This window comes from Vipera berus, assembly GCF_964194415.1.
Source record: "Vipera berus genome assembly, chromosome: 3".
Lineage (NCBI taxonomy): Eukaryota > Metazoa > Chordata > Lepidosauria > Squamata > Viperidae > Vipera > Vipera berus.
Window position 1 is genome coordinate 85,291,414 of NC_138204.1, and position 144,179 is coordinate 85,435,592.

At 40.9% G+C, this 144,179-nt stretch overlaps 2 protein-coding genes across 2 annotated transcripts; one reads left to right on the top strand and one right to left on the bottom strand.

Annotated features, from left to right (window-relative positions):
• Window positions 1-6,021: 6,021 nt before the first annotated feature.
• Window positions 6,022-89,585, top strand: PLPPR5 (phospholipid phosphatase related 5; the record flags this gene model as incomplete). The annotated part of the gene is made up of 6 exons (XM_081325324.1): window positions 6,022-6,258; window positions 49,243-49,375; window positions 51,855-52,105; window positions 77,786-77,962; window positions 78,688-78,807; window positions 89,553-89,585. The coding sequence occupies 6 exons, from the start codon at window positions 6,022-6,024 to the stop codon at window positions 89,583-89,585; spliced, it is 951 nt and encodes a 316-aa protein (XP_081181450.1).
• A 22,980-nt stretch (window positions 89,586-112,565) lies between these two features.
• On the bottom strand, window positions 112,566-131,772 carry LOC308666619 (uncharacterized protein; the record flags this gene model as incomplete). Its single annotated transcript, XM_081325513.1, has 4 exons — window positions 112,566-113,004; window positions 120,352-120,474; window positions 126,885-126,968; window positions 131,682-131,772. 4 exons carry the CDS (start codon window positions 131,770-131,772, stop codon window positions 112,733-112,735), a joined length of 570 nt encoding a protein of 189 aa, XP_081181639.1. The 3' UTR covers window positions 112,566-112,732.
• Between the last annotated feature and the right edge of the window lie 12,407 nt (window positions 131,773-144,179).

The following is a 144,179-nucleotide window of genomic DNA, read 5'->3' on the forward strand; positions in this document are numbered from 1 at the left end:
AGCTTTTCTTTTAATAATGAATTTAAACCCACAACGTAAGATGCTGTGGACTCCAAAACAATAAACCTCACTTTTTAAAATAATTGTATGGATGAATGAAAAAAGCACACATATTACTCATTATCTATTAGTTATTTTTAATATTTTGATAACTGCATATCAGAATAATTGATCTTCTTTTAATACAGCTCATAATTTAGGTAATTTTATGCAATTACATACATTTTTTTTCTCAGCAGGCTTCCATAGATTTCACCAGACTTTCAAGGACTCAAAAATATCACAAATTCCTGGCCTAGAAAGATGAGTGGCATAATCCAGAACACTGTTTAAGCAAATCAGAATTTGTGACCAAAGTTTAATTCTTCCAAGCTTTCCAGTGCTCGTTCTTGAGCCCATCCTCATGAGTTGGAAGCTTAGAAGAATAAATCTTTGGTTCCAGTGACCGACTCAGATTGGATCCTTCAGCTTCTTTTATATTCTTCAGGCATGACTTACCCTAGGTAATAAATTAATTAAGAACAATTTTTTTTAGAAATATTAGAATTAGAAATATTTTAAAAATATCTGCTGCACCAGCCTCAGTGCGTATTTTTTTCTGCAATAAAAATTTCTTTGCTTTTTCAACACACATAAACAAAGAACCCAGCATCTGTACGTCAGCATCCAGTTCCTCTTGTGATTGCTAAGCACTGTGGAAGTTGACTTAAATAGCTTGAATATTTTCAGGTTTGCCCTTTCTGTTTTGAAGTACAGATGTGCTGCATAGTAAAATGTGAGAATCTAACAAAACCAGCTGAGATGCTGTTTCTTCGGCAGCAGCTGTCTGTGTGCTGCTTCAGAATGCCAGATCCATTTCAAGGAAGAATAACAAGCCACCAAGTTTATTCAAGGCAATCCCCTCTCCCCCTTACCTGAAATAGCCTAGGGGAAATATAACCTCTCTTTATTTAATACATAAACAGGAACTTGTTATTTGGGGTATGTTTTCACATTGGATTAATGTCTTGCAAGATTAGATAAGGTTATAGTGCAGCCTCCCTCAATTTGTAGTCCTGCAGAACCTAATTTCCAGCTGAAGGTGTGCCCATCCAAAGGGTAGTCTATGTAGCATTTGTATTGAAATTCCACAACTTCCACACATTACCTTTCAGTGCCAATTAAGCAATTGTTTAATAAATCTTCCACTGATTCTACTAGGCAGTATTTGGCTTTTTATTTGTTATTGTTCTATTAAGCTTGCTAGACTGTGTTATTACTCTTTATCATGTGTGTGTGTGTGTCTCTGTGTGTGGGTATATGCATAATCTTTTGTCATGTTTATGTAGTGTATATTGGAGGTGGTTACTCTTTGAGAGCTGAATGCAACAAAGTTTCATTTTAATGTATGCTGATTAGTGTACATTTAAAGTGACAATAAAATTCTATTCTATTCTATTCTATTCTATTCTATTCTATTCTATTCTATTCTATTCTATTCTATTCTATTCTATTCTATTCTATTCTATTCTATTCTATTCCATTCCATTCCATTCCATTCCATTCCATTCCATTCCATGTTGTCTAGGTAACTGCATTTGAACAAAATATTTTCCATTAATCTTCCATAATAATCTTTAGTTGATGCCCTCCCATCTAAATAGCTCACGGATTGAAAACAATATAAGACTGAGTCAGGTTCTACTTGTGGAGAATACATGCTCAGAGTAGATTTTGATCACCATAAAGTTTTACTTACTACTCCTCACCTTCATTGAGGATGTCTTTTAAACTCCTGAATCTAATCCACAGCACTGGAATTTTCAGATAGTGATCTAAATTATCCAAATAGTCACCGGACCTGGTTCCAATTAATTTTTATGAGATCAGCCAAATTTGACTCAGTGTTGCCAGTTGTTGAAGACACTATAAAACCAATTCCTTTTCTTATATAAAATGGACTTGAGAAATCTGATGGGGGGGCGGGGGTTGTAAGAGAGTAACAAAATGAATGGGAAAATTCCTGAGTTAGAATCTGACTTTAATAGCAAATTTGATAGATGGGTTTAGCTAAACCAGTCTCATGGTATTCAGTCTTATTTGCAATCAACAGAGAAATGTGTATAGTGGTTTTGAATACTCCACATCAGCAGTGCCTGGGGAGAAGGCCAAACTAGTCAAGATGGCAGCCAGAGCAGTGTGATTGAACACCTGCCTCTTTGCACATGCATCCATTGAGCTGTGATGGCGCAGTGGTAAGAATGCAGTATTGCAGGCTGATTCTGCTGACTGTCAGCAGTTCAATTCTCACTGGCTGAAGAAACTGCTTAGAGAGGGCTGTAAAAGCACTGTGAAGTGGTATATAAGTCTAAGTGATATTGCTATTGCTTTGATCACACAGCTGTGACTGTCAACATGCCTTGTTTGATTTCCCACTGCACATAGGCCTCTCCACTACAGGTGATCCTCAACTAACAACTACAATTGGGACAAAAATTTTAGTTGCTAAGGAAGGTGATTGTTAAGTGAGTTACCCTGAACTTTGTGACTTTTGCCACTGTTGTTAAGTGAATCATTACACTTGTTCAGTGAATCATGTGGTCATTAAGCAAAGTGGCTTCCCCCATTGACTTTGCTCGTCAGAACTTGGCTTTGAAGGTTGCAAATGACCATCACGTGACCCCGGGACATGCCAACTGTCATAAATACATGTTGGTTGCCAGCCATCTGAATTTTGATCACACTGGGATGCTGTAATCGTTGTGAGTGTGCAGACTGGTTGTTAGTCACTTCTTATAGTGCCAATGTAACTGAATGGTTGCTAAATGAATGGTTGTAAGTCAAGGACTATCTGTATATCAAACCAGTTTAGTGACTATAATTGAGAGGAGGTAGTCCTTCCGAAAGGCATTACTTAACAAGTGCGAAGGTAAGCCTATGTAGTTCAAGGTTTATGTAAATAGAACTACAGGTAATCCTCGACTTACAACAGTTTGTTTAGTGACCGACCGTTCAAAGTTACAACGGCACTGAAAAATGTGACTGATGACCATTTTTCACAGTTACGACCACTGCAGCATCCCCATGATCATGTGATCAAAATTCAGATGCTTGGCAACTGGTTCCTATTTATGACCGTTGCTGTGTCCCAAGGTCACGCGATCCCTTTTTGTGGCCTTCTGACAAGCAAAGTCAATGGGGAAGCCGGATTCACTTAGCAATCTGGTTAGTAACTTATCAACTGCAGCAATTCACTTAACAACTGTGGCAAGAAGGAGTCATAACATGGGGTAAAACCCACTTAGCAAATGTCTCATTTAACAACAGAAATTTTGGGGTCCACTGTGGTCATAAACCGAGGACTACCTCTAGTCAATCTGCCTTCCTCAGGTTTAGAAGCGGCAGAGAAATCCCTTCTAAATAATACGGTTAAAGCAGAAGTATGAAAACCTTTCCTTCTTGCCCAGTGGAAAGACTAGACTACAGGTTCTGTTCCTTACAGGCAAACTAGGAAAGAAGGTGACATCCCGCATCAGTGGGAGCAGGAGAGACGATCCATGTGAAATAAGCTTAGTAAACAAATTGCTAATGGAGAAAGAGAGCAAAGGCCGGGAGAAGAAAAACTGCAGAGGTGGCTATTAACAGTGGCTATAATAAGGGCTATTTGATATCTAATAATAATGACAACAACAACAATAATAATAATAGAGTTGGAAGGGACCTTGGAGGTCTTCTAGTCCAACCCCCTGCTCAGGCAGGAAACCCTAGACCATTTCAGACAAATAATTGTCCAGTCTCTTCTTAAAAAAAATGTCTCAGCATTCCAAACCTGATTGGCACTTCGCCACTTACAGATCAGTCAATCACCCACTGCAATGAGTGGGAAAATTTTGCACACTTTAAAGCTAATATTTATCTTAGAATAAGAGAGATGTTACTTTTATATAGGCATAGCTAATGACAGCTTTGGGTTACCGTATATCATGGCCTAGAGCAGGGGTAGGCAACCTTGGCTCTTTTATGACTTGTGGACTTCAACTCCCAGAATTCCTGAGCCAGCTGGCTCAGGAATTCTGGGAGTTGAAGTCCACGATCTCATAAAAGAACCAAGGTTGCCTACCCCTGGGCTAGAGATAAAGGCACTGCCATGGGAAAAAACTGAATAGAGGTCATCCTTTCAGTTACGGACGGTTCAAAGTCACAATGGCACCAAAAAAAGTGGCTTACACCTGGTCCTCGCACTTACAACTGTTGTAGTGTTCCCATAGTCAAGTGATCAAAATTTGGGTGCTTGGTAGCTAGCAGGCATTTAACAATCGTTTCAGTGTCCTGGGGTCATATGATTGCCATTTCTGACCTTCCCGGCGGTTTCTAACAAAGCTAGGTCAATGGGGAAGCTGGATTTGCTTAACAACTGCATGCTTCGCTTAACAACCATGGCAAAAGGTTGTAAATTTGGGAATGATTCACTTAACAACCACCTCGTTTACAACAGAAATTCTGGTCCCAATTGTGGGCTGTAAGTTGAGGACTATCTGTATGGACAGGGAACCACAATGCTGTAGCTAAGTGTAAATTATATACAGATTGTACATAAACATGTTTCTGTTCAACTGATGCACTAGTTGTCCCACTTTGATTGCTCTGTGGCAGTTTTAATTTTGCATATTGCAAAAAAAAAACCCAGTTTTCCGTGGATCATCTTGAAAGCAGATCTAAGGAGTTGAAGCAGTGGCTTTTGGGGGCTGGGCTGGGGGTGGGTGAATAGCCATTTCTTCCTCAAGAAACCACTTTGCTTATGCCCAGGTCTGGGTTCAAGCAGAAAAGCATGCTTCTCCAAGGGTAGCAGCAAGACCAGTGTTTGCAATCGTGTAGTTGTTGCAGGAGGAGGAGAGATCGCGCTCATTCCAACTAACGCACGGGGGAGTTACCGCTTCCGCTGTGTATGTGTGTGTGTGTGTTTGTGTGTTTTAAAGACTGAAAGCAAAATCCCTTACTGCGGAGGGGTGGGGAGGGGAGAGAGAGAGAAAGAGACAGAGAGAGGGAGAAATTTCAAGCACCCACCCACCTCTCTCCCCATCCCTTCAGCTCCCACGCAGCTTCAGAAACGGCATCGGCGCTGCCCCCGCAGCCGCGTTTCAAACCAAGGGATCGAGCGCGGAATTGCGGATCGCGGCCGAGGAGAGCCGATAGGCGACGAGGTTTTGGCTGCAAGGTGGGAAGGGCTGAATCCGCCCAGGGACGAGGAACTTTGCAAGAAGCCGACGGCGAAGCCTCGCCACCCCCGGGAGGGAAAAACCGGCCGGATTGCCCTTGGAAGAGTTGCTGGGTTCCCCAATCTCAGGAACGGTCGGGATTTTTTTTTAAAAAAAATATTATTATTATTAGTAGTAGTATTCATATATATATATATATATTTGGCCTTCTTTCACGATTTCTTGAGAGGGTCCGACTGCCCCCTCCCAGGGAGGCGATTTCGCAGCATGGAGCCCGAGACACCCGCTCCGTCCTCGGCGGCGCCGCGCTAAGACGGCGGCGGCGGCGGCGGCATTCAAGCCAGCCCCCGCTTTCCCCGCAAAGTGCCACTGACGAGGATCGCGCGGGAAATCGCTGAGTCTGGCCTTCCCTTCCCCGCCTTCTTCTCACGCTCCCTGCGCCGGGATCGCGGCGTCTAAAACCCGGCGGAGTTTCGGAGCGCGAGTCCCTCCTTCCTTCCAGCGGCTCGGGGGGGGGGGGGCTGCCAGCGCCGGGCACGTGCTCGCTGTCATTCCGAAGGCAGCTCTCCGGGGCCGCGTCTGCCCGCCGCCTGCCCGCTCCACGTGCTGCCGGTCCCAGCGAGCGGGCGGCCCTCTCCCTTTCCCGGGGACTTGGTTGCACGCCCGCTGCTCCTCGTTCTCCTCCTGCTTTTCCTCGAGCTGCCGTCGCCTCTACCGTCGCCGCCGCCGCCTGGGACTAGCCGCCGCCCCCTTCCCCGGTGGATGCCGCCGGGAAGCGGGCGGAGCGCGCAGCCGGGGAGGGGGGCTGCCGCGGACGCCGGAGTACATGCCAGTGCCCTCTCCTCCTCTTCCTACCAGAATGCTCTACTTCCAGATGGTGATCATGGCAGGGACTGTGATGCTGGCTTATTACTTCGAGTACACCGACACCTTCACGGTCAACCTGCAGGGCTTCTTCTGCTACGAGAGCGCCTACCGCAAGCCTTACCCGGGGCCGGAGGAGAGCAGCGCGCTGCCCCCCGTGCTCCTCTACTCGCTGGCGGCCGGGGTGCCAGCCTTGGTGGTAAGCATCTTTTGCGAGCGAGCTCGGACGGCCTCCTTCCTCTTCCCTCCGCTCTCCCCTTTCTCACGACCGCTCCGAAAGTCCTACTTTCCAAGCCTTTCAAGTTGCTCCAACTTGTTGCTGAAGTCTGCCCCCCAGGCGCCCTGGGCATCCCGAACCCGGGTTGGGCAAGATAGAAAAAACAAAGAGAGGCCTCCGTATATATCTATATGTCTTTGTGGGTGTAATCTGTCCTGGCCCGATTTTAAACCAGCCGGGTTCATCCATATACGCCTGGGCTGATTCCCCCCCCCCACACACACACACCTTGGTTTGATGGTGTATTATCTCCCATGTGCATGACTTTCTTCCCAGCTGAGATCAGCCTCGTTGCCTTTTCCTTATCTCGGGATTGTCCATCTCATTTTACTTTGGAGTTCCCCGGCTCAATTGCCAGAGGTGGTGGTGGTAGTGGTGGTTGGGATCCCTTCCTGGGTTTGCCTCAAGCTGGAAGAGCCATTTTCTAAAGATCCGCTAGTATCCTCAGCCTCCTCCCCCTTTTCCTGAAGCTGGCAGCATTGGTTTTGGAAAGAAGATAACAGCACTGGATTATTATTATTATTATTATTATTATTATTATTTTAAAAAATGCTATTATTTCATTGCATCTTTATTTTGTTCAGTGCATAGGTTAGTCACAGATGAGCAGGCGGTTTCTGGTGGTGTGTAATCTTGCCACATGAAAATATTTCTGCTAGCCAAAATGACAGGCTTGTCTGTTTCTGATGGTCAAACAGGAGACAGGAATAGGCATTTTTCTTACTTCTGCTTCAGCCTTTCCTGCATGGTAAGGGGATGGCCAGAAGGTGAGGTATAGGCAAAATTTTGATGTGGGGTTTTGCGGCATCTTTTAAAAGAAGATACACGAATTGGCTGTTGAATGGCAGCCAGCTGGCTTCCCAGGGGGAAAAAAATTATCAAGGAGCGTCTGTCTTGAAAAAGCTCAGGATACAAGTTGTAATGTCATTAGACAAAAGCATTTAATAGTCCCTCAGCATATTGAAGCCATGAACAAAAAGGGGAGGGTGTGACCATTCAAAGTGGGATATATTTAGACACAAATGCGCGCACACGCTTAGATGTGCAAGACACTGATAAAATGATGCTACTGGGATTCTCCCTCCCAGCAATAAATTTAAGGCAAGAAAAATGGAAAGGGATAATTTGGAATGTGCAGTTTTATAAACACACTGTCCTATAAATTTCTGTCAGACAAATAATGCCACCAGGGTTATGCTGGAAATCTCATTGGTTATCACATCCTGGAGCCTTTCACATTACTTTAAAGCCATAAAGCCACTTATGCCCTAAGGATAAAGTATTTGAAGCTGAGCTGGTAGTTTTTCTTCCCATTGTATGTTATGATTTCTCCAGTTGAACACAATGTTTTAGCCTGTTCTGGGATAAAAATCAGTTCACACTACAATATTTTTGTTATAATATACATCTATGTCTGGAAAACCAGGAAACCAACGCCTCCATCCCATTGCTTTAAATTATCACATCCATATTGGCACATAGGCACGTAATTTTACCAATTACAGTTTGGTCTTATGATGTCTTAAGGATGGATACATACAATTTCTATGCTCATGCTTGGGGAAAAAACAACAACCCACTGAATTCCCAGGCCTGAATTTGCATAAACAAGCTTAAAATTGTGTTGTAACTTAGTCCTTTGAGTTTATGATGTTGGACAGTGTCAGGAAAAGAAAGCGTTTTTATTTAAAGATGTCTTGTTTCTGACACATGTAGGCCTTTAAAGAAACAAATAAAATCTTACAAATGTGCTTTGCCTTTGCAAAATATGTATCAAATTAATCTTGCTTTCTCTAGACAAGGCCATTGTTGATGAACACGGCTGGAAAATTGACTGAATTGTATAGAGGGTGATGAGTCTTCTTTATGTTATTTTGTTAGCTTGGCATTATTTTCCCTATGAAATATATATATACTGCTCAAAAAAATAAAGGAAACAGAAAATAAGACATCCTACTATTAAATACAGTACATTGTGTTGTTTAAGTGTTCCCTTTATTTTTTTTTGAGCAGTATATTTTTAAGAAATCCTTTATTTTTTTTGGGGGGGAGTCATAATTATTTAAACATGTGCATTTCAGGAAAAATAGAATCCAGAGAATGTTTACAGTGGTCATTTTTTACTTCCCCAGTCCAGACTTTAATACATAATCTCCTCCAATCCCAACTCTGCGTGCTCACTAATTCACACTAGATTTGTGGGTGTGGTTGCATCACCTCAGTGTCAACTGGAAGGAAGGAGATGTCAAAAAAAATGTGATTTCTCTAGGCATGGCTTTAAGAGAAGATTAAAGATATCTGTTTTGTGTCTCTAGATTACTATCCCCAACACAGATTTTCTGAGCAACATTAAGTTCATCTGATCTAGTCATTGTGGCTATAGAATACCTCTGGTATGTCTGTAAGTACTAGTTGCTAGGGAACATGGATGGAAGAGTATTCTTGTATTCTTGTCCTAGTTGTGGGTTTCTTGTAGGATTTGCTTGGCCGCTGTGGGAACAGAATGCTGAATAGGTCTTATAGTTTTAATCTGTGTACCCATGATTATTTGCACCAATCTCTTTGTGTTTACTCTGATTCAAAATGGCTGACAAACATTGCCTTAGCTACAGCTAAATGCCTCCCATATAGCTGAACATTCTTCATTATTTCATAGCTGAGTCTGTTCCCCCCCTGCTTTTTATATGGATTGTTCTTTTTGACCATAGAGATGTTCCTCCTGGAACTGGCATCTCAGGCCCAGGGAGTGTTTGCAACAGAAGAGAAGAAAGAAGCACAGAGAAGAGTTTCTCATTAATCAGTTCTTTTCACAAAGTTAAACCATTACATCCCAAACACTGTTGCTGGCAGGCTGTTTTCAAAGATACAAGATATTAATTTTTATCAAGATTTGTGGCCAAGTGAAATATTAATAACCTACTGCTCTGGCAATATTATTTTAAAATGGCCATTAAAATCCTTTTTTATTTATCCCTTGAAATGTTTCATTGCAAATAGGTAGCTACATTATTTATGGCTATTATATATTAAACACTTTGTTCAATGTGAAGAGGATTATGAATACAATGAAATTGCTTTGGAAGAGCTTCCATAATTAATATAATCAGCAGTCCAGAGGAGCTTGAAATGCAATAGATTATCTAATTGGAGGTATGCTCTCACAAAGTATTTCTTTCGGTGCCAACTGACTTGTTTATATTTGCAAGATAGAGGTCAGCTACAAATTCTGAGGGAGGGAGCGAGGGAGGGAGGAAGCAGACAGGGAGTTATCCAGTTTTGTTCTTTTCGGAGCCAGCCGTTGTATATACAGAATCTTTCATTCTCATTCCTTGAGAAGACACAGTGGCTAAACTTCTTTCTCTCAGGGAGTTATGAACTGTGAGTAGATATCTATAATTTTGCTGGCAGCAAGTGAGTTTGCTTGGATGTTCCCACTGGAAGGGTAACTCACTTTCAGAGACCAGAAGCAGACCTTAAAAGTGTTATTTTCATGGGATTTGTATCTCCGCAGGAATCTGGATAAAGACTTTGACACTTTAATCTATAGAAGTAAAATTCCCTTGGAAGGAGAAAAATAAAATCAGAGGCACCCACTGATGTCATTGTCTTGTCGCCTAGTCTTTTGGAAAAGATAAAGACACTATCCTCCGCCCTTCCACCTCCCAAGGTTATCTGCCTTGCTCTGCACTGCGATTTTTTTTCAGGTTCTACTGAAACTGTCCATTGCAGAGATGATTGAAATTTAGCTCCAACAAAATACAGGTCTAAAGTTTAGGTTCCCCCCCCCCAAGTTTACTATTTCCCACCAAGAAAATAAATGATAGAAATGGTTAAAGGATTGCATTAAGAACGCTGTGAGGATTAAGAGTAAGTCTCTTCCTGGTGTTTCTCTGCCCAAAGTACCAAGCTCCCTCCACTCTTCCTAACAGAGTTCCATCTTATATTTTGTTTGTTGGCCATCAAGCCTGCATGAAGCACCACCATTAGGTAGCAGGTGCTAGCAGTGGCAGTCCTTTGGCTTTAACTTCTAGCTATTCTCCTAATTGGTTTATTTTTTTCATGGGGAAAGACTGACAATTACATGACATCCTTGCCTGTCTCGACCCTTTAGTTTCCATAAGTAGAACGAGGGGAGGGAATGTCAATTTGTCTTTGCCTTAGGCTGAAAGTTTGGTGCAAGCCCAGATGATCACAGCAGAAAGCGATTAAATGTTGTGAATGTTCCTTATTTATACTAGTTAAAGCAGCACAGGTAGAATGCCTGTTTGATCCGAAGGCGGAATTCTGTCTGTGCAGTTTTTACATGCAATTCAGATGACAGAGTTGGAAGGAGTTCAATCTCCTGCTCAGCCTGGGAATCCAAATTAAACTATCGTTGACAGATAGGTGTCTAGCCTCTGCCCACCACTTCCCTGAGTAATTGTTTCCACTGTCAAACTCGTCTGAGACTTAGAAGCTGTTTCCAAGATGGAACCAGAATCTGCCTGCCTTAACTTAAATCTATTGTCTCCTGTCCAGTACTCTGTCCAGCTCATCTTGACTAGTTATCAGATATATTTCAGGTATTTGGAGAGAGGTATTATGTCAGTCTTCTTAACATTCCAGTTTCTTTAGTCTCTCTTTGTAGAACCTACTTTAGATACTTCTTGTTGCACTTCTCTGAAGCTCTCTCCGTTTGTCTGAACCCTTCATACAGTATGGTGCCTGGAACTGGACACAATACTTGAATGATGAATGCTCTGACCAATTCAGAATGAAATAGAACTGAGTGTTCCTTTGTTGCATCAAATCTCTTTCTGTGCTTGAGAAAGCATAATTCTGTTAATGTTGCCTGTTCAGTTTTATACGGTTACAATTCCAGGTCTTTTACACAAGTGCTATTCCCAAGCTGGACATCCTTTATACCTATGCCTTTGAGCTATGTTTCCCAAGTGAAGAATCTTTCATTTGTCTTTATTAAACTTCACTCTGTTACTGTATATTCAATCAATAATCTATAATCTTATGACAAAGTGTTTTGAATTCTATTTTCGTCTTCCAGGTTATTTGCTAGTCAGTCCAATCTTGTGTCACTTGCAAATTTGCTAAAGGTTTCCTCCTTTTCTTCATCCATATAATAAATAATAATCCATATAATAAATAAAAATGTTAAACAGTAAAAGCCAGACATGTCAAACACAAGGCCCGGGGGCCGGATCCGTCCTGCGAAATGGTTTCATGTGGCCCGCGAAGTCTTCCTGGAAACAGTGAGGGAACGGCCCCCACTGCCTTGGCCCTGGCTCAGAGACCCTCCTTCTGCCAGAGACCCTCAGATCTGTCCCACTCCTGCCCAGGCCCCCATAGGCACCCTTGATGCCAACGATGTAGAGCTGGCCACGCCCACCCAGTAGGCCATATGCACTCTAGCCACGCCCACCCAGTAGGCCACGCCCACCCTGGCCATACCCACCCAGCCCCCTGAGGGCAACCGCAATGCTGATGCGGCCCTCAATGAAATTGAGTTTGACACCCCTGGTATAAGCCGTAAGATTGGCACTAGTCAGTACCTCATTCCAGTTTGAGTTTGATAAATGACCATTGTTTTTAATGTCAGCCATTTATCTACTTCATTGTTATGTTAACTAGTCACCAATCGCCACTTGCCGATATGTAACTGCATGTTAATACAGAATATTATCTGCTCTGCATATAATGCAGTCATATAGTATACACTAATTGACTAATGGTGCAATTGAAGAAGTAGGAGTTTGAAATATGCTTTCTCATTAGGGTTTGTAGCAGAAACACATATATCATAAATATAATAAAATGAGATAAATACATGTGCAGCTGAAGAACATATAAGAGCACAGATCTAAAAATAAAAATATTGTGTAGTTATTAAAAATCTGAATGAAAATCCATTTGGAGCTCAGAATGAAATAGTTCCACTAAGAATATCCCTTTGGAGTTGGTTGTATTCCAGCAGAACAAAATTCAAAGTACCTCTAAGATTCCACCAGAAGAATATCTGGACAGAGAGGAAGAAAATGAATGCCAGTCCATTTATACAAATAAATTTACATTTAATTTAAAATAGATCTACACCCTTTGTCTTGAACTGAAGAACAGTAGAGCGTGTGCATGCACATGATTTACCAAAATTCTATTTTCAGCTACTGTATCTGCACTTTGTTACTTAAATGGCCCACTGCCACACTACAAGGTGCTAAAACGGCCACCGCTGTGCCACGCAAGAATGGGTCAGGGCTAATGAATATCACGTGGGCACTAGCTCCACTCCATTTGCGTGTGCACGCAGGCATGTAGAATGCTTCCCCCTTTCTTTTCCTCCAGTCTGCCAACCTACAAAGGTTGGCGACCTCTGGTCTAACTGAACCAAAGCCCCCACACCCACAGTTAGCCTAGTCTTGCTTTCCTACTTCCTTGATTGTATTCTTCCTCTTTCTTTAGAACTCTAGAGTCCAATCCTATCTCTGTCATAATCTGTACAGCAGGGGTGTCAACCTGCCGGCCCATGGGCTGGATGCGTCATGCTGAAACTCTGCCCACCCTATTGTCAGCAATAGGAAAAAAGTCATGATACATCGTGACATATCACGTGACGTTGCAAGTTTGACACCCCTGAAGGGTAAAGAATACGACTGACAGAGATAGGCAGGAACTGGTATCTAGGCAAAAGAGGTGGAAGCATTTTTGTTTTTTAAAAATATCTGAAATGTGATAACATTTGGAAAATGCTCAGACAGACACCTTCCAGATTCATTGGAGTATAAGGGGAGGAGGTATGGCACAATCAGACTTGCAAAATTCTACTATTGCAGCCAATCTCAATAAAACTAATTTTAGCCTTCTGGTGGAGTTGATTTCCTGGTCTGTTCTACCAGAACGGACTGATGTCATGTTAGACATCTGAAACAGTGTATTTGCTTGGATTTTGCTCCATTCCTTAATTAATACATACGATCCTTTTATCTCTTCTAGTATATATTGACTTCAAACATATTGGGATAGTGTACTGCCTCTAAGTCCTAATGTGAATGTCTCAGAGGCAGCTGAATGGACACAACATAGATGAATGTGATAGATTATCTTTCACTTTGATCTGGCAAGATATTTATATTTGTATGGTCATTAGATTTCAAAACCGAACCAATGTAATGGGCGATTATTTTATTTTAATTACTGTAAAAGGCAAATTTATTTAGTTAATTTGTATTTCACTGAATTTATATTCCACTAAACTCAAGGCAGCTATGGTAATAGCAGCCAAAATCTAAGAAATAATTATTAGGCCCTCTGATGCCACAAAGGCATTAAATGGGGTCTTGGTAAAATATTGCAATTTTTTAAAGAGTGTGATTTGTTACTTTGCAGGAATTAGTATATCTATTGGCATGTACAAGGTTAGTAGCACTTGATGACAACACCTAAATTTAAAACAAGAGTGCAGAGCTTTTTTTCCTTGAGATCTCCCTTAGATAAAATCATCAGGGTTTCTATTCCAGTCAAGGGCATAGACCAATTCTAAAGCAGAGTTATTCACTATCGTGCTTTTGTTCAGTATGTGCAGGAGGGAAAAAAAAAGCACTTTCATTAAAATCTTCTCCATGCCAAACTTCTGCAAATATTGTATTTTCCAAACAACATTGTTGCTGCGAAATACAACAAGTGAGGGTAGCTTATATAGTTTAGTGGAGTAGGACCTGTTAGAGAATATTGATTGGAGACGGTTTAGAGATTTTGATTGAGAGACCTAGATATCTGCATTTGAAGAAACCACACTTAGAATACTCCAAACAGTTTTGGTTACCATAGATGTAGAGACTCTGGAAAAAGTGCAGAAAAGAGCAACAAAGATGATTAGGGGGCTGGAGGATAAAACATGAAGAACGGTTGGAGGAATTGGGTATGGCTAGTCTAGCAAAAGAAGGACTAGGGGGTGACAGGATAGCAGGGTTCCAATGTTTGGGGGGCTGCCACAAAAAGGGGGGTCAACCTATTTTTCAGTGCGTCAGAAGGCAAAACAAGAAGCAATGGGTGGAAAGTAATCAAGGAGAGAAGCAACCTAGAACTAAGGAGAAATTTCCTTAGAACAGTGGAACCAATGGAATGGCTTGTGGATGCTCCATCACTGGAGGCTTTTAAGAAGAGACTGGACAGTCACTTGTCTGGAATGGTGTAGGGTCTCCTGCTTGAGCAGTGGGTTGGACTAGAAGACCTCCAAGTCCCCTTCCATCTCTATTATTCTGCAAAGAAATAACTCCCTGAGATAGCTTGCTGCCAATTAACCTGGAATGGTTTTCTCTGTTTTTATTTCTCTCCATGCTGTGCTGTTGGCCTCAACATAAAACACACATATGCTGGTAGTTCTTTTTGGTGGAATAAACTGCAATTTGGAAGCCGCATCCATCAATTATGGATGAAAAATTAACCTTCTCTCTCCTCTGCGGCAATCTCTCTCTTACGTGCAGCTGTTTTGAAAAGAAATTAAACTAAGTGAAAGAGATGGAAAGTTTTGATCACAGATGTCCCCTCGTTCTCTTTAAGTTGAGGGGCGAGTGCTGTTACAAGAACGCCTGCAGGTACATCGGGGAGATGTTGAGAAGCTGGAGGAAATCACAAGGTTTATAGGAGCATGAGAATTGCAAGCACAAAATTTGGGTGAGATGGGAGTAGGTTGAAGGAAAGAGAAGCTGAGAAATACAACGATCGTTGGAATAACCAGGGACATGTGGGTATTGATGACCTATTAAGTGCCCACGTAGGGATGTGGTGGAGATGAGTGGAAAATAGAAAGGTATACATTGAAAGATTGCATAACTGGCTGGTTGGCCCGAATCCTGAACTCTAGAGCACTCTATATGGATAGTCCTCAACTTACAACCATTCCTTTAGCAATTGTTTTGAAGTTACAACAGCACTGAAAAAGGTGACTTACAAGTGGTTCTTGTATTTAATGACCGTTGCGGCACCCACATGGTCATGTGATCAAAATTTGTATGCTTGGTAATCAGCATGAATTTACAATGGTTGCAGAGTCACAGGATCCTGTGATCGCCATTTGCAACCTTGCCAGCTGGCTTCCGACATGCCGAGTCAATAGGGCAGGGGTAGGCAACCTCGACTCTTTTATGACTCAGGGACTTCAACTCCCAGAATTCCTGAGTCAGCTATGCTGATTCAGGAATTCTGGGAGTTGAAGTCCATGAGTCATAAAAGAGCCGAGGTTGCCTACCCCTGTAATAAGGGAAGCCAGATTTGCTTCATGACTACGATTTGCTTAACAACCATGGCAAAAAAAAAGGTTGTAAAAATGTAACCGTCTTCCTTAGCGACAGAAGTTCTGGTTCTAATTTTGGGGTCATACGTCAAAGGCTACTTGTACTCACAACATTGACTACATTTTAAATCTTAGCTTGTTTATGAAATCCTAGATGGAGCTGCCTAGCATTTGCAGGTAAAATAGCAGCAACTGAACCTGAACACCAGAAGAGGAAATAAATGATTTGTTATATTTGTATTTTATAGATACTTTGGCTTTCCCTAGCGAATTATTCCCCCAAGCTGATATCATCTTCCAGTTGTTTCCATATTTCCTAAGCAACATCTTTCCGTTTGGCTCTGGCAGGCTGGAAATTATGGGCAGTGTTGTCTAGCACAGAGTTCCCCAACCTCTCTGGCTTTGCAGGGGAGAGGGAATGGCTCCGCACGAGTGGTAGGCAAGTACATGTGCCGCACACGCAACTCCTATTTGCACACGTGGCAGGCACTTGCACCTGCCGCTGTAGCAAAGGGAGCGTGCGTGAGTACGCCCCTGCTTGCGCAAGCACTCACTTACACTTCTGCGGCCCGGTTCCAAAAGGTTCAAGGCCCGGTAGTGGGCCGTGGGCCGTGGGTTGGGGACCTCTGGTCTAGCATACTCAGAAGTTACCTTTTTAAGGAAGGTTGATAGAGTGGAACCTGGGTGACACATTTGATGCTCAGGGAAGGTTTTTTCTTTTAGACAGCAGACAATACCAGAACTGCTTGGGTTAAGTTGTATTTCTGTATTATTTAGCTGCCAAAATCTACACCCTCGTACTGTATTTCACATTCCATCAACACTCCTTAACGCAGTTGTGATTATGTTTTATTTGAAGCAATCATTGTTTTCTGTTGAGATAATGAACAGTTGATTACAAGCTGCATTAACTGAGTATATACAGGGGTGTTGTTTTTTTTGGCCTGGACAGATTCTTGTAAAACTGAGATTTTATAGATCAGCGTTTCAGCTCTGTGATGTTTTCAGGTTGTTTAGGACTTCTAGACCTGTGTTGTAGCCTTCAGGGTTTCGATAATTATTTGACTAATATGAACTGTGTGGCTTTCAAAGATATGTCGATAACATAAAGATCATAAAGTGAGATTTTATTTCTCATAAATATCAGTGCTGTTGTCTTGGCTTTATTATATTAGCATTATCTATGTGGTCCTTCAGATGCCTTATTGACTTATTGGAATCATTTTAAAAATACGGCTTGGAAATAAAAATAAAGTTTTTATAAGCATTACCATCCCTCTTGAGTGGTGCTTTTCCTTAATATAGAAATTGTAGAAGGGAGTGGAATATATTTGCTTCGGTTTCAGAATTTATACTAATGAATTCTTTCATTATGTTATGAATTTTTCTCCTGTGTTTCTGGTCCTCTAGACCAGTATTATATAACTTACTATATTTTCAGAAACATCAACAAAGAGAGATTATATTCTGCTGTTTCCGGGTACTGCCATACCCACTATCCAAACTTTTTTGTCTTTCTTATTGGCAATTATTAAATCTGGTGTGTTGTGTAGCAGGTGCATGTCCCAGAGCAGTTTAACCTTGTCGTTGTCCATTGCTTTGTCTATTTTGTGGTCCCATCAGTTCTTGCCTGCAGACAAATGGTATTTCTTGTATCTATTCCAATGTACCATTGTTGCAACTTGGTCATGCTGTTGTTCCTAGTCAGTCTATGGGATATTCTTGCAGCAGCTATCTAGGTTTCATCAGCTTATTTGCAGAGGCAGCATTTGCTGTCTTCTCCATTGTGTCTTTGTGTGCCTTTTTTCTTAAGGCTTGGTCTTATGTAGCCAGAATTAGCCCCTCTGTCTCTTTCTTCAATTTTCCATGCTATTAGCCATTGCCAGGTCTTATTATCTGCTTTGCCTGCATTTTCCCGGTGGTTTGGCCATTCCACATTTCAATTCCATTACTGTTTGTGATTTTATTGCTACTGTAGCACATTTCCCTAAGCCAAAATCTAGGCTAGAAAAAACACACACACACACCATTATTAGACAAATAGAGCATTGTGGTTCTTACAACTGGGAAATCCATCATAGAAGTTTTTGTTCTCCCAGCCAAGACAGTAAAATTTAACTTTCTCGCTTCTCCCACCCTGCTACTGCATGTACTTCTTCATGACTAGCCCTGATTATGTTATCTAGTTGGCTAATGAAATGTCTGCAAGAAAACAACCAAACTCAGAGAGCGCCACTCACTTCTTCATTCTTTACCTGGAAAGAAAGAAAAGACACAGAAATAATAACAATAATCTGTGTCAGGATGGTTAGGGAATAATAATTTTCTTGTTACAGGATATGCTTAGAGTATCTAAGATGATACTGGAAAATGTAAATTCATATTCTGAAGCTTAAGGTTAGATGTAGCCAGTTAATGCCTCTTGGAGTAGAGTTTATTAAGTAGATAGTGTGTTGCTTGATAATCTGTTGGAACCAGTAGAAATATGGTTTTGGAAATCACAATCTAGTTTCCCGGTTGTGAATCCCCCCCCTTCCCTTTTCTTTTTCAGTTATTTTTCCCCTCCATTCTCTTTGCAGTGTTAAACACAATAAGTATACTTACACCATCACAATTATAAATGATATTTCTTGGACCCACAGACTGCAAATCCTTTTCAAGCCGCATTCTGAAATTGATGCTTGAGTTCACATATAGCTCTGAGCCATGTTTTATTTTAATCATGATTTGCTGAGCAAGAACCTGATTCATACTTACTAGTGAACTGTAAACCATAGTTAATAAATTGTAGAAGCCTGGTTTACCCATCATATTGTGCTAAAAGCAAGCCAATGCCATGCTATATTATGTGTAATGAAGGAATTATAGTTAAAACTTTCACTGTAATTAGTGCTGGAGTACATAAGGGTTGGCTTGTATTTACAAGGGAAAAGGGGAAGAATCTGCTTGCTTGGCATCTGAGGAATATGAAGAAATTACTTTCCCGGGCTGGTTCCATCTTGTGCAAATTGCAATTCTAAAGGTTAACTGTTTTCACAAAAGGGCAGAAGCAATACATTCTCATGTGGTTCTCATGCAAGTTTCATACTTTGTTTACACTGTAAAAACTCTGGGTATTTGCTTTTTCTTGTACAGCTGATATAAAAATCAGCTAAATAGGAAGGAATAAGTCTAATAAGGCTACCGAACAAACAAGTGGGCCTTATGTTACATGTTAGAAAAGCTGTAAATGCAGTGACAGTTACATTGCAATCTTTATGTAGCTTGTAATTGACCCCAGAAGTCCCATCGATGTACATAATATAATATTAAAAATAAATGTTTTCTGTTTCATGAAATAAAAAATGATCTTAGGATTACTTTTATGCTTCTCATCTGTTCTACTACCTTCTCTATTGATATGGTAGAGCAGACATGTCAAACTCGTGACGTCATGTGACATTGCGCAACATATCAGGACGATTTTGCCATTGCCGGCAGTGGGGTGGGCATGGCTTCCGGATGATGTGTCTGGCCCATGGGCCGGCAGTTTGACACCTCTGTGGTAGAGGGTCTCCTGCTTGAGTATTGGGTTGGACTAGAAGACCTCCAAGGTCCCTTCCAGCCTATGACTCTGGGAAGGTGGAAGGTTTGAGGTGAAGGTTGGACAACCATTTGTCTGAAATGGTATAGGGTTTCCTGCTTGAGAAGGGGGTTGGACTAGAAGACCTCCAAGGTCCCTTCCAACTCTGTCATTCTGTTCTTCTCTTAAGGTATCGTTATTATCCTTTGTTATTATGTTTATTATTACTCTGTTGCTTTGCGTATACACTGAGAGCTTATGCACCAGAGACAAATTGCCTGTGTGTCTATCCCATTTGGATAATAAAGTACAGTATTCTATTTTGTTAGGATGATTTTCTTGTGTGAAACAATGATCCAAAGACACTAGGCATAGGGGTCTGTGAGAGCAGGCAAAGGGAACAAATGACAAAATGTCCATTACACCTTGTGATACCAGTTCCACCTCTTACATGCATGTGTACAATATTATTGTGATGCAAGTATGAGGGATAGAGTTTGCAATATAATGTCATGGTGAACTCTCATCATTTTGGCATCATTGTAGTTAGGAATGGATGCCTGTGATCAGGCAGAATCTTTGATAGTTGTTCAAGTTCACACAATATCTCAGTGGAGGTGTTCACACACTTTCAGATGAATGTATTATGGAAGATACAAATTTCTGCCAGCAAGCCATTATTTTTATGCAATGTAATGTGCTGTTTTCAAGCCATGTCAATTTTCATTTGGACAGTATTTTCAGGAATGTATTTTTAAAATGTCAACCATTAAGCAGGCCAAATGGGCACCATAATTTATACAGACAGCTGTTTTGTTGCTTTTTATATCCCATTTTTCATGCCTTCCTTGTCTGGTATATATATATATAAGATGTAATTTTCCAACAGAAACATTATATTCTTTTGGGTTAGAAGTACAAGGATGAGTTGTATGAGCCAGTCTTTCCCAACCTTGTGTATTCCTACAACTTCCATAATTCTTATCATAATACATAGTAACATTTCTCTCTGAAAATTATGATAATCGTAATTCTAAATTTCTGGGAGAAGGGTGTCCCATACTAGGGATTTTCAAAGGTTTTCAACCAGTAGAATTTATTAGAAATTTTTTCCAAGAACCCGAAGATCTGCAAAATGGCAGATCTAGCATTACTTCATGGAACAAGAGGCCATGTTTTTTTCCATTGCATCTTGGAAAAATTGCCATGAATAGCTCTCCTCGAGTGAATTCGCTCTTTCCGCCGTGATCTGAAGGTTGTTTGAACAGGCCGGCCTGGACTAAGGGTTTGAGTTTATTTTAACTATTTATTGTTAGGGCCAATTAATTTAATTTTCTTTTAAACTTTTGTATGTTGCATTTTATTGCCCTGTACACCGCCCTGTGTCCTTTGGGAGAAGGGCGGTATAAAAATTTAATAAAATAAATAAATAAATAAATAAATTTTCTTTTCTTTATTTTTTTGCCCTTAGTCTCTTATAAAACTTCCATCAAATTCTTGTGGATCCAGAAAAGCCATGTTCTAGCTACTCTGGAAGTACATAGTCAGGGTCCATACTATGAGAAGATTTCATATCATATATCATTATTGTATCCATAATGCAACACAATTTTTAGTTGATCAATCTACATCCCTGTAAAGAAGATGGGAAGTTAGCCATATATTAGTAATTGTACTGAGATTCAGTGTGGTCCTCCAAATACATAAATCAGAGAGGTCTTCTGTGAAGATTTAGTTCAATTCAGCTTTATTCTACTGAAGTGAATGAATTTGCTATAAATGATTATTATAACTAAATCCTTTTTACATCAAAGAAAGAAGTGTTTTGAAAGCTAGAATTTAATTATCAACCAGTGTTAGTTAGCATCCAACTCGCAATGGACAACTCGCCAGAGGACAACTCGCTGTGGGACAATTTAACAATTCAATTTAATTATTTAAAATAAATAAAAAATATTTCAATTTTTGTCGTTCACATTTCATTCTGTTCCTCCTTTTTCATACTTTCTTGAAAGATTCTATTCCACTGTTTCTTTGATATTGGTGTAACTTTTGTCCCACGGCAAATTGGCTGTGACAAGTTGACCGTGTTGTGTTGGCTGTGGCCAATTGTCATAGACCCCTCTTTTGGTTTCAGTTGCTTCAGGCACCTTTGAAAGAAAAATTACTTTTGTCCCCTAATGAATTTAATAAGAGATTTGTTTATGTAAGCAACACAAGGGAAGAGGAGAAGGAGCGAGATTGTCTGCCAAAGAAATTTGTATTTCTAAAAGGAGACAGTAGGTAACTTCTGCAGATTCAACTAAACACAACAATATAATTTTATTCCTAATCTACCATAATGGAGAAAACATATTGATTGCCAGATACCACCAGGCTGAAATCCTGAGACATAACTACTGTCTGTTAAACAGGTATACTTTAGGAGGCAGATAATTTCTTACCCCAAAAATAATAATAATAATAATCAAAAATCAGCATGTCTAGGTGCCAGTAATATGAGCAATTTGGATTTGCAAACTGGATGCATTTGTCTCTTTACCTCGCAGATTTTACTTATGAATCAGTGCATCTGCTCAATATTTCTTATTTTTTCTCTATTCTTTCTCCCATTGTAAAAGTGTCCCCTGAGAAATCCTGGCCTTCCCAGATGGTTTTAAATGGACAAATAAGAAACAGGGAACTTCTCTAAAGAACCAAATTTCTCCTGCCATCTGTGAACATAAAATAATAGAAGCTGTAGATGCTTTTGATTATAACTGGGAATGTCTAGTATAGGGGTAGGGAACCTTGGCTCTTTTATGATTTGTGGACTTCAACTCCCAGAATTCCTGAGTCAGTATGTCTGGTTCAGGAATTCTGGGTACTGAAGTCCACAAGTCATAAAAGAGCCAAGGTTCCCTGCCCCTGGTCTAGTATATATACAGCAGGGGTCTTCAAACGTGGCCCTTTTATGACTTGTGGACTTCAACTCCCAGAATTCCTCAGCCAGTGTGCCTGGCTGAGGAATACTGAGAGTTGAAGTCCACAAGTCATAAAAGGGCCACGTTTGAAGACCCCTGATAAACAGTCTACAGAAAATAAAAATGAATTCCTTGGTAGATTTATTGGCCTGCAAAAGTTCCATCAAGTATCCCACACAAAATGCCTGGTTCACAGATCTCATCCTGTGACACCAAATTGGTCTTTGCATACACATGTTACTGGGAATCCCAGTCTCCCCTAAATATTCCTGCAGCATTATCCCAAATTCAGAGTTTGAATCGCCAAAGAATCAGGATTAAAAAAAAACATTTTTTTTTGGAACAACTGAATGCTATTCTAACACTTTTAACGATGAAGCATTTCTGCTGAAGAAAAATATATACATTCCACATTGCCTTGGAAATATTAGATCAAGTAAAAATATTCTAACAACGGAAAGTGTTTTTCTTTATAACTGCCACATATAAGTGACGTTAAAAGTCTCAGTGTAAACAATTGAGTGAAACATGTATTTTTGCTGTGGGATGTTTAAATGTATAGATGTGTGTGAGCTGATGAGTTATTATGCTTTCATTTATGTACCAATTGCTGAATGATTGTATTGATTAACACATTTTAGAGACTATGTTCTCCTTTATACTATCCAGAAAAGAGAAATGAATTATGAGTTAGGTATACTTTCTGTGCCATCATTTCTGGTGGAATGATGTGCATGTCCCTATGGGAAAAACAGATTTTCTACCCTCATAGCATGCCGGTATCCTTATCTTAAATGAAATGAGAAGAGAGAAAGCACAGATCCCTAAATCTTGTCTCATTATTTTGTTGGAGCCTGCAACTCCATTCTCCCGTCGAAGGAACCGCTTCTGCATGCCATCAGGTTTCTGCATAAACGGCCATCTGGTTTTCTTAAATTGGCAAACCAGTGTGAAGAGAATTGAGTTGTGTGTAAAGAATTTCCTTCTCATGCAGACATACCTCATGCACATAAGTAAACTGGCTGCATGACTGCATATAGGGGAGTGAAACTGTGAATGAGATATTTTCCTGATTTTAGCTGAAATCATTTGTTGTAACCTAATTTCTTCCAAGTAACAACTTATGAGAGTTTAAGCCACAGTAAGCCAGCCTCTCTGCAAGTAAAAGTTTATTAAAAAGTACAAACAGTGCCAGATTCTAACATTTTTTAGAGACTCTTTTGGATGTCTTCTGTTGATCAACATTGTCATTTTTCTTGTTGGTTTCCTGTAAAATGGTCTTGAATACTCAGCTGTTTAAGAATTGATTCAGTAGACTGAATCTGCATGGACAAAATTGCAATGCTAGTAGTACCATTTTGCTCATCATCTTATTTGAGTTGTGTTCAGGCTTAATTGATGCAAAGCATTTGATATTGCAGACACTTTTATTAACGTGATGGGCAGAGAGGGGAATGTTAGCAAATGCTACCAAAGGTTAGTTCTGACTTTCATATTGGGACTGTTTTTGTAAAGAAGATGTTTAGAATAGAATAGAGCTGGAAGGGACCTTGGAGGTCTTCTAGTCCAGCCCCCTGCTCAAGCAGGAAAACCTATACCATTTCAGATAAGTGACTGTCTAGTTGTTATGGTTCCAACAGATGAAAGTCTTCAAAGAACTTTGAGGCATTGTTTACCTTAAAGAATCTTTATTCGAGTAGCATAGCATCGGCACATACATAGGCAAAGCCAAAATCTGAATTCCCCTCCTCTGAGCACATAGTATCAAGCACAATTCCTTCCTCTAATAAACAGTCATAAATCACAGTCTCCAATTAGTTTGAAATGCAGACTTTCCCTCCAGTTCTCCAACCCGCCATTTCTTATCATCTCTTAGTCCAAAAAAACTTGTTTCTCACAGTTACAATATTGTTATGTCTAACTAAATCCCATGCACATTCCTCGCCCCCCCCCAGTATCATCTAATTCTAACTCTTACTTCTAAGAGTAAAACATAAGAAGGAAAATGGCTGCATCTCCATATGTTGTCAAAGCAAGAACATCTGATGTTAGTAGCATTGACACTAGTCTCTACTTAAAAACCTCCAGTGATGGAGCACCCACGATTTCTGGAGACAAGCTGTTCCACTGGTTAACTGTCCTCACTGTTAGGATGTTTCTGCTTAATTCCAGGTTGCTTCTCTCTTTGATCATTGTTTCCTGTCCTGCCCTCTGGTGCTTTGGAGAATCGTTTGATGCCCTCTTTTTTGTGGCAGCCCCTCAAATACTGGAATACTGCTATCATGTCGCTCTTTATCTTCTTTTCTTTAGACTAGCCAAACCCAAGTCCTGCAGCTGTTCTTCATGTGTTTTAGCCTCCAGGCCTTTGATCATTTTAGTTGCTCTTCTCTGAACTTTTTCCAAAGTCTCAACATCTTTTTGTAGTATGGTGACCAAAATTGGTTGCAGTATTCCAGGTGTGGTCTTGCAGAGGGAAGTGTTATAACTCACCGCTGAACCTCATCATGATTCTTTAAACATGTGGAATTTGTTTTATTGCTTCATTTGTTTTGAACCCTACTGAATCTTCTGGGTTCTCTGCATATTACGGTAACAAAAATGACCATAAATGTTGCACAGTAACATCAAAAGTAAAATGTACTACTCAAGAAAAACAAGACAATAATCCTAATGCCTAATGATAGTTGAAGACTCATGGAAGCAGATGCAGCAGATAGTCAGATCCCTCCTTTTGATTTTTAAAAGCTATCACAGGCTGTCACAGAGGAGATCAGCCTAATGTCAGGCATTTCTCGACTTACAACAGTTCATTTAGTGACATTTCAAAGTTATAGTGGCACTGAAAAAAGTGACTTAGATCGTTTTTCACACATAACATTCAGCATCTCCCATGGCCACATGATCAAAATCCATACATTTGGCAACTGACTCATATTTATGACAGTTGCGGTGTCCTGGGGTCATGCAATCCCCTTTTGCTAACTTCTGACAAGCAAAGTCAAAGGGGAAGGCAGATTCGCTTAGCAACCATGTTACCGACTTAACAGCTGCAGTGATTCACTCAAGAACTGGGGCAAGAAAAGTGGTAAAATGGGGCAAAATTCACTTAACAAATGTCTCGCTCAGCCACAGAAACTTTGGGCTCAATCGTGGTCGTAAGTTGAGGACTACCTGTATCTAGATCAGGGGTGACCCACCTGTAGTCTTCAATTCTAGGAGTTGAAGCCCAAAAGTCTTAAAATTGCCAAGGTTGGACACCCCTGATCTAGAGGGAGGCTATTCTGTAATGTAATCGCCATGATACAAAACAAAATTTATGATCTTAGTTCTCTTCACAGATGTTATGTATGGGTTTAAATAACAATATCAAGCGGCAGCTCCCCCGATACCACCAGGTGGCGCTGTACCTACTGCTGTGGTATGGGTCAGTTTTCGGCGGGAAAACCAGGTTTAAATTGATTGGCTGGGAACACACCTGGCCAGGTATAAAAGGGGACAGGTAACCCCTATTCCCCAGGACTGTTCGACCACCAATAAAGAGCTGCATGCTGTACTCCTCTGCCGGGCGTCTTTCCTGCGTTCCAGAATCCACTACTCAATAACGGAAGTAGGGTACCACAAGCAGTTTTTCTACGGAGAACCCGCTTAGATAGATCAAGATGTAAGTGGTTTGGCAAGTATCCAGGAACCAGGCCACATAATGCTTTATCAGTCCAAACTAGCTCTTTGAATTGAAATTGATTTCTTCCTGCATTGCCTACCGTAGCACGATTCAAAATAGCAGCTGTGTTAATTGAATAGGCATAAGATGAACTCCACCCCCCCAAAAAAGAGAGAATGGATTGATAAAGTTAATAACGGTAGCCCAGTCTAATTACTGAAATAATTAACTAATAAATCCAGCTCATACTTAGGATGGGAAATGATTGATCTTTTGCAGAAAACTAAACATTCATTCTCTGTTTTGAAATCTGGGAAATGAATTCCAACTGCTCATGTTTCTGAATCCACTTACCTTTTAAGAAGATTGGACAGAATTTCTCATGTAATCCATGTAAACGATTTCGCTTTGTTATGGGAACCGTCTGCTTCCTCTCCACACCTTCTGCAGTGTCCTTGGAAAGTTCCAGGCTCTCACGGTCTTCAGTGGAATCGTAGAGATTTTGTTTCTCCATCTAACCCATTCTAAAGCAACACCTGCCCCCCCTTACTTTAATGGCAAGTTTAAACGAAGAGGCACGTACCTGCCAAAGTTTCATTCTTGACAAAGTGATTCAAGTTGATGTTTTGCCCCCTCCCTTTTCAAGCTGTGTATCGTTGTGATATTGTTGTCTGTTATTATTTGTTCTTGTTCTGTTGGTTTTTAATCTTTCCTTGGCCACTCTTGAGGTGGTAATTGCAAGATGAGTGGCTATATAAATTGAATGTCAATCAATAAATCTTACCAAGATGTGCATATAGAAAATTGTGTTTAGCAGATTTACTGTTATAGTCTCTACTAATTGTCTTTACATGACATACTGAACAACAAATGAACAAAGTATATTTTATCTTAACATGTCTCAAGATCCCAACCTGTATCCTTAGTTTATACTTCAGGAACAGCAGTAGCTGTCTTGGATTCTACAATTAGAAATCTGGAAATCTTTTGTATGCAGCACATGATTATATATTATCCCTGAGTTACAGTATAGTGTTTTAACCTGCTTTCATGGCAGGTAATACAATGCATTCTTTGCAGAATTCAAAACTTGTAAGGCATAGGTAACTGAAGAAAATTCATCATTCAGTTGCACACAATATATGTTTCAGAATTCATTTTATTGTAAATTTATTACCATCAGGAATTCTGTTTATAATCTGAAGTAACAATAAAACCTGCTCATTTCTGGATGCATGGCCACATGTGATAAAGCTTGCATCATGAATTTGCTAGTCATTCCTTTCTGGGGGGGTTTTCTCCATTACGAGCAATTTTGAGAGCTTGCTGGACAGCTTGTCATTTAATATGACACGACTCACCCAATTTTATTGTCTTTTGGTAGTTTAGAATGAAATTTTGTGCTTGTTGCTCCATAAATCAATAGTTAATATTTTCTAAAACAAACATTTAATTCTGAAATCTAGCAGTATCACTCAATTCCTACATGTGTCAAGACCATATTGTCCATGATCAATGTTTGCTCCAAACAGGGCAATTTCTACAGTTTATCAAGATAAGACAACATCCAGTTGGAATGCTTATCTATGTACAATTTAATTTACCCCTTTAGGGCAGCGGTCCTCAACCTTTCCGGCTCCGTGGACTGGCAGTGGAAGCGGGTGGTAACGGCAGGGGAGGAGGGGATGGTTTTGCACGCGCAACCTAATCCTGCACATGCATAAATGGAGCTTTGCACACGTACCCGCTGCTTCCACAGCCTGGTTTCCAGTGGGCCACGGACTAGTAGCAGTCTGTAGACTGGGGGTTAGGGACCCCTGCTTTAGGGAAGGGAAGGGAATAAGCTGATGGGGAAAGTGAATTGGTAGCAGTTGTTTTTAATTCAGATTTCACTGCAATTCTGCATTCACTTTGTCTTGATCAACTGGATATGACGGAATGAAATTAGAAGTTAAGCTGGTGTTGTCTTGGCTTCTGCATCTGCTTTGGATTAATTGCAAATTACTGGTTATCATAGTTTTGTTTTGTTTGCTGGTAAACTGCTTGGACAACCTTTTTAATAAACTAAAAAGTGAAGATTTTTTTTTTCTGGTTACAGAAATAAATAAGATGTCTGCCACCAAATATTCTTAAATCTGTCAGTCTCACCAGTGTTTTATTTTTAATTTTTAGTGTCTATTTGAAATTCATTCTTAAATTTAGTTATTTTTAATAATAGCAAAGTATAACCCATAAGCCTTGTGATCTCCTTTCTTCCTAGCAAAATTAATATTTTTTTATTGATAAAATAATACACAGAATCAACATGGTGAAAGTTCTATACAGTTATTTTCTCTGCTCTAATGATCAATTTCTGACTTATCTATGAAAGGAGAGTGAAATTGTGTCCATTGGTTTGGCTTGGTTCTGCCCTGCGTATGTAGTCAAGTGTTGGCAGAGCTTAATCTGTATAAACTACAGTTGTTCTTGGTTAATGATTTCCTTGTTTAGCAACTGTCTGAAGTTAAGATGGCGTTGAAAAAGCAACTTTACAACCAGCCCTTGAATTTCTCACTGTTGCAGTGATCCGCAGACATGTGATTGCCATTTGGGAGCTTCCAAATCAGCTTTCAACAAGCAAGATCAATGGATTGTATTTTTCATTATTTTAATATTGAGTTGTTCATGGAGTCTGTGATGATATTTGGGAATGACCATATATTCTCCACTCTCCTGGAAGAACATAGTCTCTTGCTGAACATTTTATTTTTGTGGCCCAACTGCTGAATATCTTTGTCACACTTGTATTTTCCAGTTTTGGAATTTTGGGTTCCTAAAAAAACAAATTAAGAGAAATGTTGATACTTTAAGATCTTATACAGATGTTATATAATCTAGTATTGCAAGTTAGTCTTAACCATTTCAACCTACAAGAAGATACATACATACACACACACACACACACACACACACACACGCATCATTGGATGTTTTTCACACAACAAAAAGAACAAAAAAGTGGCATATGGAATTACATCAGTTGGATTCAAATCTATTCTCTTATACAAAGAGAATATTTTTGTTTGCATTTTTTAAAATTTAACTATTGAGTCACACTATATCGAATGGTACAGCTGATAGCCACAGCAAAGTCTCTATTTATTTATTTAAAAGATAAATAAATAAATCTTATACCAAACTCTGGGCAGCTCCCATTCAAACTAACTCACAGATTGGCAGAGAAATAAAATTAATAAGATGTATAGTCCATATCAGATCTACAACGTACTCTGAGCACATAGTCTTATAAATATCTAGAGAAGCTCTGAATATCCCTTAAATGTCATTGATGTCAGCAGATTATTTTCTCCATTATATTAGCAATATATTGACCTTTAGATTAGCTAGTGAAATGCTTCCCAATGACCAGATCTGTGAAATGTATGTTTCTCACAACACCATTCTCTGTGGTGCCATATTTATATTAGGAATTCACTAATTCAAAAATATTTTTCATTCAAATTCATATTATAAATTGCTCCAGTAGACAAAGAAACAGAATTCTATAGAATGCTGCAACAGAACCCATGAATTGCTGTGAAGAAAGATGCATGACTGGAATTACAAATTTAACACAAACCCTTTGGGACCTCAATCAACCAGAATTAGCTAGGCATATTTAAAACATATTTTATCAATGTACTCAACAATGGAAAAGTCAGAAGAAAGGATTGTAGTTCACATAAGCTAGAACATAAAGTAGACATTAAACCGAAAAGCTTTAGAGAGAAGTCTGGAAACAATCGGTTACTATCACCCAAAGACCATTGCTTTCATTGTTTGGATTCTAATAGGTATGAAATTGAGGCTCAGCAATAATCTGAAGTTTGACCCTCCTCCTTTAACTGGCCTAATAAAGACTTGAAGACTGAGCAATAAAGCCAGTTAGTGATCCTTGTGCTTCGGAAATTCTTATTCATAAATAATATGAATGAGGGTCTCCATAGAAGTGACAATCTATACACATAATGAAACAGTGAAGAGTCTCCTGGGAATCTTTTGGGAGATTGGTGATAATAAAAACCATGGAAATGTATATGTGGTCTTCATAAAAACATAGTTACGAATATCAGGGTTTCACACTATTTTCAGAGGAAAACAAGACCAGCTCTAATAAAACCTAAGGCAAAACCTTTCACAGGGAACTGAAAGTTTGTGGATTCTAGCTGCTCTTGTGCTGGAATGAGACAACACACAACAGCCAATTCATCACAGCCAACTCGCTGTGGGACAACTTGCCATGGTCAACTCAACGCAGGACAGGTCGCTGCATGATAATTTAACAATTCAGTTTAATTATTTTTTTTTGTTAGCTGTGAAGTCGTGTCCGACCCATTGCAACCCCATGGAAAACGTTCCTCCAGGCCTTCCTGTCTTCTAACATCTTCTGGAGTCATTAATTATTTAAAATAAATTTAAAAAATGTTTTAATTTTTGACATTCACATTTCCTTCTGTCACCCCTTTTGCATCCTTTCTTTAATGATTCTATTCTACCATTTCTTTGATACTAGTGTAACTTTTGTCCCGCAGCGAGTTGTCCCATGGTGAGTTGGCCATGGAGAGTGGCCCCATGGCAAGTTGGCCATGGCAAGTCGGCAGTGTTGAGTTGGCCGCAGTGAGTTGGCTGTGGCGAGTTGTCATACACCTGCTCTGTGCAGTAGCTATGGTGTTCCATGGTTACGTTTCTGAATGGGCCACATGATGTAACCAAGGAAATGTCTTTTTATAGATGAAATACAAAGGACTCTGTTCCTTGAAAACAGAGAACCACATGTGCATTATTTTTATGCAGTGAAATGATGGGTAAGCATATGTCAAGGGAAAAAAGTAATGAGTTTCCATCTGTTTGTCTTGGCATTCAGCTTAGCAGGATGTAATGATAGTTTAGCCTGTTTAAGGAGAGCTGATGGATGTTCCAGGCTGTTCACAGTGAAACATGGTTGATGGGCATTTTTTGTTTCTAATCATAGACTATGCTTGTGCAATGAAAGAAGTATAAAAATGTCCAGCAATTCCTTCTGGGCATACTGAGTTGATTCCACTGTTTGGTGTCATCCCCATAACTAAATAAGTCAATAACAACTCTTAAAATGCAATATTCAAGATGTCCTATTCTGAACAGAACCATATGTTTACACATCATAATGCTGTGGGCAATAAACTGGGACTTCCATTCTTATTAATAACAATGCAGTTGAATCACTCCGCAATACAACATGAAGTCTAAAGAAAAGATGGAATCAGTATGTAGGCATCTTGTTGGACTGGAACTACGGCTGAACAGCTACTAGGAGCTCATGTTTGTGGTCACCAAATACTTATTTTATTATTTATAAACAAAAAGACATTGTACACCTGCTAAGAAGAGTAAGATTTATATAATGCCAATAAGATAAGAATTATTAGGGCTGACTAAATTATCCTAGTGGGGAATAACAACTTTTAACTTGGACATGTTTAAAAAAAATGATGACTGCAAACATAGTATTGTGTGATGTTTACTCCTTATTTGAATTTGAAGGCATGGTTGTAGGAGTGCTCTAGATTAGACTGCCTGATGCGATAGACCAGGGGTATTCAAACTTGGCCCTTTTATGACTTGTGGATTTCAACTCCCAAAATTCCTCAATCAGTGTGCCTGGGTGAGGAATTCTGGGAGTTAAAGTCGACAAGTCATAAAAGGGCCAAGTTTGAAGACCCCTGTGATAGACTGAAGCTCCAGAGCACGGGTGTCAAACTGCCGGCCCGCAGGCTGGATGCGTCACCAGGAAACCACGCCCACCCCATTGCCGGCAATGGTGAAAAAGCTTCGATACGTTGCGCAATGTCACATGACGTTGCGAGTTTGACATGTGCTCTAGAGGAGGTACTCTGAATCTCTTGAGTTGGAGAAGCCATACTCTGCAACATTTTCTACTCACTGTTCAGCTCTGTTTTATTGCTAAATATAATTTACGCTGTGGATTAGATGTAAATGGAAGTTTGAAAGAAGGATGAGAAAAATTGAGAAGGGAATTCCTGAATTCAGGAATCTTTTCTTTCTGAAATAACCAGTTTTTCAAATGGAAAATTAAAATTTGGAGGATTCTTTTTTAAATGTTATCAACTATTTTCTCTTTTCCTATAAGGCTTAGAAGTATTGAAGTAGCATTAATCATGAAATAACTTATACAAGACAATATAGCATACTATATTAAGCCATTAGGACTGTTTGCATTAACAGGAAAGCCTCTCTTTAACCAATGAATCATTAAATAGGGCGTTGCAGAGATTTACTTAATTGGCATGTTTAGATTATCAGGCAGGCTATGCAAATCACACCATCTGCATTATTTTATATCATTTGAGTTATGTATGGCTTTCTACAATGGTTATATATCACAGTGGAATTTGGTCTACTATGCACAATGTAATCCAAGTCTGATATAATTGGGCTGCACTGAATCAGTTATTGTTTATATAAAATGAGGGCCGTTGTGTATGAGTTTTAAATCAATAAATACAGCAAATGATGTATTTTTATGTAATCACAAAGGTAAACTTTGTGATTCTCAGCCCTTAAAAAGAACTTGCATTAAAAGTAGTAATTGTATTTTCACAAAATCTATTTGATTAATTTGCTAGAAATCTTATCTGACAAATGAAACAGTAATAAATCTATGATATTATTTGTCAGAGTCATTCCTAGAAGTAGATCAAGGAGGTAACAGAATGACTAGTGTGCTTCATATTAATTTTAATAGAGCAGCTGTAAACTTGGTTTTACAATTATGCTAACTTATTACAACTTGTTTTAATGTCACAAAAATAAGCATCAAAGCATTGTTAAGTAGCACTTATATTTTTTCCATCATCACTAAACCTTAAAAATTTCATTTTCCTTTTTTAAAAAAATTGATTGCTGTTGAGAAATTACTGATGAAACGAGTGGGGATTTTGTTAGAAATATGAAATGCAGTTACAATGTGATTTGTGGTGCTATGCAATTAGCAGACTCTTTGTTCTGTATTAATTCATTTATTTTTGACTACAACAAACAGTACAAGAGCTTTCTATAAGAAGGAGATTAATTAAATTGAGACAACCTTGAAGGAAATTTTTGTGCAATTTTATGCCATCCATCCAATACATTATGCATCATCTTCTACATATGAATGTTAGATAATGGCAGGCATCATATAATACAGTAGCCGTATTTTAATAATGCAGTGGAAATGTGCAGTTTTATGAGTATGATGATATCTAACTGATGCCAGTTACATTTGTGCTACCAGATACTTTGTGAATTGTTGTAATAGATTTATTTGGCTTTACATTCTGTAAGTTTTTATGCTCACTGTTGCAACACATCAAGTTCTAGAGTCTAGAAATAAATTTATAGGACTAAGTAATGAGGGGAATATGAAATGATCCAATACATTATGCATCATCTTCTACATATGAATGTTAGATAATGGCAGGCATCATATAATACAGTAGCTGTATTTTAATAATGCAGTGGAAATGTGCAGTTTTATGAGTATGATGATATCTAACTGATGCCAGTTACATTTGTGCTACCAGATACTTTGTGAATTGTTGTAATAGATTTATTTGGCTTTACATTCTGTAAGTTTTTATGCTCACTGTTGCAACACATCAAGTTCTAGAGTCTAGAAATAAATTTATAGGACTAAGTAATGAAGGGAATATGAAATGATCGGCTTTCTCCAGTACCAAAGAAGATTTTAAATAGCAAGAGCATACTAGATTTGCACAGAGACAGAAACTAGTTATTGGCCCAAAATGATATAGTACCTGTGAGGTGGCATCTTTTTAAAATAAATAGTTTTTACTCTCTGCATATTAGCTGCCTGTGAATTGCATAATATTTATATTTTGACCTTGTGAAATATATCTGTGTCATTTCTTTTTGTTAAAGATTCTTTGCTTCACCCCCCCCCCCCAGGCCCAAATGATCTTAATATCCAAATATTTCAATAAAAAGTTGAAAATCTTGTTCATATTGTATATAAGCAAAAATAAATCACAAAATTATTATTATTTTTTTCCTTGGAGAAACATTCAGTGATGCACAAGTAGGCTTCTCACCTTGCTTTCCCTCTATCCAATAATGTTCTGTGTCCCAAAATGTATTTAGATTTTGATGGGATGTGGAGATTTCAGGATAAAAGCAGGAATTGGTTGATGGAGAAATATGATCAGCATAATCATATTTCTGGTGTCGTCTGGTGGCCCCCAGGGGGAGGTCCTTCTCTGTGGGCGCCCCGGATTTATGGAATCATTTGCCGGTTGAGCTCCGGATGGCGCCCGACTTTCGCTCCTTCCGACGCGATCTGAAGACTTATTTGTTCGAACAAGCCGGCCTGGCCTGATGGGGGATGGGTTTAGGTTTTATTGCTATTTTAAATGTATTTTAATCTACTGTTGTAACTTGGGCATCTTGTTTAATTCTTTTTTAGTTTTTGTATTTCTGTACTTTTATATGTTTGCCCTGTTCACCGCCCTGAGTCCTTCGGGAGAAGGGCAGTATACAAATAAAATAATAATAATAATAATAATAATAATAATAATAATAATAATAATAATAATAATAATAATAATAATAATAATAATAATAATAAATTATTATTATTATTATTATTATTATTATTATTATTATTATTATTATTATTATTATTATTATTATTATTATTATTATTATTATTATTATTCAAGCCATGAAAAATCTAATGCTCATGTTATTTCCAACTAAGGAGCAATTCAGTTTAGCCCAACCGTCTGAATGTGAGAAAATTCATTGTGTGCTTGATTTATAGAAGGCATATGACTAAATGAACAGACTCGAATTATGGAAGTTTGTGCAGAAATACAGAGCTGAAGGTTGTTTACTGGTTATAATAAGAATGGAATATCATGGCAATAAAGTGTGCGTGAAACTCTGAGGAAAGCAAAATGTTGAAAATGGATCAACCACAAGCAGGAAGCTAGATAGAGATGGATAATAATACCCTTCTGGTTGACTGCCAAGTTGTTGGCTGGGAATCTGAATGATTTTCAGCAAATGCTAGTTTGGTGAGGAAAATGGGTCTGAAAATTAAGGTGTCAAACTGCAAGCAGGAGAAGCAAGAACTAACACAAGTAGGTGGATTAGTGTGCAGTGTTTTTCTAAATGTGGAGAAATGAACAAATCTTAGTGTTCAAATGCTGATAGAAGCATAGAAGATTATGCGTTTTCTGCCCTTAGTCTAATGTGCTTTACCCCAAAATTTTGAAGACCATATAGGAGCTGTGACCAGGGGGGCTTTTGCCCAGCTTTGCCTGGTGCGCCAGTTGCGGCCCTATCTGGACCGAGATGCCCTATGCACAGTCACCCATGCGCTCGTGACCTCCCGGCTAGACTACTGCAACGCTCTCTACATGGGGCTGCCCTTGAGGACCACTCGGAGGCTTCAACTGGTGCAGAATGCAGCCACGCGAGTTGTTATGGGAGTTTCCCGATACTCCCGTGTAACACCTCTTCTCCTTGAGCTACATTGGCTTCCGGTTGCCCTCCGGGTGAGATTCAAGGTGCTGGTAATGACCTATAAAGCCCTAAATGGCTTGGGTCCGGATTATCTAAGGGAACACCTGCTGCCGGCATCAACTTCCCATCGTCCTGTGCACTCCCACAGGGAGGGCCTTCTCAGGGTACCGCCGCTTAAGGAATGCCGGCGGGTTATTCCCAGGGGAAGGGCATTCTCTGTGGGCGCACCGGCCCTGTAGAACCAACTTCCCACGGAACTTAGGACTGCCCCCGACCTTCGCTCATTTCGCCGGGACTTGAAAACCTGTTTCTTCGAGCTGTTTGGCCCAGACTGAGGGGTTTTAATTAATTTAATTTAATTGGGTTTTAGTTTAACTTCAGGGACTGTAATTTAATCATAGTTTTAACTGATTTTAATTTTGTATGCTATGTATTTTAATTTTCCCTGTAAACCGCCCTGAGTCCTACGGGAATAGGGCGGTATATAAATTTAAATAATAAATAAATAAAATGGAACAGTTCCCAGTTTCAGTCTGGCTGAAACAAATTCTACTTTCAGTCTTGTTATGTATTCTAATCTGTAATATAAATAGTTAAACTGCTTACAAGGAAATTAAGCAAGGTTTTCTGTATTTGTTGAAAGCAGCAAGGAAGGATGAACAAGGAAGTGCCACAGAAATGGCCTCAAGGGAACATTCAGCATAATGCAGTTGGAATGGCCATGGATAGTTGCTTTGTTACTTTGCTAACTTCCTAGTGTTCTCAACTCACAAATCAGTTCCATTGTTTTACAGAAAAGCTAATTCTCATTTGCAAGAATGTAAGCAGCCATGGTATATATGCTATGATGGGTTTTTCTTCCAATCAACACCTGTCGACATTTAAAGTGGATTTCTTTGAGGTGGCAGGAGTAACCAGAAGGGACAATTTTTTCTTTATTCCTCTTGGTTTATCCAGAGATCAAGTCTTCAGGATGTTCCTATAAGGCATTCCTTCTGCTCTTAGCCGCTCATGCTCTAATCACCTCAGATGTCCTATTGTAACACACTATACATGAAGCTGTCCTTGAAGAGTGTCCAGAAACTTCAGCTGGTGCAAAATGCAGCAGTGCAGGCAATCACATATGCCTGTCGTTCAGTACACGTGACACTTTTGCTCCACTAACTGCATTGGTTGCCAGTATGCTTGTAGATTCAGTTCAAGATGTTATGATCTGTACAGTCCTACATGCCATGGGACCAGGTTACACTTACTTGTCCTATCGCAGACCTGGACATTTCATGCCCCCTGGACCTTATCTGGCCTTTTGGTTGTTCCTGTCTGACCCATGTGAAGTCAGTCAAAATTAGAAATCAAATGTAAATGAGTGCACTGCAGGGGACAGGAGAAGAAGCCAAGGTGGATCTTGTGCTGCACAGTTGGTCTTCCAGACAGCCCCAAAAGGATTTCCTTGAGTACGCACTCATCCAGCACAAGGATGGCGTTACTTGCCCAATGGGTCTGTGCTCTCATTAGCAATGTATGGATTGCTGATAGACTTGCTATAGAGAAAACTTCATTTTTTAATATTTTACGTAGTCATTGGATGCCTAATATTCTGTGAAGACAAGTCATGACTTGTGTCTTGCCTCCTTTGATACACAGACCATATTTCACAGGTATACAGAAGGGTAGTGAGTATCACAGCTCCACATCCTTTGATTTTGCTGCTGCAGTAATCCTTGATGTTCCACACAATTGAGTCTACCAAAAGTAGAACTTGTCTTTGCTATTCTGCAGTGGACTTCTGTATCTGTGGTCAATAGTCAAGAGAGGGTGCTGCCAAAATAATTGAACTGGTCCGCTGCCTGTAGTTTCTGTTCTTTAATCATGATTTGAGGTTCTGTGTATGGTGCATGAGGACTAGGATGGTGCATGACCTCAGTCTTTTGATACCGATGCCAAGTCCAAAATTGTCACAAACTGTAGAGAATTTGTCTACACTGGTTTACTTCTCTGGCTGGGAGCCAGCATTCAGGACACGGTCACCGGCAAAGAGGAAATCTCTCAGTTTCTTTCACTTTGGTAATAGCATTAGGTCTCTTCAGGTTGAATAACTTCCCATCCACTCTGTACTTGAGGCTTATTCCAACATCACTGTCATGAAAGGCATCATTCAACATGGCAATAAACCATGTTCAATATGGTGGGTACAAGCACACAACCCTGTTTAACTCTGTGGGTGGCTGAGAATGTCTTAGAGCAGGAATGTCCAACCTTTTGGCTTGCCTGGGCCACACTGAGTGAAGAGTATTTGTCTTTGGTCACATATAAAGTTTATAATATAGTTAATACGTATGTACACACACAGAGACACACTCAGTCTATATGTATAAATAGTGTTAACAGTTTACGACTTATCTTGTGGGGTTGAACTGCTAGATGTCCAGGGTGTTCTGTACCAGCCTGCTACCGGCCTTGCAGAAAAGGCAACCCCTTTACAGACGGCAAGAGGCTGGAATACGTCTGCCAAATTTATTACAAAAACAAACAAAACACGAACCAAGATACCGGAGCTTTGAAACACTATCTGAGCGGTTGCTTTCAGCAAACCAGCCCTCCCCACACAAGTCCTTTATAAAGAGTTCAGGGCATGGCTTCTCTCTCCCTCCTTCCGAGAAGCCCCATTGCCTTCCTCTGTTTACTCCTACTTGACTGCCTCCTGCGTCGGGCGTCCTTGAACAGGGCCAGCTGTGGGTCATCTTCATCCACGCTGTCAGGCTCACACAGCTGGGTCTCCACCAGGTGAGAGGGGCCTGGCTGGGGGCTCTGCGGAGCCTCAAAGCCATCATCAGCAAGTTCTTCAACACCCCCCTCCTCCCCCTCATCTGAGTCATCCGACCCAACTGCCGAACCCACAGGCTGACCCTGAATCACAACACAGGGCTGCATGTGGTCTGCAGGCCACGAGTTGGGTATAACTGCCTTAAAGGATTTTTCCACCATCCAGCACTGTGTCCAGTATGGCAGGGGTCCTCAACCTGCGCAACTTTAAGACTTGTGGACTTCAACTCCCAGAACTGCTCTGCCAGCAAAGCTGGCTGGCATACCATCTGAATTAATTGGGTAGGGCAACCGAACATTGACATGATGCTCCATAGGCTTTGTCGGCTGACAGTAACAAAGGCTTTTGTGAGATCAACAAAGGTTGCATAGCATTCAGGGTTCTGCTCCTGACCCTTCTCCTGAAGTTGGTGCGCAGCAAAAATAATGTCAGTAGTACCACAATCTCTGCAGAAGCCCCATTGTGACTTTGCAGTAAGCGCAGCAAGAAATGAGTGACCAGACATTTCAGTGGCAGTGATGGATTGAAGTTGTTTCTGAGAAGAAGGAAGTAAAAATGATGCTACTGTGGAAAGGATCTAAATGTATGCAGTGTCAAACACTAGTGTTGAGTTGATGTTCAGCCTATGTCAAGATACTTCAAAAGCTCAGCTATTAATAGTGAAGGAGGGACTATTGTGTAGAGCTAGATAATAATAATTTAGTGAAGTTTCTACATTTTTGGTAACATTGGAACCATTCCCAGAACCACTGAATTCACTTCTTCTGCCTTTTAAAAATATCTTTTTTCTGTCTTCATCAAAGGTAGGATGTTTCTTCTTGATCCTGAATTTTCCCATATTTTGAACAATCGGAACTAAAAGTCCATTTTTGATGTTTTTCGTAAAACATCAATAATTCTGCTAGGCAGAAAAACAGCTTTTAAATAGCCCTATAATTGCAGATGCTCACCCAAACCAAATAAAATTATCAAGATGCATTCCAGAACAATTCAAAAGCAAGGGGATGTTGCAGCCTTTTGTGTAGAAAGAATAATAAAATGAGTGGTTGCAGAATAGGTAGAGGGGAGGGGGAAAAGAGAAAGAAAGATAGAATGTTTGATTTCTGCAGATGGAACACTAACAAGATGGACGTGAGCATCATCTGGCAAATTGGGTAATTTCATTTCTGTGTGAATTCTGTTACATTGTTTGAAATCAGAGTGAGGCAAATGTAAGATTTATAATTTAAATGTGTTAATATGAACCAGAAATACTTTTTTTATTTGCCTCTTTTTGATTCTTGAAAATTAGTGCTGATGCATAACTCTGCTTTGACCTGTTTAATGACAGCGATGCTGTTTACATAAATACTCAGTTTAGGTCTTCAATTTATTTGTAAAGGTTCCATGTCTGAACAAAGGATGATAGGGACAAGTAAGGTAGATCTGGTCCTCCTTTCTCATTATCTAGTTATAGAAAAAACATGTACAGAAAAAGGAACTTTTATGTTACAGTTAATCATCCACATTACCTAGACCAGGGGTCAGCAACCCGAAACAGCAAAAGAGCCACTCGGAACCGGTTCCGTCATATAGACAAAAAAGTGGGAGCCTCAAAATGTGCGCGCGCCTGTGGGCACGCACACGCCTGTGCATAACAAGCAACAACATACACCACCCCTACGCCCGCACCGCATCCTGAGCCGCACGCCCCTGTCGCCGCCCAGTGCCGCCAGCTTAGGGACGGGGAGGATGGACTCGCAGGTCAAGGAAGGAAACGGCCTTTCAGAGGATCCCGCCTGGCCCCCCTCGGAGGCAACGGACCCTTCCCTGGCCGAAGGAAGCCTTGAACACGGCAGGTCTCCAAACGGGCGGCAGCGGTTTGGAGAGGTGCGCGCGCACTCTCCAAACCACCGCTGTCCCGTTTGCACAGCTGCCGTGTTCATCCATGTTTGACGAGCGCGGCAGGTCTCCAAACGGGCGGCGGCGGTTTGGAGAGGCGCGCACGCACTCTCCAAACTACCACCGCCCCGTTTGCAGAGCTGCTGCATTCCTCCGCATTTGAAAGAAACACAGACAAATGCAGCAGCTGTGCAAAGAGGATGGTGGCAGTTTGGAGAGTGCGCGCGCACCTCTCCAAACATCCACCGTCCCATTTGGAGATCTGCCGCGTTCGTCAAACATGGACGAACGCAGCAGCTGTGCAAATGGGGCGGTGGTAGTTTGGAGAGTGCGTGCGTGCCTCTCCAAACCGCTGCCGCCCGTTTGGAGACCTGCCGCGCTCGTCAAACATGGACGAACGCGGCAGCTGTGCAAACGGGATGGCGGTGGTTTGGAGAGTGCGCGCGCACCTCTCCAAACCTCCGCCGCAGGCAGCAGTTCTGCAAACTGTTTGGAGAGCTGCTGCCTTCGTCAAACATGGACGAAGGCAGCATCTCTGCAAACGGGGCAGTGGAGGTTTGGAGAGCTGCGTGCGCAGCTCCCCAAACCTCCGCCGGCGGAGGAGGACTGGGAGCCGCGGGTTGCCGACCCGTGACCTAGACCACACGTCGGCAACCCATAGTTCTGGAGCCGCATGCGGCTCTCAGCCTTCTCCTACAGCTCCCAGTTGTCCTCTGCCATTTGCAGAGAGAGAGACAGACACAGAGAGACGCACTTGCGCTTCCTGTCTCTGTCTCTGTCTCTCTCTCTCCCCCTTTCTCTCTCTCTCTCTCTCTCTCTCTCTCTGTGTGTAACTCACACTGTTCTCCGAGAAGCTGACAAGCTTATTGAGCGGGGCTTCTGCCTTTGCTGCGTCTCCACAGGAAGCAGGAAGCAGCAGAAAGCAGGGCAGGAGAGCCAGCCCAATAAGAATGTGTGCCAGTTTGTCTGAGAACAGCATGAAGCCAGCTTGCCAGGTGAGCAGAAGATCGGAGAGAGGGAGAGAAGAGAGAGGGAGAGAGGGAGAGAGAGAGAGAGAGAGAGAGAGAGAGAGAGAACTCACGCACAGCAGCCTCTATTGCTCTTTAATTAAACTCTTCAATCAAGTTCCCCCCCTCACGTGTGTGCGCACGAGAGAGTTTTGCGGCTCCCAGTGTTTTCCCCCCCTCTGGGAAACGGGTCCAAGTGGCTCTTTGAGTGTTTAAGGTTGCCAACCCTTGAGCTAGATACTTTTCTGTCAGGATGCCCAGCTAAAGTTCTAAAAGGGCATTGATTGCACTTGTGGACGATCTCTGATGGGATCAGGGTGGTGGTCCAACCATCTGACCCTCCTTCATCTCTCAACAAATTTCAATTCTTTCATCATAGTATCCTTTTTGATCAACTTATGGATATGCAGGAAGATACAGTATTGCAGTTCTTCTTCTTGCAAGATTGGTTCCAGCTGATGTTGTTGAGGGAGAATGCTTGAGAATCAAGTCTCTTCTCTGAGATTCTACTCTATCCCCACTCTATCCCCACTCTTCTTTAACATCTGCATGGAACTACTGGTGAGATTGTCTGCTGCCACAGGATGAGGTATCATCAATATACTTCTCTGCCCCTGACTGATCAAGTAGTGCCATTTGTGCTTTCTCAGTGTCTGGAGGCTGTGGGAATTTGGATGGTGGGCTTGTTGTTTACCAGTCGGTATTGAAGGTGTTGTTTACCAGAGTGGTATTGATGGAGGACACGTTTACCTCTAAACTATATAGTAATGTGAAAGGTTCAGTCAAAATTTCACTTAAATAACACTTCAGTTGTTCTTGATGAAAACCCAGGACTTGCAAACAACTTGTTACTGTCAAATCATTCTGTTTATTTTTCCTTCTAGGTCAAGTTCCACTTATGTACTTTGTTTGAATCCTATTGTCATAAAAGAGTTTCAGATGTACTTCTTTCAAATTATTGTGTGGAAACGATGGGTTTGGCCGATAATATCTGGGAGGAGTTTGATCCTGTGACTCCGGATGAAGTGGACAGGATCATGGGGAAATTAAGTGCTGCCACGTGTTTGTTGGACCCATGTCCCTCCTGGCTGGTTTATGCGGCCCGGGAGGTTACACGAGGCTGGCTCCTGGCAGTTATAAATGCTTCCTTGAGTGAGGGGTGCTTCCCTGCCGCCTTGAAGGAGGCGGTGGTAAGGCCCCTCCTCAAGAAACCTGCCTTGGATCCAGCTATTTTAAACAACTTTCGTCCTGTCTCCAACCTTCGTTTTCTTGCGAAGGTTGTTGAGAGTGTGGTGGCACGGCAGCTCCCTTTGGTCCTGGAGGAAACTGAGTATCTAGATCCATACCAATCGGGTTTCAGGCCCGGGTACAGCATGGAGATGGCATTGGTCGCACTGGTGGATGATCTCTGGCGGGCCCGAGACGGGTTATTCCTCTGTCCTGGTCCTTTTAGATCTCTCAGCGGCTTTTGATACCATCGACCATGGTATCTTGCTGCGACGTCTTGCGGGGTTGGGAGTGGGAGGCACCGTTTTACAGTGGTTCTCCTCCTACCTCTCGGGCCGCTCGCAGACAGTGTTGACAGGAGGGCAGAGGTCAACCCCTAGGCCCCTTAATTGTGGGGTGCCTCAGGGGTCGGTGCTCTTGCCCCTCCTGTTCAACATCTATATGAAGCCGCTGGGTGAGATCATCCGTGGGTTTGGGGTGAGGTATCATCAATATGCCGATGATACCCAGCTCTTTATCTCCACCCCGAAACAAGCCAGTGATGCCCTCGACGTGATGTCCCGTTGCCTGGAAGCGGTACGGATTTGGATGGGGAAGAACAGGCTCCAGCTCAACCCGGCCAAGACTGAGTGGCTTTACGTACCGGCATCTCGACTTGTCCAAGAGGTTCCATCTTTGGTTATGGGAGGAGAGGTGTTGCCTCCCGTTGATAGGGCGCGCAATTTAGGCGTCCTCCTGGACTCACGACTCAGTTTTGAAGATCATATTGGAGTCGTGGCCAGGGGGGCATTTGCCCAGGTTCACCTGGTGCGCCAGTTGCGCCCCTACCTGGACCGAGATGCCCTACGTACGGTCACTCATGCACTCGTTACCTCTCGGATAGATTACTGCAATGCTCTCTACATGGGGCTGCCCTTGAAGACCACCCGGAGGCTTCAGCTGGTGCAGAATGCAGCCGCGCGGGTAGTGATGGGAGCATCCCGATACTCCCATATTACACCCCTCCTGCGTGAGCTGCATTGGCTACCAGTTGTCTTCCGGGCGAGATTTAAGGTGCTGGTACTTACCTTTAAAGCCATACATGGCTTAGGCCAGGGATACTTGCAGGACCGTCTGCTAACGGGGACGACTTCCCATCGTCCAGTGCGCTCACCCAGAGAGGGCCTCCTCAGGGTGCCGTTGGCCAGACAATGTCGGCTGGCGACCCCCAGGGGGAGGGCCTTCTCTGTGGGAGCACCAGCCCTTTGGAACCAGCTTCCCCTTGAGCTTCAGATGGCCCCGGACCTCCGGTCCTTTCGCCGCGACCTCAAAACTTTTCTCTTCCATCAGGCTGACCTGGATTGATGATGGGTTTTTAAATATGTTTTAATTTTTAACTGTAGTTAATTTATTTTGGGGCTGTTATTTAATTCTTTTTTAATTTTTGTATTGTTGTTTTTATTGTTGTAAGCCGCCCTGAGTCCTTTGGGAGATAGGGCGGCATATAAGTCCCAAAAATAAATAAATAAATAAATATTGGGGTTAGACAGTCTGTACTAGTCAGGAATTCAGAGGATTTATTGCTATATATTTTTCCTGGCAATAACTGGGATTCTGAATTAGAATATTTTTTTTAAAAAACTGCTGTCAATGAAACATGTATCACCCCATTTCTTTATTTTTATTTGTGTGTGTATATATACGTGTACTTGTTTTAAATAGCTTGGCTTCTTTAGAAGTATATAATTGCCTCAAGGTTCAAAGTCCTTTCTGGGCAGTTTATTGTACCGTGCAATAAATGTAAAGATGTTTTACATATGTGATGATCTATTAGTCTTTTTCAAAGCATGCAGGCTTGAATAAATGGCTTTTCCTCTGAATGCCAAGGCAGCTGAGCTTGGCACAGCTGCCTCAAAAGTTTTCTCCGGTTCTCTGCACATCATGTGTAAACACAGGGAGGGCTTCTGTTGGAACAGCTGGCGAAGCAAAGGAGTCATGCATGCATGCATGCATGCATGCACAGGCAGAAGTGACCTGAATCTAATTCAGAAATTTTTAAAAACAAATCAACCAATTTTTTCAAACCTGAAAAGTGAAGGAAAAATACAGATCTCGTTTGTTCTTTCATTTAAAAAGAACTGTTTAGATTTTTGAGAACCCCGTGTTGTATGCGTGCTTTGAATATAAAAGCAATATAAAGGCCTCTATAAATATGCAGTCCTCTAGACCAGGGGTGTCAAACTCAATTTCATTGAGGGCCGCATCAGCATTGCGGTTGCCCTCAGGGGGGCAGGTGGGTATGGCCAGGGTGGGCGTGGCCTACTGGGTGGGCGTGGCTAGAGTGCGTATGGCCTACTGGGTGGGCGTGGCCAACTCTACATCGTTCGCATCAAGGGTGCCTATGGGGGCCTGGGCAGGAGTGGGACAGATCTGAGGGTCTCTGGCAGAAGGAGGGTCTCTGGGCCAGGGCCAAGGCAGTGGGGGCCATTCCCTCACTGTTTCCAGGATGGCTTCGCGGGCCGCATGAAACCACTTTGCGGGCCGGATCCGGCCCCCGGGCCTTGTGTTTGACATGTCTGCTCTAGACTAAGCCTGCACAGAGGCAAAGGGGTCATATTGATAAATTAAAAATCGTCACAGGCTGAAAAAACAATATGGTGATCAGCTGTTCTTTGACTAGTGGAGAAAAGGCAGCACTGGAGCCTGGTGATAGTTACGAAGCTTGGGAGCATCAGGTAGCATGTCTTTTGGAGTGGTGGTGAATTTATTACTTTAAAAAAAAATAATCAGCGGGCCACATAAAACTGCTCAGTGGGCTACATGCAACCCAGAAACCCAACATTCCTGAAACAGATTCCTTCTGAATCTGTTGGATTATGACTTGTATATTTCCATCACTGCTGCCAATCTATCCAGAGGGCATCTGGTTGAAAAATACTTTTACCACCACTGTCTGTATCTTTAGAATAATTTCCTTTATAAATCTCTTTAAGCTGCTAGTTTTTTTTAAAAAAAAAACACCTTTCGCTTTTAAATACAGTACAGTGTGGTGCATATTTTATTGCTTTTATTCATTTGCCTGCATTACTCTATTAAGTTTTATTGCCACATTCTTCTATTTTCATCCTGCTCAATGTTGCATTATTCCCATTATGCTAACATGCTATAAAAAATCTTAAACTACATCTAACTGCAGTTCTCAAATTTCTCTACAAATGTCTGGTGGTCTAAAACATAATTACATTGGCATGTGATGAATAAAGTTCTGTGAAACAGATTAGTTATTATGGTTTCAAAAATAGGGGAACGTTATTCTTTTCTTCTTTTATTCCAGTAGTTTTCTAGCACTAGTTACAATACCAGCTACAATTACTTCTCTCAGTGATAATGGTGCAGTGGATATGGTGGGCCCCGATATAGGGTTTTGCCAATGATAGCAATAGCAGTAAGACTTATATACCGCTTCACAGTGCTTCACAGCCCTCTCTAAGCGGTTTACAGAGTCAGCCTGTTGCCCCCACCAATCTAGGTCCTCATTTTACCGACCTTGGAAGGATGGAAGGCTGAGTCAACCTTGATATCATCTTCTGTAACAGATCCGTGGTGAATGATGCTCTCATTAATTGTACTCTGTGCCGACATCTCCAGTTTGCCGTGACATTTGTGAAGTGCCATTAGCCAAGACAGTTCAACCCACATTCTTTTCTCTATTCCCATGTAGTTCTTTTCTCATCCTCCTCACTTTAAAACAGGGATAGATGCTGGGTGACATTCAAAAACGATCTCACCAAGTGGAACCTAACGATATTTTTCCACATTAATTTTTAAGAGCATAATTAAATGAAGACTTGATGGTTTCGGTGGTGGTTGCTTTTTTCCCTCTCTCTGCCCATGTATTTACTATTTTGTTTTACTAGCTTTGTTTACCATCTTCCCTCCTGAAGAACTTTGGAGTTCTTGGAGAACTCGAAGCTTATATGTAATAATGGTATTGCCTTCATATAAAATTCTTGATTTTCCCCCCCTATAGCTTATGTAGGATACCTTTGTTTTCTTTATATGCCCTTATATAAAATTTTAAGGGACGCGGTGGCTCAGTGGGTTAGGACGCTGAGCTTGTCGATCAGAAGGTCGGCAGTTTGGCGGGTCGAATCCTGAGTGCCGCGTAACAGAGTGAGCGCCTGTTACTCATCCCAGCTTCTGCCAACCTGGCAGTTCGAAAGCACGTAAAAATGCAAGTAGAAAAATAGGGACCACTACGGTGGGAAGGTAACAGCGTTCCGTGCGCCTTTGGCATCTAGTCACATGACCACGGAGACGTCCTCGGACAAGCGCTGGCTCTTCGGCTTTGAAACGGAGATGAGTACCAGCCCCTAGAGTTGGAAACGACTAGCACGCATGTGCGGGGGAACCTTTACCTTTACCTTTTTATATAAAATGTTTGATTTCCCCTCCCCCTAGAACAGGGGTAGGCAACCTCGGCTCTTTTATGACTCGTGGACTTCAACTCCCAGAATTCCTGAGTCAGCTGACTCAGGAATTCTGGGAGTTGAAGTCCACGAGTCATAAAAGAGCCGAGGTTGCCTACCCCTGCCCTAGAACTTATGTAGGCTATATTTGCTTTCCTGGTGTTGCTTCTCCTTACTGAAAACAAGAAATATCAGCAGTATTTAGTGAACCTTCTCCCCCATGCCAGCTGGAGTTGGTCATTTAACAGTTTGAGACTCCTAAACCCAGCAGGCATGGGCATAAGTGTAAATATAGTGTGAGTTCAAGGGGAAGTTCATGGGACAAGGCAGGGGCAAGGATTCAAGGATGGTTCACAGCAAGACTAGATAATCAAGAGCCGGCTACTAAAGAGTTCAAAGAAAAGTTCAAGGTAGGTTGTTTCATAAGGAAAGTGCAAGGTGGGTTGTTGTCCAAGGTGGACTGGACAATGAGACTGTGGCTTTAGCCACAATGCTTAAAGTTGTGGGTGGTGGGGTCTGATCCCTTCTCTGCACTCTAGATAGACCCATTGGGTCGTTGCAGTGCTTCGCATTTGACTCAAAAGATGCTCCAGAACAGGGGTGTCAAACTTGCAACGTCACGTGACTTGTCACGATGTATTGCGACTTTTTTTTCCATTGCCGGCAATGGGGTGGGTGTGGTTTCGGCATGACGCATCTGGCCCGCGGGCTGGCAGTTTGACACCCCTGCTCCAGAATATACACAAGCATGAAAACAGATCCGGCAGTGACTTACTGAAGCAGCTGCATCTTTTTCTACAATCAGTTAGCTGCAGCAGAAGCCTTGCTGCAACAGCTGAGTGATCCAAGGGAAAGGTGCAACTGCTAATCTGCACCACCATGTTCTAAAACACCTCAGTGGAATTGAACCATTGCATATTTTTACTCCCAATTTTCTTGTTTTGGTCCTCTTCATCTTCTGAGGATCACTGATGAACTGGAGTCCTCATTTAGCAGTCATAACTAAGATCAACTCTGTCACTAATTGAAACCATTGCTAAGTGGGGAATCACATGACTGTGACTGTGCTTTCCTTTTTCCCACTCTTCTGCCCTTTGGAATGACTATACCTGTGCTGAGATAATTAGCAAGAAGGGAATTAATCTTTGTGTTTACATTAATTGGAGAGGATAGGATTACATGACAGTAAACAAGCACACAATGGGGAATACATCAGGCTGTTTGCATAGTGCATTTGGCTCTTATCAACATGGGGGGGGGCTGCTGATGTCACCGTATTCCTTCCAATGTGTATTCCCCATTGCGCACCTGCTTACTTTCTTATAATCCCTTTCTCTCCAATTTCTCCACTCTGCAAGAGGGCACAGAAAAAGAAAAATGATAAGTCAGGCATAGGGGAACCCATATTGACCATAAAGGCAATTGTGTGAGTGAGGGATGCAGCAAAGGTTGTAAATGTAGCCATTGGTTGTAAAGTTACTTTTTTTAAAGCACAGTCATAATTTTAAATGCTCATTGAACCTTGCAGTCACTAAGTAAGGATTATCTATACATTTCATTTCTAACCTACAAAACCCTTGTTACAGTTTTTACAACAGCAAAGCAGTAAGCCAGCAGGCGAGTGATGGTACATAAAAATTTCCATCGCTCCCAGTACTGGCATTATGCAATGTGCAAAGTTCAAACTTTTTTTTCCAGTCAGAATCTATCATGAAATACTAGGATTCCATAAAACTCCATTTGAGAAAGAAGGCCCAGGAAGTAATTTATAAACCAGTATCTCATTATTTTCCTGGGCTCCAAGATCACTGCAGATGGGGACTGTAGCCAAGAAATTAAAAGACGCTTGCTCCTCAGGAGGAAAGCCATGGCAAATCTAGACAGCACACTAAAAAGCAGAGACATCACCCTGTCAACAAAGGTGCGTATAGTCAAGGCTATGGTCTTCCCAGTTGCAATGTATGGCAGTGAAAGCTGGACCATAAAAAAGGCTGAGCGCCAAAGAATTGAGGCCTTTGAACTCTGGTGCTGGAGAAGACTCCTGCGTGTCCCTTGGACTGCAAGGTGATCAAACCGGTCAGTCCTAGAGGAGATCAACCCTGACTGCTCTTTAGAAGGCCAGATCCTGAAGTTGAAACTCAAATACTTTGGCCACCTAATGAGAAGGAAGGACTCACTGGAGAAGAGCCTAATGCTGGGAAAGATTGAGGGCAAGAGAAGAAGGGGATGACAGAGAATGAGGTAGCTGGATGGAGTCACTGCAGCAGTAGGCGTGAGCTTAAATGGACTCCAGAAGATGGTAGAGGACAGGAAGGCCTGGAGGAACGTTGTCCATAGGGTCGCGATGGGTCGGACACGACTTCGCAGCTAACAACAACAACATCTCATTACTAGAGTTTGTCTGAATGGATTTAAATGTATCTTTAGTGTAGTGTTGTTTTGTATTTATGGAATCTAATGCTTCCTCTTCTTATTGTTTCCAGATTATTGTTGGGGAAACTGCAGTGTTTTGCTTACAGATGGCCACACAGGATTTTGAAAACCAAGAAAAAACAATATTAACTGGAGACTGTTGCTATATAAACCCACTGGTGCGCAGGACTGTCAGGTTCCTTGGTAAGAATATTGGGTGTTATTTTCTAATCTTCACGCACTAGGATATGTAATCCAGTTATGTAAACCTCCTGATCAGTTGAGTTGTCTGTGGGTTCTTGAGGTTCCCATATAAAACTATAATCTTAACTCTCATCACTCCTTTAATAATGAACTCTGCTCTTGAGTGTTTATAAGGTTGTAGCCCCAAATGATGCCATTGAAAAACCAACATTCTCAGTTTGTATCAGTTCATTGCATCTACTATACTTCTGTATTGCTGAGATGCAAGCAACAACGTGTGGATTAGCAAGGTGGTCTGTAGAGTAGGGATCCCAGCTTGCATAGAATGGCATGATCACTGTTGAAGTAAAAGAGGGTTTGGATTGCATTTGTGGCATACTGGCTGGCTATGTCAGAAATGACTGATATTTTGTTTACTGTTGCCAGGTTACATGCAGGTAAGGGAACAGATAAGGTTCACAATTAGCAATAGATTCTCTACCTTATTAAAATTAGAGACTGTTAGATTTGACAGGCCTGGCCATTTTCATTCAGTCTCCAACCGTTCCCTTTTGGGGGGAACATTGTTGAGAAGGTGGCCAGGCTGCAGCAACAGAGGGCTCTAGAGATGACAGAGCATCTGTAGCAGGGGTGTCAAACTGGCGGCCCATGGGCCTGATACGTCATGTGCAGGCCACGCCCATCCCGGCTCCGCAAAAGCAAAAAACATTGAGATACGTCATGATACATCGCGTGACATGATCGAGTATGACACCCGTGATCTAGACTCTTTCCAGTCAGATTTCAAATCAGGACATAGAATTGAGAAGGCTTTGGCTATATTTGCTACTGACCCCTGGTGGAAACCGGGATGGTATAGTGCAGGGGTAGGCAACCTTGGCTCTTTTATGAGTCGTGGACTTCAACTCCAAGAATTCCTGAGCCAGCACTGGCTCACGAATTCTGGCAATTGAAGTCCACGAGTCATAAAAGAGCCAAGGTTGCCTACCCCTGGTATAGTGCAATCATCCTGGTTCATCTTAATCTCTAAGTGGTTTCTAAATATTATCCTTCTGGACCATTTGGGGGCATTATGAGTGGGAGTCACAGTACTACTGTTCTCCTTCTTTCTTTGTAGTTGGATCCAGACAATGTTGACAGGGAAAAAGAATCAGGCGAGAGACCTCTCATATCATCCTGTGCGCTCCCACAGAGAGGGCCTCCTCAGGGTGCCATCGGTCAAGGAATGTCGACTGGTGGCCCCCAGGGGGAGAGCATTCTCTGTGGGTGCGCCTGCCCTCTGGAATCAGCTTCCGGTTGAGCTCCAGATGGCTCCCGACCTTCGCTCGTTTCGCCGCGACCTGAAGACTTGGTTGTTTGAACAGGCCGGCCTGGACTGAGGGATTGGATTTTAGAGTTTAAATTTTAAAAATTTTAAATTTTAGAATGTATTTATTACTTAGGGCTATTGATTTAATCTTATTTTAATTTTTATACCTTGTGTGTTGTTAGCATTTTAATTGCCCTGTACACCGCCCTGAGTCCTTGGAGAGGGGCGGTATATAAATCTAATAAAATAAATAAATAAAATATGTGCTTTCACCTCCACCCCATTTGACATTTGCATAAGGCTGCTAGGTGAGGTAATTAAGCAGTTTGGCGTCAGCTCTCACCAATACATCGATGACATCTCGATCTCAGTCCAACCAGATCTTCTGTCAAGGACTTGCCCCAGTACTTAGAAGCTGTGCAGGAGTGGATAAGGAAGTACAGGTGCAAGTTTGAGTAGTTACGGGAACTTGGATCATACGAATCTGGGAAGAGGAATAAAGAGCTCCATGGGTTGAGATTACGCTTCCCCCTTTAGAACTGGTGCACAATTTGTGGACCTCTTTGAACTCACAGCTCCTGCTTAGAAGATATGTAGCAATAAAAGTTACAAATTCATCCAGCACACCAGTTGCACCCATATCTGGACCAGGACACATAGAAGCAGCAATTGACCCAGAATGTAGCTGCTAAGGGAATTAATTATGAGTATGCATACCACAGCATGCCAACAGAACATTTCATTATCATGAGTTGAATTTACTACCAGTAGGGTTCTAGATGTAGTTCAGAGAACTAGTTACCATCTATAAAGTCCTTTGTGACCCAGGAGGAGTAGGGTACAGACATTTCATAGGATCAAAAATTTAGCAGTAAAGAAACACATACACACACCCAATATTCATTGGCACACCAAGAGAGAGGAGCAATGATTCTATCTGTTACAAACATAACACACCTAAAGATAAATCAAGACTATAAATTAGCATGTCTACACTGATATGTTCAAAGACAGGACAAAGTTCTATGCTGTTTTCATTTTCTCTTAGCAGTGGCCCTTTCACCAAGCTTATATGCAAAACATTTTTATTAATATTATTAATCAGATTATTCATTTTCTTGCACCATTGTAATAACAAATCAATTATTTCTTTTCCTTCCCTTTCTTTAGGCATTTATGCATTTGGACTTTTTGCAACAGACATATTTGTAAATGCTGGACAAGTAGTAACTGGGAATCTAGCACCTCATTTCCTTGCACTTTGCAACCCCAATTACACAGCTCTGGGATGTCAGCAGTTTACAGAATTTATCAGTGCTGCAGAGGCTTGCTCTGGAAATCCTGATCTTATCATGAAAGCCCGAAAAACTTTTCCTTCCAAAGAAGCAGCTCTGAGTATATATGCAGCAACATACATCACTGTAAGTAAATCAGGCAATTGTGTTCATGTTGTTGGCCTTCTCCTCAGATGACTCCAACTTGTAGATGTCCCCACACCCTTTGCCCAGTCACCACTGCAGCAGTGTAAAACCTGCTTTCATTCTTGCTTGACAGCTGCAGTAATAATCAGATAATAATATTTATTTATTTAATTTTATTTATTTAATTAAATTTTTATAAGTTAATATAAGTCGCTTATGAAGGAATGGCCATATCAGGGGTTCCCAGCCCCTGGTCCGTGGACCGGTACCGGGCCGCGGCATGCCAGCAACCAGTCCGCACAAACAAGCAAAGCCCCATCTGCAGGATGCAGGCAGCACACAAAACCACGACCCCTCCAGTGCACAGTAAAACATCTCCACGGAACCAGTCCCTGGTGCCCAAAAGGTTGGGGACCTCTGGCCTATATCATTACAGGGATATCAGGCATGTTGACTTTTGGTTTACGCCTACAGATGTTCCAGATGGTGATGTGATGTGATTGACATTGTGGCCATTTCTCTCCTCCAGGATTTGCACCTTGGCTTCTTTATGCCATCCACAGAATCTTTGACCTTACTTTTGAGTTCGTGCATGGCTCTTTCAGGATTAACGTTCAGTAGATTCTTAGGTTAGGTAACGTCATATATCTAAGAGCCAAATGATCATTTTAAAAATTTTTCTATTTTAAAATCTTAAATTTCCAATGTGTGCTCTTTGGAAGAAAGAATGAGGGCAATACCGTTCCACTTCTCAAATGTATCAAAGGGCTAAACGCTGCTTTTTGATTGCACTGCCTGCTGTTTCAGCTTCAAATGATATGGCCTTTGTTGGTCTCAGTGGGGCACTTCACATTGGGGAGGCGATGTTGGGCTCAGCAAGGCACAGAAGCTATGCTGTTGCTTGAGGCCGGATTGAGGCAGTGGCACTCACCCTGCTGGGACCCCAAGGTGATGTTCTTCTTACCCAGGATGCTTTGTTTCTCCCTGACCGTTTCCTCTGTCCCATACGTTAGGCAGATAAAAGGGGTGCCTTCAGAAGCAATGCAACAGTTTCTTTTTGCTCTGGGAAGGAGCTTCCAGAGGTGGCTTCAAAGCTTTGCATAACTGTTCTTATGTTATCCTTCCAGAGGGTTGCACAGCGTTGCTACAGAAATAACATCAATGTTATCAAGATAAGAAGCATAGCTAGAGGGCATTTTGATATCCAGCCCTCTGCTTGATATTTAGAGAAGGGAGAATCCCCTGTGAATATTTCTCCATTCTTAAAATAAATCTTGGTATCTTGTGTGCTGGGAAATGGCCAGCCGGGCAAGAAGGATGACTCAAGCAGGGAATTAGCCTGGAATTGTTGCACAGCCACAAGAGATCCAGGGCTGCTAAACTCTGTAGAACCTTATCTGTCTGTTTCTAAGAGAAGGCAAATAGTTAGGGGGAGATTCCTGTATTATAAGCAGAATACAATAAAATGGTTAGCTCGTACTCTGCACGTCTGGATTTGGTTGCTTGCCCGTGACACTGAGTCTTTCTAATATCTGGTGGATGGCTTATGTGTGGCCCTTTATGGTTAGCCCTGTGTCCTGTTGCAGATAGCAGTGCAATCATCACAGCTTCATGGTAAGCTGCCTGACTGCATATTGTTGTGTTGGGGAGGGAAGCTCCTCCACTGAAATAGAAGGCAGCCTGTCCATCAGCTGAACACTGAGCTGACAAAGTGAGTGTGATGAACGGCTATGTGTATAATGTGTGTCTATACAAAATGCTGAAAGTTCAGTTGAATGTGTTAACGTATCTCCTTACGGTTTTAAACTGCCATTGTTCTTCCTTTTGTTCTTAACATTTCTACAAAAAGGTAGATTACCCCTCTTTAATTAAGCCACTTGTTTACTTATTACTTTTAACAGTTGCGGTTTATGACTTTAGCTGGCACTGGTATCTAAGCAAATTATTGTCAATGGCGGGACTTGGTGGTTTGGCAAATCAGGCCGTTCAGTTGATTAAACAAGATAGAAAACGTTTTCTTTTGACTTTATCCTTGCAGTTGCATTGTGGGTAAGGATACCTTTTAATTCCCCCCCCTCTTCTAAAGGAGTAAAGAACTGTTGTTGTTTTACCACTGTGCTGGCTAAATTGGCAATGTAGTATGAGTTCAGGAAGATTTCTTTGCAATCTTGGAAATAGGAGAAGATGCCTCCTTCTGGGCATTCTCAAGGTTGAAAGGAAGGCTGCAGTTCTATAAGGCTTTTCAACCGGTGGTACGGGTAACACCTGTGGTACATTGGCACCTGGCAGGTGGTATGCGACCATCCTAGAAAAGTGGTAGCGGGGGAGGGGAATGGCAGCACTGTACAAGCCTGAGCGAGAGACGGCTGGAGCTGCAGGGCTGTCAGGGCTCAGCGGAAGCGCCAGGCTCCAGCTGCAGCTGGGCGCTGATCCCGGCGCTTCTGCTGAGCCCAGAAGAAGCGCCCATCAGCTGGAATGTTGCAGCATCTTCAGGGTCTTGTGATTTACATTCAGATGCTTGGCAACTCATTCATTTTTTTAAATCCCATTTATATCCCGCCCTTCTCCGAAGACTCAGGGCGGCTTACAATTTAAAGCACAAATCAATGTGCTTAGCAATATGACGGTCACAGTGTCCCAGGGTTATGTGAAGTGACCAAAACCTGCTGCAACCACCCAGCAGACAGGGGGAATAAAAACCAAACACCCCCCCACCCCACCCTCACTGCCAATCCTCAACAGAAAGGCTCACAACAATGAAAACCTCAGACAGGAGGAAGAGCGCCGCAGGGCAGGCAGGCAGGTGTCTTGCTTGGCTGTGGCTTGAGGGGCACTTTTTTTCAGTGCCATTGTAACTTCGAACAGTCACTAAGCGAGCTGTTGTAAGTTGAGGACTAACTACCTGTACTTCATAACTTTTTTCTTTTTTTTTTTTTTTTGGTCATCAAGTTTTTGACACCTTGCTAGGCGACTGGTGGTACTCGGATGTTGCCATATCCTAAAAGTGGTACAATGGATGAAAAGGTTGAAAAGCCCTGTTCTATATAGTTTTGCCTTTTGGTACTGTCCAATGGCAGAAAGTGAAGAGGAACTAAAGAGCCTCTTGTTGCGAGTGAAGAAGGAGAGTGCAAAACTTGGGTTGAAACTAAACATTAAGAAAACCAAGATCATGGTATCTGGCTCTCTCAATTCCTGGCAAATAGATGGGGAAGAAATGGAGGTAGTGACAGATTTTATTTTCCTGGGCTACAAGATCACCGCAGATGGGGACTGTAGCCAAGAAATTAAAAGACACTTGCTCCTGGGGAGGAAAGCCATGGCAAATCTAGACAGCACACTAAAAAGCAGAGACATCACCCTGTCAACAAAAGTGCATATAGTCAAGGCTATGGTCTTCCCAGTTGCAATGTAATGCAGAGAAAGTTGGACCATAAGAAAGGCTGAGTGCCAAAGAATTGAGGCCTTTGAACTATGGTGCTGGAGAAGACTCCTGCGAGTCCCTTGGACTGCAAGGTGATCAAACCAGTCAGTCCTAGAGGAGATCAACCCTGACTGCTCTTTAGAAGGCCAGATCCTGAAGCTAAAACTCAAATACTTTGGCCACCTAATGAGAAGGAAGGACTCACTAGAGAAGAACCTAATGCTGGGAAAGAAAGATCGAGGGCAATAGAAGAAGGGGACGACAGAGAATGAGGTGGCTGGATGGAGTCACTGAAGCAGTAGGCGTGAGCTTAAATGGACTCTAGAAGATGGTAGAGGACAGGAAGGCCTGGAGGAACGTTGTCCATAGGGTCGCGATGGGTCGGACACGACTTCGCAGCTAACAACAACAACATATAGTTTTGACATATGCAGCTGTTCCTGTTCTAGAGCATAAGTTGCCTATAGCAGGTATCTGTTATTTTAAGTCTGTGGTTTGTGTACCAGAGGCAGGCAGAAAATGCTCATATATTTATAGAGTGGGATTTGGTATAGTATGCTGGATCACACGTAATTAAATCTATTATAACAACATGCAAAAAGCTTGCTTAAATTACTTACCATTGCACCAGGCTTCATTTTTTTTAATTACCTTTTCATACGAATTTAAATAATTGACCAAAATACATAAAGAGAGATAAGAATATGTATTTGTTGCAAAATAAGCAGGGAAATGTTTTATTCTGTCAGAGAGCATTTTCTTCCATTAATACTCACGCTTGGCTAGCAGAAAAAAAGAGGCAACATCTTTTCCTCTTTTTTTTTTTTGCTGATGTGGTTTTATGTGGAGTCCCAGTTATCATCTAATTCTTCTGCATGAGTGAAAAACAGCCTTGGCAGGCTGACTTGACCACATTGATGTTGACATCAGGGGGGTGTTTTAGATATCCAGAGCAACATGATTACATGTCATTAGTTTAACGCATGCTTCATTTAGGTTTGTAAGTTGAAAAATCATACATCTGACTTAATTAACATAACAATTCCACAGAGAGAGAGAGAAAGAGATCTTTATGTTAAATTAGATGCATATAACAATATCTAAACAGAGAGAGAGAGAGAGAGAGAGAGAGAGAGAGAGAGAGAGAGAGAGAGAAAGAGAATATAAAAGCAATGGCAACTTTGGGATTTACATGGTATAAGCAATCAAAACATGATTGAAAAGCAATAAAGAGCATGTGCTAGTTTTTATGGCTCTCTGTTCAAAGATTCATATAAACACCATATATTAAAAGATACATTAAAACACATTTATTAGAGAAAGTTATACAGGGAAATGAAACTTATACATGACAACAGATGTGGATTTTGTAGAGTTAAAACACATTTATTAGAAAAAGTTATATAGGGAAATGAAAATTACACATGACAACACATGTAGATTTTGTAGAGTTTTGAATTCCTTTTAAAGAAATAATATGCAGAACATGTAATGAAAAGAATACCATAGTAACTGTGACGTTAACATGAAATACATTTAGAATGATCCGTATGCTTTTTTAAAAAAAACACAAGTTTTATTGGTTTTTCAGTTAAAATCTACGTATTTAGAAAGCATCATGATGACTGGGTAATCAGAGATTCAGTAACAGAGTTTTCAGTACATAATTCAGGTTACATTATCAAAACATCCTTCTCAATTTCCCTGAACATTTCATACAACCAGTTTAAACTAATAAATTTCTAGAAATAGCATGGTCAGTTGAAAAATTTGTCAATTCAATTTCATTGAGATATATCTATGGCCTGTTATTAAAGTTTACCTAATTTTAATTTATATTATATTATTCAAATTTAGCCTTTAACATCCCAAATAATATTCACAACCCAAATTTCCCTTATTTCATTACAGCAAAAACTATAGCATCTAACATGTACACAGTGGCTGAGTAGCTATGTTCTACCTAATAAACATTGTCTGTTTCACATCCTAATACATCACACGTGAATGACAGGACCACAGCCTATGTTTATCTACAACTATTTATACACAACCAGATTCTGTTTTAAATTTTAGCTAATTCTTAATTCTTAAATAGAATAATCAAACATCTTTTAACATCAAACGTGGGATCTATAAACCAAATTTCCATTATGTCAGTGCACAAATTATAATGTCTAAAATAAGCCTAATAGATACAGAAACACATTCTAGTTCTATCTCAGGGGTAGGCAACCTCGGCTCTTTTATGACTCATGGACTCCAACTCCCAGAATTCCTGAGTCAGCTACGCTGCCTCAGGAATTCTGGGAGTTGAAGTCCATGAGTCATAAAAGAGCCGAGGTTGCCTACCCCTGTTCTATCTCATAAACATTTTCTATTTTAGGTCCTGATAGTTCACTGATTGCTAAAAGGATAACCTTTAATGGTTCTCTAAGAACTCACTTTTTAAAATCTAACTCTGGCTTTTTTTTTTTTTGCCAGTCAGGTTTCCAGACCAAGTCCTTTGAATTGCCAGATAGGTCTCCCTTCGCTCCAATACATATTATTTGAATCGAAGGAGGCCATCTAGCCATCAGTGGGCCACAAAAACCAAACCATTTGTAATCATTATGTTGTTGCCCTGTTAGTTCTAGTCTCTGTATTTGCTCTAAAAACTTTTATCTTCAGTTCGGTCTGGATTCCTCTTCTGTCTGGGTTCATCTGCTTTAAATAGAGAGTCTTATCCAATTTTGTAATTAATGCTTGGCTATCCAGGATTTCAGGAAACTGTCTTTGTTGATCTTCCACGTCCTCTATGTTAACATCACTATCTTGCACATTACGTTTTCCCATAGTATGTTGTTGGTCCTTAAGGTTATTTGCCATAGTGATAGTTCCTTGTACTTTTAAAGTTGTCAGTTCTTTGGACAGTTGGTGCTTATATTCCTCTGTCTCAATAGTAATATCTTCCAATTTTATTATATTCTGAAGTGTAAATTCTTTAGTTGCAGTCTGGGTTTCAATTTGTGACAAGGTTGGCATGTAAATTATTAAATCTGGAGATATACAACTCAGTGACTCTGTAGATCAGGGGTGTCAAACTGCCGGCCCGCGGGCCGGAGCATCATGGAGAAACCGCGCCCATCCCATTTTCGGCAGTGGGAAAAAGTTCCGATACGTCGGGCAACGTCACGTGACGTCGTGAGTTTGACATGCCTGCTGTAGATTGTTTCAAGTATAAGGTTATAGTCAAGCGAGGTTTGTGGCTGATCCTTCTCCATTTTGTAATAATGATAAATAGTCCTTGGTGGAGGCTATTTTTCAAACAAAGTCTAAGCCAAATTCAACTCCAGCTGTTCCAGGTTTTTATCCTAATGCCAAGGTCAGTCCAAAATATAAGCAAGCTTGTTTGCCAATAGTATTCACTAGATATCCCCAGAGTACTTCAAAACCTTTTCAGACATAGTCCATTTCTGTAAATATAGGAACTTTGGGCCAAAAGTAGAAAGGCAGTAAGTCCAATAAATCAGTATAATTTAATACAAGGCGTTTTCTTTTCTCTCCCAATGTAGACAAAGGCCGCTCTTAAGGAGGGTGGGAAAAAGAAATCCCTTCCCACTCTCCTCTCAGGGGGAAGCAAATTTGAGACGCTTTTGGCAGGGAAAGTAGACAATTAGGAAAACAAGAAGGCAATTCTCACCCAGTTTTCAAGTGCTTTCAAGTCCTTTGTTGTGCTTTTCGCTTCGGCAGGAAACGGCTAAATGATGGGCCATGGGACTGGCCAATCCTTTCTTCTTTGGTTCAGAGAGTAGCTCCAAGCTGACGGGAGGGCCGCCGCCCTTCTACCGCTGACTGGAGAGACCTCTCCCCCGCTCATCGCCCCTCTAGGGTAACTTTTGACCCCTTGACAGGGGCCCCCCGATAAAGAAATCCAGGCAACACGAGGAGTGATTCCCTCGCGTGTCTGGGAGCACCGAAAATCCGGAACCGGAAGCCTCATATGCTTTTTCATATCTAGATATAAAACGTTTTTTCCCCTTTGAGAGGGAGAATAAAAACAAAACTATTTTGACTTTATAATTCAAGACAAGAAATAAAATAAAATCAACAGCTAATGCCCCATTAAAATTAAAGATAATTTCTAATATTTTAACAAAGAAAGAATAGTTGGGTCTTAGAATTCTTTTTATACTTATCAATAGTGCAACCAGAATTATTTGGGATCTCTGATACAGAGATATTTATAATATGAAAAAAATAACTATCCTATATCCATAAACAATGGATAATATTCATCCCTACTTGCATCACAAAACCATCTTAATTTGCAACACATTGTGAAGTTGGAAGTCCATTTATTGTACATTGTGATATAGCCATGTCATGATTTACCACTTCACTTAGTTCATCATGATCCAAGGCTTTGTGCCTAAGGCAGGACTAGAATTCAACAGTCTCCCATTTTTTAGCCTGATGCCTTAATTACTACACCAAACATAGCATCCTTAGTAGATGGTTAAAAATGTGTGTAATTATACCTCTCATGCCAGTTAGTGTTGCAACTCAACCCCAAACTATAGATACATGACTAACAAATTGTCTTTTAAGAGGTACTTTCAGAAGTGTATTGCTTCCTTAGCCCAAATAAATTGAAATCTCTATAGTAGATTATTACAATTCTATTTTTGTTTTACACAACTAGATTCTTCCTGCTCAGTTGTTCTTAATCTAGAGAAGAGAGCTGTACTGAAAGCTATGTAAATGTATGTGTATATATATATATATATATATATATATATATATATATATATATATATATATATATATATATATATATATATATATATATTCAATGTATTGCTTAGCTATTTTTTGATATCTCAAGGTAGCTTACAAAATAAAACATACAGCCGCCCTGAGTCTTCGGAGAAGGGCGGGATATAAATGGAATTAAAATAAAATAAAAATAAAAATAAATTCCATATCAATCACAATATAAATAATATTTACATTTGTTTAAAGAAGTAGTGAAAATAAGCCACATTATTTTAACTGAAATATTCAATAATAACAGTGTGAATAAAATAAATGTATGGCAGGTTAGTAAGGGGATGGTATTATAGGCTCTTGACTAAAGATTATTCCAGAATTTTGAGGTGAGTTTGAAAACACACCAATAGTCTGTGCAGCTGGCACAAAATTGGTGAACCTTACTATGTATCCTCAAATGAATATCAACCAATGTTTCCAATTATTGATAGAAGAGACTATTTGTACCTCAGGGTTGAACTGTGGGGTTCTTGGTGTTCTCTGAGTTTGGTTGTTTTCTTGGGGATGCTTATTTACCAAACTTGGTAACAACAATGCTATCTTGTAAGGCAGGGGTGTCAAACTCAATTTCATTGAGGGCCGCATCAGCATTGTGGTTGCCCTCAGGGGGCCGGGTGGGTGTGGCCAGGGTGGGCATGGCCTACTGGGTGGGCATGGCTGGAGTGTGTGTGGCCTACTGGGTGGGCGTGGCCAGCTCTACATCATTCGCGTCAAGGGTACCTATGGGGGCCTGGGCAGGAGTGGGACAGATCTGAGGGTCTCTGGTAGAAGGAGATGGGACCAGGGCAAGTGCCAAGGCATGGTCCACTGGAGGAGCCTCACTGTTCCTTTCATGTAGGGGAGGGGGGCTGGACAGTGGCACGGGGGTCAAATGCGCAGCCCAGACCTCAAGCACCCAAGGCACTAAGCCCAGCCCCACTTCCCCAAGGCTGCTGCTGCTGTGCTTGCTCTCCTTAGCCAGGTTGCTCATGATGGGTATGAAGGCAAAGTCAAGAGGGAGGCCCACTCCCTCTCCATGTGAGGAGACCTGGCTTTGTATCCAAAGCTTCCTTAGCAATAGGATGGGAGGCCCCCCAGGATAGGCCAGGAGGAGGGGATGGTGAAAGGGCAGCAGGGAAGGACTAAGGCAGGACTTCCCTCAGACCCTCCCTCTCCTTCCTTCCTTCCTTCCTTCCTAAGAGTGGTGGGAGGGAGAAAAACAGGCAAGAAACGCAGCTGGGGAAGTGTCATCCTTTGTGAGGAATGAAGAAATGCACCATCACCTGGAAGTGGCCAGCACATGGTCCTCGCCTACTTCACATATCTGGCTTGGTGGGCTCTGGGGGAGGGGATGCCATGAGCAGCATGAGAGTCGATGTTACCTGCGCAATGCTGCCTAGCCCCCAGCCTGCCCGGTTTTGGCAGGCAGTGGGGTGCTCTCCTCACAGTGCTAAGAAGGCTGAGTTGGGTGGCATGAATCTGAAGAGAAGCGCAATGCTGCCCGGCCCCTAGCCTGCCCAAAGTAGGCAGGGCCATGTGCTGGCCACTTCCAGGTAATGGTGCATTTCTTCATTCCTCACAGAAGGTGATACCTCCCCAGCACGCGCCCAGGGGGCAGGGCCGACGCGGCAGGGGCTGGTCCCTTGCTGTTTCCAGACAACCTTGTGGAGCTAAGACTGAATGTGTTTCAGCATAGATGGCTTCCACGAAATTGTACATTGGCTCCCGGCCGGCCTGGGCCAGGGCCAAGGCAGCGGGGGCTGTTCCCTCACTGTTTCCAGGATGGCTTCGTGGGCCACATGAAACCACTTCGCGGGCCGCATCTGGCCCCCAGGCCTTGTGTTTGACATGTCTGTTGTAAGGAAACCTCTGCAAGAAAACAACCAAGCTCAGAGAGTACCAAGGAATCCACAGTTTCCAACTGTGGAAACTGTCTGATGCTATTAGCATGCAAATAATGCATATATAATTGGGAATAGATTTGTTTCTTGATTATGAATTTCAACATGATGTGTTATCGAAAATGGATGGAACAAAGTTTTGCTTCCACACCGTAGTTTTGAATCCAGAAAGATTTCTAAGTTCCTTTATTTTATACCTATATAGCTCTTTACTCAGATCAGCAAATATCTACCTTTAAGTGTTTCCACCTTATCCGAATTAAACTGTCATCTTGATATAAATCAGGGCTGGGTGAAATACACTCCTATCAGCCCTTGCAGTGACAGTGGTGAGAGGTAGTAAGAGTTATAGTCCAATAAAATCTATCTGCTCCTGATGTAGATAAGGTTACTGGTATGTCAAGTCTGCCTGACTATTAGTGACTCTGGGCAGCTTACAGTTGAAAAGGGAAAGGAAAGAAAAGTACAAAAAAACAGAGAAGAAACCTTGAGCAACCCAAATGTATAAAGAAAGAAAAATGCATCACCCTGTCACAAAGTCTTGGGAGAATAGCCATGTCTTTAATAGCTTCCTGAACATCAAATGCTCCTGTCCCCCCAAGTGTTTTTACTTCATTGAAGAGAATATCGAACAGTGCAGTCATTAAATAAACAGCATTAATTTCTGTACAGTGCTGCCCATAGAACTAAAGTCTTACTATGCTACAAAGGCTTTTATCCTGTCAACTCATTTTCCTTACCCTTGGCAGTTCTTTACTACTGATTACTTAAGGAAGAATGTTATAGTGAAAATATTTCCCCTTTTCTGACATCAGGTAAACATAAAAATGGAAGATGAGTCAGATCTAATAAAGCAACTTGGTCATACGTTCTTTCGTAATATTAGCCCCTCTTATAAATTAATTATTCCAAATTTTACAAAGGTGGAGACAGGATAAAGTGGCAGGCATTTTTTTTACATTATTTTTGTGGTCATATATTTTCTAATGTTTAGGAAGACTGGAATGATGAAATAGTTATTTAATTCATGTGATTTTTTTTAAAAAATGTGTATTTGGCTTTGTGGGACTACTAGAAAGCTAGATAAAGATACATATTTATTTTATTAAAACTATTTACATGGCTGATCATCTCTCATAGTAAGAATAGGTAGCATACAAAATTAAACATTGGTTAAAACAATTGCCCAAGATCAACAAACAAAATCGTACTAGCTATCAGAGTTGGTTAACTTCCTCACTCAAATGCCTGGGCAAAAAGCCAGGTTTTCAGTGCCCTACGAAAAGCAAAGAAGGTTTGCGGTCTTCTGGATCTCCAGTGGAATGCTGTTCTAGTGAAAAAGTGCCGCAACTTACAAAAAATGGCCTGTTTAAATTATAGGAAGCTGGATGAGGCCAGCTGATAGTCCTTCACGTGTAGGGAGAGAAGAATGACATGGTCATAAATTTTCCTAGGCTGCCAGGAACACTGTGGAGAGAACAGGAAACTTGACTGATGTGAGTTGAAGCAGGTATGGTGTGCCTTGTCTCCTAACCTTTTAAAAGAACTTGAAATTTGCTAGAATCCAGAACTGCACAAAAGGAACTGTTTCTTGGATGAGCTTGGGAGACCTGGCAGTGGACTCCTGCTGAGGCTTAAAATTTGGCCAGAAACTTTTTCACTCTAGGTAATCTCTCAGCTGTTATGGGCGAGTCACCCAGAAGCCCTTTGGACGATGAGTGTGATAGTGGTGAAAATAAATGTCAGGGAGAAAATCAAAAACTCCCTATCAGAGGGTGATGAACTGTGGTTCATTTGATGCATGATGAACATCAGGTAAAAATAAAGAAACCCCAAAGCATATATTCTACTATAAAACTTTTAATTAAAGAAACTTATAAAAGCAAAGAAAGACTCATGACTACATGTCTATCTCACCAGACAGCACAAAGAGAGGAGAGAAGTAAACTTTTTGTGGCTGGACATGTGCACATCATAGTAGATCCAGACATGAAACCAAAACGTGGTTGGACATGTGACAATCATCTCGGTTACAATGATAAGAATACAATACAGCTGGCAGAAAAACAGAGTGAGACGTGCTGAGCTGACAAAACAGAAAAAACGCAGTGACAATAAATACATACCTTTTTCTCTTCCCTGCCCAGGCTTTTATCTGTATTTGCCACAAACCTATATCAGCTTCAAATGAAGAGAGGTGTTGTTATGTACTGGGCTTTTTGAGGGAATACCACGTGGGTTGCTGGAGCAGCTAACGGCTCTCCAGCAACCCAGACTACAAGTCTCCTGTGCTGCAATTGGCTATCCCCAGGCGGCAATGGTTGATTCAAACCTATTGGCTGCCGCCTAAGGGCTAGACTATATATTGCGGCTGGTTGCAGCCATTTCCCTCAGTACGGTCACAGCACGAAATAAACTATGAGTTACTTGTACTCTGTTCGTGTCTTCATTCCTGCGTCAAAGAACCGCTATTTAACAGTGGCGACGAAGGTGGGATCCTGCTTCACTGACTAAAGAGCTGAAGTCTATGAGGGAAAGGCAGCGCACGCCGGAGGGAAGAGGCATTCCCCCCCCTTTCAAGGTCAGCTAGCAAGCTACGCTAGCGACCTCTTGCTCAGTGGACTCATTCCCTGAGCCTGGAAGCAGGATCCTGAAGAACGCAGGAACAAGCAAGAAGAATGCCGAAAGTCGGAAAACTGCGAGAATTCGATGTGAAACACCCAGAGGAATGGCCTTCATATTTATCGCAAGTAGAAAACTATCTCAGAGCCAATCAGATAGTAGAAGAAGGACTGAAGGCCGCAACGCTACTCTGCGTGTGCGGCCCAACGACCTTTGATTTAGCTGAGAACCTTTTCACGCCGACACCAATCGAAGCGGTGTCCTATGCAGATCTCAAAAAGAAGCTATCCAGGCACTTCCAGCCCAAGATGTCTGAAATAGCTTGAGTGCCTTTGTCCTTCTTAACTGTTTTAAAATATCTTAGCATATTGTTTTATTAATAATAGATTCTCCCCTTTTTTGTGACTTCTTAATGTGGGTGGCTGCTGCTATGGTAACTCTGACATTTTTTGCCTGCTAATCAGCCTTTCCCAACAGCTTAGGTGTTGCCTATTTATGAAACTTTATTATTATTCCTCATTAGCCTTCCTCACCTGATAACATCAGTTTTCTTTAGTCAATCCAATATAGTGGCCAGGTTTGCTGAGATTCTCGGCAGCTATAGGCCAAGATATCTGGAGGCTACATACTAAAGCAGGGATGTCAAACTGCCGGCCCATGGGTCAGATGCATCACGACGAAACCGCGCCCTCCCCATTCCCGGCAATGGGGAAAAAGTTGCGATACGTCGCATGACATCACGTGATGTCATGAGTTTGACATGCCTGTACTAAAGGATATTTTAAGCTGTTTTAACCAAGTACTTCTTAGAAAAGATGGAACTGTTGTTCACATTTTGGTTACTTCTCTAAATAACACTCTAAATCTCTTTTTTTCCACTAAGTTAATACTGACAAAATACAGTGGCACAGTGGTTAAAGTACAGTATTGCAGACAAACTCTGCCCACAGCCTTCAGTTTGATCCTGACAGGGCTCAAGATTGACTCAGCCTTCTATCCTTCCACTGTTGGTAAAATGAAGAGCCAGATTGCTGGAGGCAATATGCAGATAATGCTTCTACCTTATAAACTGCCCAGAGAGCGTGTAAAGCTCCATGGAGCGGTATATAAATGCTATTGCTATATGAATTTTGCCTTCATCAAATCTGACTTAGATCAGCCTTTGAATTCCCCCCCACCCCCTAATGTGTCTTATCAAGATTTTCATCCCAATCACACTCTCTTAAATTTGAATGATCTTATCCTAACAATGCAGTTTGGTAATTTGAGGTTTTGCAGATGTTCTAGTTGTCCAATAAGATCCACATAACAAGCATCCTTCCCACCCACCTACCCTTTTACACGCAAATCCTTTGCATACTTTACAATTGTTTCTGCAGCAAGAAAAGTGGGTGAATGAAATGGAAAGCTTAAATGGATAAGAGGAAGGAAGTGAAGACTCAGGAAGTGATCAGTTCACACCTGTGGCAAAAGAAAAAAAAATATTGAAAGAAGAAAGAGCGATCAAGAAATGATCAAATACCTATTTTTGTTTTGTAGCCCAGATCTGGTAACATTATTATGAGGACAGACACACCAAGCAAGAGGTCCAGAGAGCGTAATGACATGTGGCTATAACCCTGGGAGAAAGGGAGAAGAAATGCAGCCAAGGAGATGGTCGGATAAAAGACAACTTAGCCCACAATAGGAATGCGGATGTGTCAGTCAGCTCAGAGGGGACCCTCCCTAGTTTTTTTTTTTGGGCTGTAAAAGGAACAGAGGGAGAAATGTATTTTCAGACTTGCAAGATTTTGTTAACTTTACAATCAAGTGGAATTCTGGCTGGGCTTCCGCTCTATTTTGCAAGGCTGTCAGAGGGATACCTAAAAGTCTTGCTCCCAAATTCCCTGCAGACTCATAAGAGAAGTAAAGTAGATGGGGCATGAGCCCGTAGACGCATAACCTGGTCTATTTCTAGTGGCTTTGCTTCTATTCCGAAACTTGATTTATTATGGTTGGTCACATAGTCAGCAAAATACTTCCATTTCTTCCCCATCTATTTGCCAGGAATTGAGAGGGCAGAAGTCTTCTCCAGCACCATAGTTCAAAGGCCTCAATTCTTTGGTGCTCAGCCTTTCTTATGGTCCAACTTTCACTCCATACATTGCAACTGGGAAGACCATAGCCTTGACTATACGTACTTTTGTTGACAGGGTGATGTCTCTGCTTTTTAGTGTGCTGTCTAGATTTGCCATGGCTTTCCTCCCGAGGAGCAAGCATCTTTTAATTTCTTGGCTACTGTCCCCATCTGCAGTGATTTTGGAGCCCAGGAAAATAAAATCTGTCACTACCTCCATTTCTTCCCCATCTGTTTGCCAGGAATTGAGAGGGCCAGATGCCATGATCTTGGTTTTCTTATGATAAGTTTCAACCCAACTTTTGCACTCTCCTTCTTCACTCGCAACAAGAGGCTTTTTAGTTCCTCCTCACTTTCTGCCATTAGAGTGGTATCATCTGCATATGTTAGGTTGTTGATATTTCTCCCGGCAATCTTAATTCCAACTTTTGATTCATCTAGCCCGACCTTTCTCATTATGTGCTCTGCATATAAGTTAAATAGGCAGGGTGACAGTATACAGCCTTGTGGGACTTTCCCAATTTGAACCAATCAGTGGGGAGGAAAGCAATGTCAAATCTAGACAGCACACTGAAAAGCAGAGACATCACCCTGTCAACAAAAGTGCATATGGTCAAGTCTATGGTCATCCCAGTTGCAATGTATGGCAGTGAAAGTTGGACCATAAGAAAGGCTGAGCGCCAAAGAATTGAGGCCTTTGAACTATGGTGCTGGAGAAGACTCCTGCAAGTCCCTTGGACTGCAAGGCGATCAAACCGGTCAGTTCTAGAGGAGATCAACCCTGACTGCTCTTTAGAAGGCCAGATCCTGAAGTTGAAACTCAAATACTTTGGCCACCTAATGAGAAGGAAGGACTCACTGGAGAAGAGCCTAATGCTGGGAAAGATTGAGGGCAAGAGAAGAAGGAGACGACAGAGAATGAGGTGGCTGGATGGAGTCACTGAAGCAGTAGGTGTGAGTTTAAATGGACTCCAGAAGATGGTAGAGGACAGGAAGGCCTGGAGGAACGTTGTCCATGGGGTCGCGATAGGTTGAACACGACTTCGCAGCTAACAACAACAACAACTTACTTGCATCTGATATTAGCATGCCTGATCTTATTTTTCAACTTGTTCTTTCATTCTGGTGATGCACTGTTTGGCTTTTTTTTTTCTTTGTTGATTTGATATATAGTTTTGGCATTTTTTAATACTTGTACAAGCTTCTTTGTAACAAGCTGCAATGCAGGCAACCTTATTCTATTGCATTTGTGCAATTTTAGATGCTCAGTTATTTTTTATTTCAATTCCTGTTTTTTTGTTAGAGAACTTTGTTTTTTCTAAGGAGGAGGCGGAGGAGATGGTAACCTGGTTAATTACAGTTACACAATTGTTTGAGCTACATTTTGCATTCCTGTAAATATCTTACTTATAAAAACATCTGTAACACTGGGTATAAACAATAAATAATGCAAAAGTTAAACATCTCCCTCTCATGAATCTATGAATAAATAAAAGACCAATCAATCATTTAAGTCATGAGCACATGACTATGGAATTAGAAAGTGTGGCTGTATTACAAATCCATTAAGATTATTTGATACATCAATATTTGTATATGAAAATTAGTTCAGATTAGTTTTTATATATTTATAATGTTGTAAACATGTTTTATTGGCTAGATTCCTTCCTTCCTTCCTTCCTTCCTTCCTTCCTTCCTTCCTTCCTTCCTTCCTTCCTTCCTTCCTTCCTTCCTTCCTTCCTTCCTTCTCAATGGTTCAAAAACATTGATATCTCCCTCTTTTCTCAAAACAACCTTGTAGATTAGGTGAGAGACAAATAGTCACCAAGACCATTAGCAATCTTTTTTTAAAAAAGTTATTCATTAGGGATTAGAACCTGGGTTTTATAGTTCTAATGTAATACTCTAATCATAATATAGAAATATTATTTATTTTAATAATGTTTTTCTTGAGACCCAGTTTGGCGTAGCGGTTAAAGCTAGAAACCTGGAACATGAAGCCAGCTATATGACCTTAGGCCCGCCACTCTCAGCCCTTGGAAGGAGACAGTGGCAAACCATTTGTGAAACCCCTTGCTAAGAAAACTGCAAGGAGCAGTCTTGGCAGTTGCTAGGAGTAAAGCACTGACTCAAAGCACAAATTAAGCTGGATCTGGCAGCTGAGAATTGTCAACTGGAAATAGTTGCTGTGCTTGACAGTGAGAAAACAAAATCTACCCAAAATATTACTTGTATGGATATGGAAGTAGATTCATTTATTCTATATAAAATAACTACATAATTATAATATCTCTTAGGATTTTAATATATGTTCTGACAAACAGCCCAAATATTGAAGTTAAATTCTCATCAGAATAAGCCACTGCAGAAAAGATTAGAGCTAAAGAAGAGAAACCACCCTCTGGACATCCAATGCATGACATTTCTAACAGTGGCATTGACACTGTATCTTGGTTCAGCTGTGTACACTTAGAGATAAGCTTGCTTTGATTTTACCTTCCTATCTAATCTGGGCTCCAGGAAGCCATTCCTTCATCCATATAGAGAGACATAGATATTCTACCCTATAGACCACAGCCAAGAGCCAGTTTGGTGTACTGGTGAAGGCGTCAGGCCAGAAACAACGAGACTGTGAGTTCTGGTCCCACCTTATGAATGAAACCAGCTGGGTAACCTTGGACCTGTCATTCAGGAAAACTACAGGGACTTGTCCAGGCAGTCATCAGGAGTAAACAATCATTCAAAGGCACATTACATAATACAGGGGACTTCATATTTGGCCCTTTTATGACTTGTGGACTTCAACTCCCAGAATTTCTCAGCCAGGCACCCTGGCTGAGGAATTATGGGAGTTGAAGTCCACAAGTCATAAAAGGGCCAAGTTTGAAGACCCGTGACGTAATGTGTCAGTAATGAAAAATTGGTGGGAAAATATAGTTGAAAAAGTAGTTGAAAATGTGCAGATTCAAATATGTTGGGATTTCTGAATATAGACTGATAAAGTCTTGGATCCCAACACAGCAGATATAACTGGTTGAAAAGAAGAAAGTGTGGATAATTGATGTAGCAATACCAGGAGATGGTAGAAGACAAAGAATTGTAGAAGATCCAGAAGTATCAACATCTGAAAATTGAAATTGAAAGATTATGGCATAAACTGGCCATAAACTGGTCCAAGTGGTTATCTGCACACTTGGTGCTACACCGGAAAATGTAGGATGGCACTTAGAAAATCGGAACATCGACCAAATTTCCATCTCTTGATTACAAAGGGACAAACTGTTAGGATTTGCACATACAGTATACTACACCAATACAATTCTACATTCCTACATCAAACTCAATCCAATTCAGAAGAGAACTGGAAAGGATCTTGGAGGACTTCTTAGTCCAATTCCTTGCTCAAGCATGGGGACCCTATACCATTTCAGACAAGTGGCTGTCCAGTCTCTTTAAAAACCTTTAATATGGGTACATCTTGATATTTGATATGCATACGACTCGACGCATATGAAGATCCAACACCAGCTAAAAAAATGGCAGCTGCAATTTCCTGCAGCATGTGCTAAAGTAGAAGGTTAATCCAAAAGTTTTCAATTTTATTTTTACTCCTTTTCTAATCAATTTTAATTAAGAGCATCATTAACCTATTTATTAGTAAGCTTTCCCAAGGATTTAATAAATTTTACAAAACCAAAAAGCTGACACATTTCTTTACTTTTCACGCCTTTAATCTCCTTTCCTCCCTTGAGAGATATTCTCTATTTATATATACAACAGTCAGTTGGCCGTCTCTCAAAAACATGAAAAAAAAGTATCAGGGATTTGTGTTGAGTGCTGAGATTTGGCAGCTGGAGCTGGGGCTGTTAGGTACATGGCCCTTTCTTACACAAATATAAAGTTGGATTGTAGTGTTGAAGGGACCCAGCTAGAAACTGGGTGACCATGAGTTCTAGTCCTTCCTTGGACACAAAACCAGCTAGTGACCTTGGGATAGTCCAGGGGTAGGCAAACTTGGCTCTTTTATGACTCGTGGACTTCAACTCCCAGAATTCCTGAGCCAGCCATGCTGAGGGAAAAGGGAGAGGTTTCCAAGCTAAGCCATGCTGGCTCAGGAATTCTGGGAGTTGAAGTCCACGACTACCCCTGGGATAGTCGTTCCTCTCAGCCTTGGGAAGGAGGTGATAGCAAATCACTTCTAAAAAAACCTTGCCAAGAAAACTGCAGGAACTTATTGAGGCAGTTGCCAGGTGTCAAAAACTGATCTGAAAGCACAAATTAAAGTTGGATCTGGCATCTGAGAAGTCTCTTGACAGTTAAAAGTGCTTGACAGCAAAAAAAAAAAAAAAAAAAGTGGTGCTTTCTGATCTTCCCTGGACCCAGTCATATTTTGAGTGCCTTTTTAAAAGCCCTCATTTTATCCTTACCTTTACTTTTAGTTTTAAATCTCTCCTTGTTTAAAATACTGTGTTATGATTAGGGTCAATTTTTTTAGGTTTAACGTACACTTCTAAGAAGTGTTACTCTGTGATGCTTTCCTTCTAAAAATTCACGGTATCACATTACTATTTTTTTAATCAATTTTTCCAGCCTTGTAGGCTATGGATCAGAATCAAATTCAAAAAAGACCAGCATCTTTTCTAAAGTGATGAACCAGGTGTCCATGAAAAGATCACAGAGAATTTAGTTTTGATCTGTTTAAATCTTCGTGCATTTGGAGGGAGAGTTGACATCAAAAGTGTTTTCAACCGTTTGTCTCTTTGGGAAATTTGTATATAAAAACAGGCACACAAAAATACAACGGATTGGTCTTTCTGTGAAAATAGGGTGGGATGGATTTGTTTTTCTGGGAGTTATCAGTATAGCTGGTGAACTATCAGGCATGAAAGAACTGGTCTGTGCATGGTCCAATTAAACTGATTTATTACTAAATGCCTACACACAGGAATCTTCTCAACTAACAGTTGGCAGCTGCTTGGAGTTAGATAAGGGTTAATGGAATTCAAAGGTGGGGGGGATTGGATATGATCTGCTTGTGGCTTCGTAAGGTAACTCTGATCCCAGGTTCTGCCACTCCTCCTCCTCCTCCTACATGAACCTCATGATTTAAAGACATATTTAAAAGGGAAAATAACCAAAGCATCTTTGTCATGTGAGCAAAACAAAAAACACCCCAAACTCTGAGAGTAAATCTGTTGATACACCCCAGAACTGGGAGAGAAAAAAATCTAAACAAAATGGAAAGAAGTCGCTTATAATGGAGCCCAGTTAACTAGCTGAGGTCTTTGGACATCTTCATGCTCCAGTAAAGAGGTCCCCAACCTTTTGGACACCAGGGACCAGTTCCGTGGAGAGAGGTTTTTTCGCAGACCGGAAACTAACCTAAATTTACTTCTTTTGATAGGTACTAGTTGCTGTGCCACAATAAGCAAAACGAATTATTCATCTATCTAAAAAACCTATAAAATGAGAGGATGCTTAACCATAATTGTCTTTTTTCTGAAAAAAGAAATTTGGCCCATCCAATCCAGAATGGCAAAAAGTTGCTGCCAAACTAGAAATCTTGACCATTGCAGTTTAGCATAACTGATGGAGGGAGATACTGGATATTGACAAAAATTTACTTGGATTACAACAATCATAACAAATTATTTGATAAAATGTAAAAATAAAGCCAATTTACTGTAGTTTTAAGCCATCAGGCTAGGAGACACAAGCCAGCTGGGTGACTTTGGGCCAGCCATTTTCTCTCAGCCCTAGGAACAAGGCAATGGCAAACCACTTTTGAAATACCTTGCCAAGAAAACTGCAGGGACTAAAAACCAAGCGGTCTCCAAGAATTGATTGAACAGAAGGGAAAGAAATAGAGAGGAAGATTTGCACAGTTTTTTAACTGTGGTCACATAGATGACAGATGAACTGTGCTTAGAACAAGCATATAGAAATCAACTGCAATCGTAAATTAGATAAGAAGTATTAGATAAGAAACACACAGACTTTTGAGAGGTGAATATATTAGAGTGGACATAGAGTCGATGAACTGTTTATTACAGAGGTCCCCAACCTTTTGGGCACCAGGGACCGGTTCCATGGAGAAAGGTTTTTCCACGGACCGAAGGGTGCATGGTTTTGTGTGCTGCCTGCATCCCACAGATGGGGCTTTCCTTGTTTGTGCGGACCAGTTGCTGGCATGCCATGGCCCGGTACCAGTCCGTGGACCGGGGGCTGGAGACCCCTGGTTTATTAGATGCATAGAAATAGATGTTTTTAATTGTGACAAAGCTGAAAAGTAGTTTGACTGGATAGGCAAATCTTTGCAGGTTGTTTTCTGCAGATTGCAGTCCCATCTACTGCACGCTGCTCTGTGAGTAGAGTAGAATTTAGTAGTGAGATAATAAGCCTTTGTAAGTGTAAAGAGCATCAGCCAACTGTGGATAAGTCAGCAGCTAGAAAAGCATTTTCACAGGCTGTTGCTTTTTTTTGTATTGGCTGGCAATTTACTCCTCTATTACTTCTACTGGAGAGTTCATTGAGTAACTAATCCACATTTATTTGTTCCCGCAATATTTTAAGGCGTGGACAAAACAATTCCTGAGCAATAGGGAACATGTATTAGGCAAGGGGTGTCAACTTTATACAGAGAACGTTTAAAATCAAAATTTATTTTCATGCTTGTTTACTTTGCTACAAGATACCATGGTGAACATTACTTAAAGTCTGGAGTAGTCTTAAATTCAGACCTTGAGCAATCCATGTGGTTTGAGAGTTTATTGGTAGACTAGCTGTTCATGCAGATGAGAACCACGTTCTTAACTCACCTGTATTCTAACCTAACCTGGCAGAAAGGGAATGTCTGCTGCAATTTGAACAGAAGAGATGAAAGGAGCTGTGAAGTGAAAATCACATTGCCTTCCAAATGAGGGGAGAAAGATGGAAGGGTGTGATTTAGGATGCAGTCTTTTTTTAACCACTGATTTATTCCGGCAATTTTAGGCAGACTTATTTTTGATAGCTTGCTGTTCATAAAAAGCTTTATTTCACAAGCAGGTGGTGAGCTTCAGCACTTTCAGAAAAGATACACCTAATTTTTCGCTCTTTCTCCCCCCTCCTTTTTTTTTTAAGCAGAAATGTTATAAGCAGAATGATTAGGTGTCCTGCCCCTATAAGGGCCTGGAAATTAAACATTAGTTACCATTACCTGTCTCCTCCTCCTTCTCTTTCTCGTGAATACTGTATGTTTAAAGAGCCTTGCAATAAAGATAAAAATATTAAGGAAGTTTCCATTTTAGCTGTGAGTACTTTGCATAGGAAGCAATAATAAATTGCTCTAAGACTGGGTATAAGTATGTACATCACCTTTTATCGAGCAAACCGGGAAGAAAGAAAGAGGTCTGAAATGAACATTAATGTGCCTCTATTGCTATGTCAAGCTTGCTATCTGGCTTACTAGCAAGTACTGTAGCTGTAATTTCAGGAGTGTATTAAGAGTGATGTCAATCATACTGCTGGAAAACCTTGATTCAGATTGCAGTTCTTAACAGATCAGGTCATTTCTCTTATCCCCTTGGCAAAACTGGTGGGCAACCATTTCTGGAGGGCAGAAATGGATATCACCTTTTATTGATTTTGCTATACTTTCTCTCCCTACATTGGCTTGAATGTTCCCGTCCATTTGGATTAGAGCATTTCCAGCTTGCTGCACATAACTTCAGCAAGGCATATCAGCCACTTAGTAGAGGAAGGATTACCTCTTCAACCAAACTAGTCTTACAGCACCTTTTTATCCTGAGTGGAAGAATAGTATAATCCACAGGCCTTTGGCTTGAATAACCCAGGTATGGATGGTCTGAATTTGAATAGTTTGAATAGAATAGAGCTGGAAGAGATCTTGGAGGTCTTCTAGTCCAGCCCCCCACTTAAGCAGGAGAACCTATACCATCTTAGACAAGTGACTGTCTAGACTCTAGCCTCTTCTTAAAAATCTTCAGTGACGGAGCGCCCACAATTTCTGTTCCACTGGTTGATTGTCCTCACTGTCAGGAAGTTTCTCCTTAATTCCAGGTTGCTTCTCTCTTTGTTCAGTTTCCAACCATTGTTTTTTGTCCTGCCCTCTGGTGCTTTGGAGAATAGTTTGATGCCCTCTTCTTTGTGGCAGCCCCTCAGATACTGGAATACTGCTATCATGTCACCCCTGTTTCTTCTTTTCTTTAGACTAGCCAAACCCAAGTCCCGCAACCATTCTTCGTATGTTTTAGTCTCCAGGCCTTTGATCATCTTAGTTGCTCTTCTCTGAATTTTTTCCAAACTCTCAACATCTTTTTTGTGATATGGTGACCAAAATTGGCTGCAGTATTAAGGGGTGTGGTCTCACTAGGGCTTTATAAAGCGGTACTAATACCTCGCGTGATCTTGATAGTTGAGGAGAAACTTGTTTTTTAACTACTGTTTTGCTTTCTAAGCAGCTTCCTTTTCAGTATGCTTGCTTTATTTTTTTTTCTAATGGTGCAGTTCCATCATTTACCTGCTTTAACTAGTATACGCTGTTAGTAGTTTTGGCATATCAAGTTTATTCTTTTAATTATGAGGTGGTTATCTATTTGGTATTCCATTGTTCCCTTAAATATAGTTGCCTACGTTTTTTAAAAAAAATATGTCTACTTTGTGTATATTCCTTTATTTCTGTTCCATGTTAGGTTTTAAGTGTGATATAAATATTGTTACTAAAAACATCTGCAATGCATCTGTAGCTTGTTTTCATTTCATCACATATAAAACTGGAACAATAGTGTCTTTCACTGGATTTTTATTAGAATTAAGCCAGTATCTGGGTATAAAAAAAAATCATCAAAATCAAGAAAGAACATATTTTGTACCTATGTTCCATCTGGTTACTGGAAACAGCAAACCACCAACATGTACCTCATAGTACTTTGCTATTTATTTTTAATTCTTGCCTACAGTGAACACATTTTGCCAAACAATAAAGAAAAGAGTTAAGTTCTAGTTTAATGGAATTCTGAGCATTCAATCTATTCCTTTCACTTTAAAGTGCAGCAGTGTTGGATGATGGCCATAAACTCTGACAAGATTGCTAGCTAGACTATGTCTTGCGAGATACTTAGCTAGCATAAATATTTTTATTTAACTGAACAATTTCAATCGCACTTGTCTGCACACAACATGGTTGCCTAATGTTAATTGCACCGAATGTACATGAAAAGACAAGTAAAAAAGTACCTTTCCTCTCCACTATTGATAAATGTGCCTCAAAGGTATTAGATACAAAAGCAGGATTAGTTTTTCTTGTTATTTTCAGAATTCCTTGTTAAGTTTATGCGGTCAAATTATTCAGGAAAATTATCTGTTTGTGTGGTATTATTTCGGCCAAGTACATAAATGAGCCCAGATAGCCATGATTCTAAATCTCTATGCACTGAGAACTGTGCCACCAAATGCATTGTGGGAAGTGGGAGGAGTCTAACACAAATGAGGAATGTGATAACCATACAGGCGGTCCTTGAGTTATAACCATTCATTTAGTGACTTAAAAAAGTTTTTTTAAAAAAAGCCTACCCCTGAACTAGGTTAATAACTTAACAACTAGAGGGATTCACTTAACAACTGGTTTGGATTGCATTTGTGGCATACTGGCTGGCTATGTCAGAAATGACTGATATTTTGTTTACTGTTACCAAGTTACATGCAGGAAAGGGGACAGATATGGTTCACAATTAGTCCATAGATTCTCTACCTTATTAAAATTGGAGACTGTTAGATTTGACAGGCCTGGCCATTTTCATCCAGTTTCTAACCATTCCCTTTTTGGAGGGAACATTTTTTTTAATCCCATTTATATCCCGCCCTTCTCCGAAGACTCAGGGCAGCTTACAATCTAAGAAGCACAAATCAATGTGCTTCTCAACATTGTTGAGAAGGTGGCCAGGCTGCAGCAACAGAGGGCTCTGGAGATGACAAACCATCTGTAGCAGGGGTGTCAAACTGGCAGCCCATGGGCTGGATACGTCATGTGCAGGCCACACCCATCCCGGCTCCGCAAAGGCAAAAAACATCGAGATATGTCATGATACATAGCGTGACATGATTGACTTTGACACCCGTGATCTGGACTCTTTCCAGTCAGATTTTAAATCAGGACATAGAATTGAGAAGGCTTTGGCTATATTTGCTACTGACCCCTGGTGGAAACCGGGATGGTATAGTGCAGGGGTAGGCAACCTTGGCTCTTTTATGACTCGTGGACTTCAACTCCCAGAATTCCTGAGTCAGCACTGGCTCAGGAATTCTGGGAGTTGTCCACGAGTCATAAAAGAGCCAAGGTTGCCTACCCCTGAATTAGGTTAATAACTTAATAATTAGAGGTATTCACTTAACAACTGTGGCAAAAAAGGTTATAAAATGGGGCAAAACCCAGTTAACAACTTTTTTTTGCTTATCAGCAGAAATTGTTGGGCTGAATTGTGTTTGTAAGTTGAGAATTACCTGTATCTGGTTTTCACTCATCATGGATTGTGTCCGTTTCTGAACGATTATTTATCACCGGTCTCAACCAGGGGGGTGGGGGTGGAGCCAAAAAAGCATAATTTTCAAGGTTGCAATTGATTTCAGTCCAAAAGCAGGATAGTAATCCAGTAAATAAATCAATAGCTTATTTGGATTCCTGGCATAAATGTTAATTTATATGATTTTTTTAAATCATTACTGTTCCAAAGTGGGGACAATTATTCAAATTCCTCAATAACTAGATGAAAACTGATGGGTATTGTGTTGCATTTATTTTTATTATTCTTTTTTTATTTTTTTATTCCTAGATGTACATCACCCACACAATAAAGGCTAGAGGGACCAGGCTGGCAAAACCAGTCCTTTGCTTGAGCATAATGTGTATGGCATTTCTCGCTGGTATCAACAGAGTAGCAGAGTATCGAAATCACTGGTCAGATGTGATAGCAGGATTTCTAGTCGGTATTTCAATAGCTGTGTTTTTGGTATGTATAAGCTTCACATTTTTCTACCTGTTACATGTCTGACTGTTATGTAGGACCCACCATTTTATTAATCCATCAGAATATGGGCTATTTACATAATGACAAATTTCAATAAATACAACTGTTTATTACGCCTTACCCAGCTAAAGTAATCGTATGGTATTGCGTTATTCCATCTATGAGCTTTTTACTATTAGATTGTTCTATTCAGAGAGTATTTTCTAAAGAGCTCTTTTTATTACTGTCATTATCATTTCCATGTGAACATGGCTTCTTTCTCTTGCATTTTTGATTCTATATTCAATGAGCTGTTTCTTTCCAGGATTATCAGTCCCTTGTTTATAAAATGACTTTCTCAGGCCTGAGAATCCAGGATTCCAGCATCATCATTATCAGTTCTTCCACTGACATGTTTCTATTTTAATTTAAAGATGTTCAGTTTTTAAGGTCACATTCTATCAAACTGCATCCTCTGCAATTATATTAGTTTGGAAATATCAAAATATCATTTGAAAACTTTGTTTTAAGCACCAGGAATAACATGGCGAATTCCACTTTCACTATACTGGCTTTATAATTACCTAAAGTTACAGTGTATTAAATTACAACTTTTGGAGGGATGAATATATTTTGGAAACTGTATAGTTTAATTATACTGGTATTTCTGTCAAGACCCAGATATCATAATGGCTTCATAGTATCTAAGAACTTTCTTCTCTTTCTAGGTGGTATGTGTGGTTAATAATTTTAGAGGTAGACAACCAGAACATGAACAGTCACACTTGGACAATCTGAGACAGATGTCTATGATCAGCATCCCTCAGGTAGAACATTCTGTAGTAAAGGTAAGGTCTGTGGTGAATTGATAACTTTTCTGGTGAATCTGAGGTAGAATGGTTGCCTTGCTAACTTTTTGTAAGAGAAATGAATTTTTAAGTCCACATCATAAACTATGGTGATCTGGAAACTAGGAACGCTTTTGTATCTTCTCAAGGATTGTAGGAGGCCATGAAGAAAATGCAGTATAAAGAAAAAAGGCTAAATTTGTATTGTGCTGTTAAAACAGTTCGTCACAAGAGGCGGCCTTCTTCCTCTCACAACATCATGACGTCGGCACGGAAACATTCTCTTCAGTTAATTAATTTAATGCCAATTAAAAAATTTTAGTGTGTCCAAACTTTTCAGTTCAAGGGGATACATTAGTTGCCCAGTGATGATTTTGTGGCTGTACAAAAGACTGCATATACAAATGTACTTTTTATATGCGTCTAATTGTTCAAATGACATGGAACTTAGGTGGAAAGGACTGATAAGTAAATTGATGTTATTTTATCACAAACTGGACATAAAGTCTCTCTTTAACTTGTTTCCCTTTATCCTTAAATTTACATTAAACATACTGAGGTGTGCCCTAAAACATCCTAGCTGTGCGTTTATCTTGAAGGCTTCTGTTTGAGCAGTGTTTTGCAGGAGGCTATTTGCATAAAATTAATGATTGCTTTGAACACTAATATGCACTTTGGGGTTTTCTGTTTTTGTTTTTTTACCCCAAATGTCCCTTGCCATTTGACAGACTTGAGTGGTTGTTACACAGTAGGATGTGGACATCTTGCATGAATGCCTGAGATTGCTTGTGTGTATATTGAGCTTGTTCAGTCTAGTGGTTAAGGCACCGGCCTAGAAACCAAGAGGGTATATATGTTCTAATCCCATCTTAGCTATGAAAAACTGGCTGGATGACTTTGGGCCAGTCACTCTCTCTCAGCCCAACCCACCTCACAAGGTTGTTGCTGCAGGGAAAATAAGAGGAAGAAAGATATTAGGTATGTTCACCACTTAACTAAGTAAATAATAAATAAGGTGGGAAATGGGTAAATCAGTGGCATAGGGCTGGGATGTTAGAGATTTTTCTTGGTTTTCTTTTCTCCTTAAGGTAACCCCCTCAGTCTGGTTTACCTAAAAACTATGGTAATTACAGCAGAGTGTGAAATGTTGTTAAAGTCTTTATTCTATTCAGTTTCATCTAAGAAATCAACCTGTTTCACCATCTCATTTGCTCAAGCAAGCATCTGGTTGATGGGTGTATCTTTTTGTATAATCCGTTCTGTTAGCTTCCTATGAGATGTCAAAATAAAGGATTTTGTTTGCCCAAATTAACATTGCAGGGCAGCTAAATGTTCATTTTTTAAAAAAATGCATGAATAAGAGGAACCAATTCATAGTCTGCTTTCCCTACGTAGGCATCATTACATCAGACACTTTATCTAGAATCCAGGTCAATCCAATTCTGTTGTTGCTATTATTTTTATTATTACTTCTTTAGGTTGCTATCTCACATTTCTCCTAGGATCTCAATAGTGGTACATGTAACATTGACTCCTCCAAATTTTCCCTATAACAATCCTTAGTGTAGGTTAGGCTGAGAGATAGGCATTGGATCAAAGTAATCAGTGAGCTTCTATGGCTGAAAGTGGATTCAAACTTGGTTTTTCTCAACCTCCTAGAGACAGGGTTCTTGTCAAGCACCGGGGAAATCAGGAGATTCAGGCAGTTCAAATGAGTATAAAGATTTATTGCAAGGTTAAGCTTTCTGCAAGAATCTGAACAACTGGCCTTTAAGGGAAATAAGCGGAAATAAGAGAGGCATTTAAAGTGGGCTGGACTTAGATATGTTGTGGGCACACAGGGACTTATGACATGTTTGACCCCTCCCTCGGGCTCAGCCTGCTCATCTCCTATAGTTCTTCCATCTTTGATTCTGGAGGGGGTTGCACTGCCCCCAGACGTGTGCTATGCAGGCTAAGGTTCCTCCTGCTGAAAGAGCAGGTGGCAATTTGTGACTAGGAGGGCCTTTACACACCTTTGGGTGGTATGCCAGTTTTGCCCATAACTGGACCGGGAGGCCCTGCTCACAATAACTCATGCCCTTGTAACCCTTGGTTTAGGAGTCTAAATGAGATTGCCCTTGCAGGTCATTTGGAAACTTCAACTGGTTCAGAATGCAGCGGTGCTTGTAGTAAATGGTGCCAGATACACCGCACATGTAATACCACTTCTGCGTGAGCTGCATTGGTTAGTCGTGTGTTTCTGGATACAGTTCAAACTTCTGGTGGTTACCTTTAAAGCCCTCATGGCTTTGGATCAGGGTACCTGAGAGATTACCTTTTTTCCAAGAGTCTCCACCTAACTGAGCAGAATAACGGGAATGCTGCAGAACCCATCAGCCAAAAAGTGTCAGCTGAGGGGGACCAGAAAATGAGCTTTTCCTGCAGTGCCCTTGCTCCATGGATGATCCTCCCTTCAGAGATTGGCCAAGTACCTTGCTCCTATGTATGTATGTATGTATGTATGTATGTATGTATGTATGTATGTATGTTTATTTATTTATTTATTTATTTATTTATTTATTTATTTATTTATTTATTTATTATGAGACTTGTATGCCGCCCTATCTCCCGAAGGACTCAGGGCGGCTAACAACAATAAAATACAAATAAATACAAATATTAAAAAAGAATTAAATTGTGTCAAAGTCCCACTAAAACCAATAAAACATTTAAAATCATAATTAAAAACCCCATTGTCATCAGTCCAGGTCGGCCTGTTGGAAAAGATATGTCTTAAGGTCATGGCGAAAGGACCGAAGGTCTGGGGCCATCCGGAGCTCCCGGGGGAGTTGATTCCACCGAGCAGGTGCCCCAACAGAGAAGGCCCTCCCCCTGGATGTTTTTGATTTTTTTCCCCTGCTGTTATTATTTTAAAATGTTTTTAGTATTTTTAATTGTAATATGCGTGTGTGGGTTTTTTTTAATTGTAAGCTGCCCGGAGTCATTGACTTGAGACGGGCAGCTATAGAAATTGAATGAATGATTGAGCACCTTACAGGATTGTGATTTCTGACTTCAGTGGGAAGGGAAGGTCACGAATCATGAACATGTGACCTCAGGATACGGATGGCTGGAACTTTGAGGACCTGTTGTAACAACCACTTGTTCACTGCTATCATCAGCTTGAACAGTCACTGAAGAAGTGGTCAGTAAAAGAACCACTTGTACTTAATTGTACATTGCTTGATTTATAACCGATGTAAAACCAGTGTATTAACTTGGTTACCTTTTTATTGTTTTTTTAATACCCATTTATATTCTGCCTTAGTTGACTTAAGGACAATAAGACAGTGGTGTCGAAATAGCAACTTTAAACAGATAAAAATAATGACTCAGCTAGCAAAACCTTCCCTAAAGTGTTTATTATACGCATGTATGAACTGACGGAATTAAGTTTATTAATCTTGCTTTTCAGAAATCAAATCATAGAACAGCTCATTGACATGAAGTGTAACGTAGGGGCACCAATCTTTTTTATAGCACAGTGTAGTAAGGCTAATTTTATCAGAAATCTATTGGTTCATCTCTCCACAGACACTCTCTTTAACATTAGCATTTTTTTCCTGACTTTGTGGACTATACTCACAAATCTTTTAAATTTTGTGGGTGATTGAGAGCCACTTTGGTTTAATGGTTAAAGGCACCGGGCTAGAAAACAGGAGATGGAGAGTTTTAGTCCTTCCTTAGGCACAAAGTCAGCTGGGTATATTTGGACCAATCATGATTTTTCAGTCTCCATGCCCCCTCCCCCCTTTTTTTGTGCCGTCTAGTCACAGAATGCTTCCTTAAGAATGCCTTAATAAGTCCTTGCAGTTTACTTGGCAAAATTTTTCAGAAGTAGCTTGCTATTGCCTCCTTCCTAGAGCTGGGGGAGTGTAACTATCCTAAGGTCTAGGGCCTTTGTGCCTAAGGGAGGACTAGAACTCAGAGTCTCCCAGTTTCTACCCTAATGCCTTAACCAGTACACCGAGCTGGCTTTCAGCCTTAACTAAAGCATACCTGTGGTTTGGGATTCTTCGTAATCCAGAGATATGCTGAGAAATAAAGATTATAGTCTATATAACCTTCAGTGAAAAAGCTTTCATCCTGCGGTGAATGGATTCATTGAATGGAATGATGATGATGATGATTTATATGCATATATGGAAAAGATAATGTGGGGCTGGCAGCATGGCGAAAGGAAAAGTCCATATGGACTTTTTGAACCCTTGAGTGCTATCGGTCATATCAAATCTGTTTGCAAATTAAAATGTGTTATACCGGTGAAACATGTAATTCTCAAATACATTAATCTTGGTGCATATGCATGAGTGAAAAATAATTCTACCAACACTTTTTAAAGGTGAAATTCAGTTTGCATTGTTATTTCCTACAAGCAAAAAAAAAATCTAAATGTTTTACACGCTAAGTAGAGGATAACTGTATTGATTATACATAGCTCTTGAACTGCTCCTCTTTTCGAATACGTCTGTCCTCCTTCAGTACTGACCCTCAGAGAGTAGCCTATATACCGTATATACTTGAATATAAGCCGACTCGAGTATAAGCCGAGACCCCCAATTTCACCCCCAAAAACTGGGAAAAGTTGTTGACTCGAGTATAAGCCGATCCGCCATTCTGCAAGCCTCCGCCGCCGGCGGAGGCTGGATCCGCGCTCTGCAAGCCTCTGCCGCCAGCAGAGGCTCGATCCGCCATTTTGCAAGCCTGAATACACAGGAATACCCTGTGTGGCCGCGGCTCTCGGGGAAGCCCTGGCTGTCCGCTTCCTCGCTCCACGCTGCCATTCGGGGCCCACGCGTTCCCCGGGCAAATCGCGGCACCCAGCAGGCGAGGAAACACGCCCGCTCCAGTCGCCCCCCCTTCCCTCAGGAGACGCGAAGCAAGTGACCGCCCGGAGCTTACCGAGGACTTGCGCACGGCCGAGGCTTCGGTGCTTCCAGGATCGCGCGCACCTCCCCAAACCTCCCCAAACGTCGGCAGGTCTCCGGACCTCCGCGCCCTGCCTGCCTGCTTCTTTCCGCTGCGGAAAGAAGCAGGCAGGCAGGGCGCGGAGGAACAGAGACCTGCCGACGTTTGGGGAGGTTTGGGCGCCTCCCCAAACCTCCCCAAACGTCGGCAGGTCTCCGTTCCTCCGCGCAGACCTGCCGACGTTTGGGGAGGTTTGGGCGCCTCCCCAAACCTCCCCAAACGTCGGCAGGTCTCCGTTCCTCCTGCCGACGTTTGGGGAGGTTTGGGCGCCTCCCCAAACCTCCCCAAACGTCGGCAGGTCTCCGTTCCTCCGCGCAGACCTGCCGACGTTTGGGGAGGTTTGGGCGCCTCCCCAAACCTCCCCAGGTCTCCGTTCCTCCACGCAGACCTGCCGACGTTTGGGGAGGTTTGGGCACCTCCCCAAACGTCGGCAGGTCTCCGTTCCTCCTGCCGACGTTTGGGGAGGTTTGGGCGCCTCCCCAAACCTCCCCAGGTCTCCGTTCCTCCGCGCAGACCTGCCGACGTTTGGGGAGGTTTGGGCGCCTCCCCAAACCTCCCCAAACGTCGGCAGGTCTCCGTTCCTCCTGCCAACGTTTGGGGAGGTTTGGGCGCCTCCCCAAACCTCCCCAGGTCTCCGTTCCTCTGCGCAGACCTGCCGACGTTTGGGGAGGTTTGGGCGCCTCCCCAAACGTCGGCAGGTCTGCGCGACGTTTGGGGAGGTTTGGGGAGGCACCCAAACCTCCCCAAACGTCGGCAGGTCTGCGCGGAGGAACGGAGACCTGGGGAGGTGCCCAAACCTCCCCAAACGTCGGCAGGAGGAACGGAGATCTGCCGACGTTTGGGGAGGTTTGGGGAGGCGCCCAAACCTCCCCAAACGTCGGCAGGTCTGCGCGGAGGAACGGAGACCTGGGGAGGTTTGGGGAGGCGCCCAAACCTCCCCAAACGTCGGCAGGAGGAACGGAGACCTGCCGATGTTTGGGGAGGTTTGGGGAGGCGCCCAAACCTCCCCAAACGTCGGCAGGTCTGCGCGGAGGAACGGAGACCTGGGGAGGTTTGGGGAGGCGCCCAAACCTCCCCAAATGTCGGCAGGAGGAACGGAGACCTGCCGACGTTTGGGGAGGTTTGGGGAGGCGCCCAAACCTCCCCAAACGTCGGCAGGAGGAACGGAGACCTGCCGACGTTTGGGGAGGCGCCCAAACCTCCCCAAACGTCGGCAGGTCTGTGCGGAGGAACAGAGACCTGGGGAGGTTTGGGGAGGTGCCCAAACCTCCCCAAACGTCGGCAGGAGGAACGGAGACCTGCCGACGTTTGGGGAGGTTTGGGGAGGCGCCCAAACCTCCCCAAACATCGGCAGGTCTGCGCGGAGGAACGGAGACCTGGGGAGGTTTGGGGAGGCGCCCAAACCTCCCCAAACGTCGGCAGGAGGAACGGAGACCTGCCGATGTTTGGGGAGGTTTGGGGAGGCGCCCAAACCTCCCCAAACGTCGGCAGGTCTGCGCGGAGGAACGGAGACCTGGGGAGGTTTGGGGAGGCGCCCAAACCTCCCCAAATGTCGGCAGGAGGAACGGAGACCTGCCGACGTTTGGGGAGGTTTGGGGAGGCGCCCAAACCTCCCCAAACGTCGGCAGGTCTGCGCGGAGGAACGGAGACCTGGGGAGGTTTGGGGAGGCGCCCAAACCTCCCCAAACGTCGGCAGGAGGAACGGAGACCTGCCGACGTTTGGGGAGGCGCCCAAACCTCCCCAAACGTCGGCATGTCTGCGCGGAGGAACGGAGACCTGGGGAGGTTTGGGGAGGTGCCCAAACCTCCCCAAACGTCGGCAGGAGGAACGGAGACCTGCCGACGTTTGGGGAGGTTTGGGGAGGCGCCCAAACCTCCCCAAACGTCGGCAGGTCTGCGCGGAGGAACGGAGACCTGGGGAGGTTTGGGGGGGCGCCCAAACCTCCCCAAACGTCAGCAGGAGGAACGGAGACCTGCCGACGTTTGGGGAGGTTTGGGGAGGCGCCCAAACCTCCCCAAATGTCGGCAGGTCTGCGCGGAGGAACGGAGACCTGGGGAGGTTTGGGGAGGCGCCCAAACCTCCCCAAACGTCGGCAGGTCTGCGCGGAGGAACGGAGACCTGGGGAGGTTTGGGGAGGCGCCCAAACCTCCCCAAACGTCGGCAGGAGGAACGGAGACCTGCCGACGTTTGGGGAGGTTTGGGGAGGCGCCCAAACGTCGGCAGGTCTGCGCGGAGGAACGGAGACCTGGGGAGGTTTGGGGAGGTGCCCAAACCTCCCCAAACGTCGGCAGGAGGAACGGAGACCTGGGGAGGTTTGGGGAGGTGCCCAAACCTCCCCAAACATCGGCAGGAGGAACGGAGACCTGCCGAGGTTTGGGGAGGCGCCCAAACCTCCCCAAACGTCGGCAGGTCTGCGCGGAGGAACGGAGACCTGGGGAGGTTTGGGGAGGCGCCCAAACCTCCCCAAACGTCGGCAGGAGGAACGGAGACCTGCCGACGTTTGGGGAGGTTTGGGGAGGCGCCCAAACCTCCCCAAACGTCGGCAGGTCTCCGTTCCTCCGCGCCCTGCCTGCCTGCTTCTTTCCGCTGCGGAAAGAAGCAGGCAGGCAGGGCGCGGAGGAACGGAGACCTGCCGACGTTTGGGGAGGTTTGGGGAGGTGCGCGCGCACCTCCCCAAACCTCCCCAAACTTCGGCAGGTCTCGGACGGCGGTGGCTTGGGAGAGGTGCGCGCGATCCCGGAAGCACCAAAGCCTCGGCCGCGCACAAGTCCTCGGTAAGTTTTTTTGTTGACTGGAGTATAAGCCGAAGTGGAATTTTTCAGCCCAAAAAGTGGGCTGAAAAATTCGGCTTATACTCAAGTATAAACGGTATACACTTTTTATTTAAGTTAAAACTAAAAACAAAGCCCTCCTCGTTCTATGTTGCCTGCTGGTAAGATGAAGAAAAACGAAAGCTGTCCAAACATGATTCAAGTGATGCAATTATTGTACATGTTACAGAACCCAGGTGCAAATCGTGGTCAAGAAGAACCTTTGCAAGAACACTCTTTTAAAGCCAAGCTCTTTAGGCTCTTCTCCTGGATAACAGGAATGGACCAGTTTGAACATCTTCATATAAGGCAATAAAGTTACGTGTGCAAACAAGCACACTGGTTGTGTTTAAACGCCGTCTTGCAAGGGACATATCTGAACCTTCAGTGCAGGCAAGGGTCTGTCTGAGAAACAGAAGTTTGTGAAACGGCATTTTTATTCTATGCTACTCTGTATCTCCTGCAGAGTCAGGAGAAAAATATTTTAAAAACTGAGATGACACGTATGATCAAATGCAGTTTAATCCTGCATTTAATGAAATGCACAGACTGGAACATGATTAGGAGTACCAGGTAAATTGTATGCTGTGTTCTGTATGCTTGTTCATACTCAAAATGATTAGTAAGTTGTGCATTACTGAAGATTTATATTATAAATTACTAATGTTGTCAAAATGTACTTGACGTGAGTGGAATGCTATTTCAAATAGCAAGAATCATTATTTGGCATATTGCTAAGTATGGTTTCTATTTTTTAAAATGGAAACCAGCACTTAAGGTTCAGTTTTAATATATTTTGTTATTTTAATGGTAATATTTTATAGTTTTTGCTCTTGCAGTTTGCTCTTTATACCAGTGGATCACAGGATCATCTCCAGTGATATATTGGTTGGAAATAACTATTGCCATGCTGTGCATGTTTTTCTTGCTAGTAACAACCTCTGCTGTTCCAAAAATATAAACTTGTGCATTGCAGTTCACAAAACTAAACACAAGATTGTGGTGAATTAATAGTGAACGCTTGTGCCAACAAACATTCACTGAGGAATTTGATAATATAACCTAGTTTGTTTTTGGCATGGGTTTCAGTGTGTCTGCTCTGACTGCTAGATCAAAAGGTGTTGTTGAAGGTTTCATACTCAGAGAACTCCAAAAAGCTTTACCCTGTGCCCTATATAGACACATCTTTTTGCAGTTCTGGAATAAGGAATGGCTGACTTAAAAACAGATTCCTTGTATCTCCCAGTAGATCAATGCAAAGCATTTGAAAGGGTGCTTCAATGAAACACACCGTTACAAAAAAAGCACTTTTGTTTCAAAGTGGTGACACTTAACATTCTGCAGAAGAAAAGCTCTTTCGGGGATTTTCCCAGGTTGTCTGCACCCAGAACTTCCTTCTGAAGCAGAATACCTCTGTGCACGCATGTATACAGTAAATATATGGGAAAGCTCTTGAAGGAGCTGCACTGAGTCTCTAAGGAGAAAGAGCTTGCTCCACTTAACATATTTGCTGCAATGTCCCCTTTGAGTGCTTTGTGTAGCACTTTCTTCCGCCATTTTTTAAAGGCACGTATTTGACACAAAAGTGGGGCCTTGTGTTTTTCAGCAGATGTAATTCTGTGGTCACCACACAAAAACGCACCACGGAATTTGCTACCAAGAAGTAAAGATGCAGGCGCAGTTTTTCACTCGTTAAAAAAGAAATCGGGACAAGCTGGCCACAGATGTAAAACATGTGTTTAAAAATAAGGGTGTCAACCCAATCTCTGGGCTTCTGAAGGCTGAAAATCCCATCCATCCACTCCAGTGGCTTCATTACTTTAGGCTCATGTCTGTTTGCACTGCTTAATATGTCAAAAAGTCAAGTGTACGACCACAAAAATGTTTATACTGCCTGATCAATCATTTGGGTAGTATGGTCACGATCAACTCCAATTAAAACAAGAGAAATCTACATCTCAATATGCTGATTTTTATTGTCTTACAGGTTCAGGAACCTTCAGCAGACACCTTTAAGGAACTTTAGGATTATGCAGTTAAGATTACTAGATATGAATGGAATCCTAAGGACACAGACATTAGTCGTTAGATGCGTTTTCAAGCCTAGATCAATAGTTGTCCTCAATATTCCCGACAGGAGTCTCTACAAAACAGTTCTTTTTAGACTGAGACTTAGGGTTTCAAGCACAGAAGAGCGGTTGAAGGCATATGGCTGAGGGTTAGAGGTGTCTGACCTCCCCAAAAATTTAAACAGCCAAAATTGAAGCCCCACTCTTTTAAAACATGCAACACGTGTAAAAATTATGAAGTTGCAGGCACCATTTTTTATTTTTTTTAACAAAGAATGACGTACTACCTCTTTAAAATGCTTTGTATACATGCATGTATTTTCTTACGAACATGTTTACACAAGAAATATATAGATGCATCCTGCTGAATGAAACAGTGGAGAGTATAGACTGAATAAAGAAGAAATTTTAATTAATGAAAGAGGGCATGTCTGCATTCTGCTGAATAGTAAATACAATTTTCCTTTAAGTTTCTCCTGTTTCATGTTACACCACTTTCAAGAGTTATGAAACTTAAAAAAGAACAAATGCAGAATTAAAATAGTATTAATCTGATTCACCAGATTTTGCCATGTTTGTTCTTAAAATTTATATTGTAGTTACTTATAAAATAATTGTAAAATTTGGCTTCAGTTTTAAGTGTATGAAGCACTTAGTCACTTAAGACTGGTGATTTAATTAATATATGTGGAATATTTTGTGAAGCATTTTAGATTTTCTTGAGATATGTAGAGGTGAATCTCTGAAGTGCTACTAAAGTCTAAACTGTGGGATCTTCTGTGGTAGGGTGGGAAAATGCACCTCTCATCTTTATAGTTGAATGACGTCCATGCTTTGTTCTTTTCACCCTTGTAGAACCACATCACAGCCTTTGCAGAAGTCACATGATGGAGAAAGGGATGCCTACTCCCTGCATTGGACGTCAGTTCACTCGTAATGACTGAAACAATTTCAATATTAAAGAAAAACTGATTTGGTCTTAGAATCTGATCTTACAGCATTAACATTTACAGCAACCTATGAAGAATATGCCTGGGTTAAGAATATTTTACAACTCCAATCAAAACCATTGTACCATGTAGGGACTGGGTGGGGAAAAGTGAAACTCAGCATGTCATAAAAACATACCATTCCCCTTGTTCTGGCATATTTATTTCCTAACACAGTCATGTAAGTATTAGACTGTATACCGAGGAGATCTGGTCTTTTAAAATTCAGCATGACACTCCCATTTAAACTGATTTCAGTGTACACTTTTCTAAAAGAATCTTATCCAGAACTCAGATGCCACTGGCACTTCCTATTATATATTTCTCATACCACATTTCTTAAGACTGGTGCTTCTGTTTTTGAAGAAAAAAATACCATTTATACTCTTAACAAGTATTCTATAGTTATTTTAAAACAAATTATTTATTTCGATATTTTCCTGACTTCATGTGGTTGAATAGTTGATTTTGTAGTTTTTCAATGTCTTCAATGTACCCTGTTGTTAGGATTAGAAATGAGAACATGTAGACATTGGGGTAGATTATTCTTTTATTGTCAAACACTAACTGAAAGTTTATAACTCCAAACCTGTTGCCAGCATATTCATATACCTATTCATTCATAACATACCACTGCTATTCATGGATAATAGCTAAAGGTTAAAGGGACTTAGAAAACACACGCATAAAAGTAGTTTCAAAGCCTTTAATTCTGTCCTTTACATATTGGGAGCAATAATTAGAATATTCTTTGTTCCCAGTGGGGGCAGAGGACCTTACATGCTTTTATTTCAAATTGATGCCACTCTCCACTCCTGCTTAGTGCTGAAGCAGCAATCATTCCCCACACTCCCATTGTTTTTTTAAACCTCAGAGAATAAAGATTCACAGAGAAGGATGTCTGGTAAAACAAATGACAGGCATTGCTATCTTGTAACCAAGGCTTCCTCTTTGACAAGTAGATGAAGTAGAACTCTGCAATATTTCTTTGTTACCCAGGATATTTCTATAGTCTCTACTCTCTATTAGGTACATTTAGGGACAAGAATAAGTTACAATGTGTGATTTTTGAGGAGCAGTTCACATTTTAATAGTCTAAATTCTCAGCATTTCAACGCTGTCTCTTTATACGTCAGCTTCCATTTCATTTCTTCCACTTCCTATCCCCCACCCCCACTCAAAAAACTTCCATTGCTGTGATCCACCTTAAATCTAGTCATGGTGCAGTTATCACTTTTAGTATAATAGTTGTAAAAAGGTGTCCTAAAACATTAGTTTCCTCCTTGATTGACATGAATCAAAATTGAATTTTATCATGGTGAGATCCTATCCCACAGGTCTGCAACCCGCGGCCCCGGAGCTGCATGCGGCTCTTTCAGCCATCTCTTGCGGCTCCCAGTCCTCTGCCATGTGCAGTCCAAAAAAAAAAGTGGGACTAAAAAAGTTCAACCAATCAATTCAAATATGCAGGGTAGGTGCATATCTCGCCTTGGCTCCACTATTCAGTCAAACCCTGTTCTGCGCATGCGCACATGTACGCACATGTGCACATATTTTTTGCGGCTCCCAGTTTTTCCTTTTGTGAGGGAACCGGTTCCGAGTGGCTCTTTCACTGTTTCAGGTTGCTGACCCCTGTCCTATCCCAAACTCACCTCTTCTACTAATACATGGAAAATTCTCTAGCCAAATCTAGCTTCATTGTATATAATGGCCAAAAATTGCTTATGCCTTTCTTGAAAATGAGATATGGGCTCCCATATAAAGTGATTTCCACATGATCTTTTAAACAGTAGGAAAAATAAAGCTGGGCTGTTTTACATCTTGAAAGGCAGGAAATTTAATGTTTTATAATTTCTTTAGTTTGGGTTCTGTAGGTAATGAGACTCTTTTAAAGGTTTTTTTTAAAAAAAAAACGGTCTTCAAAATAGTATCAAGTTGAACCAAAGTATTACCATCCTTCCAAATATTTATTCTGTATCTCAGGTAATATTTTTGAATAGGCCAGGAAAGCATCAGACAAGAGAATTAAGAGAGAGAGAGAGAGAGAGACAGAGAGAGAGAGAGACAGAGAGAGAGAGACAGAGAGAAATAAGTCTAATGCATAACTGTATATATGTTCTTCCATGTTTTTTTTAAGACTCAAGTGATTATAAAATTCAACACACTTTTACAGTGTGTCACCAGTCTTATTAAAAAGCAAATATTAATACCTAACTCACCTTAGCAATCTAAGATTGGGGGGAGATGCACAGCGTCACCTGTACATTTTCAAAATACTTACTTTTGGATGAGTTCCAGCATAAATGAAATATTTTAAAATACCTATTTTACTAAAAAGTTAGACACTAACCTGATTTTCTTTCACTTAAAACAATACTACTTAAAATGCTGTGCTTTAGTTGGATCAGGCTGATTTCTTTCTATTAATTATTTTGAATCTGCATACAACCAAACCCAACAAAGAGAGACAAACCTGCTTTTTGATGATCATTGAAATGCTAACTGTACTGTGAAAGTACAAATGTAGATAGTAAAAAGTAACAAAAGGTTGCAGAGTGTTTGATGCAAAGCTACCCATGTTTTACCCATAGAGTGCTTTACCCTAGACAAAAAGATGAATTCTGTGTAGTACAATTGCCAATTTAAAAATAGATGAATACCCGTATAGCAATCTGTGATAATTTACTATTCCCATTTCTTTTTTTTTTCAATAGAACACAATCAGTTAAACGATACCATGAGCAATTAAAAAAAAGTCTACAGTGTTAGGAGAATTGTATGGTGCAGCATTTTCCTGGTACTGATACCACAGAATATAGATTGGTACAAATATTGTCTGCAATTTTTTTGCAAATTAAAATCTCTCTGAATATAAGAAACAAAAGTCACAAAAAGCAGTTGCTACAACATTTCTGATAGGCATAGGACCCTTGACTTTAAAGTTTGTCTTTCTATAAATTTGGTAATAACTGCATTAAGACTGATTTTTTCCACCTAGTCAACTAACATAGCTACAATTCCTTTATTTCTTACTCATTAAAGTGATTTCCTGCCTGCAATCTGAAATGAAGGAAGCCTGGTTCTGCTAGATGTTTAGATCCATGATTTTGCTGACCATGTCATTTGGCTCAAAATACACCTTTGCCACATACTGCCATCAGGAAATGCAAATGCACAACTGAGGTGGCTTAAATTCTTGTTTTTTAGGGGTATTAAAAATGCCACACTTCTAGATGTGTGATACCAAGTACTATTATAAGCATATGCAGCTGATATATGGATGTTTCCCAGAGATTCTGTAAAACTGGATAATTTAAATAAAACAAACACATTTACAAAGTGCTTATACAAATGAAAGAATCAAGTCCTTTAACTATAAAAGTGCAGGAGTATTACTACCATCACCACCTATTAAATCAGTGTTTCTCAAACACGGCAACTTTATGATATATGAACTGCAACTTTCAGAATTCCCTAGCCAACATGATGGCTGGGGAATTCTGGGAGGTGAAGTCCACATGTTAAAAGTTACCGAGTTTGAAAAACACAAAGTATCAAATATGTTTGGTAAATCACACCATATCGTATGTGCTCATTACACTTAGTATGTTTCCACTTCTTGGTATAGTATAGCAATTTAGAATCCACTTTAAAATTATTCACCATGAGGATTTCGGGGAAATCCTTGGCTGGTCATTGCAGCACAGTAATTCTGCAAATTTTATATCTGATTCATAAGTTCAGGAAGAGACTCTTTTATGTTAAAAGAAAGATTATTCTTTTTCAGCATATTGTCTTATGTAAATCAGCATGTAACTGAGTCACTCTCAGGATTTATAACAGCCTAGTATTGGGGTTAAATTTATCATGTTACCTTTGTGAACCAGCAGTAACAGGGTGGGAAAGAAACACACTGCTGTGTACTGTATTTTTAAAGAAAATAAAATAAGTTTTTTTCAAGCTACCTTGTCATTTCTTTCTGCAGAACAGACTGTCAAGAGATTCAATGAATTGTAAAAACCGTGTAATCAATATAAGATGCTGCAATTTGATAAATTCTTGTTGGCTATCTAGTGGGCTACCATATATGAGATACAGGATGCGGTTAGTTTGGGTTACAAGGTGCCTGGACCGGTTTGGATGGTCCTTTGTTTTGTGGATTTTCCACTTTGCTTTCTCACTATTTTGTTTTTACATGACTGATTGCTCCCTGAATTATTACAGTCCACATTATGGAATCTCCCCCTAGGTTTTTTAGTAGATTACATGGCAGAATTCTTAAATTGCTTCTCAATAGTGGAGATGAACTTGTTGAATCATCATCAAGCGCCTTTTGAAAAGCTTTAGTTTTAGAATCCTTTTCTTTACCTATTGCGACTAACATGGACACCCATAAGAGGGTAGTGGAGAAAGCAAATGCTAACATGCATCGTGACACAAAAATGGAGTTATTCAGATGCCAGGACACAAATATCTGAAGGTAGGGTTACCATGGTACTGCATCAGTGTTATTCAACACAACCTCTGCAACAGATACCCATGACAATAAATATTGCAGTTTTTCTTTCTTAATAAATCTTTACAAGCTTGCTTAAAAATTTCAAAACAAATAAATACAAGCAATATAGGCAGCAGAAGAGAAAATGATGAAGCTATACCAAGAGAGCCTTCAGATCAGAGGTAGAAACTAAACTGAATGCCAATCAAATTCAAGAGACCAGCAATGAAATGATAAACATTGTTATGACACTTAAAAGCTTAAGGGGACAAGTAGGTTTTAAATGTTCAAATAATAAAACAAGGTGCTTGTTTTAGTTGGTGGATGCTCTTCTTACATTTCAGTAATAAACTAAAGCTTTTCAGTCTCTGATGCCCCATTAAGTTTAGGTTGAAACTTGAAGGCTGCTGTCTGGTCTCTGATGGCTGATAAATTTTAGTAGAAATGGAGGGAGGGAGACTCGTATTTCAGAGCATCTGATAGAATACTCCATCAGTGTCCTGTGGATTTATCACTATGTGTTGCCTAAATAGAGATGAAGGCAGACACCTGGGTTCTGAAATGTAAGACTACCAAGGGAGAAGAACTGTGCCAACTCTGGAATTTTATTTCACATTTATGCCAAGGAAGTAGGGGAATTTTTTTTTTCTTATTTGGACCAAAGCAAACCAAGAGAGTGCCATTTCTCCCCACTTCAGTAGAATTGCTTTGGTCATCTTCCATTTATCAACCACAACATTTCAGTGGGAATTGCCTAATTTATTATGCCCCTTCTATTTACTCTTTCAGCAACAATTTCTGATCGTTCTTGTTTATGAAAGACATTTATTTCTAATACCCGATCATGGTTCATCAAGTTGTTTCCTACCCACTATTCGTACAATGTTATATTTGGCTGCTGAACAAGTCTAGTTAAGAGTTCCCTAAGTTCATGTCTTGTAAATTTATCAAGCCTACAACTGTCAATGGTGATTATTTATTTAATTCATTTTACTTGAATGACTCTGGATGGTGAATGCAGTTCAAAACATCAGTATAATGAAAAATAGTAATAAATGGGAAGTTAATTTATTATTTATCCATAATAAGTCTTAGCTTGAGGTCTGGAACCTGCATCTCTCATACATCTGGAGGCTTCTTTAGGAAAGTCTAGGTTTAGCTCATGAATTAACCAGTGAATTAAGCAGGATTTATGGACCATAACTACAATAACATCCATGCTACTGTAGACAATACTAGATGCTGAATATGAAGTGTGAATAATAGACTACCTACTCATAAATGTTTGCCAACATTTGCCCTTCATCTTTTTCTGTAGCTGCCTATTGCAGAAGACATGGGATGCCACCACGTACCCTGAATATCTGTTGGATGTTGATGCTGTTTTAAACCATGCAGACAGATTATGATTTAGAATACTTTCCATATCTCCAGTAGAAACACATTGTAGAAATTACTTCACAAGAGCTGTCAAACAGAAGAGAATCTAGGGACTTTTTTCTACAACACAACTGCCTTAATGCTTCACTTGCTGTAACATGTTTTCCTTCAGATCTTTTTATCACATGAATTAAATAATTTTATTATGAAACCTCACGTTTCTATTACAGAATCCTACTTATAGAGTGTCCTCTACATTAGGTCAAACCAGAAATCAGCTTGAGTCCATTTCTACCTCAGATTTCTATTATGTAACATAAATTCACAATACACCGCTTTCATTTATTTTGCTGAATTTTCATTTTTATTTTGAACCAGACAAAAATAACATGGCCCAGTAGGTCACTGTTTCAGAGACATTTCTTTACCTAAGCAGAGGGACAGAATGATCACAAGTTGGCAAGGAATCAGCGGGGGTGGGATCAATTTCTGAATTCCTATTGGCTTTCCTATTAATTTTCTTTTAAAAAGCTGACCGGGAACATTGGAAATGTCAGTCATGTGATCACAGCAAAGTGGTAGCATGGCAGCACTGAAGCAACAACAACTTTGCCAAACTTTAATCCTGTGGGAGTCATGCGTTCTGGATTTTGGATGTATTCTGTAAGTTAGCCCATTGGAGTATGTTGATTCAAAATCTGGTGCCCTGTGATGTGCTATTTTGCCCAACTGAAGGTTACAAACAATGAGGGTTTAGTACTGAAGATTTAGATATGAGGGTTTTAATAGCATATAAATGTTCGACTTTGTCTGCTTTCTTGTTGCTTCATATGTGATTGTATGCACTATGGTGGTTTGTTTCTTTTGAGATATACCACCATGATTCTCTTCTGAAGGGTGACCTGTACATAAAATTAAAGGGGATAAGTAATAATATAGACCGATATTTTAGGAAATGTTCTCCATTATTGCTGGTCTCATTAAAGAATTTTGATGCTTCTGAGAAATCCAGTGAGAATTTAAGAAATCTTGCTACATAAAGTATTCAAAAGTCAGCTTTGATGCTTCCCTCCAATCTCTATCTTTGAAATAGGAAATAATGACATGACATAAGGGAATACCAATCGGGTGCATATCCATATTAATATCCTCATACATATTCTCTGGCAGATTTATAATTATGGATTCCATACAGCATGTTGAATCACCATCTAAGCCTGCCTCAAAAAATTGTTCTAACAAATTATATTAAAGGATAGAGACACAATGAAACTATCAACTGCAAATCCAATGATGATTCATATTTTTGCAAAGAACATGTTTCAAAAGAATCCTTCAAAGCCACTTTTCTGTTAGTTTTCAGTTTGTACCAGCAATGAATTTTGCATGATATAACAATGACAACAATATTACTCACAGGGCAAACATTATTATTATGGCTGGTCGTGCAGTCATCCAGATGTTTAAACTATATTTGGCATTTTTATCCACCCATCAAGTTGTCCCAAGGACCTGGGATAGGGAAATGTTCTGATAGTGTTAAAGGTATCGCTGCAGGATATAAACAATTCCAAATAAAGCTACCTTTTGCAATTGACTGATGGTGAATTTGTCAATGCCAATGGTATTCAAGTGGTGCTCCAGATGTTTTGGAATTGTACCCAGGGTGACTACCTTTGTTTTATTTTGCCACGGTCATTCTATTTGCAGGGCTTTTATATTTTGTGATTCTTTTCATTATTATTATATTGTTTCCATCCCTGCTTCAAAAATCCAAGTAAGTGGAAAATCAAGATCAAGAATACTGTGCAATGAAAGTAGAAAATGTTTGCTGAATCTTATGCTTCGATGGATTTGCACCCACACTTTGCATTAGACAAGGGCATGGAGAGGAAAAGTTCTCCAATCACTTGAGATGCTTCTTAGGAAATTTTGCTTAATGCATTTACATAATGGTTCCTCAAATTCCACTTACCATAACTACCATGCTCACAGAAATTCAGCAGTTCCCCAGCCCATTCATATTTCATAATCACTTCTTCCAGCTACACCTAATGGATTTTTGCTTGATGCATACCAATATACAGTAATTCAGGTTACAGTGAATGTAAATGACTAAACACTAAAAAGTCTGTTTATATGCAGTCACCATTTACAAAAACCATTGAGGGACGTGACCCTGCCATTCTTTCATGGTTGAGGTAATTAAGATAAGTAATTTGACTAATTTGTACCACGTTACTTAAATCAGAGGAAAGGCTGGAACACATTCCCAGTTTATTCCATTTGGTGAGGCGGAAACCTGCACAGTTCTGTTCTTGATTTTGCCCGCCATTTCACTAAACTGCCTTTAACTGTTCCTCCTTTGTGAAATAGCTTGAGGAAATGCAAGAGTATATGGAGACAGAATGCACAAAAATGTAGCATGTGGAATATATAGGCATGTGCAAAATCAAATCTTCAGTTCAAAAGAGTTTTATTTGGATGTCAATCCTTGTTCTCTGCTTGAACTGGCCACTTCTACTTGGCTCTGATGGAGACGTGGGAGCTGTTTCCATTGAAAAATGCCTTTAGACATTTTAACACGTTTAACACATTTTTAAACAAAAGGAATTGTAATGTAGCATTTCAACAGCTCATGCTATGGTTGGGAAGATGGATGGGAATTCTGAACGTGAATGACTGAATGAAATGGAATATAAAAGACATGCACAACATATTACCCTTCAGAAACTGCCCAGAAAGATATACGACTTAGGACATAACAGAAACACATCTCATGAATATACTTGCAATGGAGAGATGGGCACCAGTGCTCACAATTGATCAATTCTCGTATCTTAACCAAATCTGAAACATTCTGCCTCACAGCTGGTTTGCTATGATCCTGGTAAATGATTTCACCCACTCGTGAGGCATCCAGCCAGAAATCTAGCAGCTTTATCTGCAGGAACTGATTGTGGGCCTGCTGGATTTCTACCTGCACAATTTTAATAACAACACAGGTAGTTTAGCTTAGACAATCACCGGTCTGCTGTGAAGCTAATAATGGGAGCAGGGAAGGCCCTAAGCTATTGTGTACACTGGGAGAGAGGGAATGGCGGAAGAATACTATCACCCCAGTTTTTATCCTTGCAGAAATGTCGGGATAAGAGATGTGTGCACTCTTTTAAATGAAGTCTGCATATGGGATTTTATTTACCTGTAATATTTACCTGGATTAAAGTGCAAAGCACTATATCTGCCGTTACTACCTAAATGTCACAGAAATATTTATTTATGTATGTATCTTAATTTCTGGCCATCCAAGTCCAATTACTGTGAGTGGTTTTGCGAAGATAAAACAAAAATGCCACTAAAAACAACAAACATCTATCAGACAGCAACTGTGCAAGGGAACAAAGTCATCCTTCCATATTCGCCCTTCCCCTTAAACATAAAGGACCCTGTCCATCCATCTTAACCTTGGAATGGACCACTTGCTGCGGCCAACTTGCCACAGGACAACTCACCACAGGACAATTCAACAAATACAAAAGTTGAATTAATTTCAACAGAACCATGGCCAATAATAATAAAATAAAGGAAATCAGTCTAGAAATACAAGAGTTATAATAATTTGGACATAAACATGTTCACCAGTAATAAAAGTAACTGAATGAAACAATTGTCCCCCGGCAAGTTGGCCATGGTAAATTGGCCATGGCAAGTTGCCGTGGTGAGTTGTCCTTGATCAGGGGTCTTTAAACTTGGCCCTTTTACCATGTGCCTGGCTGAGGAATTCTGGGAGTTGAAGTTCACAAGTCATAAGAAGGCCAAGTTTGAAGACCCCTGTCCTAGATCCCCTTAACCTGAGGCATGAGGGAAAAGCTGCATGGGCAAGGTGAAGTCACCTGGATTTCTAGAGGAGTGGGTGTGGTTCTAATGTACAAATACAACAACTTCCTGGCTCCTGCTAGATGGCATTGCTTAATAAATGGGACCCACACCAAGTCAGCTCTATCAGGGTACTTAGGATGGGTGGACATTATGGACAAAAATGGTCTCTCAAATAGCTAGGCCTTCCTGACCCTAATAGCACTTTTTTGTTTCTGGTTATGAATCTATTTCCAAACTAACAGAATATGCTAATTCTTTCTTAAACTTTTCGTTTCAAATATACCATCTTATGTGAGATTTCCTTTTTTTTTTACAAAATCTTTAAAAATTTAATGGATTCAAGATAGGTCCAAACAGGCCTCTAATAGCGGTATTTCTGAGACAGAAGCTTTAGACATTATGACTGCGATTGGCAGTCAGTATCCCCCACCGAACGGATTTGTTCTTACTTAAAAGTAGCATTTAAAAGATGTCGATATCATTATTTCAAAATCTACTTTATTAGAAGTATCAGGGGCAGCTGTATGCTGCAAATTTGTTCTGGAGCTGGCCGATTTGTTACATGGGTCATTGAGAACAAAAATGAATCTTGAAAGCAGAAGAATTACGTTACCCAAATGCTATTTAGATGGTATCTTTATCATTTGGCAGGGCAATTTGGATTTATTTATCTAGTTTGGAGATTTTATTAATGCTCTACAGGAAAGCTCAATCAGCAATGCTTTATAATACCAACTCAGTGATTACTTAGATATTGAGGTCAGCCTAATAACCGGAGTATGAGATACGAATACAGGAAACCTACAGATGTTAATTCCTTGTTAAGGTATGAAAGTCACCATCTGTTATAACTTGTGAAAACCTCACTTTATCATGAGAGATATACATATACATTAAAACACTATAACACAAAGAAAGATTTCCTCGTATAGATGGACAATCAAACAGCAAATAAGTTATGCAGGAAGATTCAAATACACATACTGTGGGAGTAGGGTGAAGAAAGAATCCAGGAAAGGCACAACTGGGTGGACAGTGAGATAAAGGGGCAGTTAAAATGGGAGAGAGCAGAGGCAGTACATAAAAGAAAGTAAAGGATATTGGAAAGCATAGAAGGCATCTCCTTCGAGTCTAGCTCACCTCCTGGTGCAGGGGTAGGCAACTTTGGCTCTTTTATGACTCGTGGACTTCAACCCCCAGAATTCCTGAGCCAGCATAGCTGTCACAGGAATTCTGGGAGTTGAAGTCCACGAGTCATAAAAGAGCCAAGGTTGCCTACCCCTGTCCTGGTGACTTCATAGACCATCCATGTATTTTTCTTAGCATCAACATGGAAGCAGATTGCTTTTACCTTGCCCTAGCACTGCTACTTAAAACATTTTTTTTCCCAGTAGAATCCCTATCTTTAGTAAATTTATCATCCAAAAATGAAGTATTCCCAAATCTGCTTGGCTTAAAGATCAAGCACAGTATAACTGGGTGCTACCACTTGGAGAAGATTAGTAGGGGGAGGGATCAAAGGGAAGCATGATGGAGAATGTAAATATTGAGACTGAATATTGAAATATTGAACTATTGGAGGAGAGAGAAGAAAGGAAAGCGCAGAGAGGGGGAAATGGATGGGAAGCATGTTGAGGAGCAAAGCAAGGGGTTAGTTGAAAGGTATAATGCAGACATGTCAAACACAAGGCCCGGGGGCCGGATCTGGCCCGTGAAGTGGTTTCATGCGGCCCGCGAAGCCATCCTGGAAACAGTGAGGGAACGGCCCCCACTGCCTTGGCCCTGGCCCAGAGACCCTCCTCCTGCCAGAGACCCTCAGATCTGTCCCACTCCTGCCCAGGCCCCCATAGGCACCCTTGATGCGAACGATGTAGAGCTGGCCACGCCCACCCAGTAGGCCATACGCACTCTAGCCACGCCCACCCAGTAGGCCACGCCCACCCGGCCCCCTGAGGGCAACCACAATGCTGATGCGGCCCTCAATGAAATTAAGTTTGACACCCCTGGTATCATGAAAAAAGTATGGTGAGACTTGGGAGGGAGAAGAAGGAGGGACTGCAGCTTAGATAATGATCAGATAAAGGTATCTTAGCCGAGGGAAGGAATGGAACTCTTCCTAGTTCTCTAGAAAGTAAAGGCAAGGGAGGGGAAGAAGGGCTTTCAGATTTGCAAGATTCTGTTGTTGTAACCAGTGCTTTTTTTGTAAAAGAAAAAGGTGCCGGAACTCACACATGTCATACAACTTGCCTTGCCTACACTACAAGATTCCATTCAAAAAAGGTGCCGGAACTCTGTTCTGAGCGTTCTATGAGAAAAAAAGCCCTGGTTGTAACCTTACAACAAAAGTCACATTAGAACTCCGGGTTTTGTTTTCAAATTTGGACTACCTCGAAGGGATGAGACTGGGTGAAAGCAGGGAATGACAAGGAAGGAATAAAAAAGCCCCAGTCATAAATTATAGATATGGATCACCTTCAAGATGCACAGAAGAGTAATGCAACAGGAGATGTATGGTTGAGTCTGTCCTGGGAAAGATGCCAGGCATCCAACTTGCCTAGAGCTCCAGAAAATGTATTATCAGCATGGTCCTCTTCTTCATGAGAAGAGAGAATGAAATTTCTGTGGGACACACTCTCTTTCTGCGTGATTTCTTACAAAAGCAGTGGCTCACTAGGATAAAGATGCAGAAACGAAAGATAATCTCTTCATCAAGTAAATAATCATAACCCGTTTGTTTTATGACATGACAATACCCAGTCTGCCAACAGCGTACAGCATTCAGAAGCAGCCATTATTCTTCCCTCCTCTTCCCTTTGTGCTAAACTTCATGTTTTAGAGCCTGGGGGAATATTTTTGTGTCTCGGCTCAAAAATGCCTCACTAAAATCTGCTAATTGGAAGGCTGCTGAAAGTACAATAGCAACATAGGGCTGTACAACCGATGACTTCTGGCACAGTATTCTGGAAAAAGGCTTTAAAATAAGGCTTACTAAAGACTAAGTTCCAGAGAGATTCAGGGGTAGGCAACCTTGCCTCTTTTATGACTCGTGGACTTCAACTCCCAGAATTCCTGAGCCAGCCATGACTGAGAAGCTGAACACAATGGGGAAAGTCAACAACAAATGCCAGTCTAGTGTCCATCTTAAAAAGTAACTGTCATAACCACCACCTCACTAAAACAAAAACAAAAATCACCCAGAGCTACCAGTAGCTAGGATTATGTTGATAAAAAATATGAGGGGAGGGGGGGGGGGAAAGCCCCAGGCGAATCCCACTGGGCTTATTACTAAATAATTGCTAAGGGAAGGGACCTGAAAGAGTTGGGGACAAGGGATAAGGGACAAGGGTAGGGTCATTGTAAAGATCACTGACAAGGAATTCCAGAAGAGAGGAATAAATCTTCAAACATCACGATCTCCAGTTGAGAACAAAAGGAAGGTAGGGAAGGGAAGGGAAAATCTTGTCATAAAAAAGGAGTAGCTTATCTTGTCATTTCTTATGGACTTTGGGAGGCGGATGGACTCTTATTGGCTAATTAGAAACAGTTGCTAGGGCAAAGTTGGACAAATTCCCCAGAACTTAAAAAGGAAAGTTTCAACTCTCTGGAAACAATTTTTTTTCTTCTAAAATATCTCTTGATTGTAAATTATGCTTCTTAAAACAGTAAATCAATCAATTGAACAGAAAAGACTTTTGCCTCATCCTTCAGAGTGAACAGCCTAAATCTCCAGGAGACCTGAGTTGGTGAACTCAACTAGTTCTCCGCTTTTGTGTTCCATCACAGAACAAGGCACTTGGGAGAATTGTCTTCCAGATTGCTAGAGAAATCTCCAAGCACCTACTGAAATCCATTTGGATTCATTAGGCTTAATAAATCCTCCCACCCCGCAGAGGTTTGAGTCAGAGGATGATCTGACTAAGGCAAGGAATTAACCACCACACCATCCATGCACCTACTCTAAAGTGAAGCCTGGAGCTAATAAAGACCCCAAAAGGACAAGCGTTCCTTCTTATCAGCTCCACTTTCTCTGTCCTCAGATCTGTTCACTCTTATTTCTTCTCACAAGGACTCTAGCCCTTTACTGCAACCTTCTTCCTCTGCTTAATTAATTTCTGTACTTTCTATCCCTGCTTACGCAGACTGACCATATTCAGACTTGGTTGCAAATGTTTATTGTTATAAGAAGCTTTTTCGCTTTTCTTTCAGCTAACAGAATGAAGTCATCCTATGCTTATCTCATATCATGAGTAGTCGGTCCTCCTGTTTGACTTCAGCTATATCTCTTCCAGCCCTGCCACACTTTTAGTGTATCTACTATAAAAATATAAGACACCATGACATTCATTCACATTCCTACTCTCAACTGCTCTGCTTCTCCAGTTTCATTTCTTACACTGTAAGATTCTTTCTTAGTGTAATCAGGTGTTCTGGTGTAATCATGAGCCTTAATATATTTCACACTCTGACATGATCTACACAATCAGCTCTGTCAGTAAGCAACCGTAAATAAAACTTTTTGTATTTTTCTGGATTGCACATTAACTATCTTATGCTACTTACCGGATTTCCTGTTCCTCTCTTGAAACCTGTGTCATTTCTTTTTTCCATTTATGGTTCCATTGGTGTGTGTTTTTTTTGAAAGAGTTGAAGCTAATCTTTGCTTATATGAGAAATTTGTGCGATCTGCTTGGATCCTAACACACCAGACATAACTGTGGTTGAAAAGAAGAAAGGGTGGATAATTGATGCAGCGATACCATGCTATAATAGAATTGAAAGCACACACACAAACACACACACGCAATAGTGATTTCCACTAGATATTTACTAGTTCTAACAGGTTATGATCTTATCATAGCTCATAACATAGTGTCCTTTTTGAATAAAATTATTATTCCATTTCTACATATGGCTTCATACTTTAGATAATATTCTCACAATAATCTGATTTAAAATGTTCCCTTTCAATCTACCTAACTTCAATTATTTCTAAAATATCTGGATTATAGTTGTGTGTGTGAGATGAAAAGTAGAGGAGATGCGTTCCCAGGAGTGCGTTCCAGAGGAGTGAGAGATATTAGTCCAGATATTGTGTGTGAGAGAAAGAGGATGAAAACACCCTCCTCCCTAATAGTTCCCAGAGTATATTGTAGATGCAGATAGTAGAGTGCGCAATCTGGCATGATTTTGTCTACAACTGTGAAACAATAAAAAACTCAGCTTGGAAGAATTGTTACATGTCATTCTTGGTTTTGGACCCGACTGTGTGCTTCATTTCCGCTTTGACAATTTCAAATATTCCTCATCTCATGTTTCTGAAATTCCACCTTTCAATTCCAATGTAAGATGAAGAACTGCTCTTTCGGAAATACACTGTAAGTGATCAGACTTGCCTTTTGGTGTGTCCATGTCACTGTCTCCAGATCTGCTCATGAAAGGTCAGCCTTCTCTCCAAGACACTAGAAAGATTCTTAAAATCTGACATTTTGTCTAAATGTTGACCCAATCCAGGCAGGTTTTTTTTAGCTTTATTTAGAAATGCCTTTCTTCTTGGTTTGAACTTCTTTTACAGAGTTGGCTTCTTTTATACCTGCGGACCTTACCCTAAGCCTCATCTTTCTCCTCCTGACTTTATCAGCAAAGTTCCTCTTCTCACCATTACTCTTAGGGTGACTAAATTTGTAAAGCCTTTTGCAAATTCAGTGCCCTTGATTTTTGTATTATTTATGGGTTTGTTTCTGGAGTTCCACCTCATTAAGGAATGACAATGGTCACCCCTCTTGTAGAAGTACGAGGGCACTGAGTTTACAGGTGCTTGTGTGATTTAATAGCAACTCACCATCCACTCCATTTTTAACACATCTCAAGTCGACAGTCCCAGAGGGAAGGCAGTAGCACAGCACACTTCATTTTTGCCCTACACGTGAGCAAGCCTCTGTTGAAATCTGTGTAAGACAGATAAAAGCAAATAATCAACCATTAGGTGAGGAGAGAGTAATGAGGAAGCACAGTGTCTCCCAAATGGATACTTATAAGGATGTTGAAATACATCTCCCATCATCCAATGTCAGATAACATGCCAACATAAGTTGCATAGGGAATACTGTAAATAAATATTAATGTCAGCTCAGATATTTTAAATTGTATTGTATTACCCCATCTCCCCCATCTCATCTGTTCCTTCTCTTAAGAGTTCAAGACATTGTTATTTTTTTTCTTATGTCGTTTCCCCCTACTATAGATCAAAGTCACCCATGCAACATTATAAAACAGCCTTTAAAAAAAGCTATCATATACTGTATACTAGAAGGGTGAATATTATAAATTCCCTATCAGGAACTCTTAGGAAAATGTGCATGTAGCCCAAGGTTATCTACTTTGACTGCATAAAGCAACTGCCTATTTTTATTCATTGTTATTACAAATAACAACTCTTCTGGGCTGAACTTCATAGGAAAGTAAATGCATGGCATGCAATTGCTCTTCTGTGGTTCATGCATAAGTGGGATGTTGGATCCAAATTGAGACCAATGGATAAACTCCTTACCAACGTTTTTTTTTTAACAATCCCCTCCCATGCGATTCTTTTTTTTTTTTCAAAAGCAACAACTCTCCTTTGGCACTTTGGATTAAAATAGGAATGTGCTGAAGTGAAAGAATTTTTCAAAGCAAGCTCTTGGAATTGGTTTAAGACCTCCTACTCATGTATGATTGTCTCAGTCGGGAGCTGGCCCCCTTGTGTGCACACGCCTGTAAACAAAAAGCAGGAGCACAGCTGCAAGGGATATATTTAAAATACTGTACAGTTTTGCTCTGAATCAGTGTCTTTCTACAGGCAAAGCTTTCTCTTTTCCATTTCCTGCCACCAGCTAGAGTATATTTCATATTAATTGAATTTAAACTGGCATTTTTGCAGCTGTTTGGGGTTTATCCTAAGGGCCATATTAGGTATTCAAACTGTTCATGTGTACCAATGCATTATATCCAGGTTGTTATTCTTGATTCAAGAATTTGCACATTCTTATATTAAATATCAAACTTAAATCTGAATTTATCCATATAATCATGACACTCATATGACTCCAGGAATCTTGGTTAAAAAAAAAACACCCAAGCTGCCTGCAGATCTCTGGAGAGTTTCTTCTATATTTTTCATCCTGCTTTCTTTAGTTGAAGTTTCAATTATAGGGAGCTCATCATTTTAATTATATTTTTAATGTAATTACAGTAGAGAATATACGGATACTATATAGTCATTACCATACTGGGGCAACTTCCACAAAAGATTTTATATCAGTTTGAAAGCCCTATGGATCTCTGTATTTCCATGACATCAGATTATTGGAGATCATAGTTAATTTATTTTCAGATTCTCTTTCTCTCTCTTTTTTTTAAGTTGCTGAGGTTGTGGCTGTGCAGAATGGGACAACTCGTGACGATCAACTCGCCACGGGACAACTTGCCATGGGCAACTTGCCATGGGACAACTCACTGCGGGACTATTCAACAATTCAATTTAATTATTTAAAATAATTTAAAACATTATTTTAATTTTTTTTTTATTGAAAAGTTTTAAAGTACAATTTTCCTTTAAAAATCCCCCCTTCCCCCTCCCTCCTCCCCCCCTACCTCCCCCCCTCCCCCCCGACTTCCCAAAGCTAAATACAAGGTATATATATAAAAAGCAATCATAAACAATCATATACTAACAACTATAAACTCTAAAATCCAACACTCTCTAGCTTATATAGGATAAGACAAACCTTAATAATATCAAATATGTATAAAAAGAAACTAAAATAAGAAAAGGAAAAAAAAAAAAGAAAAAACGAAAGAAGACTCATTCAAATGCTACATAAAACTTCTTAACCCTATACTTGATCTGGATAAACTCAATCCATTTTCTCCATTCCATAATATAGCGTTCTTGCGAGTGATCTTTCAAATAGGCCGAAATCTTCGCCATCTCTGCCAGGTCGGAAACCTTTAAAGTCCACTCTTCTATGGTCGGCAGTTCCTCTTTCTTCCAATATTGGCCTATCAAAAGTCTTGCTGCCGTAATTAAGTTCAACATCAACTTAGTGTCCACAACTGTAGCGTCTGCAATTATTCCCAACAAAAAAAGTTGCGGACAAAACTTTATCCTCTGTTTAAAAATCTTCTGCATATTCCACCAGACTTTTATCCAAAAAGCCTTAACCTTCTTACATGTCCACCATATGTGAAAATATGTTGCATCTTCATCTCCGCACCTCCAACATTTAGGCTGATAATTCGGATACATACTTGCAAGCTTTTTAGGATCTAAATGCCATCTATAAAACATTTTGTAAAAGTTCTCCCTTAGATTTTGAGCTTGAGTAAATTTTACGTTCCTCACCCAAATCTTTTCCCAAGTGTCCATTGTGATAACTTCCTGGATGTTTTGGGCCCATTTTATCATACAATCCTTAACAAGCTCTGTTTCTGAGTCAATCTCTATCAATGCAAGATATATCCATTTGATATGTGCTGGTCCCTGATTTCTAATTTGCTTTATCAAATTTTCATCAGTCATTGTAAATCCATTTTTCTGATCTTCTTTCCACCTGGCCCGTAACTGAGTATATTGAAACCAATTTTGAACAACGTTCTCATCTCGCAAGAGGCTATATGATTTCAAACACCAAACATTTCTTTCCAAGCTAAGGATCTCCTTGTACGTAGTCACATCATGTTTGAAGCCAGCATGTATATTTTCTATTGCGTGTTTTGGAATTGCCCACAGTGGTATCTTACAACTTAACTTATGTCTATACTTCTTCCAAACTCTCAGCAATGCCTGTCTTAAAATATGCACCCTAAACACGTTGTCTAGCTTCTTATCATACAACAAATATGCATGCCAGCCAAACAACAAATCATGGCCCTCAAGATTTAATAACCTCCCTTTTTCATTTGCCTACCACTAATAAACCCCGTTTGATCCCCATGGATCACCTGTTGCAGAACCCTCATTAGTCTATTAGCCAAAACCTTAGCAAATATCTTGTAATCTGTATTTAAAAGCGATATTGGTCTATAGTTTTTAACTTGAGTAGCATCTTGGTCTTCCTTCGGAATCAAAGAAATAAAAGCTGTTCTCCAAGACGGTGGCACCTTTCCCCCCCTCTGAATTGTCTGGAACAGTTCCTTTAACGGTTTTATCATCTCTAATTGTAAATTTTTGTAATAGGCCGCAGTCAAGCCATCCGTACCTGGTGCTTTATCCACCTTCAATTCCTTAATTGCTGTGAAAATTTCTTCTTCTGTAATCAGTTGATTAATCCCCTCTTTTTGTACTTGCGTAAGAACCGGGATGCTAGCATTCTCCAAATATATATCAATATCTTTTTCATTAATTTCCTCTTTAGCATATAGTTTCGAATAAAAATCCACAAAAGCGTCCTTAATAAGATCCTGTTGAAACACAACCCTTCCTTTATGCTCAATCTTGTCTATATTAGAAGCCCTTTGTTTTTTCCTCAATCTATAAGCTAACCATCTACCTGGTTTATTAGCGTTGCAAAAAGTATTATGCCTGGCAAACCGCAAATTGGTTGCCACTTGGTCAGCCATTAATTTATCAAATTGTCCTCTTAACAGTCTAATAGCCTCCTTGGTCTTCACATCCTCTGGGTTCAAAATCAAAGCCTTTTCTTTTTCTTTTATTTCATTCTCCAGTTCTTTCCTTCTAGTTTCCACTGCACGTCTATGTTTATTATTCATATATATCAACACCCCTCTCATATAGGCCTTGCTAGCATCCCAAACCATATCCATAGAGGTACCCTTATTCATGTTAGTCTCAAAAAAATCCTTCATCCGCTGTTTGCATTCTTCCACATTTCTCTGATTTCTAAACAAATTCTCATTTACGCGCCACGAGCGCCTGTCTCTTTTCTCCTTATCAATCTCTAACCAAACTGGACTGTGATCAGAGATAGTTCTTGCACAAATCTTCACCTTTTTGGTCCTCCAAAAAAAATCATTAGTCAGCAAAATAAAATCAATCCTCGAAAAAGATTGATGTCTATCAGAATAAAAAGTATAATCCCTCTCCTGCAAATGTCTCTCACGCCAAATATCTCGCAATTCCAGGTCATCCTTCATTTCAAAAAAAGATTTAGGCAGTCTAGCATGACCTGGAATGCGCTTGAAAACTCCAGCCTTGTCCAGCTGTACATCCAAAACACCATTCCAGTCCCCCATAAAAATAAAAGATTTATAATCCAACTGGGTAAGCTTTGTGTGTAGTAAACTAAAAAAGTCAGCTTGTTGTTGATTAGGTGCATATAATCCAACTAAAAGCGTCTTTTTACCTTCTAACAGCAGCTCAATCATGACATATCTTCCATGCTTGTCTGCTTCAATTAAGTCTGCTGTTAAGGCACTTTTAACATAAACAACCACTCCATTTTTCTTGTTCTCTGCAGAAGCAACAAATTGCGTACCCAACCTCGAGTTCGATAAATACTTTTGATCCAAAACTCTAATATGCGTTTCTTGCAAACATATAACATCTATCTTAAATTGCTTTAAATATTGAAAAACCTTCTTCCTCTTCTGTGGTGAATTTAGTCCATTAACATTCCAGGTTAAGAATTTAGTTGCCATGCATATCCCCCAAAGCTCTTGGAGCACAGCTTTGATAGGACTATCTTCTTTAGGCCGTGCTCCTCCCACTGCTTGGCTATGAGTACGTTGTAAAGATTCTGAAGACTTTTGCTGGTCTTGTTCTTTTATTTTCTTTGCTCGTTTTAAAGCAGCACGCGTTACCCTTTGCTCTCTAGGATCGTCCAAGGAAGTTATAGCTTGATCTCCTCCAGCACCATTATCCTCTGTTTCATCCTCTTGATGTTCTCCTTCTCCAGATCCCTTTGCAGCTTCCAGAAGTGTTAATGGGGTTGCTTTTAAAACATTATTATAAAAATCACGCGCTTGCTTCACAGTAGTCAGCCGATACCTTTTACCTTCATGCATCACCATCAGCCCTTCTGGAATCTCCCATCTGAACCTTATATCTCGTTGCTTGAGCTCTTGCACAAGAAATGTAAAGTCCTTCCTTCTCCTTAAAATCTTTGGAGGGATTTCTTTTAAAACCAAAACTTCTTGATCAGCAATCACAACTTTAGCATCATAGGCAGCTTGTATAACTTCATCTCTAATTTCTCTTTTTGCAAAGTAAACCACCACGTCTCTAGGCAACTTTCTCTGTCTGGCAATCCATGAATTCACACGGAACACTTTATCCATAGCTGCTCTTATTTCAGATGCTGGCTGGTTCAATACCACTTCGAGAGCCTCAGAAACCAGCTGCTTTAAATCTTCCTTAATATTCTCCTTTAAACCTCTGATTCTAACAGCAAACTGCATCTGGTAATATTGGGCAAGGCTTAACTCCCTTTCCATTTTGTCTCTTAAATTTTCATTCTCCCGTACTTTTACTTCTAATATTGCATTCTTTTGGGTCAAATCATCCACTTTTTCATCTAAATCCTCCACACATTCCGCCACTTTATGCACTGAAGACAAAATGTCTACCTTCATCACGCTGCACTTCTGTTCCATCCTCTCTTCTATTTTCTCCTCCAGTTTCTCCAATTTCTCCTCCATCTGTGCAAATTTATCACCCATTGATTGGTTAATTGATTCCAGAATTACCTGGGCATGTTTATCCAGCGCATCTCGTAAATCCTTCGGTGTCAATACATCAGGAGGATGCAGTGCCTGTAACGATGATTGTTGCACCGGAGAAGATCCACCACTCCGAAGAGTTTTAGGGGGAGGTTTAGTCGCCATCTTTAACTTTCAATTGTGACGCACTTTCACTTAAAGTTTAAAAAGTCCACCAAGCTCGAGAGTAAAATAAAATAATCCTCTTCACCTTTTCCTCTTGTACCGCTCTGCCTGCTCCTTTTAATCCATAGTCCTTTCTTCAGGCAGGGGTGGTCGCAGACGCCTGGCTCTGCTCCAAGAAATCCGGAGCAGAGACGCCGGCCAGCTGGGAGCAACCCAGGCTTCGGGGGAGTTCAATCCTTCAGCCGCCCAAGCTCCAAGCTCAGGCGGCCCCGGAGAACTCAACCCCTACCTGGGGCCTCACCCCCTCCTCTTCTCCCGAGGAGGGGGCTTCAAAATCGCCCGAACAGCTGATCGGCGCTGTTTCGGGCGAAAAAAGACAGCTGAGCCGCGGGCAGCCCGGGAAGGCTGTCTCCGTCGCCGCGGAGCCACCGGAAGTCCCCAACATTATTTTAATTTTTGTCATTTGCATTTCATTTTGTCCCTTCTTCGGCATCCTTCCTTTAATGATTCTATTCCACTATTTCTTTGATATTAGTGTAACTCCTGTCCTGCAGCGAGTTTTCCTGTGGCGAGCTCTTGTAAACCCGTGGTTGTGACAGCGCCTTCCTGTTTTATTCTTCCTAGCAACTCAGCTTCCAGTCTTCTAAAAGCAATCCTTGACAACTTGCTGCTCCCTTAGAGTAGACCAGACATAACTAAACGAGAACATATGTAGTTCAGGGTTAAACTGTGGGGTCCTTGTTGCTCTCTCAACTTGGCTGTTCTCTTGCAGGTGTTTCATTACCAAACTAAGTAACTGTCAAGTTTCTGACGTATGGGCTTTTCAAGTGACTCTGAGGCATTGTTTACCTTAAAAGTCCTTTATTAGCCTAATACACCGGCAAATGCTTGCTCGAAGGAAGCTGGAATCTGAAAACTCCACCCCTTGCACAATAGATTAAAACACAATTCTCCACCTTTCTAATTTTGTCATTAATCATATTCTCCAATTAATTTAAAGAATCAGTTTCCCTTCCGTTAGAAAACCCACCAAGGTCTTATCTTCTTTAGTTAGAGATGGCCTTGAAGGTACAATCCTCCTCTTCCCCCCTCCCAACTTTAAACTGAATCTCTTAAAGCAATACACAAGTTTAACATATGAAATGGCTACTTCTTCATCTCCTGTCAAGCAATAACATTCAATGTTAGCAGCATTGACATTTTTTTTTTATTAAAAAGTTTTAACATACATTTTATCTTTAACAGTCCCCCCTCCCCCTCCCATACCCATCCCTCCCTACCCCTCCCCCCCCTCCCCCCCACTTCCCAGAGCTAAGTACAGGGTATAAAAAAGAAAAAAAAACACTCATAAACATCCAAATGCTAACAACCATAAACTCTAAAATCTATCACTCTCTAGCTCATATAGGATAACTACAAACACTATTACTACTAAATATAAAAAAAGAAAAAAGAAAAGAAAGGAAGACTTATTCAAATGCTACATGAAACTTTTTAGTCCCATATTTGTTCTGGATATACTCAATCCATTTTCTCCACTCCATAATGTAACGTTCTTGCGAGTGATCTTTCAAATAAGCCGAAATCTTTGCCATCTCTGCCAGGTCAGAAACCTTTAAAGTCCATTCTTCTATAGTCGGCAGTTCCTCCTTCTTCCAATATTGACCTATTAAGAGTCTTGCTGCCGTAGTTAAATTCAACATCAACTTAGTGTCCACAACCGCAGCATCTGTAATTATACCTAACAAAAAAAATTGCGGGCAAAACTTTATCCTTTGCTTGAAGATCTTCTGCATGTTCCACCAAATTTTTATCCAAAATTTTTTATCCGTTAGAAAACCCACCAAGGTCTTATCTTCTTTAGTTAGAGATGGCCTTGAAGGTACAATCCTCCTCTTCCCCCCTCCCAACTTTAAACTGAATCTCTTAAAGCAATACACAAGTTTAACATATGAAATGGCTACTTCTTCATCTCCTGTCAAGCAATAACATTCAATGTTAGCAGCATTGACATTAATATCATCAGTGCTAGAAGGGAGTGTGGTTTGGGGCAAGGCTGCCTTTATATCCTTGGCTGGTTGTAGAACAACCATTTATTTTTCTAGATTTTTAAAATAACTGATATTTTATGATTTGGGATTTGGAATTTTACATTTGGATTTCTAAGAGCTTTAGTCTTGACACATCTGGAGCCATGCATTCTTCAGATATGTTGGAAGTGTGACTCAGGATCTCCAGCTAGGGTGGAAGACATCAGGTTGAGACAAATTGTCCCAGGGATGCCATTTAAAGAAGCCAAAATGGAAGTGTCATTCCCCTCATGTCATATATGAACACATTGGTTCTATACACTAGCATAGATTGCAGAATGAGGTGTTAAAATACTGGACAAAAGTGTAGGCTGTGACACTTTACTCCCAAAGGAACTGTAAGGTCTCTATCAGGACACTGCCATTAGCAAAAGGGGGGGCATGCGCTATTGTGGATTGAGGATGTTCCTGCATTGTTTCTCTTTGATGTATCTACATGGCAATTAGGGAGGGGTGAAAACCTTCAGGGCCATCTGTTTTAAGTCCTGCCAGCTGGCAAGAACAAGGCACCAGAGAAACAGCCAGTTATCACCTTTTCGGCTTGAAGTTCTTACACCATCTTCACACCAATGGATTGGCTCCTGATGAACTGGGGCATTGGGGGCGAGGCTGAAGAAACGGTGCTTTTAGCTTAACACTTTCACAGGGAACTTCAGATTCCGCCTTTTTTTTCTGCAGTCACTTTCTCTCAGTAAGATCTTTGAAACAATGCCTGTTTCCAAAGTTGTACTTTCCTGAGGGACAAGTTGAGGTAGGACCTTACAGGAAACCAAGTACCGTATATACTTGAGTATAAGCCGACTCGAGTATAAGCCGAGACCCCCAATTTCACCCCCAAAAACTGGAAAAAGTTATTGACTCGAGTATAAGCCGCTGCGGAAAGAAGCAGGCAGGCAGGGCGCGGAGGTCCGGAGACCTGCCGACGTTTGGGGAGGTTTGGGACGTCAGCAGGTCTCCGGACGGCGGTGGCTTGGGAGAGGTGCGCGCGATCCCGGAAGCACCAAAGCCTCGGCCGTGCACAAGTCCTCGGTAAGTTTTTTTGTTGACTGGAGTATAAGCCGAAGTGGAATTTTTCAGCCCAAAAAGTGGGCTGAAAAATTCGGCTTATACTCAAGTATATACGGTAATTCCTGAATACTTCCCTAAGTCAAAGAATTCCAGGCAACAGCTACAATAGTAGTCCAACAGAGTGAAAAACTACAGCCCAACCTGATCTTGTTCATATAATTGTCTCATGTAGGGTATTTTTTACATAACAAAGCATGCAAAAAAAAAAGGATCTACCATTACCCAAAGCGGATACCAACCATTTGCTTCACATTCTTTTTATACAAAAGACCATCAAAAGCTTGAGTGAGCCATGGTGATAAACTATTGCTTAAAAGTACAGTAATGTTAACATATTTTAAATAAGAAAGCAAAGTGAAACAACGCCACTCTGTTAATGTACTTATCCTATGTTGCTGCACTTCTGAATAGAAATGTTCCACATGACATGGGTGAAACTTTTTGAAAAGGGCTATTCTTTTCTTTAAAAAAAAAGGTTGGAAAATTATGCCCAGGGAACTAATTGTTGCTATGATAACCCATGTACTTGATAGTACTTATGAAAAAACCTGGTTTTCCATGCTTATGTCCCCCAAGGTCAGGAGAGCTCTGTGACAGGCAACCAGAAAAAAGTACTTCTCCGTTTTTAATTATGCAAAGCTTTTTTTCCTTGATCACAATTTAATCCAAGCTTTTATCACATTGCTGTGAATCTTGCTCTTTAACTGAAATGTCTTTTGCTACTTCCCTCGTGGAAATTGAAATTTATTATAGACACAATGTGTTTTTTTATTATAATAACTGAAAATAAAGCTCAATATTCAATTACCGCTCCTGTGCAGCTTTTATATCTATAAGGATGGTAGACGTGAATGAGCTCTGTGAAAGTCCCCTCTTGTTTTTGCTTTATGAAAGTGTAGGTTGCAGATGATAAAATAAGGTAAAAATGCAAAACCTCAGCAAAAATGAATAGAGGCTACTATTCAAGGTTTGCAGGTATTTCAAATAGCTACTATTGATCGTAGCAACTGCAGTGGTTTAATTCCTTTTTATTTATTTGTGTTTAAGTCCCTATATGCACATGTCTATACATTCATGTGACAAAAGGAAAAAAAAGGTATCCATATTCCACATTCAGTATTTTTAAAACACAGGTGTACGTTGACAGAACGCAATTTAATAAACTCAAATTTCATTTACTATTCCTAATTTATAAAAATATTCAAAACCATTAAAATGGGTATGTTTCTGCTTGGGCAAAAAAAAAAATGCTGTCCTCTTTTCTTATGGACAAGGTATAAAAAGCTTTCACCTCTGGACTAAAAATAACTAGACCAGCAAGTTTGTGATTAAATGGAGTACCATAAATGCTGATTGTGAGTGGGGATTTTGATTAGCCGTGCTGGCAATAAAAATTCTAGCCATCCTATTCTTCCGGGATGAGATTTAATCTTTCAGTATAATACACTTGAGAATCTTTAGACGAGGAAGAAAAACCTCTTTTGGCTTATCACTGTTAGGTATTCCAGTAACGTACTACACTATGCATTTCTTGTAATATGGATAAGAAGTAGGAAAAAAAATGTTTCCATGCAGGTATGACTTAGAGGTAATATTACAGGAGAGTAACTAGACCATTACTATGAATTCTAGTTATTTTTGCTTAGGAGTAAGTTCCATTGATGAAAAGGATCTTGCTCTCAAATATTAGGGGTTTCTTTTATTTTTCCTTGGCTTTGTGGTCAATGTGTGTTGAGGGGTGAGGGGGAGGAATGAGGATGAATCAAACCATTAACAAAAGTATTGTGAGTTTTTTAGTCCTGTTCTAAGGCATGAAAACTAGCTGGGGGACTTTGGGCCCCAATTCATCTCACAAGAGGGTTATTATTGTGAGAAAAATAGGAAGCGGAAGGAGTATTAAGTAAGTTCACCACATTGAGTTATTTCTAAAACTAATGAAGGTGGAATAAATAAATTGATGTAGTAATTGTAGCCTATTTTCACCTCCCCTCACCAGAAAAAATTGTAACGCTAAAAATTTAATCAGCAATATTCTAGGTTCTGGGCTTTGCAAAAAATAACCCTGCGGTGAGTCTGTTGGTTATGAGCTGTATATCTCTGGTGTATAGGATTGCAGATGTACAGTGTTTGTTTGCCCTTATTATGTTATTAATTTAGTTTAAGACCACTGATGGACTTAGTTTTGAATGTAATGGTGTGTGGGAATGGCCTTGGGAGATAGGAGAAACAGCTGCAAACTACACAACAGTCAGTAAGAGGCAACTTATCTCACAGTAGCTATGGGGTTATGGCAAATATCTCAGATATTTGTGAAGTTAAACGGGTGGGGGAGAGAGAGATATGGATTCTAAAGCTAAGCGGGGTGGGGGGTGGGGGGGGTTAGAGATGTATTTTCAGATTTTCAAGATTCTGTTAATGTAACCCCAAGTTAGAACTAGTACTTCTGAGTGTATTTTGTATCTGTTTAGCAATGCACAATAACACAGAATTACAATAGAAAATAGAAAAATCTTAACTATCCCTTCACCGTTATGTAGCGTGAATTATTGCTGCCAGACTACCTCTATCCAGGTACATCCACTGGTGTTGATATGGGGAATGAAAAGCAGGCAACTTACAAAATGTGCATTGTGATTTCATGACTTAGGTGCTTGCATCTAATGTTTGGACACAAGCACAAAAGGGCAGAATCCTGCGCATAATATGCTTGGAAAGCTGGTGGAAGACGCAGGGCTGATTTAGACCCATTTTGGGGAGTGAGTTTATTGGTTGATTAGATGTATATCCATACGGGAGCATAAGGCTCCTCCTTCCTATTTTCTCCACAACAAAAATCCTATGGTTTGAGAAGGTGATTGACCCACAATGAACCTCTGTATTTGAGGACAGATCTGGATCATCCTGATCCTAGTCCAACCCCTTTACTACCACATCATAATGTGTAATGCATTGGTTTTGCATTACTAAAGAGTATCAGCTGGGGTTAATTGCTGGAAGGTTGTTTAAGCAGGGAAGCTGGCTAACAGCTCCCAACTCCTCAGACAACCCATCTCCAGCACCGCCATTGGCTACTTCTAGGGCGGCAATAGGTTGCTTTAAACCTATTGGCCACCACCTAGAGGCCAGGGTATAAATAGCTGCATACTCAGCCCTGTTTCTCAGTTCAGTTCCTGTAAGCAAATAAAGAATGATTCTTGCTGAACTCACTCGCCTCGTCTCTTCAATCAAGCACAGAACCCAGTATATAACATAATGTCTCTCAGTGTTTTCACATTGTAATAAGAGCACAGTGTTCCCATCTCCATTAGAAAACCCTGCCCTCATTTGCGCCCTCATTTTGTGGGAATTATGGCGGTGGTACAGTGACCTAAATAAAAAGAAGGGGCTGGAATTTTCATTTCAGAACAATACTTCCACTAACACTGTCAGGGCAAGCCACTCAACATAAACAGAGAGCACATCCCAGTCCCTTCTAGCCCTGATGATGTTACCTAGTTGGGTAATGAAAACTCTGCAAGAAAACAACCAAGCCCCAGAGAGTTGAAGTCCAATGCTGGGTTGATATTTGCATAATATAACAATAGAACCCTGGGAAAAACATGTGAAATAAAATCCTAATGAGGTCATATGTATTAGCTCCTTCCTTGTTGCTGGCACCTGTGAAGGTCACTACCCTTGTTACATACACATCCAGCTTCCACATGAAAGGGTTCTATGTGTATACAACTACACTACAGAAGACATGAACCTGATTGGACCAAATCCATTGAGAAGCTGTGCAATCAATAAAACAGGTAGATGATTAGGCATGGCATGTGGTAGAGGAGTGAATTCACATGGAATAAACATAGAGTCAGTTTGGTAATATATGGCACTAGGCTAGAAAATGGGAGACTGTGAGTTCAAGTTCCACCATAGCCACAAAAACCAGCTGGTTGACTTTGGGCCAGTCATTCACTCTCAGCCCAACCCACTGATAGAGAATGTGGGTGAAGGGTCTTCAGAAAGTACCAAACTGTAAGAGGAAATAGCTAGCTTAACTGCAGAAGTAAACAGTTAGAATAACAGGAAAATACCTGCAGTTCCAAGAACCTATAGCATAGCCACAAGAACTTGCATGTACAGTAAGGCAACTGAGCATGCTTAATAAGATATTAAACATTAAGTGGCGCACCTTGCATATATCTGCTAATTATAGTGCACGTGACATATGATTTCGTACGTTCGGGGAGGATCTCAGGAAATATGTAGAAGGTGGTCAGAGAGAATGTAACCTCATAGTACCTCAGCCAATGGGGAACAAGGAGGAATGGGCCACCAGTGTAGGGGATGTCTAAAGATGTAGATTTCAAATGATGAACTTTGGAGAGAACCAAGCCTTGATAGCTTTGTCTTGCTTATTGCAATAAATTAAAGAAGAAGGCCTTCACTATGTCTTGGCTGATTATTGGGCAGGCAAGTTTTACTCTGGTTGCGAAGGAAAGTGGCCAGAAGCACATAACACCACCTTATAGGGTTATGGGGAAAATAGGAGGAGAAAGTGGATTGGATATGTTCACCACCTTGCGTTATTTGTAAAAATAATAAAGGCAGGATACAAATTAATAGAACTTTTCTCTCTTGAATAAAATTGATTTCCATTGGAATCTTTGCCTTCTGTCCAGATCTATCTCTTATACTAATCTATTTATAGGGCTTTGGGGAGGATAAAGTAATAGTAGAAATCATCAGTTTTTCCTTGAGATTTAAAGACAAAAAGAACAGGCCAGAAAGTTATTCATCAGTTCAATGGTTCTGAGCTAATTTAAAGTCAGCCCTACTGTGTTTCATTGGTTAGCCTGTCTGGTTCGTACTTAATTATAATGTTGTATTGAAAATCTAAATAAAGAAACAAAACAAAAAACCCAAAATGGAGGGGGAGAGGAAAAAGGAGGGAAAAGCAAGAACTGTGGGGGAGGGCAGAATAGCCAATATTATAGATCTGAAATGAAGCAGTATCTTTAGCTATTCCATTCCTTTGTCAAGGCCCTTTCCTGCCGGCAACCCCACTCAGAGCTGTCCCAATGAAAGAGCTTCCAGCTACAAACACTATAATTAATTCAGCATGACACTTGCATACAACTAAAATTTATGCTGACACATGTGTGTGTATGTGTGTGTGCATGGACGTGCATGCATACATGCGCATGCGTGCACACACACATACACACACACACACACGCACGCACACAGACACACAACCTCTTTTAATGAATAAGAGAAAAATGGCAAAAGAGTGTGAGAGAGAAAACAGCTCCATAAAAACAGAACAAATGTTATCAGGCTGAGGAAGAAAAGGAGAGAGTGAGCCTAATGCCGGCAAAATAAAAAAGGTATTTGTGCTGAACGATGAGTCAAAATAAATTGCTAATAAGTAGACTGTTGCTACTTTGCCCGCAACTGCTTTTTCTTCAGTGCCGATGTGTGCTGAATGATAAGGACCCCATTCTTTATCATAGCAGCCTCAACCAATAACACATTTCTTATCATAACAATTCTTGGTCCACTTCAACCCTTCAGTAAAGGGCAGAGTGTGCAAGACCAGCAGAGTTTCTGACAAATGTATTCGTTTCTACATAGCACCAAGTGGGGGAAATGCAAGGTGGGGTCCATTAAGTCATAGGAAATATTGCTTAATGTGTATCAGAGTAAACAGCACTCCCAAAGCACGTCGACTACTTAGAGTAGGTTTACACTAGTGTCCAATGAAGATTCTTATTTAGATGTGTATCATCTGCCATGTTTGAATCAGGGTGGCCAAATGGAAATATATGCTCTATCCTCATCTTTTCCATTCCTATCCTACTTTCCATTCTGGTGCTACTGGGAAAGACTTGCAATGAAAATGCTACTGTATTCACCCAAAAACATCTTTAACTATTTTCCCTCACCTGGGTGATGTCCAAACCTGAGTATTTCTATTTTTGAATATTCAATACAGGTGCCGTTTGAGGAAAGTTGAGAGAAATTCTCCACAGAATTAAGACTTTTACTCAAAGTCAGAGGCCCTGGTCCTATGGGAGGAAAAGATGAGGGGAAAAGGGAGAGGAAGATGGGTTAGTTATGCAGATTCAGGCTACCTGTTGAGAAAAATCACAAATTCCTTGACACTTGGGTTCGATTACCCGGTTGCTTCATGTTGCTTGTGAAAGTCAATTTCAGATTGAGTAGTTGTCTGTTTCTAAACATGACCTTGCTATCCAGTACCTAAGAAACTGCAGTGTCATTGTCCATTATGGACTGTAGCTTGTGTAAGCCTCTGTGGGAATGACCATCAGAGAGAGGAGTAAGAGTTACAGACTGGACAATTGTTACATAAATGATATCTCAGTCCATAGAAGGAGAAAGGTCATGGGAAGTGTTTCAGAAGCAATGCTCCTTAGTTTTCTAGAGAATAAAAAGAGAGGAGGGAGGCAATATTTTCAGACTAAATCTTGAAGGGATAACCTCAATCTTGCAAATCTAAAAGTCTTGTTCTATACAAAAGCCTAGGCTGAGTTGATGGTAGATGGAAATTGAATTCATGATGGAATTTTATGGGTCCAGTTGAAGAAAAGTATCAATAAATTTGAAATAAAGGAGTGTTTGGCACATTGAGGAGCCGTGGTTATGTCCATGGCTGTGTCACTGATTTGCAGGTACATATTATTCTCACTTTGGCCACCTAATGAGAAGGAAGGACTCACTGGAGAAGAGCCTAATGCTGGGAAAGATTGAGGGCAATAGAAGAAGGGGACGACAGAGAATGAGGTGGCTGGATGGAGTCACTGAAGCAGTAGGCGTGAGCTTAAATGGACTCCAGAAGATGGTAGAGGACAGGAAGGCCTGGAGGAACATTGTCCATAGGGTCGCAATGGGTCGGACACGACTTCGCAACTAACAACAAAATTATTCTCACAGGTGAAATGAGGAATTGTTTAGTGCAGGGGTGGGCAACCTTGGCTCTTTTATGACTTGTGGACTTCAACTTCCAGAATTCCTGAGCCAGCCTGGCTCAGGAATTCTGGGAGTTGAAGTCCACAAGTCATAAAAGAGCCAAGGTCCCCCCCCCCCGTCTAGTGGTAAGGAATGCTGTTTGAAGTTCTTAATGGCCTGAAGTTCGTGCTTGTAAGGAATGTTGGTATATGATGCCTCAACATCCATGGTGGATACATGATCTTGTTATGGAGGTTACCTAGTTTAGTTTTCTAAGAGTGTATGGTATTTCATATGTAGCTGGAAATGCTGGTGGCACAAGGGGAGTGGAGTCCATGAAACCTGATATTTCGGTTGCAATAATTAAAATGCTTGACATGATAGGATCAAGTAGATTGCAATATATTTTAATATATTGGTAATATTTATTTATTTATTTATTTTTGGGACTTATATGCCGCCCTATCTCCCAAAGGACTCAGGGCGGCTTACAACAATAAAAAACAATACAAAAATTAAAAAACGAATTAAATAACAGCCCCAAAATAAATTAACTACAGTTAAAAATTAAAACATATTTAAAAACCCATCATCAATCCAGGTCAGCCTGATGGAAGAGAAAAGTTTTGAGGTCGCGGCGAAAGGACCGGAGGTCCGGGGCCATCTGAAGCTCAAGGGGAAGCTGGTTCCAAAGGGCTGGTGCTCCCACAGAGAAGGCCCTCCCCCTGGGGGTCGCCAGCCGACATTGTCTGGCCGACGGCACCATGAGGAGGCCCTCTCTGTGTGAGTGCACTGGGCGATGGGAAGTCGTCCCCGGTAGCAGACGGTCCTGTAAGTATCCCGGGCCTAAGCCATGTAGGGCTTTAAAGGTAAGTACCAGCACCTTAAATCTCGCCCGGAAGACAACTGGTAGCCAATCCAGCTCACGCAGGAGGGGTGTAATATGGGAGTATCGGGATGCTCCCATCACTACCCGCGCGGCTGCATTCTGCACCAGCTGAAGCCTCCGGGTAGTCTTCAAGGGCAGCCCCATGTAGAGAGCATTGCAGTAATCTATCCGAGAGGTAACGAGTACATGAGTTACCGTACGTAGGGCATCTCGGTCCAGATAGGGGTGCAACTGGTGCACCAGGCAAACCTGGGCAAATGCCCCCCTGGCCACGACTCCAATATGATCTTCAAAACTGAGTCGTGAGTCCAGGAGGACGCCTAAATTGCGCGCCCTATCAACGGGAGGCAACACCTCTCCTCCCATAACCAAAGATGGAACCTCTTGGACGAGTCGAGATGCCGGTACATAAAGCCACTCAGTCTTGGCCGGGTTGAGCTGGAGCCTGTTCTTCCCCATCCAAATCTGTACCGCTTCCAGGCAATGGGACATCACGTTGAGGGCATCACTGGCTTGGTTCGGGGTGGAGATAAAGAGCTGGGTATCATCGGCATATTGATGATACCTCACCCCAAAACCACGGACGATCTCACCCAGCAGCTTCATATAGATGTTGAACAGGAGGGGCGAGAGCACCGACCCGAGGCACCCCACAATTAAGGGGCCTAGGGGTTGACCTCTGCCCTCCTGTCAACACCGTCTGCGAGCGGCCCGAGAGGTAGGAGGAGAACCACCGTAAAACGGTGCCTCCCACTCCCAACCCCGCAAGACGTCGCAGCAAGATACCATGGTCGATGGTATCAAAAGCCGCTGAGAGATCTAAAAGGACCAGGACAGAGGAATAACCCCTGTCTCGGGCCCACCAGAGATCATCCACCAGTGCGACCAATGCCGTCTCCGTGCTGTACCCGGGCCTGAAACCCGATTGGTATGGATCTAGATACTCAGTTTCCTCCAGGACCAAAGGGAGCTGCCGTGCCACCACGCTCTCAACAACCTTCGCAAGAAAGCGAAGGTTGGAGACAGGACGAAAGTTGTTTAAAATAGCTGGATCCAAGGCAGGTTTCTTGAGGAGGGGCCTTACCACCGCCTCCTTCAAGGCGGCAGGGAAGCACCCCTCACTCAAGGAAGCATTTATAACTGCCAGGAGCCAGCCTCGTGTAACCTCCCGGGCCGCATAAACCAGCCAGGAGGGACACGGGTCCAACAAACACGTGGCGGCACTTAATTTCTCCATGATCCTGTCCACTTCATCCGGAGTCACAGGATCAAACTCCTCCCAGATATTATCGGCCAAACCCATCGTTTCCCCCTCGTCAGATACTGCCCAGTCGGAGTCCAAGCCAGCCCGAATCTGAGCGATTTTATCCACCAGATACTCACTAAACTCCTCGGCCCGTCCCTGCAAGGGGTCCTCTCCCGTCCCCTGATTTAAAAGGGAACGGGTCACCCTAAACAGGGCGGCCGGGCGGTTATCTGCGGATGCAATGAGGGTGGCAAAGTGAGCACGCTTCGCCACCTCCATTGCCACAAGGTAAGATCTAGAAAAGGATCTTAACTGTGTCTGGTCAGACTCGGACCGAGTGGACCTCCAAATGCTCTCTAGGCCCCTTCTCGTATATTGCAATACGATTGTAACTTTATTATATTCGAGTTCCCAAGAGGTTTATTTTCAATTGGTTTATTTCACCATTTCATTTTTTTTACAGGAGAGTTGAATCTGACTTTAGGAGAAAAAATAGTCCATTTTCTAAACTGCTTTATTCTAAGGAGGAATTTGACTACATTAAAACAATATATTATGTAAGCTACATAGATAATTACAATGTATAGAATAATGTACAGCTACACATAAAGTTGCTTCTCACTTCCCATTTTACAAAATTTAATCTTAAAGTCTGGGTATCCTTTGTATCACCGTACTTCTTGAACTCAAATTGGATATATTTGCATGCATCCTAAAAAATAATACAGGTACAGGTAATTCTCAAGTTACAAACAGTCGCTCAGCAACCATTCAGTTATGACAGACCACCCAAAAGGTACTTACAACCTGGTTTCAAAGTTGCCATTGGCCACCCCAGTCATGTGACCACATTTTGGGGGCTTGGCAATCAGCCCACGTTTACAGTTGTTTGCAGCATTCTGCAGTCACATGACGTTTTTGTCGAAAACCAGCATTTGCTTCTGGTTTTCAAAACCGCCCCATAGTGAAAAATGGGTTTGCTTAACAGCCACCACAAAAAAGGTTGTAAGGTTGTAAAATAATCAGATCCAGTCATATGATGATCTGTTTTATGACCAGCACAACCTTTGACTATAATGGCCAGGCTCCTTTACAGTCATTAGCCAAGGACTAGCTGTAGAAATAAGAAAATAAGTCATAGAATTATTACTGGAAGGGCTGCAATTCACCCAGAATGCTTAACCTAGTTAGCTACTGAACTAATCTTTGTTAATTCTTTCTTTAAAAGGAAACTAACTAGAGAATTTGGGTTTGCATAAAAGACTAAGCTAAGAAAAAAGTATCAATTTTAAAACAAATCCAACTTAGTGCGTTGTGAGACTACCGTATATACTTGAGTATAAGCCGACTCGAGTATAAGCCGAGACCCCCAATTTCACCCCCCAAAACTGGAAAAAGTTATTGACTCGAGTATAAGCCGATCCGCCGTTCTGCAAGCCTCCGCCGCCGGCGGAGGCTGGGTCCGCGCTCTGCAAGCCTCTGCCGCCAGCAGAGGCTTGATCCGCCATTTTGCAAGCCTGAATACACAGGAATACCCTGTGTGGCCGCGGCTCTCGGGGAAGCCCTGGCTGTCCGCTTCCTCGCTCCACGCTGCCATTCGGGGCCCGCGCGTTCCCCGGGCAAATCGCGGCGCCCAGCAGGCGAGGAAACACGCCCACTCCAGTCGCCCCCCCTTCCCTCAGGAGACGCGAAGCAAGTGACCGCCCGGAGCTTACCGAGGACTTGCGCGCAGCCGAGGCTTCGGTGCTTCCAGGATCGCGCGCACCTCTCCCAAGCCGCCGCCGTCCGGAGACCTGCCGAAGTTTGGGGAGGTTTGGGGAGGTGCGCGCGCACCTCCCCAAACCTCCCCAAACGTCGGCAGGTCTCCGGACCTCCACGCCCTGCCTGCCTGCTTCTTTCCGCAGCGGAAAGAAGCAGGCAGGCAGGGCGCGGAGGTCCGGAGACCTGCCGACGTTTGGGGAGGTTTGGGGAGGCGCCCAAACCTCCCCAAACGTCGGCAGGTCTCCGTTCCTCCGCGCCCTGCCTGCCTGCTTCTTTCCGCAGCGGAAAGAAGCAGGCAGGCAGGGCGCGGAGGTCCGGAGACCTGCCGACGTTTGGGGAGGTTTGGGGAGGTGCGCGCGCACCTCCCCAAACCTCCCCAAACTTCGGCAGGTCTCCGGACGGCGGTGGCTTGGGAGAGGTGCGCGCGATCCCGGAAGCACCAAAGCCTCGGCCGCGCACAAGTCCTCGGTAAGTTTTTTTGTTGACTGGAGTATAAGCCGAAGTGGAATTTTTCAGCCCAAAAAGTGGGCTGAAAAATTCGGCTTATACTCAAGTATATACGGTACATCTGTTCAGACTTTACCCTTGTTATATAGACACTGCAAAATATTTATTTTAGACTGGATAAGCTTCTTCACATAGGCAGTTCTCTGCCTACTTCTGGGATAGACGGTATTTAAGAGCTGAAGGCCCATAGGCCAGCCCCTTAAACATTCAGTTTAGCGTCACAACAAAAGTTGGAGCTATTTTTCTGTCTTTTAGAAGAGATTTTGAAACTAGAAAGGAAAAATTGCCTTTGTGAAGCAAACCTCTTCTATTCCTAGAAAAATTTTAAACCACTCCTCCCAAAGCAGCTAAACACACAATGTGCATTTTAACTGTGAAAAGGAAGCAAATTGTCTCCCTGGGGGCACCTGCTTTCATTCCAGCCTTCAATTTGCTAAGAAAATTTCTAAAACATATATTTAAAAAACCCTGGCCCATTTGGTTGTCAAATTTTGCTTTTTCTGATCTTGGTACACCAGAGGAAGTACAGTTTGCCTACATACAGATGCTGTTAAAGGTGTGATAACTCGACTTGACAAAAAAGTAAATTTGATTCAAACAAATTTGAATTTGCTTTGATTCAAACGCCTGTTTTCTTTTTTTCTTTTTATGCTTTATTTAGGGATCTCTTCTGTAGAAAGTCAGCATTCACCCTCCTAAAGAAGGAAATATTTGGGGAATATTAAAAAAGGCAGAATATTATATTTCCCCAAAGGAATAATAGAAAAATCTTAGGCAAAAACCAGCCCCCAGTCTCCTTCCCACAGGCAGAGGCCAGGTTTTAGAAATACAGATTTGGAGCCACCTATTCATAAGCAAAATGTCTTCAGCCACAGCCCCAGAAAAGGTTTGAGCTGATGGGATTACAAAAACAAAGATTCCAGGACAGGAATATGACTTTTAGGACATAATAGGATTAATCTACCACCATAATAATACCAAAAGGGCACATTCAAGTGCAGGTCAAAGTACATTCCACAGGAGCAGGAAGAACCCCAAATACAAAGCCACAGTAACAGGAAGTACCTCAAATACAAAGCCCAAAGAAGGTATAAAAGCCCACCTACCCCAACTCCATTTTGTCAGCTGTCCCAGAACCACATGCTGTTGGTTCTGATCTTCAGTAAACAGAACCTTCTTTCCTAAGCAGTCTCCATGATTTTATTCCCGGCTTGGACTGGACCTGATGATTTTTCTTTCAACACTTCCAATAAACTCAGTGTTCTAAGTAGGTTTGTATTAGGTCTGGAATCAGAGTAGATTCATTTAAATCTTAAATGAGTATAATATAAAGACCACAATCCTACGCACACTGAACTGAGAATATGACTATTTAAATTAATTGTAACTCACATATAACTAACAGTAAATGTTAGTTATACGTGAGCTACAATTAATTTAAACAGTCATATTCTCAGTTTAGTGTGTGTATAGGGTTAAATCTAACCATTGATATTTTAGAAACCTTTTAAGTTCCAATTTTTGTACCCCTTATGCAAATAGGAAAGGATTCAAATGTATTTATTTTTAACCAGTGGGAAAGTATTGACATTTGATTATACCATATGTCTATTGATTGTTGCATGAGTGATTTATGTTCCTTCTCTCTCTCTCTCTCTCTCTCTCTCTCTCTCTCTCTCTCTCTCTCTCTCTCTCTGAATTATAACAGTTGTAAGCAATGAAGTGGTAAGTAATTCTTTGTTACTGCATATATTGCTTTGAGTAAGTGAAGAGGGCCTTAGAAATTTGATTTTTCTAGACTTCTAAATTGTACCTGGAGAAGACTTTCTGATGCAGATGATCATCCTTCATATTCTCTTTGCTCTCCTCTTTATTTCTTCTACATGCAGTGTAAATCATACTCAGAAAATAGTACATAGGCTTCCGGTTTGCCATTGCAGCACTGGCAGACACATGGAGGTGAGCTCTGTCTTCAGCGTCTAGTTTTATCCCGCTGGAGGACCCTGGAAAGGTCAAAAGTCACCCTGTAGGGGTGATGAGCAAGGAGAGGACCCCCACTCAATTGTGGAAGGGTGACAGCCCTGCTGCTTGATCCAGGGCAACTCTCCAAACCGGCAGGGAAAAGACAGGCCATAGCAATATGGCTCATCATTAAGCTGCTGAAAGCCGAAGTCAAAACTACAACCAAGCACCTTTAAAGCAACGCAGATGAAACTGGGTGAGATATGATCTTCTCTTTAAGACTTTAAATATTTTTTCCTGCAAAAGCTGCCCAAAGTATTTCTCCCCCTGTGAGGACAGAGGGAAGAAGAGTGGCGACTGACTACCCAGGGGAAAAGAGCAATTATAAGAACAATTCTAATTTAATTGGATGCATGTACCTTTGAAATTTGCGAACTAAAAGTTTTCCTATTCTTACTGGAGATATTGACTTATATTTAAAAAGAAAAGAAATAAACCTTGAAAAACTATTATCGAAAATTGGGGCTTAAAAAGTTTTAAATGGCATCGGTGACATCTTGTGGCAAAGCATGGTACTACAACTTGTTATTGACTAAAAGAGACTTGGCTTGAAGCATATAACTTAGAAAAAACTCTCTTGACCTTGACAGATACCCCTGTGAGAAACAGCTGTAAAGAAGGAACTGCAAGGTGGTTTATCTGGCCTGTTTGAACTATGAAGATAAACCTTTATTGACTTTCAGAGTTATATGTGGGAAATTGTTTTCTTTTTTCTTTACATGAGAAGTCTTTGTTATTACACAAGATGATGGAATACTTTGGACTATAAATTCTTACCTGCCAAACAATTTCCACTATAAGACTATCTGCAACATGTGAAATAGATGTCACACATCTAGCTAGAAAAACTATTTTTAACATTTGATTTTAAAACCCTTAATACATTATCAAGAGAATATGGATGAAGATCAGGAAAAAATTCTTTCTATGTTGAAATCAATGCATGAAACCATTCTTTCATCATGTAACAAAATAAGAGACAACACAAAGGAACAAGATGCCACCTTAGACATACAAACCCAGATTTTGACTACAACCAGACCCAACAATGCAGAAAGGAACAGGAGAAATGGAGCAACTAAATATTAAGACAGAGGACCCAATTGACCAACAGATCCAGCCAATGGGGAAATTAAAAGAGAGTGACAACACTGAAAATGGAAAAGATTTTTTTTCATAAATCAGAAGAAACTTCAGGAAAAGGAAGAATAGACTGAATGAAAGATAAACTTGTCAGGACTACTGTGGGAAACTGGAATAATGGGGAGGCGATCAAAGAAATATAATGGGGGTAGTTCTTCCAAAAAAATTGTAATTAAATGGTTTTCCTTAACTCAAATAATACACACAGTAATAGAGGGAGAACTGTTTGACGAATTAAAAGTACTGACATGGATGGTTAGTTGGCAAAGGAAAAAAGCCAGAGTAAGGCTGAAAGAAACTAGAGTTTGATTTATTAGGGGGGATTTTATACTATTGATTAGAGGGTTGAAGATGGTCAAATATCGATAATTTTTTTTAAAAAAATAAAGTAATATTATAACTGAATAGGTAAGATGTGTAGTAAGATTAATAGATTTTTGGTTTAATGTGGTGAGGAAAATTTTGCTTTAGAAAATAGAATAAGATTATATGCAAATAGATAAGATGTATATTTAGAATATTAGATTTTGTTATAAAAAGGGGAAAATGTAGAAGTTGAGATAAGGGAAACTCTAGTCACCTAAAGTTTAGAAATTCTAATATAGCAAATGTTGCGTATTGAGGGGAAATCAAAGCCTGGGGGAAAAGCTACAACAGGATATTGATGTATATAAGATTGAATGTAAACACTATTAAGATATGTATTAGTTCAAAATTATTGATAAATGTAACAAAGGTTTTACTTAGTTGATAACAATAAGAATTATATTAATTCAATATGAGATAGTAGATATTAAGGGAAAAAGAGAGGAAATATCTGATGTTGTAACTTGAGATTTGTGCTAAAGGTTTATATATGTTATGGATCATTAATTACCCAGTCACCACGTTGCTTTTTAAATGTTTAATTGTAAAATTAGAAAATTAATAAAATATTATGGAAAAAAAGAGAAAATAGTTCCAAATATCTATAAGGTATGTGAATACACACATGCAGAGAGAGAGAGAGAGAGAGAGAGAGAGAGAGAGAGGAGAAGAGAGGAGAGGGGAGGGGAAGGGAAGAATTTTTACATGAAATTAGGAATTTTAACTACATGGTTTTCTTCTGAAGTAAGTTTTTAATTGAAGTTCCATATTCTAAGATTTGCCATGTGTGCAGCCTTGATGGCCACCATTCCCTATATTAGAAAAATAAAACAATACTTAAGGACCAGAATCTCCATCATAAGTCATTACTGTCAGTGAGTTACCATAAAATCTGATTTGATTTTATGATTGTTTTACAACAGTTGTTAAGCGAGTCACTGAAGTTAAGTGAATAATATGGTTTAAGTGAACCATATGGCCGTTAACTGAATCCATTCTCCCAAATGGACAAAACTTCACAGATTGGGATCATATGACTGTGGGATCTGCAACTGGTTGTAAATGTGAACCAGTTGCTAAACACCTAAAATACAATTACATGACACGTACGTGTGTGTGTGTGTGTGTGTGTGTGTGTGTGTGTGTGTGTGTGTGTGTGCGCGCAGTCATAACTTAAAGGGCACATCATAACTAACTTGGGGGAGGGGTCCATTGTAATATGAAATGGCCATTAAGCAACTAGTCATTTGTCAAGGACTTATTGTATTGTCATTTCTTTCTTTATAGTTTTCAAATATCACCTTATCTATACATGTTGCAATTTTTAAACAAATGATTTTTTTTTAAAAACATACTCGTATGCTACTTCATTATAGCCAACTAAAATATTTCTCCTTGGAAGAATGGCTCACTCCAAGTGGGCTTTTCTGAATAAGTTGGGAAAGAAAATATATAGAGATATTACTGCAGCAAAAATCCCGGTGGCAATTTTTTTATTAATAGTACAAATAAACTCTTTGTACTAAGGAAATGAAATGGATTCTGAATCAGCAATAATACAATTGAGTAATGTTTTAATAGAACTGAGCATGTCCAATTTGAAATGAATAATGTAGTGAGTTTACCCATTTTTATTGATTTGTAGATTTTTCTTGTGTTTACCCTGTATTCTTGGAATAGCTTGCAAATTAAGTGTTTGGGGAGATATGCATATATACAAAAGATTCAAAGAATAATTAGGTTTATGGCTGGGCGAGATGCTAAGGAAATGATTAGTCAGATAAAATAGGGAATTATATTAAGTTGGAAAAAACACTGCAGACGACAAATTAAAATAGAGAAACAGCAAGAATACAAGTCTAGTATCAAGCTATTATGAGAAATTATGCAAACAAACCTGTGCTTCTGTATCCTCTGCTTCTTCTCACACACTCTGATTTATTGTCCCTGTTGTGTAGTGAGTTCTTTGGGCAGGAAAGGAGCCAAGGCAAGTGAGTTCAACAAAACTCATTGCTTATTGCTTGCAGGATCTGAACTGAGAATTGGGCTTGCAGCTTGCAACAATTTATAGCCTGGCCCCTAGGCTGCAGCCAATAGGTTTAAAGCAACCCATTGCCACCTAGGGACAGCCAATAGCAGCACTGGAGACCTGGAGTCTGGGTTGCTGGAGAGCCTAGCTCAGGGGTAGGCAACCTTGGCTCTTTTATGACTCATGGACTTCAACTCCCAGAATTCCTGAGTCAGCATAGCTGACTCAGGAATTCTGGGAGTTGAAGTCCATGAGTCATAAAAGAGCCGAGGTTGCCTACCCCTGGCCTAGCTGCTCCAGCTTACCACCTGGTGTTACAACTGAGCCCAATACATAACAGTACCTGTGTTTAATTTAGGCACAAAACATAGATCAGATTCATACCTTATATCCTCTGCCTTCTCTGTGGCCATGCCTGCACTATCGAAGAGCATTCTGCTGAAATCTGTATAACTCCAACTCAGCTGACTGTGATGGTCTTGGCTTTTTCAACACCCTTGGAACAGAATGATCTCATTGTTATCCACTGGATGCTGTTTTAAATATTGTGGTTCCCTGAAGTGTCCTAACATGTTTCTGCTTTGTCATATTGTATTTCTGTTTTTTCAGTCTTTACTTTTTCATGTGCTTGCTAGCCATGCCTTGGCGATTGAGGTGACCATTACGTTCATTAAATAACTATTAAGATACCACATGGATTGCTATGTTTTGATTTTGCTGATGCTCTCTGTTCAGCTGTGTGCAAGTCTCAGTGATTCTATAAACCACCTCTCTCCTCTATTTGGGTTTCTCCTCTGTTTTGATTTACATTACACTAAATCAGACATGTCAAACACAAGGCCCGGGGGCCGGATCCGGCCCGCGAAGTGGTTTCATGCGGCCCACGAAGCCATCCTGGAAACAGTGAGGGAACAGCCCCCACTGCCCTGGCCCTGGCCCAGAGACCCTCCTTCTGCCAGAGACCCCCAGATCTGTCCCACTCCTGCCCAGGCCCCCATAGGCACCCTTGATGCCAATGATGTAGAGCTGGCCACGCCCACCCAGTAGGCCATACGCACTCTAGCCACGCCCACCCAGTAGGCCACGCCCACCCAGGCCATACCCACCCGGCCCCTCGAGGGCAACCGCAATGCTGATGCGGCCCTCAATGAAATTGAGTTTGACACCCCTGCATTAAATCATAGTTGTTGCAAACTATGAGTTATGGATTAGCACAAGGAAGGAAAATAGGATGTGTCAGATTACCTGAGGTGATATCTTCTGACCACATTGTAAAAGAAAAAATAATTTAAATTAAATCTTACCTAATCTTTGAGTTTATATTATATCTGCAACAGTAAATAATTTGAGATTCCCCCCCCCCCATTTGAAAAGATCTGTGACACCTGGGGCTCAGTACACTGGATGAATCCAGCAAATTATGGTTTATTCAATAAGCCATGGCTAAATGTATGGCTAGGAGGAGCACATTTGGTACAGTGGTTAAGACACTGAGCTAAAAACTGGGAGTTCTAGTTTTTCCTTAGGCTCAGTTCTAGTCCCTCCTTAGGCACAAAGCTAGCTGGGTGATCTTGGGCCAGTCATTCCCTTTCAACCCTAAGAAGAGGGCAATTTCCAACTACTTCCAAAAAGCCAACACAGACTCAAAAGCATCAACCATCACTCCCAACCAAACCCTGATTTAATGCACTTTGTGATTCCAATTATAGTTTGGCCTGAAATTTGAATGAGACAAATTTTGGTTTCTACTAGATGTGGACATCCTTTGCTTGATCCTAGAACCATGTATGGCTTTCTCTATCAGCTTTTTGCAATGATGAGTTTAGATTTTTTTTGGCAATTCACACAGGCTTTTTGAAACTGGCTGAGTGATGACCTTTAGACCTAGTGGTGGAACTTAGACCTCTAAGAACAATTGTGAAAATCAGTTGATCAATAGGAGAGGGCAAAAATTAACATTTGGTCAGTCCTGCCTTCTGAGTTACAAAAGCTCCTGATACGAAGTGACAAGGTGAGTGCTCAACAAATCATCATCCCTTTTGCATATAAATTCCCACTGAAAATTGTGATGATGACACAACACTGTGGTTTTTGTAGCTAGGCATTTCCCACAACAACTGTAACCCAATTTATGGACTTTTTTTGGTATGCTTTTCAAATCAGTTTTTAATGCTTGGCCACTACTTGGACCAGTCCCTGCAGTTTTCTTGGCAAGATTTCAGAAGTGGTTTGCTGTTGTTTGCTTCTCAGGGCTGAGACAGAGGGACTAGCCCAAAATTATCCAGCTGGGTTCATGCCTAAGGTGGGACTAGAATACATATTCTTCACTAGCCTGGTGTAGTGGGGGGATTCAGCCAGTTCGCACCAGTTCGGCAGCTAATTTTTTGTTGCCCAGGCCCAGAATGGACTTCTGGAAGCAGCATCCACACAGAGAATTGCTTGTTCACATATTTGAATCCCACCACTGGCCTGGTGCCTTAACTTCTAGACCAGGTAGGCAACTTTGGCTCTTTATGATTTGTGGACTTCAACTCCCAGAATTCCTGAGCTAACCATGCTGGCTCAGGAATTCTGGGAATTTAAGTCCACGAGTCATAAAAGAGCCAAGGTTGCCTACCCCTGTTCTAGACCAAACTGGTTCTTGGTTATAGGACCTGGTGTAGTATTTCTATTTCTGTCTGTAGGTGTGAGGAAAGAAATGGCTTCCTGGAGCCCAGAGGCTGGGAGGGAGGCTTCTGCAAGACTTTGATTTACTCTGATTATCTATGCAGGAAAATCAAGGCAAACATACCTCTAATTGTACTGTACAGAGCTGCATCAAGATCAAGTGACAATGCCAGGTGGGTAGAAGTTCCTTGCTTTGGGTGCCCAGCGAGTTGCTTACCTCCTTTAGCTCTAATCCACTGGTTTATTCTGATAGAAATTTAATCTTTAATATTGGGGTATTTGTCCCAGCAAATATTAAAATCCTTGTTTTGTCCCAGCCTACGTGAGTCTTTGTTATGCTCGCAAAGAGAAACCCCTCTTCCAAGAAACAGGCAGGAACCGGAAGGAAAAAACCCCCAACCCCTTTTATTCTCACAGACCTGAGTCAATGTTCAAGGCAAACAAACACAGTCCACAGAAACTCGATCCTCAACACGAATGGTGGCGTTTGGCAACCAGCACCTCCCACACCTTCCCTTTTATATTCAGCCAAGGCGTGGCTTCCTAGTGCCTTCTTCTTTGCCTTTGGAGCCGCCCCATTGCATTCCTCTGTCCTACTTGCTTCTCTTGCCTGCGCTTTTGTACATCCTGGATTTGTCCCAACTATTCTTCATCACTGTCCAACTCAGGCTCCCAGCACAGCTGTGTCTCAGCTTGAGCGTGAGTAGAGGGGCCAGGCTCCTTATCCGACTGTACGTCTTGGAGCTTCTCAGAGCCTTCCTTTGACTCTAATGTCACTCCAGACCCCTCCTCCTCATCTGATTCCTCAGACTCAGCTGCTGGATCCACTGGCTGGCAAGGAATCACAAAAATCCTTAAAGGTATTACAATTACCTACTTATTTTATTGGAGATAAGGCAAATGAATTTACTTCCATATCATTTCCTAATTTTATTTGAGTAGGCTTTGTTTTTTATTTGGGTCATTTTAGGGTCAATGAAGAATTTCAAATTCTGATTTTGCTTATGTGTCTGTGTATACCAAGCTTCAGTTTAATTTTAAACATTCTTTCACATTGTAATCGATCATAAATCTGCATACTTAGTGTTATGACAGGCTTGATCAAGTAAGTTTTATAGAAGAGGGAATTTTCAATAATTATATGTTGCTTTCTTTAGTTTCATAATTACTCCATATTTCCCCAGACAACAAAACCCATAAAATAACACACTTACAGTCAACACAGAGACCTATTTCACACAAATAGGAATGTTGACCTATTTCAGAACTCCATTTTAGAATCTGCTGGGAAATCATGTGCCTGAAATCATCCATTTCGTTCTCATAGAAAAGTAGATGTCAGTGAAGCAAGATTTATCCTGATTAATACGGAATAAATGTGCGATGCTTTTGTAAACCAATAAATGTTCTGAAATTGTGTTACTATTTCAACTGAGTTTAATCAGTACCATAGGAATAAGAGTATGATCACTAGATTGCATTATTTTACTAGCTTCTCCCTGCAGCAAAGAATATAACTGTATTTAGCAAAGTGCAGATATAATTGCTTTATTCCACATCAGGTTTGAATCTAGCTTCATCCGTACTGCCATACCCCAACTAGAGTCTCTCTAAATGTATTGAAATTTCAGTTCCCCAATTTTTCAGTCAATGACGAATTCTGATTCTTTAACACATTTGGAGGTAATCAGGTTGAGTTGGGATTCTCTAGTCTGTGGGGTGGTGGCTTTCAGAGTCTTGGGCCAATGAAAGTACCTGCTTCTTAGTCCTTCTAATTAGGATATCAGGAACTACATTTGTGATCATCTGCATGTACAGTATATGATGCACTTTGCTGTTTGGTGACTCCTTCTCCACTTCCAAGTAGCCAACTGGGATGGACCAAACTCTAGGATATGGCACCAATATCTATTTTTTCCCTTTCCTTCACAATCTAATTTTAAAATCATTTATGCTGTAACTGTATTTAGCAAAGTGCAGATATAATTGCTTTATTCCACATCAGGTTTGAATCTAGCTTCATCTGTACTGCCATACCCCAACTAGAGTCTCTCTAAATGTATTGAAATTTCAGTTCCCCAATTTTTCAGTCAATGACGAATTCTGATTCTTTAACACATTTGGAGGTAATCAGGTTGAGTTGGGATTCTCTAGTCTGTGAGGTGGTGGCTTTCAGAGTCTTGGGCCAATGAAAGTACCTGCTTCTTAGTCCTTCTAATTAGGATATCAGGAACTACATTTGTGATCATCTGCATGTACAGCATATGATGCACTTTGCTGTTTGGTGACTCCTTCTCCACTTCCAAGTAGCCAACTGGGATGGACCAAACTCTAGGATATGGCACCAATATCTATTTTTTCCCTTTCCTTCACAATCTAATTTTAAAATCATTTATGCTTATTCTCGTAAATCATTACTTTTGCATCTTGTGTGCTGGTAGCTAATGTACTGTATATGGAAAAAAAAACCCTTCTGTCAATACAAAATAGCCTGGAATTAGATTTTTAAATGGATGATCATTTTATTCTCTCACATACCATGTATCAGACATTATATACCAGGCAGTGTGAAATCTAGTCTATAGCTTGAATATTTTAATTTTAAGCTTAGATAAACTTTTTAAATTGTAAGATTAGGTAAACTGGTTACCACTCATTGCTGATTTTTGTGTGCCCTTCTCCCCATCCATGCAAAGAAAGGAAGATGCATTGAAAGTGTGAATCTAGCTGGATTTGTGCCCTTACATCAGGGGTGTCAAAACTCACAACGTGACATGACTTGTCGTGACATATCATGACTTTTTTTCCATTGCCGGCAATGGGGTGGGTGTGGTTTTGGTATGATGCATCCGGCCAGCGGGCCGACAGTTTGACATCCCTGCCTTACTTGAAAAGCAAGAAATGGTCTTCTCTCCTGCCCAAAGGACTTAAAATGTAGATTCACATTTTCAAAGCATATTGCTGCATGGGCATGGAGTTATCCAAATAAAATCTCCAGATGGAGAGAAAGCTGCACTGCTATGAGCATCTTATAGAAAGATGCAAGTAAAAGCAGACAGCTCATCTGGCAAATAACCCTAACCCCCCCCCCCTTAATTTTGGAGCTTAATAACAACAGCATCCACAAGGAAAATAATTTTCTTTATGGATTTGCTGCAGTTGACTAAATGCACCCATGTAATCTTGTTCCAATACAGAAACATACACATTTAAAACTATGATTCCCAGAAAACCAAACATTGCATATGTTCTAAAGATGCACAACTGAATCACACTAAGTATGATTTCCTGACAATATGATTATTAGCCATGTGCTGCTTGAGGAACACTGCTTGTATGCCCTGGAAAAGAATAGATTCAACTTACGATTCTTACAGTTACATTACAGAAATATTACAGAAAATATTACCATACAGCACACCAGGCAGCACTTTATGGTCAAACTGACAGATCTCAGCAGCTAGTTTTCTATTAAGTTAATTACAGCTTAGACTGTGATTAGTGCTGAAAATGAATTTTGGTTACATGCTCTCTTCCTGCCCCAAATGTTTAGAAGCATATTTGATTGCTATGCAACCAAGTTTCTTAATTAGCTCAAGCTTCTCAACACTAACTCTTATGCCTGACTTATATTCCAGCTGTCTTAACTACAAGGTCTCTAATAGATACTTTCTCACTGATGTCAGGGAAATCAGCCACAGTGATTCGTATCATTTTTCTCTATACCTTCTATAGTTTTATTCCTTGTTTCAAATGTCACAAAGACTCAGGATTGCTTATTTGAAAATATTTTATGGAAGATAAAGGTTAAATATATTGCTAATGTAGAAGTACGTAAATACTGAGGCTTGAATGTTTTTTTTAATTTATTTTGTAGCAAAATGCTACAAAATCATTTGCAAGTGGTTTTAATTATTGTAGTAAAACCCCACCACCTTTTAAGTGATCAGGTATTCTTTCCTATATCAATGCATGAGAAATTGACTTAATTCCAAGAAAAGTTAATACTAATACCATAACTTGCTTATCCTCCAAGTGATGGAAAGGACAATCAATCAAATAAAGGTGGCCCTTAACTTACAACTGTTAATTTATGGATGGTTTAAAATTACTCCTCAATATCAACCACTCTGTTTTTTCCAAATCCCAAGTCTTATATTTTTTTCAAGCTAATCTTTGGAGCAAAAGGATCAGGTGATCCAAAGTTCATATACAGATTCTCTTGGATTTGTATATGTGAAACTTTATCCAAGCAGCAGACAATGTAACAACCACAATCAAAGTTCCACTTCTTTTAATATATATATACATGTGATGCATGAGACACACATAAAAAGGGGGTGGGGCTTCATCATCTGGCCATCCCTTCCATTATGATGCCCCTGGTGCAGGACTCGGACAACGCAAATAAGTGAGAACATTTCCTGCTTCAGACATTCATGGTGAATAAGCAAATACTTCAGGGAACTGGAGGCTATAACATGGTTGCAGGAATTGGGTATTTGTAGTTTAATGAAAAGGACTAGGGGTGACATGATAACAGTGTTCCAATATCTCAGGGGCTGCCACAAAGAAGAGGGAGCCAAGCTATTCTCCAAAGCACCTGAAATCAGGACAAGAAGCAATGGATGGAAACTTATCAAGGAGACAACCAACCTAAAACTAAGGAAAAATTCCTTGACGGTTAGAACAGTCTAGCCTCCAGAGGTTTTGGGTGCTCCTACACTGGAGGTTATTTAGAAGAGGTTGGACAACCATTTGACTACAATGGTATAGACTTTCCTGCTGGAGCAGGGGGTTGGACTAGAAGACCTCCAAGGTCCCTTCCAACTCTGTTGTTCATAGTGTTCATGCATCAACAATCTACGGTCAGAAGAAACCTCTGCATATATTATACAGCACATGGATTAGTCAAAATATGAGTTCAGAACCAGAAAAAATAATAATAATAAAGAAGGTTAGAAGCGTAATACAATCACCAGAATGATGAAGATCCCAAAGTCCAAATTCAGTGGAAGAAATACCATCTAGGCAATTAACACTTGGGCAAATTCCAGTCATTAGCCACACTGCTGGAATCATGGACTGGACTTAAGCAGAACCAAAAGCCCAGGATAGAAACACCAGAAAAATAATGGCAATGAATTATGCCTTCAAGTTACACAGTGACATCGACAGACTCTGCTTATCGAGGAGTGGCAAAGAGTAATGCAAGGGGTAGCCGTTGCTTAATCAGATAAATCTAAATGTTGGAGATGTGGTAGTTTAGAAGCTACCTATTTTCACATGTGGTGGACTTGTAGAAATATAAAAGCTTTTTGGATCAAAATTTGGTGGAACATTCAAAAGATTTTTAAGAGGAAGATAAAGTTTTCTCCGCAATTGTTTTTATTGGGTATTGTTGTAGATTGTGATGTTAAAGAAACTAACTTGATGTTGAACATGATAACAGCAGCACGGTTACTGGTGGGACAATATTGGAAGAAGGATAGTTTGCCCACTATAGAAGAATGGGTGTTTAAAGTTTCGAATCTTGCAGAAATGTCTAAGATTTCTGCTTATTTGAAAGATCATTCACAGGAAAGATATATTTCAGTTTGGAGGAGATGGATAAATTATATTCAGAACAAATATGGGACTAAAAAGTTCCATTTAGCTTATGAGTAGATTTTAGTGGGATATTGTTATTGGTACTTTGTATGTAGTTATGTTAAAGGGGAGTTAAAGCACATTATGAATTTGGTTAATTGTATATTATGCATAATTTTTATTTAGAATATGATTATTGTAACTATAATCCTGTATTTAGCTCTGGGAAGTGGGGGGGGAAGTGGGTGGGTTTGGGGCGGGAGGGATTTGGGGATATATTGTAAAATTTTGTTTTTGTAAAACTCTTTAATAAAAAAAAAGATAAATCATGTGCTAAGTAGTGTTTTGTTTTAGATAATGCCTGAATGGGGCAGTTGTTGTTAGGGACAATGTATTAAGGAACACAAGAATTTGTTAATTAAGATTTGCATGAGAATAATTATTTTTCACCATTTTTGTTCTTTTCTAATTGATGTTAAGAATAGATTCTGGTCTAAACGTCTATGAATCACTACAAGTAACTAAACATTTAAATATGTGTATTCTATGGGGTAAATATGACTCCCAGGACTTCATGTGCATGTTCCTTATTCCAGAAGAATAAAATGAACTCTTGATGCTATTAGCATTAGGACATTAATTTCGCCATACATTTAGAAGGAGAGCTTCTGAAACACCACACTGCAATTCATATTCTAACAAATGAAGCTTATGTGAAAAGACTAAAAAAAAACCCTTAACCATGCATAAAGGATAAAAGTGCCCTTTACCAGTATAGGTTACTGTTCCTTAAGACTTATTGAAAATCAGAGCAAGCAATTTAAATAGCTTGCATGCAGAAAACAAATGGGTTGTTTTCAAGGCACCATAAAATATGTTTCTTACTACTTTTATGCAGCCAAAGGCCACATGGCCGGAGCAAAATTTAAAGGGCTTTATTGAATTTTATAGGAATTGTCAATCAGCTGCACAAAAGAATAAATTATGCCCTTGGTTTTCATCAGTACAGAATATGATTGCAAACCAACAGCAACACCACAGATACTTCAAGGCTTGAAGCTTAATCAACCTTATAAAAGAATTAAGATCATTAGGCTGTGTCCAATGGTATTAATCAGAAGTGTGGAGAGCATGAAGAAATTCCCCATATTTCTACGGTTTGATCTCTCTATCTTTTGATTTCCCATCAGAACTCTCCCATTCTAAAGAAAAACTTTTCAAGGAATAGGACTATAGCCCAGGAACATGGTAGGATACATATGGGAAGACTTTTGCTTACACAATAGGAGACATGATTGAAAATCCTTTCATTTATTGCAAAAGGCACAGGGGCTGGATACAGTGGTGGGATTCAGCCGGTTCACACCACTTTGGCAGAACTGTTAGCTAATTTTTTGTTGCCCAGACCCAGAATGGACTTCCAGAAGCGGCATCCACCACACAGAGAACCAGTTGTTCACATGTTTGAATCCCACCACCAGCTGGATATCTGGGTCTGTTCTCACTGTCCAGTGAAATTGACCAAGGTAAGCTCATTCTTGACCTCATCTCTTAGGGATTGTCATCTGTTGTAGCCCTCCTGTTTTTGGAATAACCTGCTCCCCAAGATCAATCTAATCCCACCATTTTGCATTTTAAGACCACAATGAAAACCTGGCTTTTATAAACAGCCTTAGGAGGGAATTGCATATCAATGGGAAGCCCATTCTGGGCTATCCTTGGATGTTTTTGTTCTGAGAAATCTTAGCATTTTTCTGGGTAACTTTTGTTGTTATTATTTTGTACTGTGGTATGATGGGTTGTTTTTCATTTTGGTATTTTAACCCTTCAACTATAAGAATGGAATGGAAGCTTCTCAGAGTCTTGTTGGACTAGAGTAGCATATAAGCCCCTGTATGTAAGCCACTCACTCACTCACTCACTCAGCTTAGTTCCCTTAGGGATTGTTGTATTAAAAATGTATACATCAGGGACATCTGTATACAAACTCTATATCTTAATAAAATATATAGTGTCCAAGAAATATGTGGAAACATTGTGAAAAATCATGAATGTGGATTTTCAGGGCTTTGTCTTAAATCACACAAACTTTGAGAAAACAGAATGATATACAGAAAATTACCACAGAAGCACAGATCTGGATTTTGATTGATTTGCATAACCCTCAAGCAAAGGTTATTTGAGGGCTTGCCTCTCCTCAGTTACATCTATGTTACATCTCAGGCCTGGAAGGAAAGGAATGTTGCAGGTCCCAATTGGCCAGCAAATTTTGTTGGGCAAGACCAATGAGGAAAGCCTTTTCTGCCCTGGTCCTGGCCTATGAAACATCATTCATCCCAGGGTGAACTGGCCCCAACCCTGTTGGCCATCTGGAAATCCCTTAAAAGATGGTTTGTCAACAAAGTTGATGATCCCATGTTAAAGTGAATCCTGCTATATGGCTATATGATAATTAATTGAATACATTCCTTTGTATGCTTTTCCAGCATTTGGTTTTTTAATCTTGTCATTTTATTAATTTAAATTGGTTGTTCTTAATGTATTTTGATTGTTTTATTAGGTACACCATGTGAGTTGGGTGGCTATAGAAATGTGATAAAAAAGAGAAAGCATTGGGTTTGTTTCCTCTAACAAGCAACAATAACAAGCAGAGCATGGCAATTTTGACTGCAAGGGGAAAACACGTCTGGTGAATATACAGTAGATTGGAACCAATACTGCCAGTTGTCAGGTTATCATTTGAAAATGATGCCAAGCCTTCCAACTCTCATCCACAATTCAGAACAATGACTCCAAATAATATGCATTAAGGTGTATTCATTGAATGGCTATGAGAAAAATGTTTTAGGCAAGTTAGGCTTTATTTAAAAAGAAAACAGAAGTATGAAAAGAATTCTCCAACCAGGAGAATTCTGGGAGTTGAAGTCTGCACATCTTAAGGTTCCCAAGTTTGAAAAACATGGCTTAGCAAACAAAAAGTTTAGGAAGCAGGGGCCTTGAGATGTATATGGAACTTGCTCAATTGTTTGGTACTAAATTTCATTCCACCTCCAGTCTAAAGCTTAAAAGAAACCTGTGTTTTACCACGGTATTCATTTGAAGATTGTCACCCTTCCACTTAACTTTATTTCAGCTCTGTGCTTTCATTAAGCAAAAAGATGAAATTGTAATCTTCATTAGGCTTTTGTACAACTGAATCACAAAACACACATAACTGATGAGAAATTGATAGAGCCTTGGTGGAGCAGTGGGCTAATGCCTCCTTAAGTAACACCAGCTGCCTGCAATTAGTGCAGGTTCGCATCCCACCAGGCTCAAGGTTGACACAGCCTTCCATCCTTCCGAGGTAGGTAAAATGAGGACCCAGATTGTTGGGGGCAATTAAGCTGACTTTGTAATAATGCCGCTTGGTGTGTGTGTGTGTGTGTGAAAGCCCTAATAAGCAGGCATATACATAGAATGAAGGCTACTGCTAAGCTTGTAAGCCGCCCTGAGTCTTCGGAGAAGGGCGGGATATAAATGGAATTAAAATAAATAAAAATAAATAAATAAAAAGAAGCAACAGGTGAAGGATGGTTTGGAAGAACCAGGTATTCAAAAGGAAACAAAATCTCTTTCAGCTGATTAAGGATAAATAGACCTTTAGATCAATCTTGCTTGACTTGGTAGTTTCCAAATATATCAGACCTCAACCCCAAATATTTCCAACCAGCATGGTCCACATTGGCTGGGGAGGATGGGAATTGTAATTGATCACAGCTGAAGAATATCAAATGCTTTAAGAAACAGAGGCAGCTCTTAAGACTTGCTTGAAGAAGTTAAGCCACTCTGTTTAATGTGATGATTTATAAAAAGTTCCAATATGCTTCTCTGTGATCCTTCCTAAGGAATCTATTTTGAAGTCAACACTTTCTTTTTGGCAGAGAAGTGGAACCTGTAAAACACAACCGAGCCAATTTGGCTGGTTGCTTATCTTTCATGTTAAGGGGGCCCTCCCTTTGATCGTGATTGGAAGGGTCCACAGCATGACAGTTCATCTCTTTCATCCCAAAGCTTGAATATTATTTTCCGACAGAAGCTCAATAGTTTAATGTTGAAAAGTAGCAGTCCTGGTGAGCTGTACAGAGATCTCATGGGTTCCTGCTCCAGGCACAAAAATCACCTGTGCTATCACCTGCTTTCTTTCCAAGCCTGTAAGTCAGAGAAAGTGACAGTAGTCTCTGGTGCATTGTGCCAAGAGCTTGCATGGGCATTCTGCATGGGCCTGAGCTGATGAGGTGGCACTTCACAGGGCTGGAAGTGTGACTTGGAGAGAGATGGGCTGCCTGTGAATCAAACAAAACCCAAGGGAAGAGTGCCAGTAATGAAATGAAGCCGAAAACCTTCACTAGCATCATTTCCTACAAGCTGAGTAGGAGGAATGCACTGTTTATCTACTGGGTGTTGTTTGCTAAACAGCATTTTGGGTTTGTAAAAGAGAGGCAGGCTTCTTGATAAGAAACCGCTTGTACAAAAGAGGTATTAGGAGGAATTACTGGTAGGAAAACCTCTGATTCTATATTTAGACTGCAGGCAGAAGGATGTT